This window comes from Centruroides vittatus, unplaced genomic scaffold, assembly GCF_030686945.1.
Source record: "Centruroides vittatus isolate TY-2023 unplaced genomic scaffold, ASM3068694v2 scaffold_324, whole genome shotgun sequence".
NCBI classification, from domain to species: Eukaryota; Metazoa; Arthropoda; class Arachnida; order Scorpiones; family Buthidae; genus Centruroides; species Centruroides vittatus.
The window spans coordinates 1,704,448-1,848,626 of record NW_027122701.1 but is presented as its reverse complement, the minus strand read 5'-3'; the positions used below and the strand labels follow the sequence as shown (position 1 = coordinate 1,848,626).

Sequence of the window (144,179 nt, the reverse complement as noted above, 5' to 3'; positions counted from 1 at the left end):
AAATACATGGTCTATGAAAGAAAAGCACAAATATGAGAATTAGTTACTCGTTTTTTGCACACAATGCACTTATCAGGGATTGGCAGGAACAGATAAATACTACATGCATAGTACTGCACATTTTTGAACAACAATGAAAAAATTTGATAAATTTTTGAACACAATGTATAATCAGTGTTACACTACAGCTTTGTTTCATGAACTTGTTTTGATAAACATATTACTTTTTACTTGTCATTTATTCTGTTTACTGCTTCCCAAAACATATAATATGTAAGTCCTTCTTTTGTAAAGCTATAACTCCTTAAATATTGGTAATAGAACCTGTGTTCATGTGGAAACTTTCTTCTAAATATATCATAGAATCAGCTCCCAAAGTCTTGTTGATGTACTCTCAATCACCCTGTAGACTTAATAAAAACTTTGATTGTTTTTAAGAAATAATTTTCAGATTCTTCTCATTTAGCAAATATTTCTTGTGATAAAAAAAAAATATGGTACATAAGTTATGTTATGCACAAAAATTGATAAATACTGCTTTCAAGAACAAAACATTTATTTTACTTAATATTTTCATATATTTTTGCACCAGTTATCAGGGTATAAAATAAAACTTTAATTTTTTTTTATTTAACTTGTCAAACAGAATGATTAATTACAAATAAAACTTAAACTAAATATCCATAACCTTTACAATCTGCAGATGTATGCTTTTTGGTCTAATGTATTTTTTATTGCTAATTACTATCAGTTTACTGTCTTCTCATGACACAAAATGAAAAATAGAGTATTACAAATCTGTAGAAGAAATAGCTTGTTCTCCAAGAGATAAAAGAATCTGCATTATTGAACTGTTTGTAAGATCAGTTCATATTTTCATGTCCACAAATCATCTTGAACAAAATAAAAAAAATAAATAAAACTCTCAACTGGCCTAACAAAGTTGAATGCTGGCAGCTTGACCAAATCATTCTGCAATCAATCATTAAGAGAGCTGAAATGAAAATATATACATACAAATATTTCACAAACTACAGAACCATTACAAAAGAACACAACTAAAAGTAATAGACAACACAAGTTCTCAATTGCCCTGTTGGCTTCTTTATGCTCTTTAAGATCAAGGGGCTTTTTATTTAAGGTTTATTTTTCCAATTCAGAGTCAGTGTTGTCTTTAATATTCCTCATAAAGCTGTTCTAAAGATTAAGTAAAAAAAAAAAAATCTCAAAGTTTTTGATTTACAAAATACTATGGCATTTATTGCATTTTAATTTTATATAAATTTGTTTCTTGTATATATACAAATGACTACTTGAATCAGTAAAAAGTATAAAGTTAATTTTATTTTTCTAGAAAATTACATAACCATCTGATGGTAGGTAGATCCCAATAAATAAGCTTGTAATTATACTAACACTTTCATTATAAAACAAGGAGAAAAAGTTAACTTTATGAAATTTTTTTTGTACTTTGAAAATAATTTATTCTTTCAATTCCATCAAGAACAAATTTTCTCCTAATGACAATGACTGTTGATTTATAATAAAGTGCATATGTAGTTATTTACTTAAAATTATGAGTATTTTTCATCATAAGATGACTGAAGTTGCACTGAGCATGCATAACCTATTTCTGTTTCTCTGTTATTTATCTTTTATACAGGATGTGGCAGAAAGAATGTTCTGATTTGGAACAAAAATAAAAAAAATACAAAGCAAGACAGAGAAAGAAATCTTTTATACCTGATAAGTACACAGTATGCCATTGTCTTCCATTAGGTTTTGAAGAGTACATCAGTTAAATGACAACCATCAATGTGGATGCAGTTTTGAAGTCTCTTTTGGAAATTTTGCATTGATCTGCGGACCATGTCCAGCAGAATCACTGTGATTTCTTGTGTAACTAGTAGCCCGGGACGCCCCCTAGTGGGCATTTTAGCAGTATTACAAATTTCTATGAGGCATGTTTAATGCACTTAATATATGAAAGTTGTGCGCGCTTAATTTTTAAAAGTTTGATGCACTTAATCTATCTTCTATATATATAACCCATTCAACAGGTGTCCGTCCGTTTCGTGCCATGAAAGGTTTCTATTATTATATTAAAATATTAGCTTAACTATTTCACTTATCATTTTATCGTAGCGGTTCAAATCTATCCGGTTTTTCGTTATTCGCCCCCTAGTGAACATTACAGGCATTTCGTATATTTGTAATAGTAATAAATTCCTATTACAAATATACTAAATTATTTATATTGTTATATTGACCAAATAATAATGTATTGGCCAAATGAAGAATAATAATTTATATTGTTAATTTAAATAATAATTAAAATTGTTAATTTAATTTGAATGTTTGAAATATGACACGCGATAGGGGCGCCTCTAGTGTCGGTTATCAAACGGTTACGGGACGGAAGGAAGGACGGACAGACACCTGTTGAATGGGTTATATATATAGATTGCTGCGTTGAGTTCTTGCAAATTTGTTAGTTAGTGTTGGTACACTTTTGATTTGAGATAGCCCCACAGAAAAAAATCACATGGGGCCAAATCCGGCAAATGTGATGGCCAACCAATATCACCCTGTAAAGAGACAAGACGGCCTGGAAACAAGTTTCTGAGAATTCCAAGAGACTTTCTAGAGATATGCGACGTGGCGCCATCTTGCTGAAACCATACATCTTCTGGATTATGATTGTTGAGTAAACCATTAACTCATGGACAAAGAAAATTCTCAAGCAATTCACAATAGCGCTCTGACGTTATTGTCACTGTAGCACCGTCCTCTTCAAAGAAATAAGGACCCCACACACCAAACCATAACTTTCAGACTAAGGGAGTGGTTGCTGGTGGAGTTCTCAAGGATTACTGTCAGACCAGTACCTAAATTTCTGTTTGTTGACCATCCCCAATAAATGAAAATGGGCTTTGTCACTGGAGATCAGTACCGCTGTTGGGGGAATGCTCTGCAGAATATCCTGACACAAAGTTTTACGGATTGGATAGTCCCTATCATTCAACTCCTGAATGACCATCATTTTGTAGGGATGCATGTGGAGCGAGCTGTGTAAAAGTCTGCAGAGACGTTTACACAGCTCGCTCCACATGCTACAAAGAGAAAGGTCTGCAGACATGTTTAATGCAGCTGTGTGTTTGCATGCAGATCGCTTGGGAGACTGCTGTATGGAAGCTCTAGCAGCTGCCACATCTTCCAGTCTTGTTATGCTTCTAGGGTGGCCAGGACTCTTTCTTTTTAAAGCTGAACCTGTTCGTCTAAAATTTGAAACCCAACGACAAATTGTTGGTGCAGCCGGAACCAGATCATGATGCCCGAGCCAAAAGCATATTTGGAAGGCCCGTTGCATTGTTATCACAGATTCACCATTCATAAGAAACTCTTCAACAAAAGCACAATGCTCTCCACTCCACGCCATGATGGTAACTAAAAATGGCATGCACAAACAAATTAAGAGAGACCACGCCTACTGCTGAACCTCTACTATGAGTGAAGCAATGCTTCTGCCAAATCGGAATGTTCTTTCTGCCACACTCTGTATAAAAAAATAACTTAGAGTAAATAATGAGTGATTTACTCCAAAGCCTAATCACATGTTGCAATGTTAATTTCATTATCTAATTCTTTTAGCCCAACATATGCAAAATTTCAACTGCCATCCCCATTCAATTTTAAACTTCACGGCTAGAAACTATTATTCTATGTTCTGTATTTAAAAATATTTTTGCTAATTACTTTAATTAAAAATTAATTACTAAAACATGGTTATAATCAGATTAGAAGAGTCAAGAAATTTACAATGTAAATTTTATATGCTTGTCAGAGATTGTGAAAAACTGATTATGCTGGTATAACTGGTTACATGACAAAAGAAAAAAGATTACATAGACTTGACTAACAGAAGGTCATTGCTAGAAATAGGAGAGTAAAATGAGGTCACCATCACTAATAGTTCCCAGAGGGGTTAACACGCCACCAACTTATTACGTAATGGAAAAACTTTACAAAAATCACCACGTAATGTGATGTATGCAATGATATTATAGTATTTATCAACAACTTCAACTGTTGATTCCTACAGTAAGATTACATTTATAGAAACTATTTATATAGTGATAAAACTAGCAAAATAATGTATTGTACCCTCTTGTTAAACTTATTGATAAACAATCAAAAATGTTTTTAAAATGTAGTGTACTTTATACTGAAAAATTTAGAAACTATTTACTACTATATCATAGAGATGTAGCCAATTACAGCCCTATAAAACTGTTCCATGCTTTCCAGTTTCCTCTTATGTTAGTTTTTCTAATGTAAAGAAAAAAGTGTGCTACATGCACCGTGGGAAAATATCTTTTAAAACTGATAAAAATTTAAAGTAAATTTAAGGAAACCTAAATCCTATTTTATTTTCCTTTTTTTTTTGTTTCTAGAAAATATTAGTAAAATTACAGAAGCCAACTTTTCCAAATATTCCACTGTTATAATCTATTGGGAAATATTTATATTGCCGTTTAATACAAAGTATTCCAAAACATTCACAGAATACTATAGAATTAAGTCTAATGCAAAAATTTGAAAATTTTGCATTATAGTTTCTTTTACAAACTTGTATTTTCTAATTTTTCAGATGGATTTCTCAGTCATTTTCACCAATTAGTACTATAAAATCGTGGAATGACGACGAGAGAATGACCACCTTTTGGAATATCCAGCTATATTTGAATACCTGATTAAAAGTAAAGTCTATGATTACCAAAAAATGCTTAATTATGTCTTGACTCTTAATAATTAAAATTTCACTTACTTTATCACTTGAAAAGTAATTATAAATCATCACAAAACGTGTCCTCAAGACAAATGTAGAGCAATCACAAACCCTATCTGCAAGTAATCATTCTGTATGGACTTGTGTGTCTAATGATGGCAAAGTTATTTATCTAGCTGGATGTACTGTACACATGTATGGCTGGTTATCCATTCTCTTCTTAAATTTTCATCACATGGAAATGAATGTAACTGGAACAATCGAGTACACGGAAAATCTCAATGCATCATGCTTTCGTGTACATTACAAACAGCTTTAAACCACTTATAAATCTTTCTCTGGCTATTATAGCAGCCAACTGTTGCACAATATCTATCTGAACTGGTTTTATAAGGAATGTAACCAATGAAAAACTAAAAATTGCAGACCTACACTAACAACTAACAGTATCTTGTATCTTGTCTCGTATCAGCTAGTTGGGCACGAACTTCTAGGCTATATCACCCAGTGGTAAAGTGTGACGTAATTGTCATGTAATAGTAGTAGTAGGTGTTTATGATGGTCATTATGTGGGGAACAATGCCTTCCAGGTCTTTTAAGTGTAACTGGCCTCTATTCAGGCATTACAAAGAAAAACTCCACGTGGCCAGCCCGTCTGGGCAAGGCACAAACCCTTGACCAAACTGTGTTCAGGGAACAGAATCACTTGGCCCAGTAGTATGGCTGCCAAGAAAATGCACCCTCGTGTGGCAGAATTTGAAAACACGTTCTGGAAACTTATGGATAGCATTCATCAATTACATGGATGTATAATGAACTTACTATGCACCCTGTATAATCTCTGCAATTGAATATTGGTTAAATTCTTGGTTTCTTCAACTTCCCAAAGAAAACTGCATTTTACAATTGGTTGAAGGGAAATTCATTTGTAATTTCTTTTTGCTGCATGCTGCAATCTGGCTTTTTTGCCACTTATGCTGAAGTGTATTCAATTACACAAGCACCTACAATGCTGAATAGAAAGATATAACTTGCTATCATCCACTTACCTGATATACACGACTTGATTTTCATCCAGCCCTTTTCCATTCTTTTATTCATATCAATTTTCATACTATTGTATTATTTTTCATCAACTGCCCAAAGATTGACATATAGCACCAAAGTAATAACATAGCTTTTTGCTGCTTTATTGCAGAAACTTGCAATTTTTTAAAAACAGGTGTTGCTTTAAAACTTTTAAAACAATGAATACATGGAAATCAGTTAATCATTCCAGTGGTTGGCTACCATAATAGCCAAGAATGGCAAGATAACATAATTGCTTATCTCCTGCCATTCCTACAGTAATTTAACTCAGTGTTCTAGCTTTTCATTTAAAAGCATGCATCATTTACTTGAAGTAGAAGCAATAGCTTTTATCACTTCATAAAGATTTTGCTACACTTAAATTGTAAGACCCAATATCTCTCACATGAATTACAAGATCATCTTTAAACATTAATATTGTAAACATTGTACTACTATAGTTAAATTTTTTCAAATATTTATTTTATCTATAAATTAACCCTTTTACAAAAATGCAATTTATTACTGAAGCAATTTTTAATTTATTACAGATAACTTTTAATGTGATTAATGACAAAGTGCATTTTTATGAAATAGTTTAATGGTATTAAAAAAAATTGAAACAAAGAAGACAATACATTAACAATGCAAGAATGTATAACAATTTTTATGAGAGAACTTTTTATTGAATACTAAAATAATCCTAAATATTTCTCAAACTACACTCAGAAGTTAACATATTAGAATTTTTGGCTTTTTTCCTTATAATATTGAAACCTGAAAAATAACTGACTTTTTACAGAGATCTACAATTAGGTTCGTTACTATTGCCAATTTAATGAAGGAAAATAATATGTAGTAATGAAAGACGATTTTAAATATTTAATCCTTCAGTTATGAAAATTGTTTCCAACACACTAATCTCTGAGGAGTGTTAGAAATAAAAATATTTGGGAATGTTTAGTATTTCAAGTAAAGCAATTCGCTCTGATTCTGTAAGAAATATTAAAGTCGAGATTTTGCTCATATTTTTAATAAATATATTAAAGTTCGCCAGCATTTACTGCTTGTTGGTAAGCGTGGTCATCTTTCTTCTCCGGATTCAACTTGATTAGGTCATCAATGCGTAATATTGTAATTGCCGCCTCCGTGGCAAACTTCAACGATTTGATTTTTGATATTGCTGGCTCCAGGACACCAGCCTTTCTATTATCACACACTGTTCCTTCATATAAGTCTAATCCAACCCTGAAATATATATTAAAAAAAAAGGTATTAAGTTACTTAATAAACAAAGTTCATAAAATACTTTTTTTCTTAAAAGTCTATATACAAACATTCTCAGAATTTAAATTCAAAGCATTCAGATCTTTTGGAAATCCTTAAAAATTTCAAAGAAAAGAAGATAGAAATAATAGCAGCACTTTTAGTTTGCTGGAGTATGATGGCAAAATAGAGATCACATATCTTCAATGTAACTCTGGCTGCATTAATTTCTGTTATTCAATCGGTTAACTTTTGTAAAATTATTTTAAAATTATTATAAATTTCTTTTTCTTGTTTTGTTTTATCCACAAGAATTTGACTGTCACTTTGTGTATATTCCATGTTTTTTGCTACATTTTATTTTAAATATTCATTACTTTAAATAATAATTGTATATATATTATTATTATTATTATTTTGTATTATAATTAGTGATGTAACGAATAGTATATTTGGCATCAGGCCGAATACCGAATATTTGGCCAAACTATTCGGCTTGATTAACGCACGTATGAAAATTGGCGCACAAACCGCATTATGGCAAGGATCGCACACCCTGCTCTCTCTTGGCCCCGCTGTCACTATGATTTTTTCTTCCAGTAGGTCTAAATTATTTAAATTAATTAATCTATATATATATATAATCGAGACGAGTTGATGATAATAATAATAATAATAATCAGCGCAGAGCCCAAATGGTAGGAGTTGAAAGTTGAAATTTGGTACACAGAGTACGTCACGAGAACGCACATTAAGAAGGGATTTTTCGAAATACCTCCCCACAGTGGAGCGGGACAGGAGTAAGGCTTAACGCTTCCATCAACAATGGAATTGTTAAGAGAAGGCGAAGTGCAAGACGCAGATGCAGTTTTTTTTGTTTTTGCGGGAAATCGAACATATTTTTAGACCCATCTAAAAATTCTCTAATTAGTCCGGAAACAGGAAGACCCAATTCTTGCATTCTGTGAAGACAGGTAAGGTTGACTATAATGTAATAATCTTAATCTTCGCTATCGTTACTTTTGCCCGAGCAACGCCAGGCCTACCTGCTAGTTAAATTATAATTATTAAAGTTAATATGAGATGGCGCCTAACGTCTACCTCTAGTGCCAAATTGGTTTATAATTTATGTAATAGCCGTAAATAGCCAGATATGATTCGGCAGTTGTTGGTATTTAAATGTAAGTTATAACTTATAAGTTATTTTATTTGTAATCAATCTTTTTAACTCTAAGCACTAAAATTTTGTTTTTACTACCTATTTGTAGACTGAATAGTACCCTAAGGATATATTTTAGTTGGGACACATGGTCTAGTTTCTCCCCAGTTGTGGAACAGTTCAAATACTGTATATTATTGGGGGGTTTCTATTTGTGAAGTTTTGTGATATTTTGTTGCTATTGTTTTTGTCAATACTTTTTAAATTAACATGATTTCAAATGTTATCTTTTGCATATAATGAGAAATGCTCATTCTTTGCTTTATATATAAAATAAATTATATATTAGTTACTCATCTTCTAGAAATAGATAAATAATTGTTTCACTAAATACAGTAAGTTTCAATAAAACGTTTCGTAAATCATTTTAAAATATCGTAAAAAATATTAAAATATACGCAAATTCGAACATAATGTAATTAACTAAACAATAACATTAATGCCCGATACAGTCTAACCTATACGCCATCAATGCCATAAGATATCGGGCTAGATAAAGGCTATATTATTATTTAATTAAGAAATAATTAATACTAGAGTTAGATGCTTTTTCTTATTAACTTTAATAATTATAATTTAATGTTCAGCATTAATAAAAGTTACCAAAATGATTAATTTACTGTGTTTTTGTTATTTCTTACTCCTGTTTTTAGGTATTCGGCCGAATAGAGAAAAATAGGCTGAATACAGAGTAGTAACCGAATATTCGTTACATCACTAATTATAATCAGTAAACCTCACATCAATATACCTAACAACTCAAATACAGATTGAAACTAAAGCAAGGCATGACTTGGAGTCAACTAGGAAATTTGTTTCAACCTGTATGAGGTCAAATAGTTACTGATCTAGATGGAAGAAGCTTTCCTTTATCTTATATTTTTTCAACATTGCTTATTTAATCTTTCCCCCCCCATATTTTTATTATGTAAAATTCAAAAAATTATACAAGAGTAATAACTAGACATTCTCAAAAGATTATTAATTTATTTAAAAAAGTATTCAATTTAATATTTTAATAATTTATTCTGTATAAATTTATAAATCAAGGGTTACACTGTAATAATGAGTGTGTATTACTTCATTCCTGAAATCTCTTGTAATCAAAATTTTGTAAATAGGCTTTTCCATTACTTCTTATGGTTGAACTTTGTGCGTCTTTTCAGTATGACCTTGTTGCCCTACTCATTCTCCACACACAATTAAATAAGTGTTTTGTAGCACTTTAAATTTGATTATAAATGAAATAAAATGTTAATTAGTTCCTTTTAGTGAATGATCTAATATAAAAAATGAGAAAAGTTAATAAGACCTAAGCAAATATGTAAGCTGTGATATCAATAAAGAAATATTTAATAGACACTAAGCAGAAAACAAATATAAAGTAAATACAATTCTTTTTCAATTACTGAAATTGTAATCATCAACAGAAAGATCTGTAATGTAGAAAAAATGTTCACTAAATTGCAAAACTGCATTGGAACGAATAGAACTACCCCCTGGCAAACAAAGACAATGAAACGATTAAAATTGAGACTGGAATCTGAGCCATCATCTAATCATAGTGCACGTTAATTTCAATCTCATTGCACTCATGATTAGAACACTTTGTTCTTATAAATCACTGGAGAAGAAAGACAACATTTTGTATTAAATTCTCAAATACCATTCAAAGTCACATAGTAATAAAATTAATTTAGTTTAGTTTATACAATTAAATTTACCATTTCAAATGAGCATGCTCTGGTTTTGTTTGAGAACTATTATGATAGGCTCTGAGTTTTGCAACAAGATCAGTAGCTTCTTTTGCAGCATTCACAGCTAATGTCATTGGAATAACAAGCATTGACTTGGCATATTCAGCTATAGCCAACTGTTCCCTAGAACTCTGTAAATATATCAAATTTTTTTAAATAAATATTTTATAATTAGAAATTAAAGTTATTTTCTTACCAAATATATAAATTATATAAATTCTCTTACCAAAGTGGCAGCAAAATTTTCTAAATAAATTGAAAGTGCAGCTTCCACAGCACCACCACCAGGTACTACTACTTTACTTTCCAATACTCGTTTCACAACACACAGAGAATCATGAAGAGAACGTTCCATTTCATCAACAAAATAATCATTAGCACCACGCAAAATGATTGAACTGGCAGAGTGAGCTTTAGGCCTACAAAAAAAAAAAAAAAGTAACAAAAGCATTGTGCATTAAAATCAGAAATATTTTTTAAACAATTGTTTTTTATTTAAATAAAGATCAGTTTTACAACTTCCTTGCATTTCTTATAACACATTTCAAAATATGGTAAATTTAACTATTCATGGAACAATTAAGCAGAATGGAAAAAAAATTGGGCATTTTTCAGAAATCAAAATCAAGTAAATCTCGTCACAATTTCTGATCCTTCCACATTTAACAAGAAAATTAATTATTTGTTTCAGTCAAAGATTAAAATTTTTTAAAATTACGATTTTACAATTAAGTATTTGAAAGCTTTCACATCAACAAAGCAGAAAGCATGCAACATGAGGTGACATCTGTCTTTATGGACTTTCCTTTCATGTAGTTGTTTTTTTTTTTTTAAACTCTCTTCACTTTGTGGGCACTAAGAGGGCATCTTTCAACAAGTCCATTATGGGTTCAGCCAGGCTCACAATGGGGTGGCTGGATGGTGAAGGATGGGGCCCAACATATCCGGATAGACTACATCTGAAAAATTCCTGGGGATTTTTCAACCCATCCAGATTTGATCCCTGGTCCCCAGAGCAGTAGGCTGCCATCTTGACCACTCAGCCATCTGGCCATTTTTTTCATGTAGTCAGAGCAATGAGAGATTGCACTTAGTATTAATTTCCGCACTTTAGAGAAAATAGGGTAATGTTAGGGTTGCCACCCAGCCAGTGTGCCATTGGCTTGACCAGCAATTTCAAATCAAGGCACGTGGTTGACAAAAATATTTAAGTGTCAGCAAGACAATTTAAAATATAAATAAAATTATATTTTAATTGAAAAGTTAAACATACTAAGTATTAAAAATAATTATATGTTATAATTTAACTAAAGCATTTTATCATTGAGTAAAGTTTTTGACCCCTTTTCATAGGCCTGAGCCAGGTTTAACAAGATTCAAATTGTCTTCTTGTTCAATCCAAATCTTCTTGTTAAATCTGATACAGACCTACGAAAGGGGTCAAAACGTTTGTTTAAATAAATTAAAGTGTTGTTCACGATAAATTAGTTTCAGTTTATACAGAAGTGTTTTTGTCATAATTCACATATGATACTGTGAATCGTAACAAATGTGATTTGTGGGATTCTAAGTAAAAACAATTATTCATGCTAAATTTACTGCTGTTTTGAGTTTTAAAAATTGATTTTTCAAGATGAATTGTAAAAGAATTAAATAAACTACTAAAAATTTAATTAGCAATTAGTAAATCTTAATAAAAGTTACATTCTAATCATAATGTTATGTGATGTATATAAGTTTGTTGGTTTGTTCTTTATACATTTTGATGCAGTTTAAGCAATCAATAAAACTTTTCAGAGTCCATTATCTCATCCAGGAACAGGTCAATGACTACTTTTGGTTAAATTAACTTCAACCCCATTTCTATCTGACTAGCAGGAAAATTATTTAATATAAAGTTACACATCAGCACAAAATATGTTTTAGGAGTTTCTTGAAGGTGCCAAGTTTAAATATTTGGTTGTGAATGGTATGTTTCAGTTAACATTAATTCAAAACATCTAAATTTTTTTCTATCTTTTCATGCAGGCATACATCAATGACTATTTTCAGTTGGAAAACATCAATCCCATCTATCCAACCAATAAAATTGTACCATTCCACACCATGTGAGTATTGCAGCAAACATGACAATTGTAGGCTAAATTAACCAAACTCTTAACAAATTCATTTTAATGTTTTTTATTCTTATTTTATGCCCAGACAATGCTAGGCATAACTGCTGGTTAAATATAAAAGTAAAATAAACTATTCATCTTAATCAGTCCAGGTGCAAAAATTTTCTTGTATGCCAGTGTGAATATTAATATTTTAACTTTAAAATAGCCTATTTTGAAAATTTATCTGTTTATTGAGAAATTTTTTAAATAAGAAAAACAATTACCCTTTAATAAGTATTAATTCATCATCAGAAATTTTTTCTTGGACAACTTCTTCAGCCTCTCCTAGCATTGTTGCATCAAAACTTTCTTCTCCATCAGTATTAACTATACTAACTAATAACTGAGCTAAAAAATAATAATAATATTTAATACAAAAAACATTTTAAATATTTATACATGCTAATATATAAATATTCTCATAAAATATTTTGACCACATATTAAATTCAGGCCACTACTTTCTGTAATCATTGAAATATATAAAAATGTTAATTTTAATTGCATTTATTAAACTGACAATAAATTCACGTTTAGTATTTTCATATCTATATACTATAGCTAATGAAAGGTTCGGGTAGAAGCAGACTTCTTTCTAATACACAATTTTAAGACAACATTGAGTATACAGTAGAGCATTGATTATCCGAATACAAATCAACCAAAACATCAGTTAACTGAAAACGTTCCAGTCAGAAAATTCAAATTTATGCTAGTGCTGTGGGTGCTGCAATATTTGGCTCTGTCTTGGGCTACTCCAATACCATTTTGTTGATATGTGTGTTCTAGCTGGCAACACTGGCGCATCATGAGAGATTACTTAAGGATGCACCAGTATTTAAACGAGGCTTTTTTCCCCATCATTAGTGGAGAGTTTTGCTTGTTCTGTGTGGTGTCTTCTGAGAATTGTGTGTTGTGCTGAATCAGAACATTTTTGATACTAATTAACTTCCGAAATATATTGAAAAATATAAAAAAAAATTATATACATTTTGTTTGTACAAAATAAAGAAATAATTTTTAATGATACAATAGCCACGATTATTTTTTAAAAAATTTTGTTAGGCTTAACATTGACAAAAATTCAACACAAAGCGACATGTAACAGAGAAAAATTTCAACATGGATAAGTTAATATATTTTTTTTGTGCATGATCAGTTATCCAAACAACCCCAATTCCAAATTGTTTCAGATAATCGATGCTCTACTGTATTATTAGAAAAATCTGAAATTCCAAAATCAACTGCCTTAGAGAGGTCCTACAAGACATCAAAGAACAATGCCTCAGTCTGTCAAAACATCCATTCTAGTGATGAACCAATAAAAGCATGGCATTGATGTTAAAATCATCTTGGATAAGTTGCAATTCATTCAAAGTATAGTGTTATAATTTTCACATTAGGATTCCTCAAACACTAAATTCATGGAGATATATGTATATGTGGAGATCTATTAGTATATCTATCTTATCAGATCTATTAGTATACAAATCTGGCATAATGTTATCGGCAACGTATATGGGACAGCATTATGTCAGGTTTGTATAGTAATAGATCCGCTGCAAATCTGCCATTAAATTCATGTATGGCTGAAAAGTATCTTCATAACTGAAATGCATACCAATAATAAAAGTTGCTTATTAAACATCGAAGTGTCATTATTTCTAATGTTCCTAATAAGTGTGACAAATCTCCACAAATTTAGGTGTTTGAGGAATCCTAAAGTGAATACATTTAAGACAAGAAGCTTTAATTTAATACAAGAATTTTATATATAGTCTGCAAGTAAATGTTCTAAAAAAAACTCATTTTTTTTAATTACCGCTAATACCGACTTCAGTCATTAGCAAAATTAATGTTGTGATAAAATGATCAGTTAATACTTATATAATAATTAAAGGAAATAAATCTACCTACATTTTTTTTTCATTTTCAATAATTATTATTTAATATGGAATTTTAAATAAAGCTTTAAAAAAATCATTAAAAATTGTATTTAAGAATGTAAAATAGATATGTTTTAAGTTATATTACTGACCTCCTGTTGCTTTTGCAATTCTCCTGAGATCAGCTTTCTTACAGCGACGAACTGCAATTGCTCCAGCTTCTACAAAATACTTCAGACACAAGTCATCAATACCACCTGTAGTTAATATTACATTAGCACCGGCTGCAAGAATTTTTTGAACTCTCTCCTTGGTGATGTCAGATTCCCTAAATTAAAATAATTTTAAGCCTAAATAAAAAATGTTGGTGAAATAACTTTGCCAATGAATTTCAATAAATTAATCTTTATCTAAATTTGATAAATTTAAAAACTACATCTCATCTGACATTATGTTATTAAATCTACAGCCAGTTACATCAATCATTCTAGGTTAGAAATTTTATTTTAAAAAACATTGAGACTGGCTGTCCATAAATTATGTAATTTAGGTATGGTATTCAGGTAACCTTTACAATGCATTACAAGAGGTGGGGGTGTTTACAGGAATATTATGTAATTCTCTTTAAATCAACTTTTTTTTTAAATATGTAGGGATTAAGCTATAGTTTTTTCACCAAATAGCAACAACATACCCCATGTTGTGCAGTATTCCTTAATTAAAACAATTAAGAGAGTTGATTAAGGATTTATGTTAAAAAGTTTTGAGGTTGATGTAAGCAACAACATTAGGGAGCATTACAGAAGGTTACACATGGTAGTTGAAAAGTAAACTGTAATTAACTATCATGTTACATAATTTATGAGCAATACAAGTTGCTCAGCTTATTTTATACTGAAACTATTGAAGTCTTTACTACACTGCTTACAAAAAAAAAATCCATCACCTGTAGCATTTTTCATATTTAAAATGACAAACTTTATTAAACTATTTTAAGCTACAACATATAATTTAAACAGTTTCTTTGAATTTTGTCCTTTTGAAAACAATGAAAATTAACATTGTGGCACCTGAACATGCAGCAATAATTTACAACTTGTTTAGTTGTTACATTAATCTATCTCAAGAAGGATGCATGTAACATTCTAAACAATGCATGCTCACCAAAGCTTTAACAATTTTAACTTACTTATAACAGACACCATATTTTCATGATGCATATCAAAAAATGGACAGAACTGAAATAGGTCTAAATTTCCTTTGGTAATTTATTGTACTCTTATCACTCCAATGATCAATTTACTGCATCATCAAAGTTTTCTATTTACAAAATATAAATTAGATTTATATTCAAGAGAAATATATTATTCTCTTAAAATGACTTTCTTAAATTTAAAAAGTCTGCAAAAGCAACAATATGGTATTTATTATTATTCTCAGTTTTGTTAATCATTTTACATAAAAATTTAAATTTAAAGAAAGTTTATACATCTCAAGCATTTAACATTTATAGTAACAAATATGGAGATGTAATTACAATAGCTCTAAAACAACTAAACTGAAATTTGGCAATTAGGTTATGTTTAGTACTTCTTAACTCTTAAAACAATTGTTTTAAACTGCAATGTGCTGAAATTGTATATATTATGGAAAATAAATTTCACAAAATTTATATCCAATATTTGATTTAATCTTAATTTTTCTGATTAATGATTTAATCCAATCTTGATTTAATCTTTAATCTTTGATAATCTTAACATAATACTTAAACCACTTTACACTATCTAATCTGTATAAATTAATACTTGTAACTGTTGCATTAAGAATTTTTAAAATGTACACTATTTTATTTAATAGATATGAAAATTATCAAATCATAATCAATCAACCATCTAACAGGTGCAAATTGATAATCTTCAGGAACTATCTCAATATTCTGAGCTTTCAGAGATTAGTAGTGTTGAAATTATTTATTGAACAGCTCTCTTTTACTAGCTTTTATAATGCAGTAATTTTAATTTAAGTCTGTTCAGTATATACAGTACATAGTTTTCAGTTACATCCTAATATTTATTAATAATAATAATTGGGAAATGGTAATGACGATCCTGTAAGTTTGATTACCATTTGCCAATTAAAAATTTATCATCCAAATTTCTGAAAACTTTAATACTAATTACATAGTTTCAGATGTAGTTTTATTCTAATAGATTATTACTTTAGATTACCTGCAATTACATGCAGTCTAATCAAGCTTTATTAATACTTTAAATATTTTTATAAATTTAAAACAATCAACATTCCTTACCTCTGACGAATAGCATCTAATTTTTCAGGATCAGTTACTAAAATTTGAACACCTAACTGCATTTTAACTTTTTGTAATCCAAAATCAAGGCAAGCAATTTTAGCAGGTGCTACTTTCTTTGGCATAGCTAAAAAAAATTAGTTAATTAACACAAAATATAATGTTTTTAAATTTTGTAAAATTAAAATTCTCTTCAAAACAGACATTTACCTTGTGATGCCACAGTGCAATTTAATGCATATCCTTGCACCAATATACTCTCTCTAGTGCTACGACCATGGGCTTTTAAGATATTTACAGCCTTGATTGGATACTTAAAACCACCTTTTCCATCTGACACTTTCACAGCCATGGCAGCATCCACTACCATTTCAGCAAAAAAGTCTGAATCTCTATTTATTGTTAAGATCTTATTTTGTACTGTGAAATTAATTTGTAGAGTGAAAAGCAAAAAGTAGCAATAAATACAGCAAAATGCTTTTCTTAATCTATATTTATAATAGTATTATAATACAAATACTTAAAAATCAGATTCTGCTTTATAAATAGGAATATAACAAAAGGAAAACATTTTTACTAATGAAAAAATAAAGACAATACAAACAATGCTCAAATCCTTTAAATCCTCTTTCACTCCATTCAGGAACTAAACAGTAGGCAATTTGAAGCAAAAAACTTCATGAAACTGACTAATAAGCACTATTAAAAATGATCTCGACATCATGATTATGTAAATGATCCTTAATTGCCCAAAAAAATCCACCAGAGGACTTCCAGTTAATAAGTGCAATTATATGACGTGGATGCTGTTGCAAAAATTTTAACATCTTTTCAATGTTTTGTAGATGTCAAATCATACAACGAAAGGTCAATGTCAAAATCATTTTTAATGTGTAGTTTTTAATAGTGTTTGTCAGCCAATTTTATGAAGTTTTTTGCTTCAAGTTGCCTACTGTTTAGTTCCTGAATGGAGTGAAACAGGATATAAAAGATTTGAATATTGTTTGTATTGTCTTTATTTTTTCAAATGAAAATAATCCTATGCTCATGTATGATTGTTACTAATATTTGGCACTTGAAAATATTAATATCTATTTAGCATTTACTTGTGACTATTATACTGATATAAGCAAGTATTGTTACAAAAGTACAAGAGTAAATCATTTTTCTTATTCAATAATTTTTTAAACCAAAGAATGATTCTCAGCAATACTAAATTGATAGAATTATTATGAAATATTACACAAAACTATTTTTCCATAAATTTCCTAAAAACACTACTACACATATTTATCTATAAATATTTTTATAAAATTAGTTTGGAAGAGGTAAAATAATGTGACTAGTTTCAAATAATAATAAAAATTTAGTTTAACCATTCATTTTTATTTTTCAACATAATCACCACTTAGTGATATATATATTCCAAACATTTGATGCATGAAAAACTTTGATCTTCCCTCAATCCACTGCTGCACAGCAGCTTGCATTTCAGTTCAACACCAATAACAATAATGACGTTTCAACAACATACTTAATTTTGAGAACAAGTCTAATTTGTCTGGGCTGCAAGGAGGATGCAAGAAAACACTTACGTTACAGGGTATTTACCCTGTAACGTAAGTGTTTTCACCATTTCCTCCTGATTGCATTGCAGTTTTCTTTCATGGTGGAAAAAAGCTCTTTCTGGTTTTACCCCAAAAACATGAATGCAGTGCTTGTAATGTTTATTTGACTTTATCAAATTTACTGGTTATCTTTTTGCCAGATTTCTGCACTGGATAAACTGAAAAAGACAAGTTCTATGTTTAAACTTGACTATTATGCAGTGACACAATACACTGAATTGATAATTTTCACAAGTACAGACTATCTAAACATTGGTAGTTATTAAATGGGAATGGTCACATCTTTCTATCATATGCTTTGCAGAATACTGCATGTAATAGACCTTCATCAATCACTATTTACAGTAGAACCTCTATTATCCGGACTAATTGGGGATGAAGGTAGTCCGGATAATGAAAAATCCGGATAATCGAAAAATAATAATAATTGACAGTGCATATAGTATGAATAATTTTTATTTGTCTAGATTTACATATAGCTTCAATATTAAATAATTTTGATTAAGAAATTAAATTAACGATTTTTGTTTAAAGCTAGCTGTTCTTTTTGAAGCTGCTAAATCGCAAATACTTTTAAGACATATAAGTTGTCCTGAGTTACACTCTTCTTAGCTCTCAAACCACTTCATGGCGACATCTAAGCACTGAACTCGATCTTGTTTATCTGAGGCAGATATTTCTTTAATTATTTCCTCATCATTCAAAATTTGGAATCCAGGATCGATCGCATCGCAATTTAACAACTCAGTTGCATCTTCGTCACATTCGGACCATATTGAAATTTGGGCTATTGCTTCTGTAATGTCTCCTATACCACTTTCTACTGTTACTGGAATTTACTAATGGTCTTTTCAAAATTTTGTTCCATGCATTCCATCACGTACGTACATAAACAGTGTTGCAATTCACCAAGTGCAAATTAGAAAATTCGTACAATTTCTGTTTATTTTGAACAATCCGGATAATCGAAAATCTGGATAATAGAGGTCCGGATAATCGAGGTTCTACTGTATATTCTAAATTTAGGAGAGTACATAGATAAGGTGACAATCTGTTCCTAATTTCCACCAGAGGATGTGTCCAATGTCTTCAGTGTTTCCAGGTAATTTTTTAATGAAGTAATTAATTTTTTGAGGACATACCATAAAGGAGCCAAATTTTAAAATGCAGACAAAAATATAGCTAAAAAAAATGTCAAAAGTAAATAGCTATAAACCTTATTGGAAGAGAGCTATTTGAGTGAAGCAAATGAGCTCAATCAAAATTAAAACGTTTAGTTCTCAGTTATGCATATGGACAGTACCCATTTGACAATACTTATACATGTAGACTGCAACTGTGTATCCTAAACTGTAACAATTGACATGTGTCCCAGTTTTGCCCAAAAAAAAATCTGGTCACCATATCTATGGATAAAAAACAATATTCTGTAACTATTATACTAAATAATTTCATATAAGATAAATGAAATACATCTCTAAAATTAATGCTATTTTAGTATATGAAATTCTTATACCAAATATCATTGATCATACAAAGATTAGGAGAATCATCAGGAGTTTCTATAATTAGAAACAAGATTATTGCATGATTATTAGAAACCAAATTCCTTTTAACTGCAATCTGCTAGAAATAGGATTTCATCTATTCTTTTTCCTAATAATCTATTTCTTGCTTGGTTAATAGCTGTTCCAGCTATGCTAAATAACTCTCAGCATGAACAGAAACTGCAGAAATAGGCAAACCATATTTGGATAAATTTATAAGTGATCTTTCAAATCCAATGAAAAACTAATATGTTAGTAAAACATTTTAATACTCTTCAAAATACATCTCTTTTAAATATAAATGCTAAGAAAATCTAAAAATAATTAACAGTGGCCTTAAATTACCAATACTAATAAGCTACCGATACTTGTGTTAATGCATTAGTTATGTACCTATTCATAAAAACTGATAACTGAGGCCTGCCAAAAATGTTTATATATATATATATATATATATATCACTATTATTTTTGTTTAAGACAAAACTAAAATGTCATCAAGGAATAACCAATGAAGAAAATACTGTTGTGTTCTCTCCTTGCCTAGACATTTTAATACAAGATTAAAAACCTGAACTTAATACTGTTGACTTAATTTTCATGTAGATAAATGAATTTATCTACATGAAAATATGCAAATTATTCATAAACTTAACTGAAGGAAAATAATGTGACAAGTGAACAAAATCAAAGGTAAGATTTGAATAGAAATCAATTGTAGAAGTATCTGGAATCAACTTTATGTTAATAAACTTCAATAATAATGTACTCTCTAAAACATTATTCATTTAAGAGTCAAGTTGTTTTTGACGAATCAAAATATCTGAAACTTTTAGAAAAAGAGAAAGATGATCTTGTATCTTAAAATCAGGTCTGAACAACCTCAAATAAACACAAAATGTAAATAAATTGGAATTACCTGAAAAGGAGGAATAAATCTTGCTCGTGGATGGAAAAAACTATCAATCCTTAAATACAAAGTTTAAATAGTAAATTGAGTCTTATTTGATTTAACTTCTATAAAACCTATCTGTCCAAGTACTTAATTTTATTATTTATGACCAAGTGGTTGATAGAAAACTGAGATAACTAATGGCTTTTCAATACAGTAGAATCTTGTTTTAATAGTTGACAAAACAACAGATTTTTTCCCAGGTCCTTCCAAATCAATGTAATTTTACCTCCTTTTAGCAGATATGTAACTTCAAGTTCAGGTATTTCTTATACAGTATGTAAGAAGTTAAAGAACAATTTTATCAAATAGACATTTTCCTGGCTGTGCAAGAAATCCATTGCTCACGACATAATGGATTCTCAGAACAGCAGAAGATTTTCGGTGGCCTAAGTGATCGATTAAAAAGAGATCCTACTGTAGCATGTTTGTATTTTTTGAAGGATGAAAAATGTCTTTACTTCACAAATTGCTTTATCATTTACAATTATGAAATAATACTGCCTGATATAAGCATTATAAATTTTAATTTTAAGCCACATTTTATTCTTAAATTCCTCATATTAAATAAAATGTAAATATGTAAGTAACATAGTTAAATTTTTGATCAAACTCAACATTTTTGTTTTCTAAAATATGTTATGTAATTTGAAAATCAAATTGAAATTAGCATAATGATATATTTATTTCTTAATGAATTTAGTTATTAATTATTCCTAAAAAACACATTACCAAAATATAAAAGGATACGGTCCAATCAATTTTGAAGACATTGAAGTTTTTGCAGCATTAATAATACATTCTCGCCCTAATTCATCAACATTAATAGTCATATGTTCTTGAATGTACTTACATGCTTCTCTAAAAGAAAATTAAGTATTAATTTTTAGTCATAGTAAATTATATTTTAATCATTGTGGTGATGATAAACTCAATTATAAACAATCAATAAAGTATTGGTTTTGAAGTGATATCAATAACATAAATTATTATTATTATAGATATCTGTTTTATCATTATTACAGTTAAAAAATTTATTAACTTAAACCATGTTAAAATGTATTTTGTAAATCAAGGGGTAGGTGTAGTTCAACATGCATTTTATAAATATATAAAAAAATGTATGTTGAACTACATTTAAAAAAATATCTACAAGCAGAGAAGATACAGAATAAAATTTCAACTTTGTTCATTTTATAATGGTTAATTAGAAAATGGAACATCTCTTGATTTTCCATATAAATGTTAGCCTCAATTTAAACTATGTTCATTTTACATGGACTCAGTCTACTGTGTAAATCAAGAATTGTGTGTATATGTAAAGTGCTATTTCATAGAAATTACTTCAATTCAAAGTTACTAGTAGTAGTAAGTTAGTGTAGCCCACACTGACTAATTACTACTACTATTGTCAATGAGTTGTTAATTGTTTTATTGTCTTGTAAACAAAAACTCTCTTCCTAATTTTAAGTCAGTCAAATTAAGATGTTATTATTTTATTGTACTTGGAAGAATGTTTTCTTTAACTTTTAATTAACAACTAGTTTGGTTAATCTGATTAATTTTATATTTTAGTCACAGTTTAACCAGCATGCTGGTCTCCCCCATTTTTATGCAACATGCTGGTCATTCTGCAAAAATATCATTAAAACCACTGGCCACATATTTTTGCAATGCCATTATTTTTGATTTTTTGAATAAAAAATTTATATTTTCATTTTTAATTGTAAATAAAATAAGTAATTCTTTTACATCTACATTTATTCCTGTCATTAATTTTTTGTCACACATTAAGTGTGATAAAAAAAATCTATTATTCCAAAAAGTTGGGATAACCTTATATTTTTGCAATACACCTTACTATATTGTGTACAATTAAGGGTATTAACTTTTATAATGAAATATGAATTAAGAATTCAAAACAACTAAGAACAAGAAAATTAATGCTTTGGAATAAATTTAATCATTCTTGTTTTTTCACAAAACTTTATTTCAAAATATTTTCAATAAAAATAAATATTAATTTTAGCATAGTTGCAATTAAATAAATTAATTTCACATACTGTATAATTATCTAATTAAACACATACTTGCATGCCAATCTATATCCACTTATTATAGATGTTGGATGAATCCTGTATTTCACTAATTCGTCGGCATTGCGTAAAAGTTCGGCAGCAATAATTACCTAAAAACAAATTAAAATTAAATAAAATGGAAATTGTCAACGAGTTAAAAACTAAGCCTGATATATATAAAATTTAATCCTAACATTAGTTAAAAAAATAAATTACATTCTAAAACAATCGTGAATTAAATGCTATACTGATATAAAGCATAATGAAAGTAAATATACATAAGCATTTATCAATTAAAGTTGATAAATTACAAATAACTTTCATGTATATGAATTTTTTAAAATTCTAATTAAAGTTTCTTCATATCCATACAATCCCTCGGTTAATGTGAGCCTAGGTATACAAAAATGGCAATGCTTCCGGTAACCTCGATGGCAAGTGTTTTTAGAAAAGAAATGTAGATGGCACTGATAGTAATGATGCCTTCGTATGCAAATATCCATCAAAAAATTCCTTTCAGGAAACATGAGGAATAATGTGAATTTCAAATTTTGGTTACAATGTAGACGGATTGCACATTGTTAATTTTTTTTAAAAAGTGTCTGTGTTTTTTTAAAGTTTGTACAATTTACTTGAAGTCTAAAGTTATCGAGGAGGAAAGTTTGTCAATGGTAATTAATTTGTTAAACGTGTCCTTAATGTGTTTAATGCATGTTAAATGTCATAAAAGTGTATTAAAGGTGTGTTAATATTGTGTAAGTGAGATAAAAATTTTGTAAATGGTTTATATGTGGTTCAAATGTGCGTTTAAAGTGTGTAAATGTGTGTTAAACGTGTTAAATTTGTCATAACCAAGGTTATGTAATTCATTCATTCATTCATTAGATTTAATTAACATAACAGAGTTATATGCCCTGATTTCGCAAAGCATTATCAGGGTTACATACAAGGAACAAGGATATACAATATGTACAAATTAGAATGTTAGATCACGTAACAGATTTTCTTACAGTAATAAGAGGGGTAACGATGCTATTAATAGACGAGAGGTATTAACAATTACAATATTAAAATATATAGCAGTTTAAAGAAGCTGCAATAAAATCTGTAGGAATAGAATATTTAGCGTACAATACAATAAAGCCCGACAATGTAGGTTTACATAAATTAGTTAGATACATCAATAAGTGAGAACAATTTCTAAATCAGATGATTTGCGGATAAATAAGAGGACTTTCCAACTTTCAAATGAGTAAGACTCAGGAGATAGGTGTGACTATAAAATATTTTTCAAATAGTTTGTAAAGTAAATCATGAGTGTCCTTATCCATAGTTAGGTCTTGTATTTCACAGGGCCAAGAACGGTTTTTGTAGATTAGAAGAGCACGTAAACAGTGTCTTTCACATTCAGTCATAGGACACTCAAAAATATAATGTAAACTACCATCAATAACGTTACAAACGGGACAGAGGTTATTAGTGTGTGATGTGAAACGAGTAAGATAAGAATTGAAATGACCATGTCCGGTATAAAATTGTACAGAGTGGTGAGAAACAGCGATCCAGGTGTTGTGCAAAAATTTTTTGATGTCAGGAAAGAATTGTTTAGTTATTGATGTATTTAAATTCCAATCTCTTTGCCAATCCTCGATCATTTGATTCCATAGAACGGCTTTCAGCACTTTTGTGGAGACCTTGTTATAACTGATAATTATATTCTGATCCTCGGCAGCCATCTTGGCAAGTTCATCTGCCCGATCATTGCCCCAGTTGTTACAGTGAGAATGAGTCCATTGAAAGTAATATTCATTATCTGTATCCACTAATAGTTGTTGTATATTGAATACTAAAGGATGAGCAGACTTTCTCCTAATCGCAGAGAGAGATGAGAGTGAATCAGTAATAATCGCAATTCTAGTATTATTGGCTACCCTTTCACACCACTTAATTGCTTGCAAAATTGCATAAAGTTCCGCTTGAAAAATATTACAGAGTGAACCGAGTCTAAATAAGTTGCAAAAGATTTCAGTCTCATTGCGGTACATTACAAAACTTGCTCCAACATGACTGCCACACTTCGAACCATCGGTATAAATAGTGATGACACAGTCAGTAGAAGAAACCTCATTAAATCTAAAGTTAGTATAAGGACTTATGGCATATTTATATGGAATGTTTCCCTCCCAAGACTCCCCGTCGAAGAGGTCTGACACTGAAGCAGAAAAATTACCACATTTAATCGACCAGATTTTATGTAAATAGTTTATGTATTTGTCGACTGGCGGTTTGCGAGCAAGTACTTGCAAGCTTGCGTTGGAAGATGTTCTAAATGCCTTGGTAATCAACAGCAGAGCTCTACGTTGTGCAGAAATCAACTTTCTTTTTGGGTGTACTTTTTTAACAGCAGAGCCCCAGGTACCGCATCCGTAAGTTAGAACAGGTAGAAAAATGCTGTCATAAATTGTTTCCATAGCCTTGTAGCTAAGGCCCCAGGTCGTCCTAGCCACCTTGGCAAAAGCATGCATGATGTATCCAGTATGTCTGGTGATATAATCAATATGATTACTCCAGGACAACTTATGGTCTAGAATTATCCCCAGGTATTTAAGTTCTTTCACCACCTTTATATGTCTGCCATCCATCCGAAGAGTCGGAACACGTGCATAAAGATTCCTTTTTCTTGGTTTGCTAAACACAATAGCCTTGCTTTTTTCGGCATTGAAACAAAGTTTATTCATTATCCCCCAATCGTGTATTCTTTGCAATGCAAGATTCCCTTTAGTTTCCAAGTCAGCACGGGACTTTCCTCCAAAGAGAACAAAAGCGTCATCCGCATAGGCGATCAGAGCGTCTTGTCCGAAGTCCTGACAAAGAAATCGATCAAAAAGTACAATCCATAGTAAAGGCCCGCAAACTGAGCCTTGGGGGCATCCTCTCAAGACATTACGGTGAAAAGAAAGGTGACCAACAGTAAAGGTTACAATTCTATTATCAAGATAATCATTAAAGAGTTGGTAAATGTTACTTGGGCAATCAAAGGTCCTAAGCTGATGAAGGACCAAAGGCCACCATGCTGAGTCGAAAGCCTTACTTATATCCAAGCTCAGTCCAAGAACATAGGTGTTATTTTCTAATAGGCTCTGGATTTTTTTGTACCACCGTTTCAATAGCATTAGTTGTAGATTTCTGATGTCTGAAACCGTATTGAAAGTTGTTGAGTTTGCTTGAGGATTCTAGATGCCATGTGAGGCGATTAGTCATTAACTTTTCCAAAACTTTACCCATGATAGGCAAGAGAGATATAGGCCTCAGATCTTGAGAAGAGGACGATTTAGGTATAGGGACAATTTGTGCCATTTTCCATAGCTCTGGAAAGACACCGTGGCGCAAGCACATATTATAAAGTTGAAACAGCTGTGTCGGAATAATTTTCCATAACATTTTTGCTATATCGACAGTCAAACCATCAGTACCAGGTGCTTTGCCTGTTTTTAACTCTCTGAAGGCTGAGTCTATCTCATTATGTGTAAAAAAGGGATCAATCTTAGAGGAAGAGAATGGAAGTGACCTAGCATCTCGCAAACGTTTATGCCATACAGAATCTTCATCTTCAGTGTCATCCACACAAAACTTGTCAAGTAAGGTCTCTACGGTATCTTCTAAGTTTGTAGTGTTATAATTTCCAGCGCAAATTGTCGTAAGAATAGTACTCTTTTTTAATTTACCAGTACACATTTTTGTTAGATAGCCCCAAGGGTTCTCTGAGGCACGAGAGCAGTAGTCTTTCCAAGATTGCAATTTGATGTTTATAATCCGATCTTTGTAAATACGTTGATGTTGCAAGTATTCAGAACGACACCTTTGTCTGACAGAAGGATTGCGACAGCGTTTGTATTTACGGCGTAAATGAGTATTAGTTCTGCGTAGTGCAGATAACTCTTCATTCCACCAGGGAACTAGTCTACGCTTGGGAATGGTCTTGGGAATAAAAGTATTACATGCTAAGTTGATATGCCCAATAACTTGATCTATAGCAAGTCTAGCCTCCTCTCTTACATCACAATCCGAAAAAATAATCTTAGATGAAAGATAATCAAAAATTTCAGACCATTTTGCACGTGAGGGATTAAACCGTGCCCTGCAAGCAAGGGGTGGACAAAAAGCTCTATTACAGATCTTGAAAACAATATATGCATGATCAGAAAAGTTGTGCTTTTCTAATACTTGCCAATCGGTAATAAATGTAAAGCAAGAACTGGAGCATGTGGTAACATCGACCCAAGAAAAATGCCGTTCATTATTAAAAGTAGGAGGAGAGCCTGGATCATTAATGAGAAGCATGTTATTCAGAGCCAGGAACTCCTCAAAAGCCTTGCCCCTATCGTCAAGCATATCTCCACCCCAAGCTGGTGAATGAGAATTAATGTCTCCAGCAATAATAAAATTGCAAGATGGGTAAGATTCCACTATGTTTTGGAGATCTGAAAGAATGATATTAATATTCTGAGGCTTGGGACAATAAATATTAATTATAATGTATCTAATATCACCAATAAATATTTCAATGCACACCATATATTCAGTGCAGAAAGATGTCAGATGAAGTATAGGAATATTACTATGTGGAGCAATAATCACAGCCCACGGAGTATCAGTAGAACCTTTAATTATAGAACAATAGGCAGGAATAGAGGCAGGCTGATCACGAATACAGTATGGTTCTTGAACCAAGATTAAATCATATTTATGGATTTCACTGGCTAAAAGAGAGCTGGCGGCAATGCTCCTGTGTAAATTAACTTGCAATACATTTATACTGTGTCTATAATTCTGTCCCATAATCAGTCCGACTTATCAGACTTGTTTTAACACGTTGAAAAACTTTACATGCTGAATCTCTAGCATTATGCCTAAGGTCCTAGAAGCGATTGTGCCAACAGTTAATACATGTTGGTAACTCTTCAAAGTTGGGACAGTCTTTATATGCATGATTCCCGGCGCAGTGACTACAGATGATGATGTTTTCAAAGCAATCTCTAGTGCTGTGTCCATATCGACAGCATTTAAAACACTGCAGGACTGGACAAAAGTCTACAGCCCTGCAGCGTGACCAGCCAATATTTAATTTCCCTAAATGCAATATAAGTCTACGCATTGATGGGGATACCTCAACAACCCAGTTTTGAAAATCTCCTTGTCTTTTCGAAGTGGTAAACTTAAGACGAAATTCGTTAGTAAAGACCTCCTCAGAATACAAGGAGTGTAATGACTCGTTTTGATGGTACAAATTGCTAAGTAATTCTTCCTTAGTAGCATGTTTAGGGATGGAAAAAATCATCAGATGAGGTCTCTTCTTTTTAGGAAGTTTAGTGTTAACCTCTGGTATATGTTCTTTGATATACGTATCAAGAATATCAATGTCCTCGTTTTTCTCCAGTTCTACAGCGATTCCCCCATTGCCAATTCGACGAACTCTATCCACTCCAATTTTAATCTTTGAAGGATTAACACGATCCTTTACAAGTTTACATACGTTATCGCTGCTTTTGTCATCGCTGGCATCGTAAATCAAGAGAACATTACTCGTTGTAGGCGCTTTCTTCTGTTTAATAGAAACATAACTTTCGGACATGAGAGCCGTGCTGTACAGTTTAGGTGTATTATTAGTAATGACATTTTTATTTGCATCAAGAGCAGTTAAACGTTCAAGGACCTCGTCCTGCTTAACTAGTATACTGTCATTTTTTACAGAGTTGTCGCACATTTTGTCAATTTTACTTGAGATTTCATGTAACAGTTTGAGTGTAGAGCTTTGTTCATATATATTGATAACACGGTTGATACAGTCCAGAATGTAATCTGTATGTTTAGAGGTCGAAAACTTAGCAGTTGAATTTTTTGTAATATATCCTTTGAGCTCTGAGATTACTTCAAGAGCCGCGGAACGGGTAGCTGAGACTAACAAATTTCCAGACTCAGTCATGTTGTAGTGTATATATGATGTAAAAGTACTATAATGTAATAATAAATAAGCTTGTAATCTAGAATTTTGAATAGAATAATTCTGAGATAGAATAATTTTAAAATATAAATATTAAATAGAATAATTTGAAATAGAATTTTAAATTCTAGAATAACCTTTTCCATGGCAACGCCATGGAACATCAACTTGAGGTGCAGAAAAATTTAATAGAATCGCCATAATTCAAATTTGGCTAAACCGAATGGGATGAAACTTAGTACGAATTTAACTTTTACGGTCCTCACAAAAACTGTACAACAATTTTCCCGAAATTGCAGCCGGAAGCCCACAAAGTGATGACGTAATTCCGCCGAAAGTAGATAAAATTTCCTTATTACTGGTCCGAATGTAATAAAATTTGAGAAGCGTACTCACAGGGGTGATGCACATCAGATCCTGTCGAGCAATCAGGTGATCAATCGATTGTGTTTCGGAATCCAAATTCCGAAAATTTCGAAAGGTCGTAACTTTTGAGATTTTTATCCAAATGTAACAAAAGTGGCACCGTTGTGATCCTTATTTCCTACAGATTCCAAAAACATATACCACTTATAATAAATAACAGAAATTCCGCAAAATTTATAATCCAAACACAGAGCTAAATTCAAGCAGTCAAGAACTTTACAGTGAAGGTTATGTAATAGCGATTTCCGACCCGAAAGACAACGTGAACGACACATGGAAGGCTAGGTGGCCGTGGATCGCAGGTGCCACCCTCTATGGAGACGCTGCCTATCGTAGATGAAAAGGCGAGAGATGTGAATCGTAAGACTGCAGTTCTTAAGAGGAGTAAAATTTATGTACAATACAGGCAAATTTTGTTTAAACCACTGATGTATAGAATCTCGTAATTCACTCCGTCCATGCATCAACTGAATTTATAAGTAGTATGATGACTTTTTTATTTTTCGTTTCTGGTCCAAGAGTAGGAAAAGTAACCAAAAGCAGGGGAAAAAGTAAGTAGCAAATTTACGTTTTAAAAATGTTTTAGTTTTAAAAAAGTTTAAATATAGGCGTGTTTAGGTTATTGTCGACGGTCGCCATTTTGTATACCTAGGCTCACATTAACCTTCCCTCAAATACAAAATAAAATTTTCTATAATTCTTCAGTTTCTAAATTATTCAATTCAAATATACTTGCAACTTTTTGAAACTAAACAGCTTGCAAAGAAATTTTATATGATTACATAAGAAATATCTAGCAATTAAATAAATTTACATTCCAGTCCCACTGTTTTTTTAAGAATTAAGAATGAATCAGCAAAGTGATATACATCCAAAAGTAACTGTGTATAATTTTAGAGAATTGTTTTAAATGAGCATACTTTTTTATATTGTTTTTAATGTTAACATGACTTTTTTCTTTAAGATGCATGTTATTATAGAATGTCAATTAAATAAATTTAAAAATTTTTTCTTGCTATCTATTGAACAACAAAAATACTTTTGTATTTTGTTCAGATTAGAATAACTTGTATCAGCAAAAATGATATATGAATCAAATTTTGAAGTCATTTTTGCAGAAAATTTCTGTTTCCCATTTGTATACCTAAATTGGAAACAATTCCAACTAGGAAAGTAATGGGACAAGAACACTGTACATTAAAGTAATTATAGATAATGTCTATTGAAAAATAATGTAATAAATTTGGAACGTTAAAAAAATAATTTTCATTGTATGGAGTAATTACCGATTTTTTTTATTTAACAGATTGTTATCATATGTACACAAATTTAGATATCACTGCCGTTTTTGATAAAATTGATCTAAATAAATAATGTATAACTTCTGTTTTATTGGCTAGTAACAGTATTTTCTAATTTTATTATTACAACTTAAGTATTAAATCATAGAAACAGTTTTTCCTTGGGTGTTCATATGCCTATGTACACAAAATCCACCATCCTCCTATACTCTGAATAAATTGTGTGTATCTATATACATCATATACATACACACCTTTCCATTAAATCTTTTTGCATTTAATTTTCTTCCTCATCTTCACAAAAATTTGGTGTCTGATATACATTTATAGTTATCAATAATTCCATTGCATTTTCAATAAAAAACCTTAAACTTGCTAAAAATTTCTAAGTACACAGTTTTTTAAAATCTAATAAATATTTTAAATGAATTTTAAGTTTTTGTAACATTATCAATAAGAAGAAATCACATTTGTGGTTCAATATTTCCTTGAAAAATTACCTGAAACGTCATTCAGTCTCTTCAAGATTTCAAGATTATGTTATGACAAATTTAAATACAATGAATTCTCAATCTAGCGTTTTCCCTCATCTATCTGTTGTTTTCTCCACTCCCAAAAAAGGACTCACATCTATAATGTTAATTTTCCCTGTATTTTTTGATCCAGCATCGTTTGTTTTCCTGCAATATTCATTCCCTATTTTAACTGAAAGAAAAATGTTATCCCACATCAATTGTTTTACTCACAATAGAGGGTGCTAAACTGAAACACTGACTTTTGTGTACTAAAAATAAAAGCATGTCAAATTTAACAGTTAAAACCCTTTGACTACATCTAACCAGTTTTTATTGCAATTTTTGGCTATTTTTTGTCTACTGCTTTACAAATTACTGTACCCTCTACTGCCCAAGCTACTGTTTCCTCTTAAAGCCTGTCAACACTGGTAAAAAGTAGCAAATTGTCTCAGCATTGCTAACTGTACGATAATTTCATAAATGTCTTACTCCAAAAACAATAATTAATTTTTGGAAAAAAGTAATTCGCAATCACTATTTTTATACGCATCGTCTTTTCATTGATATTTCCTGTCTTTTTTCGTTGCTAGAAGGCTACTAAATTTTTGGAAGTTTTTAGATTGGCTACTACCATATATTCTTGATTATAAGACATACTCTTATAAAACTCTTTGTCATACTTTTCAACACTGCTGTTATACTTTTAGACCTACTGATAAAATGCTCAAATTGATGTAAAGAAGAAAATTTGTGCAAATAAATCTTTGTTGAAATGCCATCATGCTATCGAGACTCTATAGTACCTTATAGTATTCTATAATATCTTTTTTATCTTAAATATAGCAAAACCTTTATGAAAATGTTTAGTAGAATACATATTTATGTATAACGAGTGCTGGCTGCTGGCGTGTTTTTTCTGCGAGTTACTGTTTTGAACTACAATTTATTGTCTGCCATTAATCGACTTTATAGAAGATGTCTTTTTCTACTGTGATACTTTCTTTTTTAATTTTGTTCTTTTCGCTTGTTATTGGAGGAGTCGAACTTAACCCAGGCCCAATGTCTCGTACACCACCTTCTTCACCTCGCAATAAAGCTTCGACTTCCGCCGGTAAACACCGTCGATCTCCAAGCGAACCAACGTTGAAATCATCTCGATTGGAGGACTATTTTGCATCGCAGGATATTCCTTCTGAACTACCTTAGAAGATTCTGTGTCTCCTTGAGGAACGTTTTGATACTATTCTATCGAAACTGGAGGAACTGTCGTCGAAATTTGACTGGCTGTCTAATTTACATAAGGAATACGATGAACATCTGTCTCGCCTGGAAGGAGAAATTGCTGAACTTTCGTCCTTTAAAACTGTATGTATGGATAAACTTTCTCTTCAAAATTATTATATAGACTCGATTCATAATGATTCGAAGAAGGATAATATCATTGTTTCTGGTTTGAGTGGCGATGACGAGGAAATAGTTAATAATGCTAATCGCTTTATTGAATTATTTAAAAGACAGAGCGGGGAGTCTATTCCTTTAGTTAATAGTTATCAAATATCAGGAACTCGACTTTTTTTTGTTTAAACTCTGTAGTCAAAATGACAAAAGAGTTATCTTTAAAAATTTAAAGAAAATTCAGGCATCGCCGTCATTCTCGCGCATTAGAGTCTTTGACGATTTGTCATACAGATCAAGATTAAGGCGTAGAAAACTGTTGCCCTTTTTTGCGGAAGCAAAATCTTTGAAAAAAAGTATTTCTGTTGATGGTGACAAATTTACTTTTAATTTGGATACGAATGAACTACAGAAGATCGATACTTTTTAGACAAACCCAGTCAAAAAGGTTAAGTGGAACAACTGCTAACGAGACAAATAAAACTTTGGAAATGAGGATATTGTTTTGGAATTGCCAAGGAACGCTGGACTTATCGGTGAATGACCAAGAGTTCATTTGTATATTGCAAAATTATGATTTAGTTGCTTTAACTGAGACATGGTTAACTAAGTATTTCAAACCGGTTCTCTCTATGTTGAACCCAGATTTGTTTCTATATGAACAACTTGCTAAAAAACCAATTGGTCCCGGTCATCCTTATGGAAGTCTTATTCTTGCAGTTTCCCAGAAATTGGGCTCCTCGGAAATGTTGTTTAACTCCGATAATCTTATGGTGATTAAATTAAATTATGGAAGATTTTTTTGTTCACTTAGTCAAAGCTTGATTATTGTTCTTGTTTATATGAGAATAGATCTTTATGATTTTCTGTTAAAAAAAAATGGAAGACTTGTTGATGAATTTCCCTGACGACAATATGTTTATTTACTAGATAGATTATTGGATTTTAGAGTTCTTGATATTTTCAATTCTGATCACTTTCCAATCTCAATTTCATTTGAATTTACGACGGATAGCGTACGGACTCTGAAACTCCCAAAAATTTGTTACGTATGGAAAAAAAGATAGATTGGATGACTATTTATCTTTGATTAGCTTGCTGTATACCACGATTAAGACAACTTTTTTGCTGGATGCGCAGAGTTACTATGATGGATTATTAAACATTTTGTTGACTTCGGCTTTACGATGTGGGATGGTCAAGAACATTTCCTTGTTATCATTTGAGAAGCAATGGTTTGATCCAGTGTTTACGTTTAAAGAAATCTAAGAACCGAATACTACGAATGTTTCGAAGAAACAAAAGTAGAAACCTCTTGGACGAATATTGTAAATTAAATAAAAGCTACAAGTCACTATGTAAGGTGAAGAAAAAAATCTTTTTGGCTAAAATAAATTCATTATTATTGAAGACAAAATACTAGAGATTTTTGGTCACTAGTCAATAAGTTCTGAATTAAGAAACTGTGTGAAAATGCTATATCTCCCTCGGATTGGTTAAACTATTTACAAGAGTATTTCGCTGGACCAGATACAGTAATTTATATCGATGTAAGTCTTAATAATACTGTACCTCTTTTGGATGACTTTATTACCCTAAGCAAATTAGAAGTTGTAATCAGAAAACTAAGATTATCTAAGGCCCCAGGTCCTGACAATATAAGGAATGAAATGATAAAATGCCTTTCTACAGAAATACTATTGGATATATTGGATATGTTTAATTCCTTTTGGTCTAGGCGCTCCTCTTCTTGGAAACAAATTGCTTTGAGAATGATATATAAGAAGGAATATATAAGGGATGTAGGCAGACGCCAACTAATTATAGACCAATCGCTTTAATTAATGTATTTAGAAAGGTTTTTTCAACTATTGTTGCAAATCAGCTCCAGATTTGGATGAACGAATTTAATATTGTTACACCTGTTCAAGGAGCATTTGTTAAAAATAGAGGTGTTGAATATAATTTGTTTATTTTGACTGATCTTATTCAAATATCACTATCGAGGAAACGAGGGAAACTATATACTGCATTTATTGACCTCAAGAAAGCTTTCGACACAGTTGATCATGATTTATGGTATAAGCTTAGAAGCATTGGTCTTTCTTCGTTTTTTGTCAACTTACTTAAGAGTCTCTTCTCCAATACTAGATATTTTATAGAAACTTTTCATTAAGCACTGATTATGTTGAATCCAATAGAGGGCTACCTCAAGGAGAACCATTGAGTCCTATCCTTTTTGTTTTGTTTTTGAACGATCTCCCTGAGCTTCTGAGAGGTAAAAGTTCTATGATACCTTTATCTTCTCGTGTTGAAATTAACTGTCTTTTTTATGCTGATGATATCCTTCTCTTGGCTAATTCGGCTTCTTCACTTAGAGAAAGACTTAATTTTACTTGGAAATACTGTGAAGATAATCGATTGGCAATTAATTTGGAAAAGACGAAGCTTATGATCTTTCGTAGAGATGGAAAACTTAAAAAAAAAAAAAAAGATAGTATTAGTTTAAAAAACCATAGATTTGAAATTGCGTCTAACTTTAAATATCTGGGTATTTATTTCTCTTCACACGATACATTCTCCTATCATTTAAACAAGGTGTTACCTGCTGCAAGATCTAGGATCTCCAATCTTGTCACGTTACTTATTAAAATCAAAGCGTCTTCATTAAATAACTACTTTAAACTATTTGATTCTTTGATTGGACCAAGTATGTTTTATGCTTTCCCAGTTTGGGGCGATCTTTTAGTGGACAAGTTTGAACCGATAGTTATTCTACTTTAAGTGGGTGTTCCATATTAACAGATCTGCCTCGTGGTCTGCATTGAGAATGGAATTGGGATTGCAATTGCCCCTCGCAATTGGATTGGTGATAAAATTGTTTAGATTTTGGAGGAAACTAGTTGACCTACCAGAAGACGATTATCGAAAATTGACATATACAAGACTTTCAAAAATGGAGGGTAATTCTTTTTTGAAGCCATGGCCTGCTATCGCTAAAGGATTATTAAATAATATAGGATTGTCATATAGCTATATGTGTTTAAGTGAGAGTCGGTTCTTTCTGGACTGATCGACAATTGAGAGACCTGTTTCGTGGTTTAGGGATGTTCAATATTTGACTGAGAGGCTGGAACAGTGAAATCTTCCTTAATGGAATGTGGAGTCCAATGCCTTATTTACTGTCTGATTTGAGTTATAAACTAAAGTCGTTTGGTGCACAGTTTAGACTAAATGGCAAATCAATTAATATCTCGAACGACTCAGAGTGTTTTTTTCGTGGATTAGTAGTGATGGATATGAGAAAACACCTTCTCGATTCTTGTAACTTCTTTTTGGATACCCGAGCTGCTACTCTGCCATCTGATTTTTGTTATCAAATTATACTCGGTGATAATTTTTCCAAGCTAACTTTGTATAAATTATACAATTTTTTTGTTCATGTAGCTACCTTAAAAGAATAATGTTTTTTTAACCCCCTTTGTAATAACAAAAGTTATATCAAATAATAAAGATTGATTGATTGATATTTATGTATAACAATTAACTCTAACATTAACAAAACATCGGTTTTGTTATATTGACACTTCAAATTACATGTGCATATAAAATGAAGTTACTTAAAAGAAGTATCTGTTAATATCAAAATATATGATTTTCAAGTTCTTAAAATGAACAGAATTATAATAACCAATTAATAAATATACTTACTACTGATGATGTACCATCACCAACTTCTTGATCTTGCAATTCAGCTAATTCAACTAACACTTTTGCAGCTGGATGCTCTACTTCTAGTAATTTAAGTATAGTTGCTCCATCATTTGTAATTGTAACATCCTAAAAACAGAATTTAAAAATATATCCAATAAAATATTAGAATTTTATTTGCTTTTATTTATGTAATTTCAATATTTTTGTATATTTCAAACATTATGTGAGAATAGTCTGATGAAGATTTTCGATACTGTTTACATTTACTAGAAAAACATATCACCTTGAACTCAGTACATACAATAGAGCAGGGGTGGCCAACTTTTGTGCACATAAGATCTACTTTTTATTGTAAAAATGTGTCGCGATCGACTTGTTATCATAGGCATAGTCTAAGTGGGGAGGGGGAAGTGTGAAATACATACTATGTTTATACACTGTTTCAGTACGAAGTGCATTCACTGCTGGTGACTCGAGTCATAACTTCATGCACACAGTTGCGTTCGGTTACAAATATAATACATTAAGTCAAGACATCATTAGCGATCGACCAAAATTGGCTTGGCGATCGACTTGTTGGCCACCCTGCAATAGAGTACAGGTATACCACGCCTTACGTCGGTAATTGGTTCCAGGAGGCGATGTAAGTTGAATTTACTTGTGTAGTTATGACGTAAGTCAAAACTACAGTGGAAAACGCCAATAATGAGCACTAACAGACCACTAAATAAGACGACAACACAGAAACACAGATGTTTTCACGTTTCATTCTCTAGGATTTATGATGATTATATTAACATTTACTGTAAATGTACATATTTTAATATGATTTTATGTGCTTTTAATGCTTTTCTAGCTGATATTACGACTTCAATATTTGTGGCGGACGGATGTAAAGTCGAATAAAATGACTTAAACTTGATTTTTATTTTTCCATATACTTTTTTGACAAACAACATACAATTGAGAATGACGTAACTCGAGGTATACCTGTATTACTAATACAGGGTGGGGCAGAAAGGACAGACATTTTTAAAAAATCACATCATCTGTAACTGTTCCTACAAAAGATATTTGTTGGAAGATGTGAGTTCGTATTGAAATAGCATTTTACAGAATCAAGTGTGCAAAAAACATCTCCCATGTGGTGTCCATTATCAGTGATGCATTTCTGGAAGTAATTTTGGCAAATAGCTTCCTTCAGTTCTTGCAAAGAACAAGCTTATCTCATATACACGTGCTTTGAGGTGTCCTCACAAGAAATAATTGCACATGGATAGGTCGGGAGAATGAGGAGGCCAATAAATATCTCCCGACCTGGAAATGAGGCAACAAGGGAAGAGAAATAATAATGTCAATTAATGTCAAAGATCATTAGGATCTTCTTATATCAAGATTCCTGACACCAATTAGGAAGAAAAATCAATTGCGCTTTAACTTGCGATATTTAAAAGGACATTTATCAGAGTGGTAGGATGGGATTTTCAGTTTGGCAATGAAAGTAGGCCTGGTCCAATTTAAAATATAAAACAACTATATTTATACAAAAAAAAATAATGATAAAGATTACAAAATAACATACTTGATTAATTAATATTAAAATAACACTATATAGGGTAAGGTTGCCCAAGTCATACCCCTTAAAAAACATTCTCACAAATCAGAGAATATATTAGTAAACACATACTTATGAGTATCATTGGAAACCTTAGTAAACCCTGCTTTTATTTATTGCAAAAAAATTAAATAGTCTGCACACATTTTCTTTAAACTCATAAAATTAAAAGAATTGAAATTGGTACGACTAAGGAAACAGTACCTTAAGTCTTACTACCTACTACCTAAGTCGTACCTCAAACTAAAATTAAATAAATATATGGTTTAAACGAGTATATTTTATTAACACAACTACACAACTATATCTTCATTTACAGTCAATACAAACATGTCTTTGTTTGTTTTGTAATCATGTTTTCTTCGCAGATATCATTGCATATTTTACAAAACCAATTGTTTTTACTATTCTTCCCCCTTTTTGTAATTTATGTTTAACAGCATTTTGCTTCATATTTTCTTTAAGGGGGTATGACATAAGACACAGCGTGCCTGTCAGTTCATAAAGCCTTAAAACTATTTTGAAAAAAATCTTTCACAATACTGCAAGAGGCAAACAAATCACTAACAGATATATAACTTACACTAAAAAAGCAAAATGTATTTAACTAGTGTTTTCTTATCTTAGGAGTTTCCACACACCCGATGAAAATTACACTAAAACGACTATAAATGAATTTGTATACCAAAAACAGTCTTAATTCCTTGAAATGCAGATGAGCATTGCCTATGTGCATAAATACAACAGAGTCGTATAACTATACACTGTTGCCATTTGTATGGCAGTTAAAGTACTTTTGAAATCATTGAGGTACGATTTAAGCGACTTTCCCCTAAGTTTCAAATTTCAATACAAGGATAATGCAATCACTCAAACTATCCTATCTTAAAGTTTACATTATTTCACATCAAGAGTGTTTTACAATTATTTCATTTGTTACATGGGGATGCAGTGTGACAACCTTTTCTTTGACTGAGAAGAACTTCTTGTCTCGTGGGATCGATGCATCAAACATAAGGTGTAAACAACAAAGAACTTATTTACATTGTTAAATGGTGCATGGAAAACGACATGAGATACATGAAGAAAAGCACAACAAACAGGCGATCTTTACCTTATATACAGAATCAGTGGACCAATTAGGGTTGTCTATGATTCCTTTCACACTTTGTTCCTACATGAATTATGAAGTGTTACTTTCACTTCTGAAGGAACAAAGTCACTTCTCTAATGATTCACAGAAGTGTGAAGATGACAAGAAAGATAAACTTTCTATCTTTTTACAGCTTCAAAATATTCTAAAATATTGACTAAAAATCTCTTTTAAAAGTATAAAAATGTTCCCTATCAAACTCCCAATTCTCATGATATTTTGGCAAATGGTTTATTTTAAAATTCATTAAATTTAAAATTTAACTTTAAAAAAAGATAGTTGCACTGTGTCATGTCTATAACAATGTTCTTTTTAATCTTCCATAGTGACCATGTGACATTCTATTAGCCAATCAGAAGTAATGATCTAAGATCTAACAAGCCCATTATTTAGAAAGTGTTGTTGCTCATCTAACTAATGTACATACAATTTATCTTTGTTTTATCAAAGTAAAATTAGAGATTTGCTATATATATATAAAATCTAGGGAAAAGTGTAAAACCAAAATTGGTCAAGTAAATTTTAGATCTAAAAGAATAAGTGCTACTGAGATCCCTGAAGGCCATGAACTCTGACTTGAGCAACATTGAGTAAGAATGGCTTCGTCAAGGGCTGCAGAAACAGTATCACAATGTCAATCATCAAAACAATATTAAGGTTTCTATTACTAAAGGAAGACAGCAAGGAAATCTTTTAAAAGACAATAGTGTGTTTACTTGGAATGTAATGTATATAAAGAAAGATTTTAATATAAGGGCCAGATCTGTTTGTGTAAGTAAATTCTCTATAACTCCAACTATTTTTGTCCACTCCAAGTGAAATTTTGTTTTATTGCTCTTTATGTTACAACAGATAGTATAAACTACTTAATTTGCAGAAACATTAGCAACACTTCTTGAATTTCTTCAATCTCTACTTTCTCATAAAAAGTATTCTGTCATGCTTGACAGGAGAATTTCTACTAATACATATAATCAAACTCTCCATGTAACTGGAAATTATTACATCTGTTGATTGTAGTGTCACAAAACTGGATCATATACATAGCATTATGACTGATTTTCAGTAAATTACAAGACACGTTCAATAGAAAAGTTCCATTAAAAGTTAAAGGATGAGCAATAGTGTATTAATTTTAATACACAACTTCCAAATGAGAGGCAGTGTAAACAAAAAAGTCTTGAGATTTGATTAGTATGAATAAATACATAAAAAGATAAATATATAGTCAATAAAAAACTCATTTATGTGGCATGTCTGAAAAGTACACACATTGTTTATAAGCAGAAAGCTAATGTTTTAGTATGCATGTTAATAATAGTTGATTTGACCTTGAACCTTTCGTACTTTTTTGTGATCACTCATCATTGCTACACTGAGTCTGCTTCAAGTAGCATGTGTTTACAATGGCTGCGCCAATTCAGAATCCAATTGACTGGCAACACTGTTGTTGCACAAGAACATAAGACAATGGACTGATAAAATGGCAGTGTCGATCCAGTAGTGCACAAAACAAGAGTTAATTGGTTTTTGTCAAAAATAAGACAAAAACCAATTAACATCCCTTGGCACATGAGGATATTATACAATAATGAAACAACTACAAAAGTTACACACAGGTTGTACAAGTGCTGCCAACTTTTACTTTATATTTCTATTAATTTCATTTGTACAGTATTTTGTTAACCTTATTTTTCATAATTTATTTTATTTATTTATTTAGTTTGTATACTTTTAAATTTATATTTCAAATACTTAAAATTTAAAAATTTAAACTGAATGTTTGATTAGTGGAACATTTGCTTAAATTTATTTAAATAAAAAAATTTATGTAATTTATTTATATGAAAAATCCAGCAATGAGTTGCATAACTTACCTGGCTATTACGAGAACTAATTTTAAAAATAACTTATATAAAATAAAACTGTGTGGCATCAACTGTTAAGAGATTGTTATAAAAATTTTTTTATATTTTTAATTATTATAAAATGGTAAAAAGACCCTTAATTTTGAGGGTAGGGATGAGTTTTATAATAAACTATCAATTTTAACAAAATCATTATTAATTTGCAGAAAAAGCCATTTATAGTTACTGAAATAATTAATTCATTATATAATACATTAACAAAACAGAAAAATGTATAATACAAATAACTTCCTACAAATAATACACAAAATATTATTTAAAAACAATAAGTTAGTAAGATTGTAATCATACTTACACCTATATCATCTACAAGCATTTTATCAAGACCTACAGGTCCCAAAGAACTCTTGACAATATTTGCAATAGAACATGCTGCCATCACTATAATCAAAACAATTAATGTTTAGTCTACAAACAATTATTTTCCTGCCACAAACTAAATTTACACATATCAAAAACTTAATCAAAATTATGAGTAATAAAAGAAACTGTCTTGAGATTTGATTAGTATGAATAAATACATAAAAAGATAAATATATAGTCAATAAAAAACTCATTTATGTGGCATGTCTGAAAAGTAAAGACACATTGTTTTTATAAGCAGAAAGCTAATGTTTTAGTATGCATGTTGATAATAGTTGATTTGACCTTGAACCTTTCGCACTTTTTTGTGATCACTCATCATTGCTACACTGCTTCAAGTAGCATGTGTTTACAATGGCTGCGCCAATTCAGAATCCAGTCATGTGCAAAGTGCACTCCATCATACATTTTCTCAATACAAAAATATGAGCACTCAGCAAATATTCATACATAAATTGTTTCCATTTATGGGAACATTATGAATTGACAAAATATATGAAAGTGGTGCAATGCATTCTCTGGAGGCAAAACTGATGTTCATGACAAACTCAGGAGTGGTAGGCCATCTGTGATCTCTGATGAACTTCTTCAAAGAACCGAGGAAGCAATTCAAGCAAATCAGCATCTCACAATAAAAAAATTGCTGAAATCATTCTGGGAGCATCTAAGTCCATGCTTCATGAAGCTCTGATTGTAACATTAGGGTACAGGAAAGTGTGCCCACTGGGAACTCAAAATGTTAATGGACAAAAAAAAAATGAAATAGATGGATGTTGCACTCAACTTCCTCACATGCTATGCATATGCAGATGAGTTTCCTGGACCACATTGGTGGTAAATTCAAGTTTTATCACTTGTCACATACTCCTGAATCTAAGTAAAATCACTGCAATACCATCATACATATTTCCCAAAACCAAAGAAATTCAAAACTTCAATTTCAAAAAAATAAATAAATAAATAAAATAAAATAAAAACCATGGCTTCTATTTACTGGGACAGAAAAGACATTCTTCTGACTGACTTCATGCTTCTTGGCATCACAATAAATGCTGAAGCATAATGCCTAACCTTGCAACATCTTTGACAGGCCATTCAAAACAAATGGAGGAGAACGTTAACAACTGGTGTCCATCTGCTTCATCACAACACTTGGGCGCGCACAGCAATTGTCACAAAAATGCTTCTCAAATAATTCAAGTAGAAAGTTTTTGACCATCTGCCAGATAGCCCTGACCATGTTCCCAGCAATTTCCATTTGTTTTTTTTTTCTGAAGAAACATCTTGCAGGACAATACTTCCATGATGATGAGATCAAAAATGAAGTTGGAATGTGGTTCCAGTAGAAGCAGTAGAATTCTATGACTTTGGGATACAGAAGCTAGTATCCAGACTTAAGTGTTTGGACAATGGCAGCAATTATGTAGAAAAATAATACATGTACCAGTAAATAAGGTGTAGTAGATGTTTGGTCAAATGAAAATGTTTTCAATAAATACTAGCAATGTATCATTACTTTTTAGACATGCTTCATATTTTAAAATTCTTATATAATGTTTATCTTTACTATGCATGGTAATGAAGTACACAGAAACTTTCACACTTGAAGTCATATATAATTAATTAATAGGCTTTGATGCAGCAAAACCATAAATAATATGCTAAATCAAGTTGAAAAACAATAAAAACACTTTGAAAAGATTATGTAACAGAATTTGTACAGATTAGCATTTTAACAATGATGCTTTAGCCCAAAAACTGTATTTAGCTATATTTCTCAATGTGAATTTTCTATAAATTTTTTCATGTCAGTGAAATTTATATTTACTTAATTTTGAATTTAACAATAAAGCAACAGTAAAATTGCAGAAACTGAATATTTCTACCATAATTTCTACGGAGAATTTTATATAAAATCTGGAAAAACAATTTTAGAAAATTTAATATAATTTCACCACTTTTTTAAATCTATACTCATAACCAAGAATGACTTAAATGTTTAAATTAAAATTATATTTTTACTGTTTATTCGAGTTTTATCACACCATTCCCTCCGATCATTTTTCTCAAAATCAGCCTTAGAACAATGACAGCAACCTTCTACACAAGTCATTCACATGCATCAAATTCCAGTCTTTGTGATTTTAAGACAATGAATTTGCCTTCATATAAAATCACAGTACTGATGAAATCAAAGTGTACTTAAGTACTTGTAATTTATTAATTAGTAAAATAAACGGCTGGAGAGATAAAATATGAAGAAAGATAATATTTGTTAAATTTTATTTGATTTATATAATCTGTTCCATCATTATCTACTTGCTATTGAAATATCAAATTTATAACATAGTCGGATAGTTTACTTTAAGACAAAAAATAGTTTTAATTTCAAATAATTACAGAAAAACTGTCTATGACTCCTATCTTTACTTAATGTATCATATATACAATAGAATTGATTATATACTTATGCGATATGCAGATTTCAGACCTCATGTTTTTATATCCGTTTACATCTGATAATAAACTACTTATAACGACTTACATTTTCGGCTTAATAGCGAATAAAATAAAAAAATATTTTATTTGTTCTTTTATCATACCATTTTGAGTCCTCACGGATGTTCCAGAGGTTCTCGTTCCTCCAACTGCAAGCACGCTTGAAATCGACATTTTGTTATGGTACCGTATGAATCGATAGCGATAGACTAACTGACGGGTTGCCAACCCGACGTCTCAGGTTGGCAACATGTCATTATTAAATCAAATTTTTCAAATGACTGTTAAATTACAAAAATTCCTTCAAATTATTTATCTATTATTATTTACTTTAAAAATTAAGGTCTAACAAACAAATTTATTCAATTTTATTCCATGTTTGAAGCTTTTTTTTTTTTACGTGAACTTTCGATATATCTAAATGATCTTTATTCGTTTACTTTTTAAATTAAGTTTGGTGCGTGTTCAGAATGTAAGTGTACAGATAAAATTTATTTAATACAGTAGCCCCAATCGCTCTTGACGGAAAACAAAGAAAAAGCGCGGTATATCCGGCGGCGCGATATAGCCGAGTACTAAAAATTCTGGGCTTATACTAAACAGATTATACGGGTTATGGAATTATGAGATCACCGAACCGCGCTTATCGACTTAGGATGTCCGAGTCGCTCCAAAGTGTGAGTGGGTTCGTTTGGCACAGAGACAAACTCCACAGTTACAAGAAATTAACCTGGTTTATTATGACACAAAATATATGTATATATGTGTGTGTGTGTATATATATATATATATATATATATATATATATATATACAGTAGAGCATCAATTATCCGACTCAATTGGGGACTGGGGTTGGTCGGATAACTGAAAAGTCGGATAACCGAAAAATATGAAAAAATACATTATTAGTATAGTGTATTAGGCCTGGTTTAAATACTAGCATCCCTTTCATGGTCGAGCCAGTGCTGCCAGCTAAAACATGCAAAAATTTAACAAAAATAATATTAAAGTAGCCAGGACGTAACCAAATATTGTAGCGCCACATCACTAGCGGACATTTGAATTTGCCGACTAGAACGCGGTCGGTTAACCGATAAGTCGGTTAATCTGGGGTCGGATAATCGATGCTCTACTGTATATATATCTTACAACGATAATACACTTTAAACGGACGGCGGAGGCCAAATCTTCCGGGTCCCTTGTTCCTGATGATGGAGGTCAAAGAGAAAAGTTCTATGATGTTTTCTCAGGAGTCGACCGTCCCGGGGCGTAGCGAGGAAGTTCGAAGAGGACACTTAGTTCGCAACGAGAATAATCCTTTCGAGGCGGGTGCAGCACATCCAAAAGCACGAGAGAGAAGCCCCCGTTTTTGTCAAATTCGGATTTTTATAAGCTTTTTCCCGGTCCCAGATCGAACATTCCGATAGGTCGATTCCGACTCACCTCCGCTTTCCGATTGGTCCTCACTCGTTCCGAAATGTAACGAGATCAGAACCTAGATCGCGGAATGAGTCAACACCGACTGACAATTCCTTCCCCATCGAAGAAGTTCAGTCTTAGGACTTGCATTATTTTTCTGTTGTTTTAACATGAGATTCCCTCTTTTTTAACACTTCCGTCAAACATGTTCTTATATGGGTATGAAGTTTATACCCTTTGCTTATATTGTTTTATAATTTTTCTTTTTTTACAAAATTTTCTTTTCTTTTTATATTTAGTGTGGTTCAGCACACTTCCGGAGCCCCACAATCTTTATCCTATTCTTTTACCAACAAGTATTGCTGATATAAAATAGCTTAGTTTTGCAATACTGAATTTTATTCGTGGTTTTGTCGTATAAAATGACGTTTACGTAAACATCAATACCACGAGCGCCCATTTAGCATTATTATTTCTTTAAGACAAATACTGTGGATATAAAAACAAAACATCAATTGCGATTTTATTATACAGTAGTATATTTCAGAATAAATCGCTTATTAAAAATCTGTTTAATTAATTTCTATTTTTCAATAGAAATTATAAACACAGTAATTGAGAATTTAAAAAATAAATATTGAACATATAATTTTTCCATCAAAACTCATAAAATTACAGAATAAAAGTTCTCTAAAAAGCAAAATAAAGTTACTACTGTATAAAAATTTTAAAACTTCGTTCAGAAATAAAGTCTTTTCTTTACACATTACGCGGTGAATTCGAAATTTGTAAATGAGGAGACAGTACTTAAAATCAATAAATAAACAACTTTTAATATCAAAATGAAACATAAATGATAATTGATCTGTCCGCCTGTTTTGCTTATTTAGATCTTGACGAATTTATTGTTTCACCTGCAGCAGCGTCGTAACTAGTCTTTTATGCGCCCAGTGCGAGCTTCTGTAACTACGCCCCAAAACTATGATATAAAACTTGGGCCAAGTCATTTCTACGCCCCCCCCAGAATCTACGCCCTGTGCCTGGGCACCGCCCTAGTTACGGCACTGACCTGCAGTGGTAGTTTCAAGGACAATGGTGAGAATAAAATATCGTATTTCGTTGCAAAAGAAAAAAAATTGGCAATTGGTACTTTAAAATTTATTGACTCGAGTGCTTTTAAAATTTGGGGAGTAAAAAAAGCGCGAGATATCCGAATCCGCGATATAACGGTGGCAATTGTATTTTCAAAGTATTCGTGTGTTAAAATTCACACATTAAAACACTATTATTTACCTTTTTTTAGTGTTCACTGATTAAACTGCATAATGCAAAATTGTGTGGCAGTTTGTGGAAATTGACAAAAACACTATTTTATTTTTTCTTCTTCCGGCGCTGCAAACTTCCCTAGAGAAAAAAAAAAATACTATTGGGTCTAGATCAGGAATGGGGAATCGGCGGAAAAATACCCGAAACTTCCGACCGATAGTCAAAATTCACGGGGGTTCCGTATAGAGCTATTTTACCTTTATCGCTTAATTTTATGCTTATAAGGATAAACGAATTGTTGAATAAAAAACTATTCGTTTTAATACAAAATGTTAGCCAGAATAACAAAAGTTCGAATTTATGCGTATTAGTTTTCATGATGATTTTACTAACAGCGTTCGGTCGGCAGCCGTCGCCGAGCGTCGAGCGAAATGTAGGCTCTGTGCTGTACGTCATCGTTGTATCGAGAGGTCTTGATGTAATAATCATGTTATCGAACTTATCGTCATCGTGTTAGGTCACAACATAATGACACAATTTAAAATATATTAACCAAAAACGATTGATATCCAACACAAATTTCTAAGTAAACAATTATTACAATTTAGATGAGTCAAATTTGTTCCTTGGGAATTTCTCTGGTAAAGATAAGCTTGGTTCTTTGAAGCGAAATGTAAAATACAATAAAGATAAAAATCTTGTGGGTACTGTTTCGAAACGCCAAGCTTATCTTTACGAAAGAGAAATTACTAAGAAAAAATTTGACTGTCATCTAAATTGTCACAATTTTTTACTTCGCATAATACTTGTAATGATCATTGGCGTAGCCAGGATTTTATGGGAGGGGCCTAGTAGGGGCTGTAATTTTCTGGGAGGGCACCAGGTTAACTGGGGGGCATGCCCACCCATGCCCCTTCCTGGTTACGCCCATGGTAATGATTTGTTTTTTTCCCTGTATTACGATGTCCAAACAAAAATAAAAAATTACGAGTATTTCATCACTTTTGAAGCATTGGAATTTTTTAAGACGGGTTTTGCAAAGTAGGCATATTTGTAACAGAAGCGAATTTCTAACTGCACAGTCTTCACACAAAAGTTCTAAATCCAGTTTTTCTGTTTACTCGAAAGATACCATGGGAAAAACATGTTTACTTGCTTCCGGAGCAGCCATAAGGTAAAGCTACGACTTAATTGCTTATAGAAGACAACTTTTTCTCTAATTAGTTTTATCGTATGAGTGTATTGCGACATGTAATATAAAATAAGTTTACGGCGTACCGTAATTAAATTACCCAATTTGATTTTGAATAGCATTTTATTTAGTTAACAGTCGTCTGATAACATGTTTGTTAATGTCATTAACTGATTTTTGAGTTTTGCAATGCATTCGTTTCTCTAAGATCACGTTTCTGAATTAAACAGAATAGGCTACGGAGAGGTAGCAAGCCGCAGACAGTGACATTTTTTCTTCCTTATATCTTTCTCTACATACCTTGAGACGGTCGGCAGGGCCGGATTTACCAATCCAGGGGCCTTGGACACAAATTCGGTGGGGGCCCCTTTAAGAGTAGGCAAATTTGATGATTTAGAAAATTTACACACTGTTCTTTCAACTAGATTTCAACTAGGAAGTTGTAAATTTCATTTAAATATAAGGTTATTGTAAACATATATATATTTTATTGTGTAAAACTAATTATTTTAATTTAATTGAAAAATACATAGGTAAAATTTGTTCCCGAAATTTTCCATGTTTCATAGGTTTTTCCCGGGTTTGGTTTTCTTTGCCTGTGGCCCTCATGATTAGGTCACACTAGGCTGTCACAGTAATAGGAAAAAAAAATTATGTTTAAACATAGTTTTGTGGGGGCCCTGGGCACAGGCCCTAAATGTCCTATGTAAATCCGGCCCTGACGGTCGGATGGCGAGGTGGGATCCGATTAGGCGCCTATTGCTTTAGGGGATCCGAGATCGTATCAATAGTATTTAAATTAGTGATGGGATTGGAATATCGATATATCGTGCCTGGTGGTTTCCGATATATAGCGATATTCGTAGTTTCGATATATCGTAGTGTTTTGGTGCGATATATCAGTGAAAACTGCGGATTGGCTGGGGAGGGGACAAAGGAAAGCAGCGTTCAGCGTTGTCGTTATGCTGTGCTGTTTGTTTGTGGCGCTATCTTGCGAACTGTCAGACTGTGCGACTTACGTGATTTGAAACCATTTGATCAGCTAACGAAACAGACTTCAGGTGAAAAATATATTAGTCAGTTTTGTACTGCCAATGGTAAGTTGCATGACCAAAGTCACAGCTGTCAGAACTCCTTTGGAAACAGTAGGGAAAAATTTTCAGGTTGCCATGATGAATTCCCCGGCACACTATTTTAAGGATGCTGAAAGCAACCACTTGCTCACTATTACTAGTATACTTGATCCACGATTTAAAAGGCTGCATTTTGATTCGCCAATACAGTAATGGGCAATATCTCACATCAATGAGGCCTTAAAAGATATTGCGAGAACAAGTAATGAAGGGAATGAGCATCAGTTAAGATAGGGTAGTACAGACTGCTAACAGTTCTGTACTGCCTCGCCTACTAGCTTCTCTGCTATATTACTAAACAACTCCACTTGCAACTCCTTTGGTTTGTATCGTGCTTTCCTATTGGCTAAATAAATGCAGAAGTTGTTTAGCCTGGAACTAGCAACTTTATAAAGTTGTAACTGTCCCTGTCATCGAGTGGACTTGCAAACTAATTGATGTTCGACTTTGACTTACGATAGAGTTGAGTCGACGTAACGAAATGTCGTTCAACTACTTCTCACATAGAAGACTGAGCAACTTCTTTCATTGTGACACAGGATCTATATTGGACATCATGATATGAAAAACAATTAGCAAATCACTCTTGTGTGTGTGTAGAATTGTTCTACAATTGCCACTGACAGATACTGCTATTCAGTATCTGCATCAGTGACAATTGTACAGCCAGTCACACTGCCTTTTTGAGTGGAATCGAAAGTGCAATATTCTAACAGGATAACACCTGTCCACATCAACATTCTCATCAGGCAGTGCACAAAATTAATTGTCCATTATGTTCTCCAGACTTGTCTCCAATCATGTTTGGGAATGGATTAGCCAAAGCTTTCCTGTGCACTCCAGCAGGTAACCACAGTCTCTGAATTATACATCCAAGTAGAGAGTGCATGGAATGCTATCTCCATACAAGCTTCTTATCTGGAATTACAGGCTTGCATAGCTGCTCACAGAGACTCAACATTATATTGGAATGTAATGTTCATCAAATCATGAAATAAACATTACTTCGCTTCAAACATGTCATCAATGTCTTTTCTCAACATTTCCATTATACAGCTAATTGATTAGGCTTTAGTTTTTAATGGTGTTCTTTTTTCATTTTCTGCCAGTGAATAAAAGTTTGTATACATTAATTATTCTTACCTTTGAAAGAGAAGCATAGTCAATTTCTGACGACACATACATACTACTGAAATTTACTCTGATATTCCTTGTTTAAATGGAAGTGGTTAATGTATGGTTGTGATAGATGATGTGGGAAGAGAGGCTCATTTTCACTTCAGTGGAGCTGTGAATACTTGAAATTTTTGCAATTGAACTGAAGAAAATCTTTGTGATCCATCATAACAGCAGCTGGAGACTGCCTGATCTATGATAATGTTTCATTGAAAATACTGTTTATTTCTGATAACATGACCATCTTGTTGATTCAACTGATTTTTGGTTGTAGGGACCTCTAAAGCATGGCTTTTTAGGGCTATGTTTATAACTTGGCAACTATGGAACAATATTGCTTGTGAAAAACATATCACTATAGATAAATTGTGCTGTGTCACTCTGATGGATGTAATTTCTGTTGCAGCTTTCATTAATTTCAGCACTATAGCATGGTAGCTCTTGTGTAAATCAGCAGCATAATAATACTTCATATTTTTGTAAGTTTCTGAAGCATTTGTTTTGAAACTGTATGCTTACAGATCACATTACTTTCTGAAAAAAATCATTAGTGCCAAATTCCCTGGTGATTTTCTTTAAATATTTTTTCTGTAAATTGTCTTCACATATTTTCAAGAGTATTCCAAGTTTGACTAAGTTCTTGTAATAGGTCTTTGCTGATTACTTTCATTAGAGTTACTTCATGATTATGCTTTATATTTGAAGGTATTTAATTTTTCAAATTTATGGAAAATCCCCACTCGGTAAACAGTAGTCTATTAAGAATTGCAACTTATATACAAGGTGTCTCCTGTAAGTCTGGAACCATTAATCTATATCCTTTTACACGTAAAGTATGCCACTGAGTGAGGAGAAACAAGTTTAAGATATGAGCGGCATCCAGAAAATAAAGAACATTTGCACATAGCACTCTGAGCAGATAAATGACCACCAGTGATTCAAGGTCAATTTGTTCTCTGATGTATAGTATTAGCTTAGCATGTGTAGTTTTGATAACTGCAGGCTTATTGTTACTGTTTTGTCAAGGGTTAAGATGTGTACAAAAATTGAAAATCCCACAAAATACAAAGTGTTATTTGTTTTCTAAATGCAAAGAAAGTTCATTTTATAGAAATTCAAAAACAAATCACAGAAATGTATGGTGATTACATAATGAACAAAAAAGTATGAGAAAATGGTGTTTAATATTTAATCAAGGAAGATAACACACAACTGCACTTTGCTGAAGCCACTCAAACTCTGCTTCAAAAATTTGGCCAGAACATTTTTGACCACCCCCATACAGTCCTGACCTGGTCCCCAATAACTTTCACCTCTTTCCCATATTGAAAGTCTTTGGCTGGATTTTGAATGTTTTGGAACAGATGATGAGGTGAAAAAAAGTTGTCACAAACTGGCCAAAAGAACTGGTGGTGGAAACACATGATAAAGGAATCCAAAAACTAGTATTACACTATGACAAGTGCTTTAATTGTAATGGTAACTATGTAGAAAAATAATTGGTCTTATACTAATTACTTAGTAATGATAGGAAAAAAGTTTTGTTTTTTTTTTTTTTCCTTTTTATAGCCAAACATTCATTTTCTGGATGCCCCTCATAATTTGATGGTGGAAACCTGCAGTCAGTAAGAAGTTGCCAAAGAGTTTAGTGGGCTGCATCCAGACTTCCCATCAAATACACACAGCAGCCTGCTAAACTCTTCAGCAACTTCTCATTGACTGTGGGTTTCCATAATCCAAATAATTTTTATAGCATTATTACTTATACACTGTGTTGATTTCACACAATATTAAATTGGCTAAATTTTGTTTCATAAATATTAAATACAATATAATTTGCTATACTATCTGTGATCAAAAGTATTGGGAATAGGTCAACAAAACACATTTGAATTTATCCATCAAAATTTATTTAGTCCCCTTCCACTGTAATGCACTTATGCCAATGTTTTTTCCAATCCTCAAAACATACTTTAAAGTCATTTTTATGAAACCCCTTCAGGACTTGCAAAAAAATTTGTTTTATGGTATCAATTGATTCAAAATGGTGATCACAAAGTGCAAATTTTAGTCAAGAAAGCAGGAAGTCACACAGTGCCATATTAAGTGAATATGGATCTTGCAGAACCATATTTGGCCAAAAATTCACAAACAAGAGCATGTAAATTATTGTGGTGCAAAATCTAGGAGTTTTCTCGACTCAAGCAGGCTGTTTTCTACAAATTGTTTCATGCAAATGATGGAAAATGCTCAAATAATAATCTTTGTTGACAATTTGGCCAGTCGGAAGGAATTTGTGATGCATACCATGACAATAAAAAAAAAAAACAGTCAACATAACCTTGATTTTGACTGACTTTGACATCTTTTTAATCTTGCTTCACCTTTTGAGTGCCATTCACTTGAGTGTTGAGTTGTTTCAGTATCAAAAGCACAGATCTACATTTCATCACCCATAATGATGCATTTTAAGAATGCCTTTATTCATTTTTATGCCTTGAGAAAGCACTTCCTCATCCACTTAAACATGTTGGTTTTGGAAAAAAATTTACATTTTTGTCATGTGCTACAAGCCCAAATGATTTTTTTAAAATTATTGAACATATAATTTGGATCTTGTCAAGCAATGTCCCCAACTGTTAAATGATGATCACTGAGCACCAAATCTCTGACTCGACCAACACCATTCATCAGTTGAAATGGATGGTCTACTTGAATGTGGTTCATCTTCAATGCATTTTCTGCCTTTCTCAAACATCTTGTACCACTGGAAAACTCATTTTTTTGAGAGACTATCATCACCAAATGCTTTTTGCAACATTTCCAACATTTTTATAGAAGTAATTCCATAGTGAAAACAAAATTTAATGCATGTTCACTGATTAGTTACATGCGACATGCGACATTTTGAAAAACTGTTGGTGCAAAAATTCTTTACACACAAAACAAGTGTTTATTGCAAACAAAAAACAGATGAAGACACATGGATTTCTGCTAGTTGTTGATGAAAGTCATACCAAAGGACAAAAATGATGACAACACCCTCTTGCATGTGCAGTTTAAATGAACCATTCCAGATACTTTTTGATCATAGTAATATAATGTTGAAGAGTTCCAATGCTGTATTTAGTCAATATAATTATTCAAAGTTTAACATATAATCTGTATATTTATCAATTTTCAGTAAGTTACATAAAATATATATTTTTTTAATAACAACTTTAGTAAAAGGAAAAAAATTTAAACCAGTAAATTTCCCTTGAGTAGTCATGACAAAAAACTACTACTCACTTTTTATTAATAACTGTCATTTTACAAATGCAGAAGCATAATTGAATATTTTTCCTCTTACATATATAGATAGCAATTTTTGTTTCTGACAAATGTGATATATTTAACAGATTGGCTACATGATGATTTATTGGGACAGGCAGTGTCAAATGGGATAAAATTATGGTTATGTTAATTAATACCTGAAAATTGCAAAAAGTATTTTGTTAACATTATACAATTAAAATATTAAAAAAAGTTAGCAATTTCATTAAATTAAAAATCAATTAGAGGTTATGACAAATTCTTAATCATTTTAATAGATAAATTCCATTTTTAATATTTTATAAAAAAAAACAATTTCAAACATACAAATCTATTTGTAAATTTGTCTAGTCTGATCACAAATTAAGTTTTGAAAATTATTCTATCAAACTTTGATTCAACATGGATACAGCTAAGCATTTTTTCATTTAATTATTATTATTCTGTTAATACAGTAAGCAGAGGTTTACAGTCCAATTAAGAGAAAGGCACCAGGAATTGCAGAAAGCAATGGCAGGAGAAAATTCATTATCTCACAATCTCAGATTTAAACAGAATAATTAACAATATATACCAATATATGTATGCCAATAAACAACAAACTGGGTATATTACAATGACAGATATGCATTATGTTTTTTATATGATAATATACTGTATATTAAGCCACAATTTCTATTAGATATTTCAACTTTTTTTAACAATACAATATTACAGTATTATACTATTGAACAAGTTCTTTTCTTTTTAATTCTTGAGAATGAGCAAATGATGACAGTCCCAACAAGAAATATGTAAAATGAAAAATATACTTTGAAATAACTGCAAGAAAAAATATATGATTTATAAAAAGAATTAGTATATATATTTTTAATCAAATGAAAATCATTTGCCAACCAAATAAAATTATTAATTTCATTATGATCTGCAATGAAAATTTTTATACATTTAATGGCAATAGTTTTATTAAAACTCATAACACCTTTATAACAAAACAAACACAACAAAAATAAACAAACAAAATAATTATGCATAGCAATTAATATACTTAATTGGGAAAGGCATATTTAATGAGGTACTCTAGGTGTTCAATCAATGTAAAAACTTGAAAATTTAATTGCATCAACAAAACTTTATTCTGATGAAATATACTATTATTTTTAATAATAATATGTTTCAGATATTATTCTCATCTTGCAAATCTGTAAAAGCACCAAATTATGGAAATATATTTGAAAAACCAAAAGGCACTAAATGTTTTCCTTAAATAATGACAGCAATATATTACTATACATGTCATACAATGTTACACAAGTAAGAATTTGATCAATAAAGAAAACCAAAATTTCTTACAGAATGCCATATTGTTTTCCTTTGGGTTTCAAATTTTTAACTTAAGAAAACTTACAATTTCTTTTACAAATTATGGAAATATTTTTTCTCGCAATATAATCAACATCCTTAATAAAAATTTCGTGAAAAAAATTTACTTGTTTTTTCTAAAATTTACTACTATAGATTGAAAAATATTTTTCTTCTTTCAAAATTTTATATATTTCAAATTACCACCATTTCTTATAAAGATAAAATTTTAGAATTTCCAAAACATTACTACTAATATTATTTTCAGCAAATTTAACTAAATTATCATCATATTTTTTATACACATTAGTTAAAAAACCACTTACATAATGATTTTGGCTTTGCAAGAACTTGAAACAATCTCCTTTCTTGAACATAATTTTGTACAATTTCTTTTGAATCACATCATTGTTTCAACATTTAGTCTTATCACACAATTCATAATTATTCATCTTTTCAAACAACAAAACAATTCTATTGTTTCTAACATTTAAATTAGGTTATACTGCTTTGTAATTTTACAAATATAAACATATAAAATTACAATGCAGAAATTTCATTTGGAGAATTATAAATATTTGAATTATATTTTCCTTTTTATCTATTTATAAAATTGTCATTGTTTAACTACTTAATTATGATAATGCTAATGTTTCTTCATGAACAATAAATTGGCCTAGCATTTAATGACATGTTTACACAATGCTGAAAAAAAGCAAACAGTAATGCTAACAATGATATATGTAAAATCAACAATTTTCCAGTTTGGTTATGAGGAACTTGATCAAAATGGAAATATCAAATAATTTCTTTCATTTCTTATCTATTGCTCATCATAATGGCAGATTCAATTTCCTATAAAATATTACATTAGCAGCATCTCAATATATCTTAGACTCTGCCCTCTCTTAAACTTCCCGAAGTATGCCTTAATCCTTCTGACTTTGTGAAATCAATTTCAGCATATGATTCAGTTGGTTGCTGCAATTTGAAACTGCGAGGGGAGTGGGGAGTTTTATCATCATCAACTGTTGGAGCTAAATCAAGAGAAGCGTAATTCAGTTCACGTTCACTACTTATTGATGAAGGTCGAGAATTTGGTAGTGATCCAGAACCAATCGAAACATTTTCGTACATTGCTTCTGAAGACTTTTCTTTTAAGCTAGTAGGCGATGTTGGTGCTGTTAATATATTCAAATTACTCTGGTCAGAATTATTTTCTTCTCGTGGATTCACTGATGAAGTTGGTACACAGCTGGCATCTGAAGAATATGAATTCTTTAACCAAGTGGCAGTATTTATTGAAGAAGCCAATACAGGCTTTGCTACAGTTATGGCAGAAACAATAGCAGATTTGGCTGGTGTGGTTATGGGATAAGAACTTTTTCTACCAGGTGATGGTGAATCAGCACGAACAGAAATAGGAACAGTTGGAGCAGAAAACTGTTTTCTAAAAGTGAGGAATGACTGAGGTGAACGTGCAGATGGAGATGGTGTCTGTCCTCCACTTGATGTACCTGAGGATAATGAAGGACTTTTTGTTCCTCCATACATCAGACTAGGGCTATGAGGAGTTTGTGAATTACTTTTAGTGGTTGGCAAATCACATGTTTGAACGGTATTTGAAAGTGAAGTTGAATTTCGTTCACAACTTGTTTGTACAGGTGCCATTACAGTGTAATCACTCTTTGAAGATAATGATGTGCCAAGATGAATATTAATATAATCATGCATAGCAGAAGTTTTTAAAGAATTATTAGATTCTAGTTGTGGCATATTACTATTATTTTGTAGATGAGATTTATCAGATAAAAGAACAGTTGACATAACAATATTAGAACATGTATGATTAAAATCAAGGTTAACATAATCTCCTGAAGGGTTTGGTACTGATGTAGACAGCTGAGTTGAATCACTAACTGCTTCGCTGTTCAAATTAGAATTATTATTCCCTGAGTTAAGATGACTGTTTTTTGATTCAGAAGTTTGACTTATTAAATGAGGTAACTGATTTTCTTCTGTATTTGAAATACTTCCACTTTTCTGTATATTCACAATTTCAATAGAATTACCAGTTTTGGAACTAGAAAAACCTTTTAATGGGAGATTATCTTCATGATCTTTATTTTCATTGTTTTTATTCCTTTCAGGTTTCTCAGTTAATTCCATCAGAGAAGACATTGGAGAAGTACCTGAGGATGAACGACTATTGGAACGTTGTCGAGTGTTACTAACAGTAAAACGTCTGGTATGATCAGAATTATCATGACTGTTCCCAACTTTACTTTTAGAGTGTGATGACGACTGATTATAATCTATTTCCATAAGATCTTCATTGTAATCTTTAGTTGATGATGTACGATGACGCTGTGCTCCACTGGGAAGAAGTGGTGCACTAGATGATTTAACTGATGCTCTAGCATCAATGTTTTTTAATGTTCCCAGTTCTGATTCTATACTATTTACATTTTTCTTTGTATTTGTTGATGCCTGACTTCCAACTGAATACGCTCGCACCCTGGATGTTTCTAGATGTGTTGCAAGATGACTTTTTCTTAACTATGTAAAAAAGAAAACATAAATAAGTATAGAAATTTTCTCTACAAATTATTATTCTTGCCACTATTAAATACATAATATTAAATTCTAATTAGTTTCTAGCTTTAAGAAATACACAATTTTGCATCATTGCATGAATACCAAAGTCACAATTTTGCAGAATAAGTAAAATAAAATTCAAAAAATTAATTATTAAACATTAATAAAGTAAAATAAACCAAAACCTTAATTGCCTTAATGTCCTTAACATGTATTTTATTCTAAAATTGTCAACATGGACTTATCAGATTAATAGGACTATTACACCAGTCCGATTAATCTGATAAGTCCATGTTGACAAGTTTAGAATACAAAACTTTATCAGATTATAGTATAATAGTAATTACTAAATACATATATAGTATAACATTCAGATCATAAGAGGAATTTTATTCAATAAGTGACATATATCACAAATGTCTTGTTGCGGAAGAAAATTGTTTGGTTTATCCTTGTCGTGATTTTTGCCAAAATTCATTTAGGTGTAAAGTTTCATTCAGTTATTTTGGTCAACTTTGTTTAGCACTTTCCTACATTCATATTATGCTCATGTCAGCGGTGTAGCCTGGGTGTCAGCCGCCTGAGGTGGAAGAAAATTTCGCCGCCCCCTTATTTAGGTATCTCAATTTAAAAGACTAAAATATACAGTAATTCTAAAGAACTTTTCAGCAAAAACAATCATCATTATTGTGTATTGTACAGGTTCAAATTTTTACAAGATATTATTATTATTTATTGTGAAATTTTGCTGCCCCACTACGCTACGCCACTGGCTCATGTTTAAGCAAGTGAAACTGTGTAAAGCATGACTATTTGCTTCCTACATATGGAGGGTTCAATTCTAAAGTGAACCAAGTCCACACAAACTATTTTAGAGATAGCAAATTAACTTATTTAAAAATCATCTTAATTTATTTTAAAAACTCAAAATACATTAATGGGTATATGTATACTTAATGCAGTGTATACAAGTGAGACATAATCTTTCCAAAAATAAAATGCAGAAAAATACCAAATAACTTAATAATAATGTAGTTAATAAAAGAAATTTTAATTTGGACTTGATTTGCTTTAGAAGTAAACCCTCCATATGTTAGTGCACAATTCTCTAATTATTGTTATATTTTATACACTAAAATATGATGCTCTGAGATGCCAGTCTTAAAGATGATCAAAACTGTTACACAGTAAATCAATAAAATTGAGGTTATAATAAAAAAAAGTTAAAGGTAGAAATATGCCGATTAGTATAAGCTGTAAAAAACGATGATGAATATGGATCCCTGCTGAATTCCATAAAGTTGTGGAAGTCTAAAAATAATAATAATCAATAATTTTAATTTTCAAAGTAAATAATTAGCGACAGATAATTATTGAGCCAGGCTTTAAAAACAGGATTGATGTCAAATTCATTCTGTAAGATATTTAACAAGAGACTTTGGATGAGAGAGTCAGGAGCTTGGCTAATATCAATGTACAGTATAGCAGGTTGTTTCTTTTTCAAATTATCAAAAATAGCAGTTTGAGTGACTATTAAACAGTAGAATGAATGAGAATTCTGCCAGAAGTAATTTTGCACTAATCATAAACTATATCAGTATATGTATAACTCAAAAATTTTCAGCATAGCTGAGGAAATAGTTATTGGATAAAGTAAATCAGTTCTGTTTTTGGTATTGCTATTAGATAGGAACTGCCATTAAGGCAGTACATAATTATTTTGTTAATACTAGGGGAAAAAACAGACATACAGTAGCAGTGACAGGTGTTAAATTTTTAAAAAATATTGAAAAGATTAAATCAGGACTAGGCGTGAATAAAGATAATTTGGATATAGCATTTTTAATTTCATTAAAATTGAATAAGAAATTATGTTTTTAAATGAAATTGGATTTAAGGAACTACACAAACAACCAGACATAATGGTGGCAAACCTCATTACAAATTGAGAGTAAATATTGTATCATCAAGGGTTAGCTTAGGTTTTCTTGGTGTTCATTTTGAAAATTTAGGAACAAAGCCTTAAAATTGCATGAGATGAAATTTTTTATGATGCAAATAAAATTTTGATATTGAAGTTCATTTATCTCATTAAAATTTTTTATGGGCTATCTGATGGATAAGTAAAAATAATGATAATGACCAATTCACAGAACAAAGATAATTTGGCACATAGAACTGAAATGTACTTTGTTTCTCACCTAGTTCTAAAACTAAATGAATTCCAAACAGCTAAAAATTCTGAAATAAAACTACTTACAGAATAAGAGAAAATATAAATATCATAGGAAAATGCCAGATCTAGGAATGCGTTTTTGTATGTGGAAAAATTAATGTACTACGTGAAATTTAAAAAACATAAATGATAAAACGTGTCATTAATAAAGAATTGTTTAGGAGATTCAAGAGATAAAATGGAAATGATGTCCATGAGAAGTTTGACAAGTTAAATCATCATATAATGAATGTTTAAAATCTATTCAACTAAGGATAAAGTGAGATAACATGACACATTATGAAAGTGCCCCTCTTTCAGGATAGGGAGAATAAACAACAATTAGAAGCTTAAATTTTGGAATTTTGACAGCAATGATTGAATCTTTATATATTCAAAAAGTTTATCAACATACAGTTGTTGGCTAAAAGTAACAAGAATGTCTCAGTTGCATCAATTGGATCACATTAAAGAAACAGAGGAATGCTCATGGTAATCAATAAAGTTTACATTATTATTAAAATTTGGGACATCCCAACTCTCAGTTAAAACCATAAAATCATAAAATTCATTTAAGACAGCCAAAAGCACAAAACATTTATTTATGACAGATCTGACATTCTGAAGAAAAATGTTTATCTTCCTTTACATTGCTAAAGGTGACTGAACTGTGTGAAAAAATTAATAAATAAATGATAATTATAAGCTACTAATCTGCACTTAAAAGTCAATGTTAGTTGATAAACACTAAACTTGCAGTCCAGATGGCCTAACAGCAAAGCATTTATATGTATTGTTACAGTTATTGTTTAAATTCTATATGTAAATTTATTGATGTTTCTATTATGGCTATGTTTCTATCATTCTAATGTATGTATGATGAAATCCAAACTATTAATCAGTTTTAGACCCAAATATTTATCTCAGCAGCTTTAACAACTCATGTCTCACTACCTGACATCAGTGTAGATATCAAAATATTCTGCATCTAGCCTTTCTGGTGTGTGTTTTCTAGCAAAAGTGCACCATGACGCTTGTGGTTTTTTGAATTAGCATTCAATTTTCTACAGGGTGGCATATGAGAAAGCAGCTCAGTCCTGTTTTAAGTCTCTAGTACTAGTGTGTTGCATGGAGTGAGCAAACCACGTCATTGGAATGAAATGTTGTGTTGAGTGACCAGTAATGTTCTGTATTGTGCAAACCACACATAATATAGGAACTGAAAAACAACATCAGCCACACAATAATCACCATTGATATCACTATGTTATGCCAGGTGTTTCTGAAAAGCATAGCTATGTATAGATGTGATAGGTGATTGCTTTTGACAAATTATTATGGTGATACCAGCAACTGCTTCTGTGTTTCCTCTAAGCCAGGGATGGGCAACCTTTTTCTATGTAAGGGCCGCATTTTAAGACTTTTGAACTGATGCGGGCCGCATACAAGAGAAAGAGAAAAAAAAATGTTGGTAAATCAGAATTATTTATTCATATATAATTATAAATTAGCATAGGTATACTTAATTTAGCTTCTGGAACTGATGTAAACGTAATATATTGGAAATATTTGGTTAAATATTCGTCACTGCTAGTTTTAAATTAGTTCCATGTGTCTGTTAGCCGGTTTCTTGTTTTAATTTTTACTAAATTCATTGCGGGAAAAACTATTCACATACATAAGTTGTAAAAATAATGTTTGAATTTTTGCTGCATACTTCCTTAAGCTAGGAAATTGATATATTTATTCACATTTTATGAGTTGCAGGCTGCAAAATATATGAATGTGGGCCGCAGGTTGCCCATCCCTGCTCTAAACTATGGACAGGGGATACTTTTCAGGCACTATCTTGTACTGTACACACCTAATGCTAAAGCTATTCTCTATTAAATTTATTTTATTTTTTTTTAAATATTTCTTTCAAATGTACTTAGACTACACACTCAATAACAGAAATCAGCAAAATAATTCAAATAAATTCATCAAATGTTTTCTTCCATCTTAAATGGACATCATCAGGCTACGTTGTTTGATCTTGAAACCACTTGAGTTGGAATCGTAATTTCTCATGGATGCAGAGAATAAGTAAGTGTTGTAAGGCTTGTGCAGCAATGGATCAGATCTCTTTGTTTCTTTCCTGTGCAGTAAATGAATGAGTATATGCCCTATGGACAAAAGAATCGAAGGCAGCCTTGTAGGGAAAGAAGCTATGAGAAGAAGCTGGTATGAACAAGGAATGGTAGGCAGGCTTCCTGTAGACCCTGGTCATGATATGCCTATCATTTCATTTCACAACTGATCCATGCCTCACAATGCACAACAACCAATCCTACACCTCAATGATATCAAACTCAGTGGTCCTAGTTTTTTTCACTGTGGTTTTTTAGTCATTTTACCCTACCCTTCAGTCAGAATTGAGCCCTGATTTTGTTTTAACATGATTTCTCAATGAGTAACATTGCTAAACTGTCCAACTACCATGCTAACATCTTGGAATTATCAAATTTCTTCCTTCTCTTTTGATGGTTTGACTTGCCTGCAACATAAAGGTATACCAATAGGAAGCCCCTTTCAGGCACATTGTGCAAACTAGTTATCTGACATATGGAAGCCTCCATCCCACCCAACTCTGACAGCCAAATGGCTTTTTATATGCAGTACATTGATGATATATTTGTCTTGTGGCATCACAAATCTGACTTACAACAGTTCCTGGATGCTTTCAACAACAATTCCTATGGGCTTTGTCTACATCCTGAATAATGAAATGACAGGGCATCCACTTCCTTGACATCAACATACAGTTTATTGAGGGGTGTATCATGATCAGGGCTACAGAATACCCACCTACCATCCCTTCTTCATACTATCTTCTCATAACCCCTTTTCCTACAAGGTGGCTTCCTTCAACTCTGGTCCCTAGGACATATACTCATTTGTATAGTACACAGGAAAGGAACAAAGATCTGATCCATCACACATAAGCCTTACAACACAACTATTTAACCCTTTCCCGGCCAGGGTACCGATCTGTCGTTACCCTAATTGTTTTGCAAAACAGCCAGCGTACCGATTCATCGTTACCCTGTTAAAAATCGGTTTTTATAAAGTTTATCGAAAACAGATGTCAGCACTTGACGGTATCGTTTTGTTTATCGTCTGTTTTACATATTTTTGTCCAGGTGGTGTTTTGTCGACTTAAAAAATTTTAATTATCGATGGTTTTTCCTTAATTTTTCATTTTCTGATTATTTTTTATTTTATTTTTAGCATATTTATGCAATAATATTACTATAATAAGTTCATTAATGCTATAATAAGTTTATTCAGCTATAATATGTTAATGCATCATAAATAATCAAGTTATGACGTTCAGTTCCGATATTTTATATATTTTTTAATTTTTAATTTTTAATTATTTTTTAAATCTAAAATATCCGAAAATGTTACATCTATTGCTACTGGTAATCATATGTTTATTACGAAAATAAATAATCTCGTTTGATATAAAATGAATAAATTATATTAGTTTATTATATTAGTTGAAAGCAGAATAAAGTTCAGATTTTAAACAAATGTTTGATATAATGTGCGATAATTTCACAACGAATAAACGTACATGCACAAATGTTATATTAAATTGTACAGAACAATATTGTACGTCCTATTGGCTCAGTGACAATAAGAATGAAGTAACCAGGCAATGTTAATTTTGACAAATAGTAACAAATTTTCAAGTCTGAATGTCAGTTATCATATATTATGTTTTTTTTCTCATAAGTTTTTCAAACAAACTTTATTAAAATATGTCGTATTTGAAACTAACTATATTGATAAATATATGTGATTTTTTTCATATGAATAAAATAATAATTTAATTTTTAGTAAATTTTTAAAATAATATTGCCTGATTAACCTATTTTAACCTTGGCCGTTTTACAAAGTAAGGGGGCGTGGCAAACGGCAGGCTAAGGGTTAAGGAACTCCATCAGGAGGCTCATCACACACCACAACTCTTACAGGCACAGCACTCCATGCAACTCTATTAACATAGAAACATACAAGGCTGTCACCTATAATAGATTACTACCCCCTCTATACAGGAAAATTGCCAGAAAGCAATTTCAAACTGGCTTTCAAAAAGAGCCCCAGAATATTCTCCCTCATCTAGAATTCCAAAGACTCCCAACTGGCAACATTTATTGAGATGTATTCCATCCCATTCAGGGACAATAGATACAATAGATCATTTGTGTATGTTGGGGCCACTAGATAACATATCACCACTCGTTTGAAAGAACATCACATGAACTTAATTTAATGAGATAAATGAACTTCAATATCAAAATTTTATTTGCATCATAAAAAATTTCATCTCATGCAATTTTAAGGCTTTGTTCCTAAATTTTCAAAATGAACACCAAGAAAACCTAAGCTAACCCTTGATGATACAATATTTACTCTCAATTTGTAATGAGGTTTGCCACCATTATGTCTGGTTGTTTGTGTAGTTCCTTAAATCCAATTTCATTTAAAAACATAATTTCTTATTCAATTTTAATGAAATTAAAAATGCTATATCCAAATTATCTTTATTCACGCCTAGTCCTGATTTAATCTTTTCAATATTTTTTAAAAATTTAACACCTGTCACTGCTACTGTATGTCTGTTTTTTCCCCTAGTATTAACAAAATAATTATGTACTGCCTTAATGGCAGTTCCTATCTAATAGCAATACCAAAAACAGAACTGATTTACTTTATCCAATAACTATTTCCTCAGCTATGCTGAAAATTTTTGAGTTATACATATACTGACATAGTTTATGATTAGTGCAAAATTACTTCTGGCAGAATTCTCATTCATTCTACTGTTTAATAGTCACTCAAACTGCTATTTTTGATAATTTGAAAAAGAAACAACCTGCTATACTGTACATTGATATTAGCCAAGCTCCTGACTCTCTCATCCAAAGTCTCTTGTTAAATATCTTACAGAATGAATTTGACATCAATCCTGTTTTTAAAGCCTGGCTCAATAATTATCTGTTGCTAATTATTTACTTTGAAAATTAAAATTATTGATTATTATTATTTTTAGACTTCCACAACTTTATGGAATTCAGCAGGGATCCATATTCATCATCTTTTTTTTACAAAGGTTTACAAAAGGTAGTAATGGCCACAAGCATTTTATTTTAAATAAATTATTTAAAAATCCAATGACAAATTGTCATTCACTCTGTACTAAAAGTGAATTTACCATTAAAATTTATCACACTCATTTAGTTTAATTTAAATTTTACATACCCATGGAGTGATTTATAACTCTTAAAATTATATTCCACTACTATCAAGACAGTATCAACTAAAACTTCACATTTGTTACAACATGCAATTTAAGATGTGAACAATGCTAGAGTTGCATTTATATCGTTGTGCTGTAGTTGGCCTATTTACATATTGTTAAAACTAGTAATACATTTACATATTACAACTATTTATATTTATATTGTATTGCCATATTTACTCGCATATAAGACAAGATTTTCATTAATTTTTCACTGCTTCAAATTCCTAGGTCGTCCTATACGCGTGAGTAAAGGATTCTTTGTGTTTTTGCAATAATTTTTGTGAACCGTGCATTTACATTTTTTACCGGATGCTCACCCTCTGGTGCTTAAAAACAAAACCATTTTACATGGGTTGTTTGAATTGTTCTTGTGTATTGATAGGTGTAAAGATGAATAGCAATAGGAAAAGCAAAGCTTTTGAATTGAATTCTGAATTGAAATTCCAAAATCACACAGGAGCCCAATATAAGTTTTAATCCATTCCCACATGAAAACAGATGATTATCCATAAATCAGAATTCGAAGAAACTCATAAGTGTAATTGACAGAGTGTGGATTCAACTGTTAAGAATTGGCAAAAAGGTTCCCGATTGTCCAGCTTTACATGAACATTTAAATTATGTTGTCGATTTTACAAGATTTTTCTGTAAAGTTTAAAATGCCATTAATTTTTGTGGGAAAATGTGTGCATTTACATTCATTTGATATTTTGTGATTAAACAAAATAAAATTAGAATTGTATTAATAAATCTAATTTTCTTTATTTTGATCTTAAAGTCACACCTTGTCCTATATGCAAGATCATCTTATACATGAGTAAATACGGTATATTATTTATGTTAATATATTTTGTTATACTTTACATTGTATATTTCTTATAATTATATTATATTTTAAATTTATAATATTTACAAATTACAATTATGTCTCCTTTTTACTGTTGTTATAATGGTTTAACCAGTTTTCATTTATTTTTAAGCTGAGGCTTTTGTTAACTTTATTTTTTCACTTTATAGATATGTTGAATTTAAATTATTTAGTAAATGCTGCAGTAAAATAAACTTATTCTTGTACTGTCAATTGACAAGGAGCAATACGTGCTTGAAACACATTTTGACAAATGTAAGAGATAACTGAATAAAGAATATTGAATGGTCAATTGTTTTCTGAATACACTACATTGTGTTTTGAAAAAAAATTAAAAAAACCAAAGCAGTTCCAAAGCAACCAAATTTTCTTTTATGTTGATAGTCAATAGATTCCTTACATGGAAACAAGTTTAAAAAGCCATGTGGAAGTATTTGAACATATTTCCAAATGGCTTTTTAAACTTCTTTTTAAGTAAGGAATCTATTCCTGAAGTTTTATGACATATTTTAGAACACACTGTAGACATTTGTTTAAAAAAAAAATCAAATATCAGACACATCTACATTAAACAGTAATTCAGATTCAAAGTTCTAATTGTTTTTGAAAGTTAATAAAGGTTTCTTTCTGATATATTCAAAAGAATCCTTAACTATAAAATAAATGAATATATATATATATTGAAATTTGCCATTTTCATAAGTTTAGCATAACCTTACCATAACTTCACCACAAATTCAGCATAACTTCAGCAAAACATTCAGCATAAGTTCTGCATAATGTCACCATAACTTTACCATTTTTAGCATTACTTCAGTAAGACTATATCATTAGTTCAGCATAACTTTAGGAGCAAAGCTATTTCCAAAAGGTGACAGAAACTTGAAATTGTATTCATAAAAATTTGTGCATTACTCTTGAAACTTCTTGCACAAGCAATCAATAATGCTTTAAGTTTTATAAAGCTTGTAAGCTGTCATTGTTAGTTTTACATTTTAATCCTGATTATCATTTTCCTGTTTGTTGTTTCCTGCTCATATTTGGGTTCTGCAACTGTCTGGAACATTATGTTCTTAACTACACCATAAGTTTGGCATACCTTCACCATACTTTCTCCATAACTTCAGCATACTAGCACTAAGCACTTAGTGTAGTCATAGTACTTAGCCATTTCTTAAAGTGCTAGCACATCTGTAATATACATTGTTTCAGAATTTGTCTAGTTTTTCTGATCACTTATGAAAAGCTAACCTGATTTCTACAATGTTGAAATGGATTTATACTTCAGCACTCATCTAATAAAACTAGGCATTTCCTGTAATGTTTGATGGCTTATTAGTACATAGTATAAAATAGCTGAATGTAAAACACTCAGCTATTTTCTCTGTATGTTTTAACATTCAGATTCTTAGATAAGTATCCTCAATGACAATTTTTACATATTTAAATTTTTTTTTTAATTTTTGGCTCTTTTTGCTGTTTGGGTACTAATACTATCTTTTCTCCACACTCATCATGGGTTTGACCAAATGCACAATAAGAGCAGCTGGTAATGGGGATTGCTATATCCAGAACTAATTGCTTATGAAAAATTTTTGGCATTGCTCACTTAGATTTGATTCCAGATCTTTCAGAATGGTAGGGTGACACTATTTGCCTTGGCCATCTGGCAAGCATACTTCTTACTCTCAATTTGTTTAGCCTATTTACATCAAAGCACAGTGCTGCAAACATTAGAAAATAAAATTATGGTGTATTACTACTAGCTTGAAGATTTATTATTTTAAGTTTGCAACTAAAATTACAATAAACAAAAAAATTATGTAGTTCAACTTTTGAATAGTGTATTTATCACAAGATACTTGTTTTCAGTTTCTTTTATTATAAAATATCATTATCTAGTAATGTATCCAGAAAATAATTTTGGGAGAGGCTCATACTTTGAAAATTTATTTTGAACGAAAAATATCACTAATGTTAAGTTGCTTCTGTATTTTATTTCATTTATATTTTACAACCATTAAATATTCTTAAGATCAAAATGTAAAATACAGGTATCCCTTGATTAATGCAATTACTTCACCTTGATGCTACCATGTATCAAAATTGTGTTAATCACATTGGTACCTCAGTACTCAACCAAACAATCATGATCTGCTATAACAAATTTTCAGTTAAAAACAAATATTTTTATTTTAATTTTGTCATAGATGAAAAAGTTTTCTAGGATAAAAATGAGTAACTAATTTAAAAATAAAATAAAACCTTAGAGCTGCCTACCTTCATCAGACAAAATTATACTTAATCCAGTTTGTTTTTTTCCCACTTAATGCATGTGGAATGCAATCATCATGTCAGTGATACACTAAGGTTTTTTGAAAGTTCAAGAGTTGTTATTAATTGATTTTTAACAATTTCCCCCTGAAATTTCTCTTCAACAGCTTTTGGACGTCCTGTATGTTTTGTATCCTTTAGTTCAAAATTTCCCGAATAAAACTTTCAAAACCACCTTTGACATGTCCAATGTTTAGGAGCATCTTTCCCATAAACACTGAATACTTTTTACTGTTTGTATATCATTATATCCTTTACGAAACTTAAGTATACATAATATGCTTGATATGCATTTTATCTGCAGACATTTCAATTTGATTTTATGCAAACAAAATGTGAAGTAAAGTTTTAAAATAAGCTTTTAAACAAAGAATGCAATACCACATTAGCAGTAATATGTTAAATTTCACAACTATTGTAATTAAACTATATACCTTGGAAATTACACTCAGCATGAAAATAACAAATTCACCAATATCTTACTTTTTGAGAAAAACACATTTATGTTAAGTAGAGATAGCTGTTAAAGCTGCATTTATTAAAACTTTTGCTGCACATATAGATTGTCACAATTTATTTCACACTTTATCTTAATCAAATCCCACATTAAGCAAGGGCTACCTGTATATATTTTTTACTGTGTTATTAAATTTTCAAAAAAATATTATTTTATTAAAATTACAAATATTTATTAAAATAAGTTATTGTATAGTAGTTACTGGTTACTATTATAATGGAATTATCATCTGATTTCATGCAGATCACTTTCCCATATGAATAATAGTCATATGAGCCTCTCAGATTTTTCATGTAATCTGATGGAAGAAAGTGAACATTTTGAAATATGATTCTCTCGGATTGTACCAAATGCTCAGAATTCCTTGTTTGAAAGTTGTAGCAAAAGTTCATGGCTAGTGAAAAAATTATGAAAGAAAATGCATGACTCCAGAACATGCACTGCATTCAACAAATTGCATATTTCAACTTCCCAGTGGAGTGTTTCTCCTTCCACAATAAATTTGCATGCTGTATGAATATCTGTTCAACTCCACATAACATCCAAATTTTGAATCTGAACCTTATAGGTTTGTTTTTAAATAAACATTTTAGCTGAATGATGACCATGGTAAGGTACCATTTCCACAACAATACTCAAACACTGATGGAAGATATCAAACTGCTGAAACTGAGTATTCAAAGTTTCATAAAGATGAAGGACTTTGGTGACTTTTGAAAGATCTATGTTTTGATTGTCAGCAATATAAAAGCATATTTTTATACTGCAAAACCTCTCTCGGCTCATTATTTTGCCAAAAATTGGAGCTGAAAGATCCTCTGCAGTTGACCAGTAATCATTTTCAGTGGACAAGGAATGGTAACCATGAACAAGCAATAACTTCAAGAACTACTTACTTTCTTCTTCAGATATTCCAAAGCACATTTTAAAGTCTATGTCATAACCGAATTTCTAGTAATTAGCAAAAAAGTTTTTTGACATCTTATTACTAGTAATGGGATGATTAATTGGAATTGAAAAATTGGGCATTTTCTGGTAATCAGAATTGAGCAAATCTCATCATGATTTCTGATTCTTCCACATTTAATAAGAAAATTATTTCTTTTTTTCAGTTAAAGATTGTAAGTTTTAAAAATCACATTATTAACAATTAAGTATTAGTTTATTGGAAGCTTTTATGTTAACAAAGAAGAGAATGCACAACACCCTATAGACCAGGAGTGGTGAACCTAAGGCACGCATGCCCAAAGTGGCACGTAAGAGAAATTATCTGGCATGTAATGTATCATACGATTTCTGTCCTTTTCAATCATCCTTTCTGTTTATCACCTGATCATCCTTTTTTCAATCAGATTTTTTACATTTATTCAAATTAAAGCATATTCATTTAATTTCTTTAAATATCATTATTCGAAGTCTAAGACTTTGGCACGCATTAACATCTTTAAAGCTAAGTATGCTTACAATATGGCACGTGGACTCAAAAAGGTTCGGCATCCCTGCTATAGACGAAGCAACATTTGTCATGGCAGACTTTTCTTTCATGTAGTCAGTGCTAAATATTCATCTGATTAGTCTTTTCCTAGAAGAAAAGTTCATGCAATTATACTGTACATTTAGAAAAATCTGGCTCAAGTGAATGAATTCAAAAACTGGGTAACTTGTGATGATAATGATGGTGATGATATTTGTCAAGGTTATTGCATCATTTGCTGAACATCATTTAGTGTTAAATATGATAAAATCAAAGCATTTATGAAACATACCAATTGCAGAGAAGTATGAACAAAGAAGTGCAATTTCTCATTTATCTTCCCTCCTCTGCATCAACATGTCAGCTGGCAAAGCCTGTTTCCAAAGATGGCAACTCTGACATGATGAGAACATTCTTTGAGTAAAAGGAAATCAGTTATAATTTCTTTGGGGGTAGTGTTGCAATATTAACTTTATCTGAAATAAAATTACAAATTTATTCTGAACTACACAATAAAAGCATGCATATCCACATATAGAATTTTCAGGTTTCTTTAGATTGATTTGGATTTCCCAATCATTTTCAATTCTTAAGCTTGATGTTTGTTAAATAATTAATGAACCATGCTCATATTGTAAATTATTAATGTTTTTCTAAACTAAACTAAATTTTAGAAAGTATTCAAAAGAATAGAAGTTGAGAGAAATTTTGGTATCGTCCCATCACTACTTATCACATACTGGACAAAAAGCATTCCCCTATTGGGAACAAAAACTTTATCATACACTGAGGAGTTCTGAATGTTGTACATATTCTTTAAGTGGCATCTTATAATGTATACTTTATTGATTATAAATCATCAAAATAATTTTATAAAATATGAATATTAATGAAATAATAAAATAAATAATACATATATGAAATTGTTTTAATTAATAATTTTAGATTAATATTTCAGCAATATTTGTAAAATAATTATAAAACAATCTACAGCACTAAATAAAATTATGCTTTTGCTTTGCAAAGAAAACTGGAAAAATGGAAGTTTTAACTATGTTCCAAAATAAGAACATTGGTCAGTAAAAGGTTAGGTAATCAAATAGCAGAGCTAAATAGTTTATAAATTAAATATTCCTTCAGTTATGGAGTGTCAATAATCTAAAATATTAAATAAAAAATTACTAGTTATTATTTAACTTATTCTTACATAAAGGAAGACCATTGTAGTTTACATTTCAGGGTTTATCACACAAAAAAATTAAGAAAGGAAATATAAATTACAACAGTTTTCATTTATGTACAAATAAGTTAAATAATATTAATGTAAGGGCAAGAAGCAAAGTTATTAAAAAATTACTAATTAAAATCACCAATTTTTCATTTTGATTATTTCTAAAATAAATAAATTTTAACAACATTAAACAATATTGTGAGCTGCATACCTGTGGACGACTTCCAATAGAATAAGCTCTGACAGGTTTAATATAGTCATCAGAATCATCTTCAGATGGTGAAAAATAAGACTTTACCTATAGTGCAATAACACATTTCAATTAATTTGAATCAATACAAAAATTACATATACATTAATTTATTTTAACATTGAATTATATAAATTTAAATAAGTTAACAAAGAAAAAATACTTTGCAATTTGTACTTAACTATCAAAGAAGTTTCATTAAAAAATTACTTTTACTTCATATAAAACAATTGGTTGCTAAAATAAAATTCAAATTCTAGAAATGGAAAACTTTTAAATTCCATCTATCTCTTGAAATATAAACATTCTGCCACCATAATTCAACTTAATTCAATATAATATAAAAACTTTCAATACTAACTGAAGTAAGAAAGATTGAAGTTTTATACTTTTATAAATTGAAAGACAGATGAAAGATTTGATATAACATTTTCTATTAAACAAAGTTTTTGTATGAATGAAGTTGTTATGTACTGTCTTTTTGTTTGGGACTTAAAAAATACAAAAAACTAAAATTTTGAAATGTGGATAAAGACAACATGTACAGTACATAGTATAAATTTCTTCCATAACAGAATGCAAGTGTCATGGGTTCCTACCTTCATCCATCATAACTGTTTTTATTTTATAAATAAAGACATTAACCATCATAGTATTTTTGTTCAAAATCTTCATATCCAATTATTTGATATATTAACAAAGATCATGTATATGTAAACCCATAAGGATTAGAGATGTGTACCAAAAAAGGAAGTCAAATGAGGAGTAATTTGTTGTGAAAGTTAGTTAAAATAGTTATTGAATAAAAAATAGTTGGCTAATTGGCTAAAATATATGGCTAAAAAATAGTTATTGAATAACAAATACAAGATAGTTATTACAGGAAGGTACAAATATAAACATCTATAAACCCAATTGTTGGATTAAAACCAGATTACATTGAGCTATATTAATGCTACTAATTATCAATTAAACGTCAAGTAATTCAGTCTAGAGCAGAGGTTCCCAACTTGTGTTCTGCAGAACTTTAAGGTTCCATTCCATCAATAAAGTTTGGGATTCCAAAATAAAATCCATTGAGTCAAGTAATGTATGAGTGTGCCAATGAGATTTGGGATGTGCGGTGTAATTATTCTAGTCTCTGATTGAATCATCTTATGACATCCTATATACGTACTAGAGTTATTTATAGCTTTATAAACAGTGGAGACTGATTTATTGGTAACAGAACAAACCGAAATTGTGGCATAATGTTTAACAAGATAATTAAAACCATAATAGCTAGAAAATCATTAAAAAAGTAACTTTAAAAAGTATCCAACATAAATAATAATGCAATCATTAAATATGCTTTAATCCATCCATATCTGCAGCACAAGCCTGTTGAATGTAATGACAAGAGTGGTCAGTTAGATGCCTGATGGTACTCTACTGTATGGTACAATACATACTATGATACCAATAATGGGACACTCACTTGTCAGACAAGCATCATGTTTCACCAAGGTGTTAATTAATGTTCCATCATCTGCAGTGGGTTGTAGTGTAACGATATAGTACACAAGCAGGCATGTAAGTTAAAGATTATTAGAATTTTGCACTGCAATCGTTTTGTGATAGTTTAAGTATTTTTCACATAAAAATACAGGGTGGTTATAATTAAAGTTGCCCTACTCAGACCTGTATAGAGTCCATTCTCGTTGACGTATTTTGATGAAACTTCGTATATATGTTATATGGACAATAGGGAAAAGGAAAATGCAAAAGAAATAATTAGTTCTAATTTCTACCACTAGGTGAAAAAATGGCACATGAAGAACAAGAAACACAAAATGGAAACATGCAAAAAATTTTTATTCATGACATTTGTTCAATGTGCAATCCATTTGCATTAATCACATGTTCAAAGCACTTTACAGCATGTTCAACAGTAGCCCGATAGGTTTCTTGAGAAATTGCAGCAATATGGCATGTTATGCTTGTTTTCAATTCGAGAAGAGTTTGTATGCCTCCTCTATGGACATGATCTTTCAGATATCCCCACAACCATATGAACTCTGCCTGAATTGAAAGCAAGCATCACATGCCATATTGCTGCAATTTCTCAAGAAACCTATCGGGCTATTGTTGAACATGATGTAAGGCACTTTGAACATGTGATTAATGCAAATGGATTACATATTGAACAAATGTCGTGAATAAAAACCTTTTGCATGTTTCCATTTTGTGTTTCTTGTTCTTCATGTGCCATTTTTTCCACCTAGTGGTAGAAATTTAAACTAATTATTTCTTTTGCATTTTCCTTTTTCCCATGGTCCATATAACATGTATACAAAGTTTCATCAAAATACGTCAACGAGAATGGACTCTATACAGGTCTGAGTAGGGCAACTTTAATTATAACCACCCTGTATAATGAGAATTGTATAATTTATAGTGCTTTTAGTATTGTGTATATCCCAATTAAAAAATCATGGAGCATTGGTTGAAAGAAGAGTTTTGATAAAAAATGTAGCAAGTACAGTACTTCAAATGTTTCTAGTGACAAGGAGACTGAAAGGGTCAAGGCACAAAGGCACAAATCTAGATACTAGTACTGTTTAAAATACAGAAAGAAAAAAAGTTTAACCCTTCACATTAGTGACCAGTTTGAATTAAGTAATAATATTTCTAAATAAATAATCTAGCTTTTTGTTTTTTGCATTTTCAATAAATTGTTTTTGGTGTTTCTATTTGCTGTTTCATCTATAATTATTAAAAATTGTCAGGGTTACAACATTTTTTACTAAGGTGAAAAGGGTTCTGTGATAAAAAGCTGGGAACTGCTGTCCTAGAGGTAGGTGTTAGGTACCATCTCTTAATAAATTTAATTACAATTATCTAAGAGATGGTGCCTAACACCTATCTCTAGTCCAAATTACTTGACATTTAATTGGTAATTAGTAGCATTAGTATGGCCCGATGTAATCTGGCAATTATTTGGTTTTCCATCTAGTTTGTGAAAACCTTATAAATGCAATGCTTTATACTATTTTAAGCACATTTTATAAAATATATAATGAAAGAGTGTAAAGAATAAAAGAAAGCAGTAAAACTACAAACAAATATTTTGTTGCAACAGATTGCAGAACTATTAAAGTAGGCAAAATATTTGTGCATGTTTTTGTATCAAACTGAAAGAAAAAATATACAGTAGATATAGAACTCGTAATATTAGGGCCTCCTCCCAATTGCAGAAGTAGGTAACTAAACAGACTATAGAACTAATAATGATAAGCAAATTATCATCACAAATCATTAAAAATTTCCAATGGGGTTGCTTCATTATTAAAGGAACAAAAATCCCATAAAATGCATTAGTACCACTCTATCTCTCTCAAAAATGCATGTTTTCTATCTTGAAGACAGTAAAGATAACCTACTCAAAATTATAACATTAGTAAGAATTCATTTTCAAATATTTCTTAAATATTCATAGTCAGAAAAAGTGAAAAATCTTTTCATAATCTCAAAAGTGATACTTTCAGTGCTTAAGTTGAAAAAAATTCATTTGTGGAAAAATTATAAACTAAAGCATAATTCTAAATAAATGAAGAGAGACAGTTGTTACTTGAAGATTTTTAGCAACTGAAGAAAACAATAAAATAAAATAATTAAAACAAGGCTTCACTTGTAACCCCAGAAGTCTTTTTCACAGGAAACCAAGACATGCTAATATACCACTTCTAGAGAATAACATAAGTTATATCAAAATGTGATGTAAATATAGAAACATATCTACATTAAAGAAAGTTAACAATTATTTTAAGGTTTTCATTTGACTAATTCTCAGTTTCTATTATCAAACTACAGTAGAGAACCGAAAATCAGAATCAATTGGGGACTGGGGTTGTTCAGATTAGTGATTTGTTCCAATTACTGATTATGTACGAATAAATATATTAACCTGTCCGATGTTCAAATTTTTCTCCGTTGCGTGTCGCTTCGTGTTGAATTTTTGTCGATTTTAAGCCTAACGAAAATTTTTAATAATAATAATCGAGGCTATTGTATTGTTAAAAATTATTTCTGCATTTTGTACAAACAAAATAAATATATTGAAGAATATAAAAACATGAAAATTATACTTTAGAAGTAAATTTAGTATCAAAAACGTTCGATTCAGCACGACACAGTCCGACTGAAAATCGTTCCGATTACTGGGGTTCCGATTAACGAGTCTCTACTGTATATGAAAAATGAACTAATGTAAGATGATAATCATTACTTATTTTAGAAATTTCATGAAAGAATGTACTGATTAAAATAAAAAAATTTTTTGTTCATATATTAATTTTTATCATACCTTATCAAGATGAAATTCTTCTTGTGTATTGATAGAGTGTAAATGAGAATGATTCATATTATCATCAAGTCCCCTGAGTGTTGGACTGGACATTTCCAAATACTGACTACCTAAAATTTTAAAAAGAATATATTTTATATAGATAATTAAAGATACAGTTTATAAACTATATTAATGTTATAAGCTTTCAGAACTTCCAACACCAAGAAATAGTGTTAAATGATCATTAGATATTTGTTTAGAAATTTCAAATCAAATAACTAAAAAATTAAAATAAATTCATAAATCCGAAATACATTTCCAAGAATTTTTTGTTTGTTTGTTTGTTTAAGAAAAAATTATTTTATAGATGCACCAATAATAATTTTACTGATAGACTGAGCAATTAATAATAATTATTGGCTAATATCAGATATTTTAAAATTAATGAAACATTATTTTAAAGCATTATTTTGTATTATATTTACTAGAAAATGTAGAAAAAGGAAAAACATGTTTCATTAAAAAATGTTGTTATAACAGAGATGTGTTATAAATTGTTTTGAAGCAATTACTGGAAAAACAAAATTCTAATTTTGAAGCAAAAAACATGCAATATTAAGAAGTTTCTGTCTACTAAAAAATATTTTGGATTTTCCATGAATTTTCAAATATCAATTATCAAAACCTCATCCTCTCAACAAGCAATTTTTACATATTATATATACAGTAAAACTTGTCTATTAGAAAGTCCCTTTCTCCAGGAAAAACCTTTGCTAATAGGCAAACTTGCTACCAAACAAACTCTCTTCAGAATATAGTATTGTATTTATTAATTTCTTAATTATTTAAATTTATTACAAAAATATATAATTGACATCTCAGTTTGTTTTTATCAATGAACAATTTTGTTAAAAATTCTTTATTCAAGTTTGTACAAAGAGTGAAATGCAGTCAAGCCATTATCATGAGTTTGAGGAACTTTTTCAATGTTTCCAAAGCCTCAGATGGATACTTGAGCATGGGTAGGCATGATCATGCTTCATTTATTGCATCTCCATTACTTTCCTCCATCACAAGAATTTCATTACTGCATGCCTGTTGACTTTTTTCCAAGCTGAAACTCTCTTGCAACTTCTTTGTATTTTTATGCATGAAATTATTGACTCATACAAACTTTTCACTAAACTTTTCAGCAACATTTTTTTTCTTCCATCCACTTTTAAGCAACTACACAATTTCATATTGTTTTTAAAATGCAAATCATGTCTTGGCTTTTTGCTTACCATTCTTCACCTTCTCAGCAAGGTTGAAAATGCAGACCTTACCACACACTACAGCAAGTGCTGTAGTAATACAGGACATGTAATCCATTTCATTAGATGAGGGGAGACAGGTAGAAGAGCATTCATTGTCAAAACTTGCTACTAAGTAAACTAATTCCATAGGTGGTGCACAAAAATAACTTTCTAGTAGGAAAATCTTGCCAATATGCAACTTGCTATTATCCAAACTACTTTACTTTAAAATGTATAAGATTTTGCCAATGTATTAGAATATCTTGCTTTTAAAGGACTTTCTAATAAATCAGTTCTATTGTGTGTGTGTGTATGTGTGTATATATATATATATATATAATAATAATAATATTTAATATATATAAATAATAATAATATATAATAATAATAATATAATAATATTCAAAAATATATATATATATATATATATATTTTAAATATTAATTATTAATTATTATAAAAAGGCAAAAGCATTATTTTGAGGGTTGGCAAGTTTTTAAAAAAATTTTAAATGCCAATGAGTAAAATTTACATTAAGTCTGACCCCAGTCAACATATGACTTCTACCCCCTCTATCTCTCCCACTCCCTTGGCCTTTAATCACCAAAATTTATCATCATCAATGCCCCATGTATAGAAATAATCCTGCCAAGTTTAAAAATTTTAATTCATCCAGTTCTGAGATATTATGCAAAATATCATGCACAATTTTGTAAGGAGTTTTTATATTTTTTATCCCCCGGAGTGTCTAAGCGCACAAAAAAAACCAGGGCTCAAAATTTGATTAATGTCATACTTTCCCTATGTTATATTTTACAACAGCCAAAAAAAATAAAATAAAGATTTGTTTCATTATAACAGTAAAATGGGAAGTGTTAAAATTATTTAATACAGTATATTAATTTTTACATCAATTAGCTTTCTTTTCAATAAAAAAAAAATAATAATAATAATAATTTCAAAGTATATTAAAAACATACTTACAAAACTCACCAGGTAACTGACTGATTGTTTTTGGTAAAGATGTAGATAAAGGTGTCATATCCAAATAACCATCTTCTTGCTTTAAATTTGAATTAATATTTTTGGGAAGAGGTAAATCTGTTGGTATTGTTACTCCAACTGGGGCCATTGGCACATAACCGTCAAAACCTTTTGGAAGATCCAGAGAATTAGATGGTGAATCTGATAGTAAACTTGTCTGTTTTGAAGAAAGTGAATTAGGGACATCAACAGTTAATGAACCAACTGCACTCATTGTCATATATCCTTCTGTAAATTGAAAAAAATATATTACATTCAAAGCAACTATTAATAAATAACAATTATTATTTAAATTAAAAACTTAAAATAACAAACAATTCAATTACAGCTATTCCTCATATAAAACGGTAGTTATGTTCCAAAAAAGTGTAGTGATATTTGAATCCATGCTATACAAAACAAAGGACTAATGCAAAACAAAGGATTATGTCCAGAAGTTAGCAAAAGTATACTATTGTTTTCTGTCACTAAGAGGAATATGTTAATTTAAAGTAATCAATAATTTATTTCTAATCAATACTTAATTAACAATCACAATTAAAAGTACACATTAAAATTAATTTTAGTTAAACGAGAGCATTTTCTTTTTACAAAGTATCATCATCATCATCTCAGCTTTTTTTTTCTTTTTTTTATCTTGATCAGAAGTATCAGCAACATTTTCATATTTTTTTAAATTTTTATCATAAAAAATTTTTTATGGATGATGAAATAAAAATGTTATTAAATGAAAATTTTTTTCTATAGGGTTGTGTTTGTTCAGTTAAGTACTGAGTGACTTTTTCCAGAATTTGTGTTTGAATACCAAATTGTTCAAGCACCAAGATACTGCTGTACTTTGCTCATCATTTTACAAATGATTACTTACCTACAGTTAAAAAAACGTTTAATATCACTTATTTAAAACAGTTTAAATAAACTTTACTAAATACAAACATAGTCTATAAAAAGAAAACAGTGACAGGGCTAAAGTCTGAAAGCAACCACAACGACACCTGGTTGATAAGAAAGCTAGTGCAATTTTTTCTTTCTTGTCCTACCAGTTTTAATTAAAGTAAACCTGATGAAAAGCACAAAATAATTAGAAAATTTCAATATTCTAAAATCTGTGGACAAATTTAAAACAACACGCATGCTTATTTGAATAAAAAAAATATTGAATAACAAAGTTTACATTTAAAAATTGCATGGAATTTTGTATGGAGGATTTCCAAAACAGTGTTAGAGTGAAACTGGAAATTGTGTTGTATGGAAGATATCCCCAATTTTCGAACTGTGTTGTACAAGGAACAATGTTTAAATTTTAAATACAATAATATTTTTGTTTTTCTAAGTGATAATTCAAAACTGTTGAAATTTTTGCTATGCCACGCCAAGAGAACTTATCACATAGGCAGACATTACAGAAGTCACCATGAAAACTGGCAGTTGGAAAGCACCTGAAGAGACCTAAATACCTAATTTCTGGTATGCTTTTATAACACACTTGCAAAGATGTACAACAAATTCATCCAAAACTCAACTGCTGTTCTAATATTCTAGACAAAGAGAATAACATTCCTTATACAAAAAAAGCAGCAAACTAGCAACCATAGTGACTACTACACTATTACATGCTTACCGACAATGTACAAATTTCTCACTGCAATACTGATAAATAAAATTTATTACCACCTCAACAACAATATCATCATGTCTGAAGAACATAGGGGATGCTATCAAGACTCAAGAGAATGCAAAGATCAACTTGTTTTACACCAAATCATAGAGCAACAAGCCATTGCCCATAAGAGAAATCTAAGCATGTCATATACTGATTATCAGAAAGCATTTGATTCCATACCACTTGGATATTCTAACAATCTATAAAATATACTCAACTAGAATTAACACCCTCGATCATCTTATGAATATGTGGTTAACAGTAATTTATCTCACAACAGTACATAATGTATTACAAGATCTATACACATACATTGTGGTATCTTCTATGGTGACAGTCGTTCAGCAAATTGGTTCTGTACAGTACTAAACCCTCTAAGCCAGACATTGAATGATACTAAATTTGGCTTTAAAGCCACTGCAAAATAAACAACCATACAACATCCCACGTCTACTATATATGAATGACTTGAAGAAGCTTCTGAAGTTATGTAGGGAAGTTAACTTCTCTACACAACTTCAGAAGCTCCTCCAGATCACAAATAATTTCAGTCTAAAAATCTGTATGATCCTGGGTATGGATAAATGCAAATCCATATACTTGAGGCATGGAAAGCTAGTAACAACTGGGTTTCCAAAGCAAAAATGAACTAATTAAAGACCTTCAAGAACCAGAAATATACCTATATCTAGGAAAAAAAGAGCTAAAGGGAATCAAACATACTGAACTTAAAAACAACTTTAAAAATCTGTCCCTCCCTGCAATAATCTTGTGTGTACCTACTTTACTGAACAAAATAAGTTCATAATAGTCAACACATTTACTATCTCTATGCTTGCACTCTTTTGGCATCATCAAATGGACAAATACAAATCTAAGTAACTTGCTAATTGCATTAAGAGTTATAACTAATGAGCCATTGTATGAGACACACAAGTTTGCAGTGAAGTCACACTTCCACTGATGACAGATGACAGTGGACTTGGAGTTGTTAACATCAGATAATTTCACACAAAACAGATCAAAAGCTAAAGAAAATACTTCCTAACAAAAAAAGAAGAGTACAAACTCTACTGAACTATGTGTGCCTCAGACACTGACATAACACCTCTCATGGACTATAATATGGAAAAAGTTTAGGGACCATAATTTTCTAGCAATCCAAACAAATGCAATCATACATACCATCTCTTTGAAGACTGTCAACAAAACAGCATCAAACCAGTGGTTCAAATGTGATGATCTATGCACGAACAATTGGTTTTATGATGGCAATTCAGGACAGGGTAACAGCAACACAAAACTACAGGAAGCACAGTGATAAAACACCAAAGATGACTGTCAATAGTGTCACCAGACTGGTGACACTTGATCATATCAGGAGATTATGTAAACTGTTAACACAAGCATACATGAACAGATAAAATAATATTCCAAAAAATAATACACCATCAAATAGCTCTATGACTGACCTTGCTGAATTTACACTGTATTAGAAATACTAACATTCTGGACTAAATTATACAAAGAGATAACAGATAAAACCATTTCTGTCAATAGGCTTGATATCACACTTATTGAAAAGACAAAACAGGCCTAATTGACATCAAAGTTCTGTAAACCCAAAATTTACAAACATGATATACAGCCAAAATTGAGAAAAACAGATTGGCAATTGGGGTTAAAAACTTATGGAAACTGGAGAGAGCATATACCTGACCTATAGTTCCATTCTCCACCAGTGTATTGCCAATAACTTTCCAATCTGAAGGCCTTAAATACTAAACATCTTTCTTATAACATTCAAAAAGCCATCATTCTGGATACCTGTAGCTCTTGAGACCCAGCATCTTGGTGGCCTGATTAATTATAGAAATAATTTGGTTTATTACAATCATAAAGTCACAGACAAGTTATTTTGAAAAAAAATGGAAAAATTCACACAATAAAATACAGCCACTCCTTACATAATGACCTATCGTTTAATGACCACTTGGACTTATAACTAGGAATCAAGTATGGGGAATCTTCTTTCTCAATTTGAGTCTTGGAAATTCCCTTTCATACTCTTAGGCTTGTTCCTGCAGTTGATCAGTATTTACTATATGAAGTGTTCACAATCTCTGACACTATATATTTCATTTATTAATTTATACTTTATTGTGCATTTCATAGTACAAAATGTTGGTGAAAAGAAAGAGCATAACTTCACCTAGAGGAAGTGCCAAGAATTGAAGGGCAACAGAGTTGGAAGTGTAGAAGAACTTGGAAAGGGAAGAGAAAGGAATTTTAAAAATCAGAATAAAATATATATTTTAAAAAATGTAAAAAATACATTCTATGTAAGATTTGTACAAAAAGAAAAACTTAAGTCTTCTAAATATCCTTTCACAATCACCAAAACACAATCAAAATTGGCAGAATCAATCTTCTTTTATAGTCTCTTCCTAACCTATATTTATGTAAATTGTTTAAAAGTTCTGTAACAGTTTAATGAAAGGATGTTTAGAAGACTTCAGACATTTTTATTTTTGTATAGATCTTAAATAGTGTATAGTTTTTACATTTTTTCAAAGAGCAAAGAAACAGAAAAAGTTCAGTGTAAAGGGGTTAGCTGGTATATTCTTGAAATTGAATGCAGCTATATTAGAATAGAGGGTATGGATTCAAATGTTGAATGGCTGACAAAAGTGGAACAATAATAATGAAATTTCATACATATGAAACGATAATAGAAACTTACAAAGCAAATCACACTAACAAAATTCTTCTCAAAAGCTACACCCAGGACTCCTACACCTAAAAGTACTTCCATTTCTTCATAGTCATCTTCCTTACTAAGGCCCTCTACAGGTCCTGATAAACCTGCTAATAACTCCAATGATGATCTGGAACCATTTTGACTTCAACCCTTTAAAGGATTTCAATAACTAAATATTAATCTGAATAACTTTTTATAAATGAATGAACTTTAATTTTTTTGGTACAGAATAACATTTTAATAATTTTTGCCAATTGTATTTTTATGTTCTGTAATATGTAAGAGATGCAAATTGAAGCAAAGTTATCAAGTTGGAGTTTCCTTTAGACCGTTTCCTTATCAAGAATAAAATAATTAAGCTCATTATTTATTAACTAATTTGTTTAACAACCTGACCATAGGAATGGAATTCAGTCATTAAGTGAGGAATGCCTGTATACAAAATCAAAATGGCATCAGGAGAATGGTTTTAAATATAATAGGTTGGCAGTCAACATATTAAAACATTAAAAATGCCACAAGTCAAGAGTCCAAATTCATAAATCTAATAAAGCTGAAGTATTGATTTGCATGGATCAAAATGTATTGCTGATCACAACACTTTTCAGACAATTGTAATATTTAGAAGTCCAAATTAAGTTCTATCTTTTTCAAAACTCTGATGTATCTTTTATTTTCGAATTATACTGAAAAACAACCTGTCTATTCTCAATAGTTGTCACTATTAGTTACTAGTTGACTGTTACATTATTCAGAAGCAGGTATTAAGGAAATGATCAAGTTGATTTACACAAATTTTATTGTTAGCTCTACAAATGTTTTAAATCAATCTTCTAATCAATTTCTTTTCAAACTAAGATAAAAGTAATTTTTTACCACTAGTGATAATCTGATCAGAATGAAATAAATGTTCACTTTTATCAAGAAGGAAATCTGTTTTTTGTTGTTTATCAAATGAAACAGATAAAATTCTCTCTTAACTAATATCTACAGATAAAAGTTTTCTTAAGACCATCACTTTGTTTTTTCCAAAAATGAATTAAGCATTTGCCTGGATACTTTCTTTGATATTCCTAGAAAACAAATCTTCCTTATTTTTTTCTTAAGCCTATCAATTAACTTATCTCTGTGTCTAAAATTATTGGTAATACTTTTAAGTTAAATTTTTCAGCCCTTAAAAAATTTCATCTATTTATGTATATACTTAACAGCATTTCAAGGAATACACTCCTATCATGAAACAAATTGTTAGAATACACACAGATGCAGAATAGGAACTAAGTATTTCCTGAAATGTGAGGTACAAAATTTATTTCTAAAGTTCAAAATAATTTTAAAATACCTTATAAATGTTATTTTAAGAATATTAATTACTACCTGTGTATTATTTTATAAACAAACAATTAATTCATGCCTGTTATTCTATTATATTTCTTTACGAGCAGAGGCTACCAGGCTTCTCTCAGGAAAATGTAACATAATTCTACCAAAAGTTATAAAATCAAATGATTTTGGAAATGGATTATAGCCCATGTACTGAATATAAGTATAAAGTTGTATAGAAAGAGACTCAGCTGTTTGGATTTGACACTCAGATAGACATCAGACATGAATTCAATTTTGTACATATATATAAATTCAACCAAGTCATTTCTATCATATTATTATTATTTGAAAAACTACTAATATGACCCTTATGTAATATATAAAAAATTTCATCTTTAGAATTTGTTTTCCATAAAACACCAGGCAACTAAACTAAATATACTATAATCTTTTATAGTAATACCAAACTATTATAAAATGAAGATGTGGTATTGCTACAAAAGGTGCTTGAATGTTCAAAGTTAAAAGAATTCAAAATTTTTCCATATCATAAGTAATATACAAGTGAAAGAAAGAATAAGATAAAATAAAATTTAAAAATAATAATTTTGTATTAACATTCCTGAAAACAAACTTTTTATATGGACTTAATGTAAAAAAAAAAAAAAAAAAAAAAAAAAAAAAAGTCGTAACTACAGTGCAATTTTAAAGTAAATATTTAAATAAATGTTAGACAACATTATCACCATAAGAAATTTTGTATTAACTTATATTAAGAAATTATTATGTATAAAAATTCTTTTTACCTGTGTTATCAGGTTGTGAAGAAGTAGATGGTGATGCCATTTCTAAATAATCACTTGTAATGTCATATTTTATAGGAGTAACAAAATCATCAGTAGTATTTGTAAGATTCAAAAAGAGAGACGAATGATCATATTTCGTCATAGGCACATAATTTTCTGAATCTGTTTTATTCTCTGAAAAATAAATTTTTTAATGTGATATAATTATGTAATTAAAAATATGAAAATTTTCTATTCAATAAAGTACTGAAGTATAGCTATTACAGCTACTAATTATATATTTTCTTAGTGGGCTAATATATGTAAAAAGAATAAAATAAAACAATAGTTATAATTTTTTTGATATGTGAAAACTGCATTTAACTAGCATTTAATTATTTTATTAAAAATAAATACAGTAGAGCATCGATTATCCAACCCCGATGCAACCATCGCATCAGTTAACCGTCGTGTTATAGTTGGCAAATTCAAATGTCCACTAGTAATGTGGCGCTACAATATTTGGCTGTCTTGGCTACTTTAATATTATTTTTGTTAAATTTTTGCATGTTTTAGCTGGCAACACTGGCTCGACCACGAAAGGGAGGCCAGTATTTAAATGAGGCTTAATTTTATTTAACGACACTATCAAATAGCTGTTTTTAAAATGTGTGCGAGATCTAGCGGCAAAAAACGAGTGTCAGCTGTGAAGCGAAAGAAAATTTTGGAATTATTTTTCTAATGTATAGGTCTACTTTATGTAAAATATGTAACCCAAATATATTATTCAATATACAGTACAGTACTGTATTTATTTTGTGCAAAATAAAGAAATAATTTTTAACGATACAATAGTGACGATTATTATTTTAAAAAATTTTGGTAGGCTTAACATCGATGAAAATTCAACGCAAAGTAGGTTAACAGCGATATACTAATATACTAATTACATGGGATATACTAATATACTATACTAATAATGTATTTTTTCATACTTTTCAGTTATCCGACCAACTCCAGTCCCCAACTGAGTCGGATAATCGATGCTCTACTGTACCAATATTTTAATATCATTCAATATAAAAAATCAAATTATTTTATTAGATTAGTGATCAGACCTCATATGTGTGAGGTCTGATCAAAAGTATCAAACCTTTTTTTTCATTGCAAGTATTTGCAAAGTAGAGAGGAGACTATGTCATCATAGGACCTAGGACCCTATTGCATGTGTGTGAATTTTGGTGAGCCTGTCCTTCCCTGCAGTCACTTTCAGGGAGTTGTGATAGTTGCACATTTATGCTGTTATTGCATTAGTGATTAAATGAAAATGAGGTAGTGTTAAAAAAATAATTTTGATTCAATTTTGTCATCTATGAGATGCTGTTAGGCACACAAAACCACAGCTCCGGCAGTCTGGTGACTGGTTCATCATCACAAAAATGCTCCAGCCCATAGACATCTCTCATCCAGGCATTCCTTGCAAAACACAGGTTCAGCAGCCTCCTTACACCGCAGACATGGCTCTGGCCAATTTTTGGCTCTTTCCCAAACTCAAGATGCCACTCAGGAAAACAGCTTTCAAGATGCAGAGGAGATCAAGACTAATGTGACAAAGTGCGTGATGGGGAAATTCCAATAAATGACTTTGAAAATGCCTCCAATAATGGAAGCATTGCTGAGAGAAATGTGTGAACTCAGAAGGGGACTAGTGTTTCAATCAAATAGATACATAAGTTTCTTTTTCCTGACCTCAGATTGGATATTTTTTGATCAGACCTTGTATATATATGTTTTTTTTTAACAATAATTACAATATGAATTTCAATAGAAGAATGGACTCTATTTTTCTCTACTTTTCCTCATAAAATCTGATACTTTTGCTTGCATTTGCCTAAGAGATCTTTAAAAATTTAATCTTTTTATGTAGTAACTTTTAATCTATGTTTTAATCTATAAAAACAAAAAAGAGGAACAGTCTTTCAGATTCATTTAAAGCACTATCACCAGCAATAGCAACAGTTGGTTTATATGAAAGCTAGAATAGGAAGCCAAGGATAAAGGAAAACTGTACAATCAGTTCTCATTAAAGAAAACTGGACAAAAGACATGAAACAAAATTGAAAATTTCAATATTCTGAAATCCATGGGAAAATATCAGACAACACACATACTTGCTTAAATTTAAAAAAATATCAAATAATGGTGTTTGCATTTAAAAATTGTGATGTTTTGTACAGAGTACTGTACATCTCCAATTCTCAACCATGTTAGAGTGAAACCCATATTGTAGGAATGCTGTGTTGTACAAGGAATATCCATGTAGGTGTGTGTATGCACATGTGTATAAAATATTATAGTACTCAAACTACAAATAAAATAAAAATTTATTTTCTACTATATTTTAGAATTCTGCTCTGAATATCTTACTTTTTGTGTCATTTATAAAAACAAATTTGATTTTTTGATTTAGATTAATTAAATCTTCAATTGAGATTCATTTTTAAATTACTGTTAAAAACAATTTAAATTCTTAAATTCTTAGCACAAATTTCAATAATGTAAAGTTAGTGTATCTCAAATTTCAGAAATGAAATTTAAAGAATATATACTATGGAGTTAACCAATTTGTAGAAAACACTTTGGAAAATCACTGAAATGCAGATTCTGTAAATTCCTGAGGCAAGTGTGAAAATGTAACGTATTTCACAGTTTTAGTGATCTTTGCATTTAGATAGTGAAGTTATTCAGCTGTTTTATGCTCTCTAAGCATGGGATGTTTACATTTAACTTAAAAAGTGAAAATGACTAAAGAACTGAGAAAGTGGAGAGGAAATGTGATATTGCAAAAAAATATGAAATACTGACAAACATTAGGAGCTTGTAAAAAACTAGTTTAGGTTTCAAAACATATTTCAAAAATTTTATATTTGAACTTTTCTGAATTCTCTTGATATTCAAATATCAAATTGAAAATATTTTATTAATGAAAATTAAGACACTACAATGTTTTTGTGGTTCCTCGACTGGAATAAAAAGGATAAAAATAGGCAAAAAGGACTCAAACATTGTTTGTATAGTCTTAATTTTCATTAATGAAATTAGTCAAAATAAGCCTGGGCTTCTATGTACAAATTTAAAATAATTTGTATATATATACATACACAAATAGTAAAATTTTATCCTCTAAAAATTAATACTATGTAAATATATTTTAATCTAAATCATAAAACAAAAAACATATTTAGTGTAATTTTCTATATAACTGACAAATGTATTTCAAGGACTATGCAAATCTATTTAAAAAACCCTTCTGTTATTCCTCATATAATCTCTAGAAAGTGATACATTTTGTTTTTTTTAGATCAGTATATTACTTTGTTAACAATGAACAAGAAAGTATATTTTCCAGTATTTATGTTAGAATTAGACATAATTCTTATGTCTCAAAAAAGAAGAATGTTAATGTGAACCTTTCTGCTCAGAAAGTAGTAGAAATTACAGATTCTACTTTACAGCTCTATAAAACATGACCTGCATTAAGAATTTTTAAATGATTTTAACAAATTCAATGTCTGATATATGACTACCAAATGTAAGAATGAATTATAAGTAACTGAATAATAATGTGCTGACTTTGATCTATAGTTAACAAAACTAAATGGTAAGATTTAATAAGAATCATTTGTTTTACCTCTGTGTCATAACTGTTTTGAAAGTAGAAAACAAAAAAATCATGTATCTCAATGTTCTAAATATTAATAATTAAAGATATTAACCCACAATTACATGCAGTATCAAACAATTTTCCACACCTACTAGTTTTTTCATAGGCATTTTTCATTGAATTGATTTAGCTATGCTTCTTTGATACCCTCATGCTACATTTATCTATCTAAATATGTAAAAATTTTGGTAAAAACTTTTTCTGTTTATCACAGCCTTCAAAAATTTGCTGCTTTACAAATGTGATCACATGCAATTTTTCTTTATTGTCACACAATTGCATGCATTAAACAGCAATTTTCCATTCTTACTTATCAAAAATGACATCATGAAGGTATCTCAACTGCTGGAAGAGATAGTCACAATGTCCTGAATGTTTGTCAGCTATGCACAACATGAACCGCCTGCAATTCATTATAACCTTGAAAATTTGTCATCATAAGATAGCCTGGGGCATGGTAACCTTCAAGAATTCAAATGTTTTCATGGCTTTATTTCGTGCCTGAAAAATCATTTTCTGGCCTTCTGAGAAACACCTCAACCCTATCATTATTTATTTCCAGCTGAACTCATTTCATATTAGCTCATGCCATGTCAAAGTTTGAAGGGCTCCCTATGAGAGTCCAGTTAAACAGAGTCCAACATTGTTCTATAAACAAAACAAGGCATAATGTTGAAATTTGGCACATGCAGAGAAGATATATCACAGACTTTTTCAGAATTGTCAAATTTGAGGGATGATAATTATATGCAGTGTAATTATGCATGAAGAATCAGTGGAAAATTGTCACCTGATGCATGCAGCTATGCTAAAAGAAAAACTGCACGATTATGGAGTAAATTTTACAAATCATATTTCATAACTTTAAAATACATTAACATATAAACAGTTGTTTCTCACCTTCTCCTGGTGCCATTACTAAATAATCACTATCTGTTCCTTCTTCTTTAATAGTTGGTTCAGTATGGAGTGTGTTTTCACCAGATAAAGTATGAGGAAATCGACTGAAATAAGAAATTGAACAAATTTACACAAAGTTTTAAAATAGTATTTATCAAACATATGATATTAATATAAACTGATTTTAGTTATAATATAAATAAACTAAAAGTTCTCAAAATATGTCATGTATGCAAAGTAATATATACCAATAATGTCACAGTAATTTGTAATTTATTAAATAATATAAACAATCTACAGGATAGCACAAATACAAATGAGAATGGCAAATATTGAGAAAGTTTGAAAATTATAATAAATGCTTGAACTGCATAGGTAACAGTACTCTTTAAATTTGGAGTGGAAAAATATAAGTTCAGTCATGATGCCATATGACTAAACTCATACACTGAATTTACAGAAAATTGCATGGGTGTGGCACTTGTAAGCATTGCAAATAATGAGCACGATTCAACAAAATATACTATTTAAAATAAATATATCTTTAAACTAATGGCTTTTTTTCCTATTATCATCAGGATCTTTTAAGGTTACTAAGGTATAAATTTATGTATTCAATATCATGTTATAAATTGCCAAATTTTTTATGGTCCACACATTATTTATTCCCTTCATTTCTCATGTAGAAAACAATACAGCTGACCCTTGATAATCTGACACGCTCAGTAGTCCGACACACCTCATGTCAAGGTCACCGTAGTCCCCATCCCGTTACGTGTCTGCTTGCACAGAAGGATGTTGCGACATGAATCTCCCCACCCAATTCTTACACGATGACACACATTTCTTGTGTTTTCCATGAGCAGTTCTGTATGTACTGTATTATTTATGCATATACATACTGTATGTACATTTATTGGCTTCCATATTTCTTTTAATAAACATGTTTTAGTTAACCGAAATGGGTGTTTCATTTCCATATTAACCTAGGCAGCATTTTACTCATAAAATGTAGGAATATTGTAGGCTACTGCTAGCAAAACAATGCCAAATATGTAATCACTTTCAGTAATTCAATACCCCTTTGGTCCCATACCTGTCGGATTATCAAGGGTCAGCTGTACTAATTAAACAAACAATCAGCCACAAACTTTGCAGCTTTCTGTAATATTAATTCAAGTGATGCTAATTCTGGAAATTAGGTAATCAATTTTTTGAAGCTGCACAAGTATATTGCAAAAAAATAAATAAATAAATTTTACATAATCCAATCAGACAAAACTAACTGTTTAATCTTAAAGAAAAAATTTTTGTGAGTAGAACAAAACATCATAATTTGACTTCCAACCCAGAAGGGAGAAGGAAGCGTTTTTTTAATTGGGTAATAAAATACTTTGCAGTTTGTTTACTTTCACAGGAGGGTGTGAGGAGAGGAGCCAGTCACATCCACTTTTATAAGTGGATGTGACTGGCTCTTCTCCTTACACCTATGAAGTAAAAGTTTTACTACTCTGAACTTGAAAAAAACCTATCAAACTCCAATTATGAAGAAACTTAATGTCAACTGGTAAAACTCAAGATAATTTAGAGAGAGTTGAAATTTGTTTAATGTAATTTGATTCAAAAATTCACAATAAAGTAAACATTAAGAAAAAAACCTGCATTTTCTTCAATTCATGAGTATTTTATATTGTTAGAAAAAAAATGTAATTGTGGTTTTTGATGCAATATCAATAATTTCACAATTTTAGAAAAAATAACTGCATCTGGTACACACCGTGTGACTCTTGGGGTTTATTTAAACTATGTGACTAATAACGGATTATACCTAGAGAAATCATCCAGTATTTACAGATCAACAATATGAATGCTCTGCACAGAACATTCATATTGTTGGCCTAACTACAACAGACTATAAATGGCCTATAAGAAGTTTAGATCTAAATATAATAGAAAATATCTCTCGTCTTTTAAAAGTGTAGATATATCCAGATTAATAGTATAACAACTAAAGAACTTGTTGATGCCACCAACTTTCTTGCTGCAAATTTCAACAATGTTGTGATCAAGAACCTATATAAATTCATACTAAAATAACTTTGTGGGTGATAGAGGAGGAGGTAAGATACACTGAAAAACCAGAACTACTTTCCTATCTTTGACATAATATGTGCTTGATTCTTGTTGGTAGTAAATGTTATGTCCATGTTAAATTTTTAGTTATTAGTGTAATGGAGTTTCACATCTGCACTGTATCTATTGTTTTATGTCATTACACACTAAAACATCTGTACTACCCTCCCATGAGCACAATGCATTATATGATGCAGACCAGAGTACCTGATAGTAGAAAATGTTTAGTCAGAAGTATAACATACCTTAAGTGAAATTCAGACAAGTTGTTATCAACTTCATCAAAAGAAAGTGAACTGCTGGATGAACAGACACCACTTGGGCTTAAAATAAAACAAGTTATGTTAAATTTATCATAGTTAACTATAAAAAGAACTTAAAATATAAATTAATTATAACTGATTAAATTTGCTATATGTAAAATTTTAGTTCAAAGTTATCAAGTACTAAAAATTTGCTAGACAATAATGAATAAAAGTACAATTATAAACATGTATAAACTTTTAGATATTTTAAGTATCTAAATATTTGCTAGTGCTTTCTAGTGCTTTAAGTTTAAAAAAATTTTTTATTTCATAATTATTGGTTTTAAATTAAAATCAAGATTTTCCTATTTTTCTACGTAAAAAAAAATTCCTCAAGAAATTTAAGTTTTACAGATTTTCCATGCAAATATACAATTTAAAGGTTATTTGATAGAAATAAATTTAAATGGAAGACTATATAAATTTATAGTTAATTTGAGGTATTTGAATTGACTAATGAAAAATGAGATTTAATCAAAACTGCAGACAAATTTCTTCTTTAATTTTGGACATTAATATCACCTCAAAATAATAAAAATAAATTAATTAATGATCAAAATATTAATAAAAATAGCAATCAACAGGTTATCATTTTAAAAATTCTAATTTTTCAGATTACATCAAATACAAGCTAATTTTTCCTTTTAACAATTTCACAAAATTCTTAAATCTTAGAAAATTTGAAATTTTTCTATATGAACTGGAACCATCCCAATATTTTAATATAAATCTAACATCTTAATATACAGTAGCTATTTAATTACATTAAATAATTTATTATCTTTTTCACATAATTTTAAATTAATTTACATATACAGTAGAGTCCCGTCCAATGCGCAAATAAAGCAAGCAACAACCCTCAAACTTTGTCTATCAGAGGTATACGTTTTTTTTTTCAACTTATAGGCCAAGGTTTAAACTTTCATAAATCATGTGATAATGCAGGTTTCGATAACGCAATTTCCTATAATGTGTAACGAATCCCACATTGTATGGGACTCTACTGCGTATTTAATATGACAAGATTGTCATATTAAATATATTTAAATTAATTTAATATACCATATTTACTCATATAAGACAACCTCACATATAGGACGAGGTATAACTTTAAAGATCAAAATAAAGAAATTTGATTTATTAATACAATTCTAATTTTATTTTGTTTAATCACAAGTAAAATATCAAATTAACATAAATGAACACATTGTCCTGCAAAAATTACTGGCATTTTAAACTTTACAAAAAAATCTTGTAAAATTGACAACATAATTTGTTCATGTAAAGCTGGACAATCAGGAACCTTTTTTTGCTAATTCTTAACAGTCAAATCTACTCTCCGTTGATTACACTTACGAGTTTCTCCAAATTTGGATTTCTGAATAATCATCTGTTTTCATGTGGAATGGATTAAAACTTATATTGTGCTCCTGTGTGATTTTAGAATTTCAATCTGAAATTCAATTCAAAACCTTTGCTTTTACTATTGCTATTCATCTTTACTCCTAACAATATACAAGAGCGATTCAAATGACCAAAATAAAATACAGAGGAACCTCTATATTCATCATTAATCTGTTCCTAAGGACCTAACGAATATGGAATATGATGAATATAAAAACAATTTTTCTCATAATAACTGATATTCAATTAATCCATTCCCATCCTGAAAAAAATGTACAAGAATAAAAATTATGTTGTTTGTAAAACTTTATCTTTATTGTACTAAATAAATACAGTATAGTGGTAGAAGGAGAAGAACAGTATTATTGTTTAGAAGAAGACATCAATTAAAACATTAGGTAATTCCAATTATGATCATGAGGTCTATTTTGCCAATGATTCAGTAGAACTCAATTTAATAAAGAACTTGTCCAGTGTTGTGTGTTTTTGACTGCTTTTTAAAACTTTTCTGAAGTAGGCAATTACATTACCATTGAATGTATTTGTATTTTGGTTGACTATAGCAACATTTGGGTGCCACTTTGGAGTGACTGGAACTTGGTTTCTCGCATTGATTATTTTTCAATAACTCAACAACACACGATGACCGCACAAAGCAGACTGATTAACTACAGCTAGCTAACACGGCTAGCTGATCGACATGGGTGTGCGATTGTAGTGCCACTTCCGATGTTGGGAATGACAATGAATACAGAAAATACTGATGAGGGAGTATGGAAAAATAAAAAGTCATCAAAATGTGACAAATATCAAATATTATGAATACAGAGGTTGCACTGTACTTATGTTTTTAAATACAAGAGGGTAAGCATCCAGTAAAAAATGTGAATATACGGTTCACAAAAATTATTTGCAAAAACGCAAAGAATCTTTCACTCATGCGTATAGGACAACCTAGGAATTTGAAGCTGTGATAAATGAATGAAAACCTCGTCATATATGCAAGTAAACATGGTATTTAGTAGCCACCCAGTAAATATAAGGCAACTTTATTATTTGTCTTATTTATTCCATTTTTCAAATAATTTTTAGTCACACACATGAATTTTAATTCTTTATTCAAGTAATGCTTGCCATACCTCACAAAGACATATGACATTTCGATTCTTAAAAATTGAAGGATTTATGAGCTGTCAAATTGATTAACTCCAAAAAACATAGCTTTAATATAACGATATATGAAATTAGTTATGCAAAAAATGTAAAAATAATAATGATTATATTGAGGATTTACAAATGAAGTTAATCGATTTGGCCTGTGAACGGCTCATATATAAATGAATAAATTTCAAATTGAGTTATTATAAATTAAGAAAAAGAATCAACTAAAAAATTTTAAAAATTTACCTCAAAGGTTTATTTGAAGGAGGAGAATATGACACAGTTCTTCCATACATGGTATGGGGTCTTTGAGTATCCAGAAGATGACCAGAAGAACTTGCTGATGAATAATGACTTCTTGAGTGAGGACTAAAAATATTTCAAATTTCATTAGTAATATGAATAATAGTAAAATGCAGAATTTCTGCTTGCATATTAAAATATTAGAAAATTATAAAAATGGAAACTTGTATTAATTAATATAATGTAGCATTTAATGTAAATAAAATTTTGAAATCCTGTTTAGTGTCGTAAAAACTTATATTTTCAAGAAACATAATGAAACTGAAAAAAAATTTCAAAACAATTCTTATATAATCTGAGAACAGGTTAAGTGTCATAATTTAGTTTTAAACAATAATATAAGTCAAGCAGTATTGTAAATAAATAAAAGGAATCATATACAGTGGAACCTCGCTTAACGAGCATAATTCGTTCCAGAGTCTTACTCGTAATGCGAAACACTCGTTAAGCGAAACAATTTTTTCCATAGAAATTAATGTAAAATACGATAATGCATTCCATGCCAAAAAAATTCTCAAATGTTTTATGGATAACGTTTATTCAAAAAAAAATTGTACAATATACACTGTTAAGAAGCGTGAATCATCATCTTTTCTTCTAGGAATGAACCATCCTGGAATGAGAATTCAATTTGCAGAAAAAAAAAGAAAAAAAAAAAAATCACAGCTAATATGTTTGATAAACACTCCAAACAATATGCCAAATTCTTGGGTTATGTAAAAACTATAATTAAATATTAGAAATTAATTAATTTGACTAGAGGTAGGCAGTTATGTTTCCATCTCGTATTAAATTTAATAATTATAAATAGTTAATTTTTAATTCAGACATTTCTAAAATTTAATTTGGAATCATTCATTAAATGTAATGACCCAAGAATTTGGCATATTGTTTGGCGTGTTTATTATATAACAGGCTATGGTCGTTGATGTTTATAAGTAATATGTATGAACACAAGTTTGAAAAAATGTGATCACAAGCTACACTAAGATGCTAGCGGAACGAGTGCTAAACACAGACTGATGGAGCATGACGCATGCGCACAATTCGGAACTTCCCCTCTCCTCTTCACTCGTTATGTGAACCATCGCTCGTTAAGCGAGGCAAATTTTTACAATTTATTTTGCTCGTTATGCGAAATACTCGTTGTGTGAGGTGCTCGTTAAGCAAGGTTCCACTATACTAATTAATTTAATTTTTAGCAATTTTAAAATAACATAAAAGAAATATCAGACAACTACTAAAGAGAATTGCGTCAAAAAATGCTCTGTGTTGAATGTAAATGAAGTTGTATTTAATATATTTTGTCAGTTACATTTTCATTTTAAAGTTTTCAATGACTATGAGAAAAATCTAGGATAAATCAATCAATCCTGCCAAAGATTGTCAGCTGTATTTTATAGAAACTTTATACTGAAAATGGAATTGCAATTATTCTGTAAATAATAAAGTTTCAGAACGCATTAAATTCTTAAATATGCAAGGCTTGCATTTAAATATTTACTGATTATTTCATTTAATTTAGTATTATAATAATTATATTAATAGTTCAAAATGTTAAACTTACCTACTATCTTGATGACCTTCGCTAACAGTACGGGAACGAGATGGCATACTATCACAACGTTCTCTACTTATTGATGTCAGTGGAATACTGGATGCCATAGGGGGTATAACAGAACCAACTGGATGTCTAGAACTGATGGGTTTGGAATTTTCACTAGTAGATGCACTACGAGGACGAGAGAGCGGTCCTAATTCTTCCTTACTGCCAGAGGATTTCATCGCTCTATTGAAGAAAGCTTACAAATTATTTATCTAATTCAACTGTTCAATTGTAATGTCATTGTCACTATTTAAATTTATAAGAATAATTTATATTTTAAGTCTCTTCACATAAATATAAATAAATGAATAATTTCATAAAATTTTAAAAACACTAATAAAAATTTTAATTAATTAATTACTAGATATTAAATACTGCAACAACAAAATTCCATATTTCAATAAAAATTTCACTTTTAATTTTTTAGTCTTCAGGTTTAGTTACCATTGCATGATGGTAAATCATAACTAATCATATATCATTTGTAATAACAATAAATACTGTGTGAGCTATTGACTTACAGCTAATGATAACATTGTAAAAAATCAAAGATCAAATCATTTTTGTTTAGTCAATTCAAAAAAAATGTATGTTCTTATTGAGGCATAAACAAGAATTTAAATATGTCAAAAATACATAAATTTACAATATCAAATGAAAAGAAAACAGATTAAACTCAATGTCACACATTCAAACAAAATTCTTAAAAATTGAAAACACATCATATTTGAATTTGATCTTTCTACGGAATGCTTTTCAGCTAATAAAAACAACAAGAATATAATAATTATATCTTAATACCTTACATATAAATTTTCATATTTTACAGATATATACCAATAAAGCTTTGCTAATATTATCCCAATATATTATTTGTTAGGAATTTTGTGAAGTATTCTTACAGCATATTATCAATCAGCAATTTTTTTTTTATAATACACTAATATAATTACTAAATGATAATTTAATAGTGTGTTTTATATCATTTCTGTAAAATTTAATTAAATTTAATTGCAAAATAAATTTCCCCTGAAACTTTATTTGAAGCAATTTTCTTTATATATTTTAGTTATTAAAGAATTAGAGATATAAAAAAAAATAATGAATATTAAAAAAACTACAAAAAGTATATTTTTTGTTAAAGACAGTTGTATTTGATCAGCATTTAAAATTTATCTTTTTGTGTATTGTATAAATTTTTATACAGTACATAAAAAGAGGCTTCAAAGACAAGAAATCTGACACAATAAAAAATAGGTGTTTCTATGAAATTAAAATTGTAGTCAATTAACTTGCATTCAACAAGAAAAACAGTATAACTTATTTAAAAATCAAAAAAAACTTTCAATATTTAAAAATAGTCTTCTTTCAAAATAAAACATTTCATTGTTTAACAGATTAAAAGAAAATAAAAAATGGAACAAATGAAGATTTAAAATAAATTCAAATTATTTAAAATGCTATACTTAAAAAATATTATAAAAATTTACCATTAGCAAAATTTAAAGTTTTTAAGACTGACTGCCTAATACATGTTAAATCATATTCAGTAATCTGTTGTCAAATACTACTTAAAAGCTACCTTGTGAAACAGTCAACTTTAGGTACCAGAAACAAATGTAACTAGTAAATACATGTAAATAATAGATAGTGGGCATAGAAAATAAGACAGAAAACAAAGTATTTATTCACATAAATATAATATGAAAACTAATTCATGGAAACTAATGAAAATAGTTTGTTTATTGATGTTTGTTGAAAAACTCATTATAAAGGTCTGGTTTCTCTTGTTACACTGGACTGGGCATAGTTTTTACAGTTGTGATTTAGACTCTAGATAATGAAATTCATTTTCAGTCCTAATTCTATTTGAAACATTTGGCATTTTATCCCCAATCAAACATCAAATAATTTTTTATTTTTCTCTCTCTCTTTTTTTTTTTTTTGGTTATAGCACTAAACACCCATCAGAGGTGGAAAGTTAGAGAAGACCAAGTGCTAACTTTCCACCTGACTAAGGTCAGTGTTTAGTGCTACAACCAAAAAAGCGACAAATATTACATACAGGAGATGTCCTACCATTTTCGCACTCCTTAGGAATGCAAAGGACCCACCCACCCCTCTTAAGCTTCTGGGGGTGCATTGCATGCCTTTGAAAGATATGGGATTTGATAGGGACCTCATTTGTATAGGCTCCACAAAAAGACTAGTGGAGAAAAGACTAGTGGAGAAAAGACTGCAAGAGCATGCCATTGACATAAGGCATTCATGGCTATCTACATTTCTGTCAAAATATGCCTTCAACCTGGATATAGACACACAATTATGACAAGCTAGTGTCCTGGTAATGATGCAACACACTAACCGCTTTAGATTTTTGGAGGCTTTAGAAAATTTTAAGGCAAGTTTAAACAGCATGTGTATTAATTATAAGGAGAACTTTCTCTGTCAGCAGTTTCACAGGCCCTTTACAAACTGCAGTTATAATATTTAGTTATTGTAGGATTTATGGCACATGCTCATACTGATGCATGACGTTGTATTCCATTTTTTTGAAATGTTTAGGCAGATGCTCCAATGCCTTGCATTTTTAAATCTGTCCCATTCTCAATGGATACTGATATGATTTAATATATATATATATTTTAACATTCAAATGTTTATTTTAAATTGGTGTTCAGTCAAAGAAAGGGCAACATTTACCTAAAGCAGGACTCTGAAGGAGCCCGAAAATATTTGTGAAGTGCATTTTTATGACACTAGACATTAGGTTTTGAGTAATTGTTCAATATTCGGTGTGAAGTGTTCTGTATGAATCAATTCAGTTAGCTGGCTTCTGTTTCATAAGCCAGTTATAAAATAATTAAGTTTTTGACAAAATAAGTTTTACTTAAGAATTTGGCCAAAGAACAATTGTTATAAATAGGAAAACTGAGAATGACATCAGAGAGCATTTCATCCAATGTTGCAATGATAGTCAATGTATTAATACTGTGAAGCAAAAAGAAAATCAAAAACCATGAAATATTCTGATGTCATCTATGATATAAAAGTTGTTGGATTTTAAGCAGAATTTTTGAAGTTAAGAATTTCTTATGTTTGTACTTACCCTAATATAGCTTCATGCATATTCTGTGCAATTATAGTATCTTCAGTTTGCATCCATAATTCACCTGCTCCTGTTACTGATGAACGACCCAACTCCATAAAGAAGAAGCAATCTGAATGCCCACATCTTCGAATGCTCATCAACTATTAAATGACAACACAATTCATTATTGAAAGAATGCTTGTAGCATATACATTTCATGAAAATCAAAAAGTTTCCACAAATAAAAATTAGATAGCATGTTTAATGTAAAGATGTTTAATGATTTAATCTATAGGAAAGAAAAACAAATCCATATTTGTCATTGTTTTAATGTCAAATGTGAATTTAACATATTGACTCCCAACTACAAGTTAACTTATAAATGACTGATTCTTTTAGGATTCCTCCTATACGTTATCTTGGGAAACACAATCTGGCCTGCAGCATCTGATAAGAACATACTCATAGAAAAATAAATGTTAATAATGAATAAATAGTGGGGATTTGGATTAAGAATTAAAAATAATTGTGACACCACAAACAGAATTTATTTTTTAAAAAAGTGGAAAAATTTACACTATAAAATACAAAATCAAAATGGCATTGGGAGAGCAATTTTAGCAATAATGGGTTGGCAGTCAACATGATAATGTCAGTCTTATTTTTTATATCTAGAATATGAGTTTAACTTGTCTGTTTTTTGACAAATTCAAGTCTTTCCAAGTACACTTGATACTTACATTTGGTATTCCTTTATAGACAATCCATTATAACTTTATTTTAAAAAATTTGCTAAACATTTTTTTAGAATTCAATATTTTTATATACCTCCAATAATGGCCATCTCTAAACTGTGGCCAGTTTTTCAGGAATGTTTCTTTTTAAAATTCATATAAAATAACTTTCTAAACAATGGCCATTTTTTATATTCCTGTCAGTGATCTGTTAAGATGTTTGACTGTATAATTATATACAAAAAAATTCATGAAATTTGATAAAATTAAACACAGAGTATACGTAAAACTGGAATTATTATATCACTAATCTACAGTACCTTTCATATGCTTCCAGTAGCCATTTGAAATTGCAAAATCCAAAGGATAAATGTTTTCGACCCTATTCAATGGCCAGCTTTAGGCAATTCTATTAGAGAACTGTGTTGGTAGTTAAACCTTTTTAAATTTTCTGGAAGTGCTTTGAATTTTGTAACATCAGGTGACTGCTGGAAATGTGTGAAAGGTGCTGTAGCTGTTGGGTCCTCTTTTAGTATAACCGACTTGGATTGTTCAAGAAATGCATTGGCTCTTGATAAGGTGCTGTAGATTAGTGATTAATAAAATTACTTGATATTTTCATGTAATTTGAAATATCATAGAACAGCTAATTAACATAACTGTTCATAACGGAAAATAAACCTTTACATCCAGCAAAGACTGATTTTATTTTACAGCTGATGTTTTTGACCATGAGTGAATGACATCATCAGGCTTCTAACATAAACAACAAAGTTTAAAGAAGAACAAAAACATTCAAAATTACAGAATATTTCATTAATCATTACATTTTAAACATTGATGGAACACTTAGGCTATTTGTTACATTTAAAATATTTCTCAAACTGCCCTTGCCATATTTTAAATTACATAAAGATATTAGCTTGAATGGTGATTTTAAAGTCAAATACAATTGAAGAACTTCATGAGAAAACTCTAAAGAATTTTTACAATCTACAATCTACAAAATAAAAGTAAACAAAATTTAGCAATAACATAAGAATTAAAAACTATATTTAAATGTAAAAAAAAACTGCAGATGGAAGTGCTTTAGTGCCCTTAAAGTTTAAACACTTATTAGTCTGAAAATTTAAAAATTTCTAATTCCTGAATAAGAAAATTAAGAGACATCTCTGCCTTAGAAGGTCAGAGATGTTGCTTACTTTTCTTATAATTTCAGTTTCTCTTAGGTTTCCCTCTACATCTTCATTCATGGTATATGTTGCCAATGCTGTCATTATCTGTTTTTTCATTATTGGGGCATTGTGCTATCTTGCCATTCTTGCCTTGAGGAAATGTGGTAGCAGCAATATATTCCAAGTCTTTACTACCCTTATTATCCCTAACCACTATCAAGTATCATTTCAGTTTTGATTTTGGAAATTAAACTACCACCCTATGTTTATCCTGAGAATATTTCACAACCCCTATCACTTCAAGTTGTTGGCATTTATAGCCTTAGTTAGAAGAGCATTCTCCCATTGTTTGAATGTTATGGACATGATTGTGGAATTAATAGGCAGTATGTAAGGATTGTAGCATAAGACCACAGGTACACCACCAAAACTGTTGAATGTATGATCAAACAGTATCAAGACAAGAATGATGGAGCAAAATAGCCCAATAAAGAAAAACCAGATAATGACAGAATTGGCAGCCTATACCATGAATTAAGATGTAGAGGGAAACCTAAGAGAAACTGAAATTATAAGAAAAGTAAGTGACATCTCTGACCTCAGAAGACTAGAATTAGAAATTTATAAATCATCATGGATTAATAAATTTATAACTTTAGGATGCTGAAGCATTTCTGTTTGCTTAGACATCTTTGTATGAAATTAAATGAGGTTGTGTACAATCAATTGCCATTTTTAGGCATTTAAAATGTAGTTTGAATTCAATATGTTATTCTTAAATTTTGTTTACTTTTGTTTTGTAGATTGTAAAAATTCTTTACAGTTTTTCATAAAGTCCTTCAATGGTATTTGACATTAAATACCATTCAAGCTAATAACTATGCAATTTAAATGTGGCAAGGTCAGTTCAAGAAATATTTTAAATATAACCATTAGCTTAAGTGTTCTGTCATGTTTAAAATCCAACAATTAATGGAATATTTTGTAATTTTGAATGTTTTTTGTTCTAATTCTGTTTTTGAACTTTTTTGTTTATGTTAGAAGACTGATATTGATGGTTCAATCATAAATGAAAATGTCAGCTTTCAAATAAATCAATCTTTGCTGGAGTTAATGGTTTATTTGCAGTGTTTAAAAAGTTAATTTATTAAGAAATTAACAATGGCATAAAATATAATATAATAAAATATTTCAGTGGTTATATGATTATAGTAGGGCCACATCATCAGTCAATAACAATTTGAACTCAAAACTGTCATTAAATGCCATAAATTATAAATATAAATCTAGTTTTAATGTATACAAATTCTGATTGCTGTCAACAAGTATATGTCAATAAACAAATTTGTTTCTACAAAATAAATTATTCTTACTGTTATGATAGACTGAAGAAGATATATCATTACACAGGACCAAACAGAATGAAGTATAACATAAAAATATTAAATTAGAAGGCAATATCTTCTTTCTATGTTTGTTAATGATCTATTTGAAGGAAATTATAATGGCTGTATTTATTATCAACAAATAAATAGCTAAAATAATCTAATTTATGAAATAATTAGTTTAAATGCATATAGGAAAAATTCCTATATGTATTTAAACAGATATTAATTTCCTTATATCCTTATTTTCCTTATATGTATTTCCCAGATATTAATTTTGAATTATAATAGAGTTTAAAAATCATAAGTTTTACTCACAGGAAATTCTAAAGACTCAGGTTTGTCACTGTGAGGATTCACCTTTACAAGACTCAAAGACTTAGCAGTTAAACAGAGGCGGTGAGTGCCGGATATATTTCTACTACTTCCTAAACCTTTATTTTTTACAATTACTTGCCAAACATGTTCTGTAAAAAAAGCATCAAATACCCATATATACCATTTATACATAAATATATAAATAAAAAAATACTAAATCTAAATATTTTAAAACTGAAATTATTTAACAAAAATCTTTAAATACCAAAATTAGGTTTAGGTGTTGTATCTCCTTCCAGACCAAGAGTACCATGTTGAAGTTCCAACATTGCTGTTAACCATTGATCTAATTCATCATCATTTTCAGTTACAACTGCAAAACAATCATCACGAGTATAAAGTGCAATAACATTTTTCTGTTTGGAATCTAACTTTCGATTAATGTTAAAGCAAGTCTTCAATATAATGCTCCGTTTTGGTTGGATACCAGCTTTCCATTTCTTTTCATTGTCATAATATTCAAGTCTAGCAGGTCCTGTTGGAGTCTCAGTCCGAAGCACAAAATATTTCTTCTTCATAGTCTAAAAAATTTTTATCAGATGTTAAACATAAACAGAGAAAGTCATATATTTTTTTAAACAAGATATCTTTTAAAAACATAACATAAGCAGTCTTCAAAAACAAATAAATGATATTTTTTTGTATTTCAATCCAATTTCATGTTTATCATACTTTTGGATACAGAATGTGTGTGATCACACAAATGAGGTTCAGGGGAAATCAGAGCAGTCCCAGGGAAATTTGCATTAGAAAAATATTACAGCAATAGCTGTGAAAATGTTACAATAAAATATAATAAGGTGTGTTTCAAATTTATACGGACACAAAAAAATTAAAGTGAAACACAAACTTGCTGCATTAAGTGACAAATGTTTTATTAAAAATAATATGGATTTACATGTTTCTACACTGCAAAAGAAGAATTTTAATCAAACATTAACATTCTGTCACTAAAAATAATGTTTATGAAACTCTTATACAAAAAAACTGTTACATATTTATCCGGACAGGCACTCATTTTATGACTTAAACAGAATATTGTTTAGTTTCAAGCATTGAAATATGCAAATTAGCTTACATATCTAATTGTAATACAAATTCTTTATGTTGTTCAACATTCTAAAATGGGTAGAACAAAGAATTTATCTGATTATGAAAAAGGGAAGATTGATGCCTATAAATCACAAGGCAAGTCAATAAGAGAAATTGCAGCATATATAAATCATCCAAAATCAACTGTTGGTGATTATTTATCAAAAAGACGTGGCAAGGATGTATCAAAATTCAAGACAGGTCCAAAACCCAAGCTTACTCCTCGAGATTGTAGACAAATCATCAAGGTTTGCTCCACAAAACAAACATCAGTAAGAAAAATAAAAAAAGAATTAGACTTGCCTTGTAGCAGCACAACAGTGTGGAGAGTTTTAAATACATCTCCAATGTTAAAATTCAGAAAAAAAGCCGTAATGCCACCACTTTCATTAAAGCACAAAAGTGACAGACTTGATTGGGCACAAAAACACATGACATGGTCCGAAGAATGGATTGAAGTTTTGTTCAGTGATGAAAAAAAATTCAACTTAGATGGTCCAGACGGTTGGAAGTATTATTGGCACAATTTAAGAACCGAAAAACAAATTTTTTCAAAACGCCAAATGGGTGGGGGATCAATAATGGTGTGGGGTGCGTTTGGATTCAACGGAACCACAGATTTAGCATTTATAACTCAAAGAATGAATTCAAAGAAGTATCAAGGCATGCTTGAAGATCATTTATTGGAAGCTGGACCAAATATTTGTGGACCAAATTGGATCTTTCAACAAGACAATGCCCCTGTGCATGCCTCTAAATCAACAAAAATGTGGTTTAAACGTAAAAATATTAATCTGATGACATGGCCTGCTAGAAGCCCTGACCTGAATCCGATGGAAAATCTTTGGGGGATGATGGTTCGTATAGTTTATGCCAATGGAAAGCAATTCATGATTTGAAGGCAGCAATTTCAGATGCTTGGGATAAACTTAAGATTGAATTCCTTCAGAATCTAATTGAAACAATGCCTAATCGAGTATTTAATGTAATTAAGTTAAATGGTGGTTACATTGGCCATTAAATTGTAAGAAAACTTTGCAATTTGAAACCTGTCCGGATAAATATGTAACAGTTTTTTTGTATAAGAGTTTCATAAACATTATTTTCAGTGACAAAATGTTAATGTTTGATTAAAATTCTTCTTTTGCAGTGTAGAAACATGTAAATCCATATTATTTTTAATAAAACATTTGTCACTTAATGCAGTAAATTTGTGTTTCACTTTAATTTTTTCGTGTCCGTATAAATTTTAAACACACCTTAGTGCCTTGGCTAAGTCTATAGACATTAATTAGAAAAAATTTGCCAAAATGCAGGGAGATCCTGTGTTTTAAAAGTGACATTGAAATGTCCCATATCTAAATGCCTGGTGAAAATAATTAAAATTAAACATGCAGACACATTATGAGTGAGACACAGTATATGAAAGATGAGTTGGTCACAGTTACTGATTTTTACAAAAACCCCAAAAAAGAAAAAAAAATCAACTTTTATTTCAAAATGCTTTTCATTATTATTTAATAGGTGAAATTTTATGTAGGCTTAAATTAAAATGAAATATTCACTCATTCTCTGCATAGAAAATTTGAAAATTAATGAATTGTGTTTAAAAACTTTTCTGAATTCTCTCAATTAAATAGCTAATGAGTTTTATCATCACTTAAAAAACATTTTCCTTTGTCTTTTTTTTTTGGTAGGTATATTTTGACACTCATGCTTTAAAACTTATTAGAATATAAAAATAATGCAAAATATGGTCATGCTTTCAAAAAGAAAAAAAAAATATGAAAATGTCAGTCAAAACCTAAACAAAAATCAAGCAAGGCTTGCTTAACTTTCTTGGCAACATTTAAAACTGTGTGTGGTGCCATTTGTTATACTTAATTAAAAAACTCTTTATATTTTTAATTATTATAAAATGGCAAAAAGCTTAATTTTGAGGGTAAGGATGGATTTTTATAAAAAATTGTAAATGCTAGTAATGAGTAAAATTGTCATTAAATCCAACCCTACTTGAGATATGACATGACCCCCTTTATCTTCTCACCCTGTTGACCTTTAACAATCAAAATTTAATAGCATCAATCCCCCAATAGAAAAATCTCCCTACAAAATTTCAGAAATTTTCAACAATAAACACAGGAGTTATTAGAAACAATGAGGGTGAACAAAATCATGCCACACATGCATACATATATTCACACTAACATCCATATATACAGAAAAAACTCCCCAAAATGTTTTTGCATTTCTCAATGTTTCAAAGTCCAAAACTGTAAAAATCTGGAGGGGATCATTTTTTGACTGATCACCATACTTTCTCTCTGTTATATGTAAGAAAGCTGGGAAAGTAAAAATTGCTATTTTTGCAAAAACTGATACATTTTTCTTAAATAATTATTCAGAAAAATATTGCATGCTATTGTTGTAAAGACATTTTGTATTTTGGATGTTAAAATGTCTGTTAATCAATGTAGGCCTATTATATCAAGTTTATAATTGTATATGTTACCCTACAATAATGTGTGTTTAAATTAAAGCATTCTTTTAATTAAAAAGTTTTTACATTAATTTATTAGTTTAGTGTTGCATGGCAAATTATACAGTAGGCCTATTTAACTGGGCTGCAATTTGAAAAAATTATAGGCCTATAAATTCCCTCTATCGTCTGCCCTTCCTTAATCTCAAGAATGGAGTTAAATAGATGAAAATCAAGAGCAGATATGGAAAGCTTAGGGTCAGGAGGCCCTGATTAACTATATACAAACTTCCAGTTTGCATTAGAAATCATGTTATTTCAATTCAAAAATTTTCCCCTGAAAGGAGTTAGATAGATGACTCCATTGCTAACATGAAAAGTATGATGAAAGGGGGGGTAAGACACTACTAATTTGAGATATTTTAAATTAAATAAAATTATGATTAAAAATTGCAGCCTGAAATTGTGACAATGTCACAATAAAATAATTGCTTGTTATTTATATGATTTAATGTTTCAAATTATATAGTAATTACTATTAATTCATATATAAAATGCTTCATTTTATGTGTTATGTACACCAATTTTTGGGAAAATTTTGTATGTAATTTATGTTCAGGGGAAATTTTGGGCCCCGAAAATATTCTTCACCCTGCTTCAGGTAAATTATGAAATAAAGGAAATAAATTAATTAACAAATTAGTTTTAAATACAACACTGCACATATTTTTGTCACTTATTATTTTACATAAATAATCATCATTCTACAACAAACAACTTTGTAAAATGTTTCAATAGGTTTTCTATTAAGTAGTGATGGGACAATCAATCAAAATTGGAAAAACTGGACATTTTCTGGGTATCAGAAACAAGAAAATCTCATCACAATTTCTGATTCTTAAAAAATGATTCTTCCACATATTATATGAAAATTAATTTTTGTTTCTGTTGATGATTAAAAAACTTTAAAATTACAGTATTAACAATTAAATATTAATTTATTGGAAACTTTCACGTCGATAAAGCAGAAAGTATGCAATGGCCCATACATGAGATGACATCTGTCGTGATGAATTTTTCTTTTATATAGTCAGAGAGATGAGAGATTGCACTTGTTCAGTTCTAACTGTCCCCATTTTAGGAAAGATAAGGTCACTTTAGGGTTGACATCTAGCAACCTGTATTCTGTACATCTATATAAATATTAAAAGCAAAATGCTCCATCACCACCACACGCAAATAACAAATTTTAAAATTAATTTGATTTATAATTTGAAAATTTCAAAACAACTTTTAAATGATTTTTAAAAACATTGTTTTAATTTTTGATAATTTTGATTTTAATTTGGTTTTACTTTTAGTTTTGGTTTTGGTGTAAAGGCCAGAATTTTAATTATTATTTTTAATAATTTTTATTTATTTAATTTTGCCTGCATTTTTTTAATCCTTAATTACAATTTTTTAAATTAATTGTATCTCTGCTTTCATTTGTTATACAACTATAGAAATTGTTTTAGTGTTGTTTCACACAAAAGATAATCAAATTTACATTTATTTTAATTTTATAGTAATTTCATTAATTTTTGTTTCATAAATTTGTCTGCTTCTTAAAATTTTTAATTATAAATGAATTAACATTGATTGAACTATCAGACTATCTAGTTTCAAATTGAAGCTGGCAGTCAGCAAAAATATTTAAGTGTCGGCAAAACATTTTAAAATGTAAACAAAATTATATTTTAATTGAAAAATATTATATAAAATTATTTTTAATATTTAGTATGTTTACTTATAATGATAAAACAACTTTCTCATTATAATTATGAAAGTTTTTGTTGCGATTCACAGATTGTGCAGTAATATGTTTAATTTTCAAATGTAATTCACACATTTCTGAGTAAAAATACTTGTTTGCGTTAAGTTTAATGCTGTTTTGAGTTTTAAAAATTGATTTTTCAAACATGAATCAGTCTAGATATTTGTGGATCAAGCGAATGTATTCAAAAATCAGTTAACTTGTGATGATATTCATTCAGCTTGTTGCATCATTTACCAAACTTCATTTAGTATTCAATACTACGGAGTTAAATTATTTACAGGACATGCCTATTACAAAAAGCATGAAAAAAATGCATCTTCTCATTTACCTCTCCCTCCCCCCACCATTGTGTCGACCAACAAAGCAGTTTCCAAAGATGCAACCCTACATGACATGATTGGATAGTTCATTGAGTAAATAAAAATTAGCTGTAATTTCTTTGGGGTAGAGTTGCAATGTTAATTTTATCCAAAATAAGATTACAAATTTATTTCATAGTACACAATAAATGCATGCATATCCACATATAAATGGAGAATTTTCACATTTCTTTCAAAAGATTAATTCTAGATTTTCTGATCATTTTCCATTCTTAAGCTTCATGTTTATTAATTATGAATATACTGTGCTCATAATATAAATCATTAATTTTTCTAAACTAAGATAAACTTTACAAAGTATTCAAAAGAATCAGAATTGGGAGAAATTTTGGTATTAGTCCTATCACTACTATTAAGATTCCATCAAATGTAATCTTTTTACTTCTTGTCATTTTTGCAGTTACTGTAGTAATTTATGAGCTATTGAATATCTAGAAGAAAATAACAATGTCATTAATAGAAAGTCTTTTAAAAAATTTGTTGTAGAAGTGATACAATGTGGCTATTATTAAGGTAAATAATGTCACTAATGTAAGTGCTGACACTGATCTCTGAAATTGATAGTCCCATGTCATGAACATATTTTTTTTACATTTAAAATTATGTATCTTATGTATGTGGCTTAGGTGCTATTTATGTTTCGACAGAAAGTATAGACTACTTAATATGAATTTATATATATCTTTATATTAAGTAGCCTATACTTTCTGTCAAAACATAAATAGCACCTAAGCCAAATTTCATGTGGATTGGACAAAGACAGCAGGAGTTATAAGAGGAAATGGTGTTGTGATTGCGAATTCTGGTCCAAAAAGTTCATTTTTGCATGTTTTTCCCCCTTTCTATTTTCTTACTCCTTGATCTATAACCACCAAAATTTAATAACATCAATGCCCATTATACACAAGCTACTGTGCTAAATTTCATTTCTTAATCATTACTCCATCCTGAGATATTAAACAAAATAGACACCAACACAAATAAATTTTTTTTTTCTTGCCATTTTTGAATTCAGGAATTCAAAATGCAGAGATTTGCAAAAAAACTGACATGATTCCAATATTTTCTTGTGTTATATACCAAACAAGCTGGGGAAGTAAAATACTGTTTTCATTTATTATTCATCAATAAATCCTGTAATCTGTTACACATACTGAAAACTGTTTTAAAAAACAGTTTCCAGTATGTGTGTTTATATGTTTTTTAAAATTAACATACATAAACAAAACTGGAATGGAAACTTAACATAAAACACATTTTGATAGTCCAGAAAAAATAATTTAACTAAACAAATATTTTAACTATCATTAAATGGTCATCATCAGATAATATATCCAGAACATATTATAGAACAATGTTTAGAACATAGGTTGTTTCAATAAAACACATTTATTTATGCTGGATTATCAACCTATTAATTTTAACATCCTTTAGCCTTATGTCATTTTAAGTCTAAAGGAGAATAAACATTAAATAAAAATATTTTGTTTGTTTTACCAAATGTCATTTTTTAAATATTGCTTTGAAGGAATATCGCACAAATTTAAAACTATTACAGTATAAAAAATATAAACAACTTACCTTCAATCTCTTTAAATAACCTTGCTTTTTTATATCTGACATCATTTCCTCTTTTGTAGGAATTGAAATACTACTTTTTTTCCTGAACTCCTTTTGTTTAGTTGACATGATAAAAATACATATTACAGGCCCTTAGTCTTAGGCCAAAGCCATTTTTTGTTCATTATAACTTTACATGATTGCAAATATGCCACTGTTGAAAAATTCTGAAAATAATTTTAAATTAATTAGAATTTATTATATAACTGTTAAAAATAAATAAATAAATAGAAAAACTACTTTATCAGTAAAGAATATTGTAGATAGGTGTTAAAGGATTACAACCTTCAATACTCTATCAAATTATGCAGCAAACGTTGTAATTCTTCAACACTATCCACATTTAATTCCCAAATTAAACTTGTGTTCTTTCATTGTATCAAATTTGAAACAAATAAGAAAAAGTATTTAACAAAATTTAAATCCTGAAAAGATATAATTAATTTATCACATTTCTCAATTTATCATTGGAAAAAGATTAGGACATAAAAGTTTCCATTTCAGAAGACTTAACTGTGGCATAGGAATACTACCCACACTGACTGACAAACATTATCAGTTTTAGGTCTCCATTTTCCAAGCCATCTCTTCAACAAACCAAATCTTCAGAAGTCAATGGATGAAGAATCTGGGGACTTCACAGGTATGGACAAAAATGGAAAAAGGGTTTACACACAGGTAACAGGTTAAGAAGTAGTTATTAAAAATGGAAATCACATTGATTCTGGTTGTAATAGATCACTGATGACTTAAGTTGTGTGGCTGGAAGCTTTGTCCTTATGGATCCAGACCTTTGAAGTGTCATTACTGTACAGATGGGAGATCACTGTACTGCTGCTCCATCACATTCTCTTGGAAGTATGTTGTATTTATCTTTGTTTTCGGGTTCACTCATTTGAGTTTCAACTTTTCTGGGTGCAAGAGCCAGCCACTATCATAAATCCTTTTGAGAACTTTTCCTTGCTCTACAGCAGCGGTGGCCAACCTTTTTGGAAGCGAGGGCACAATTACAAATTTTCATGAACGTTGCAGGTGCAACAATATGTAATAACATTATATATGTTTATTGTTAAAGTTATTTTTAATTTTTTTTTAATTCTTAATTATACTTTCTTAAGATTTTTTTCTATTTAATTTTGTCATTTTTAATTTTGATTCTTTTTGATTTTATTTTATAGGTTAAAATAATAATAAAAATTTGTAATAATTTTATTGAACGACATTTATTACATAATACATGAAAAATTATTATTCATTAATGAGAAGGTTGAGACTGTATTTCTTAACATAACTTTTCAAAATCAGGAGAGTGATGTAATGGCAGAACGATCAGTAGTAATAAAATAAAAACATACAAAATGGCGATAGAATTCGATAAAATAATAACTTTTGTAATGGAACTAAGTACTTATATTTTAACGTATATAGAGTTATTTAATATATCAATAAATAAGTACTTGAAAATTTAAATTAATAAATAAGTAATAAATAATTTCAAGAAAATTCTGCTTAAAAGCTGGATCATGAAAGCGATTGAAAATAAAATAATAAAATTATTTTAATTTATCAGGAAGCGTGTCTTGGGCACATAATAAATCGCTTATGGGTGCACTTGCGCCCGCGAGGTTCGCCACCCCTGCTCTACAGGATGAAATCAGAATGATCTTCCAATAGTAAATGGCTTGTTACAGTTATCTATTGGGTCATTGCAAATTAAATGACCAGTTTTTAAAATTTAAACTTTCCAGCCTTGTAGTTCAACTTTTTTTCTATGTGAACAGTGGTGTGTGTTTGCAATTGGAAGAGCACGCATATAATATGTGAATTTAAAAGTGTAATCTCATTTATATTGTCAGTTCTACATGTTAAGAGTACTTTTCTGATGACACGGAAAAAGAAGAAATTGAATAATTTTCTTTTTTGAGTATAAGCAGGACATAAAGCAGCCAAAGCAACCCGAAATACCAATAAAACTTTTGGTGGAGGTTCTGTGAGTGAGAAGGCCACCAGGCATTGGTTAAAAAAAAAAAAAAATTTCATTCCAGGAATACAATCTCAAAAATCAGAATTGAACAACATTATCAAATCAGATCACAGAAAGGTTAAACAGTATGCTCAACCTTTCTGCAATCTCCCAGACAGTCAGATGATCTGATTTGATAATTATTCAACCATAAATACTAGACATTATTCAACCATTTCTTGACATCTAAACATGTTAGGGAAAGTAAAGAAGCTCAACAAATGGGTACCACACAAACTCAGTGAAAAAGATATGGAACATCATTTGGAGGTCTGTAGTTCTTTAATTATTTGTCACAAAAATTGAAGTATTCAAATGAAATTCTCCCTCATCCACCTTATTCTCCAGACTTTTTGCCAACAGACTATCACTTTTTTTTTTATACATTTGGACAGTTTTTTGGTATGGAAAGTCTTTAACCTATCCCATGTTTAAATTTTTTTTCTGTTGCATGTTGCTCCATGTTGAATTTTTGTCAATGCTAAGCCTAACAAAACTTCCACGTTTTAGAAAAAATAATCATGGCTATTGTATCGTCCAAAATTATTTATTTATTTTACACAAACAAAATAGATATATTAATAAATGTAAAAACAAAAAAAATTATATTTTGGAAGTTAGTTTTAATATAAAAATTATGCTGACTAGTGACATCTAGTGTCAAAAACGTCCCAATGTAGAAATGAGATATCGTGGATCCACAGGTCAAGATCATTATGTTTAGACCCGAAATATGTTAGGAATACCAGGGAATAGGTTAAGGAAGAGGATGCAATAAAAAGTACCTTTAATGACTTTTTGGCCTTCATTCTCGTGATTTCTATCAAATTGACATTACTGCATTTCTATTGCATTGGGAAAAGTGTATTAATGTTGATGAAGACAACTTTGATTGAATATTTAAGTCTTAAATTAAATTAATAAATGTTTAAAGTCAAAGTAAAAAATCAGCCATTTCATTTGCAACAACCTAATAGACCCAGGCTCCATCTAGAGTCATGATCCATCACATTGTCACTACAGAGGAAATTTTCATACAACTTTCAAGTATTTGTGAATCACTCTTGGACATGGCATGCTATAATATTATGTCTAGTGCTTTGTGCCTGTATTGAAACTGCAGATTATTGAGAGCAATATTTCCTATAGTACTTTGCAATATACCCAACTGCTGAGTAAGACTTCTTTGTGTGGGTGGGTTTTTTCTGAACTGCATCTGCAACAATCTTCACAATAGCCTGGGTACAAGAGAGCTGAGGTTGATGTTGATGGATCTTCTTGAATCTGGTAGTTGTCTCTTACAATTATGGATTACCTTCCCAACATTTACTTTGCTGACCCTCAGACCCTGTTCTTCACACTATTTAAGTATCATGGAACAGCTGAAGTCAATGCTGGAAAGGCCACATACATACTCCTCCCAAAATGCAGTCAATTTCACTACCATCTTATAATAACATATTCTGCAAAGCAAGAAGTGTCAGGAGATCATGCAAAGATCACATGGTTCCAACATTTAAATGATCAAACTTGACTACTCTTATCAAAATCGATCCTGTAAGTTTTGATTAAAATTGTTATGCCGGAAATGAAAAATATATTGTTTAATTTTGTAGTAGACCATGCCAAAATTACGTATTAATAATCTAATGATAACAGTTGATTCATTATTACACTTCCAAATCAATTAATTCAAAAGATGACTATACTAATCAAGCAAAGATTGGAAGGAGATCCAGATAGCACAATTGGCAATGCATTTGAACAGTAAACAGAGATTGCAGGTTTGAGTCCTGCTCTGAATTGATCTTTTCATTCATAATATTCTAAAACAATAGTTTAATTTTTAAACTTAATTGCCCATCTTTAGTCCAAATTACATAATAGCTTAATAATCAAGTAGCCATAATATAGCCCAATTAGAATCTGGCAATATTGTTTGTTTAATATGTAGAAAAACCATCTGGATACACAAGTAATAGCAGTAAAGAATATACCTATAAAATTCCAGCTATTCAGATTTATTCAGAAAAAATGTTTTAGACCAGGGTTGACTGACCAGTTGATCAGTGTATCATTTTTGGTCAATTACAGAAAGTACGGCCCTGTTATAATGTGAAAAGTACAGTGTAATTTTGATAGGAGTGTTAAATCCACATTTTTCATGGAGAAATATTTTACTATTTGCTTAGTTGGTAACACTCTGTAAAGCCATGAGCACACTATGCGATTTCCAGCTGCGCAGGCAACTGCAACCACAACGGCTGTTCTCAAGGGGTTTAACATGTACTAATCACAAAATTAATTACAATAAGTAGCACCAATCACAAAATTAATTTTTTGATTAAATTAATTAAGTAAATAATTTATTTTTCAGATCTTGTAGAATAAAATTTGTTTTAATATCTGATGAAATATTAAGTCAATTGGAATCATTTCTAGATTACAAATATACCAAAATTAACTATTTACTTAAATAATTTACTCAGAAAATTAATTTTGTGATTAGTATGTGTCAAACCCCTACTACTACTACTAGTAAACCCCCTTCAAAAACTGGCATGACTGCAACTGCAACTAGAAACAAAATTTTGTTCTACTCGCACCGATTGCAAACACACATCCAATCAGCAAATGTCTATTTGCCACGTCACACGGTGGCAACATTGAAAATACTGTAGTTAGAAAATAATGGTGGAAAGCAAGATGATGAATAGTTTAACAGAATCAGGATTAATCGAGCTAATTCAGTCTCATGAATGCCTGTGGGATTTTAATTCTTCGTTTTATTGAAGAAAGGATAAAAGAGCGCAAGCATGGCATGAGATAAGTGAAAGTCTCAGCATTGATTGTAAGTACCATTTTTAGATTTGATATAAAATGTTGATTGTTTTTAGTTTGATAACAGCAATATTGTTTTAAATATAACTAAACTCACAAAAGATGTCTAAAACTAGCTACTGTAATTTTATTGGTTTATTATAGGGTCATGTGTTTGCAAGTTCCAATGCCAGCGAACAATATGTGACCACAAGAAAATGCGGGCAACTCACCCTTGTTGCAGTTGCAGTTGTCTGCATGGCTGGAAATCACATGGCATGACCATGGCTTAAGATAACGTGGGTGGATACAAAAAAGTGCTTTTTGTATTGAAGGTCATTGCTAAGTTTTATTATTTTAGTAATTATTTTGTTGTGCCCTAAGCAATTTCAGTTAAGTGCTACTACTTTGCAGTAAATAAATATAAGTATGTTTTACAGCATAATTTTATTAGGGTAGCTTATTAAGCTATTATAGAAGACCAGGGATGTATACTAGATCATTGGTGCATTAAACTCATTAAAGTTGATCACCCCCACTGTAAAATAACAAAAGCCTGTTTTAGGTAATATTTAAAGGCATTTTCTTAAATATGTAACTCAAGTTGTTCTTGAACAGCCTTTAGCTCTGAGTTTTTTAGAGTATATTGAAAAGATATTGAATGTTATCTTCCAAAGATTCCAATTCTGTCATTGCACATAGTCTATTATTTATTGCTGTGTACTTATTGCTTCTAATTTGGTAAATTTATTTTTTCCACGTTCTTTTTATTTTTTACTTAAATGTAATATTATGATAGTGGCAAAGAACACCAGAGGATGCTCTACATGTTTTTATATTTTTACATTTTTTTGTGGCGGCAGTAGCCTAAAAAGGAAGGTTGTCTCTGTAACTTTGCGAATTTTAAGGATTGCTGATGGTGTAACGGCAAACAAGGACTGAGCAAGGTGTTTACCTGTGTGAAAAAGTCATATTTATAGTTTTATTTATTAAATGTAAATGGCTGTAAATGTAAATGTAAAAACACTGGCCGTGTACCTTTCATTTTTTACTTAAAATTTATTTTTCTTAGTAAGAGGTCTAAGCATTTGGCTAAACAGTTTTCTTTAATGACTGACATTATTTTGGTAGAAATATTCTGTATATAATCATAAGAACTACATTGTTTAGCTTGCATTGCTTCAAGAAGATTAACTGTTTCTCATGTTGTTGGCCCAACTAATGTTGAGCTTGCTTATCATGAGGTTGTTAAACCTGGCATCATCTTTGCAAATAAATAAATCACTGCTAATTTCAGAAAGCCAACATTTATTAAAGAAAATAAGTGTTATTATTTCTTTTTCAAATCTATTTTCAAAATCTTCTCTTATAGCAGTGTTCCACAACCTTTTTCTACTTGTGGCACACCTACGACTCAACATGGCACACCAAAATGTTATTCCCCTTTAAAAACGTATATGATATGATACTATTAATAGAATTACGTAGTGCCACTAACCTATTATTATTATTATGTTGGGTTAAGTGAGACATACTCGGTTAACACCGGTGGCTGTGTACTATGCCGGACCAAAGTCAAGGCATAGTAACCAAAACAGAAATTAAAGAAGTGTATCAGTGTGTGTGTCTGTATTCAGGAATTTTCTCACAATATGACATGTATTCAATATAGTGGCCTTCTGTAGTGTGATGTATGTGTTTCTATTCAATTGTAATGTGCCCAAGCTTTTGTGTAGTGTGTGTGGTATGACACCTGTAGAGGAGAGAACAACAGGTACAGTAAGCACCCTATCCATCCTCCACAGATGCCTTATTTCCTGGGCAAGTTCTGTGTACTTGCTAATTTTTTCAGTGCATGCGTTTTGTATATTGTGAGTGTTTGGAATGGATATGTCTATAATGTATGTGATTTTATTGTGTTTGTCAATGAGTGTGATGTCTGGTCTGTTGTGATAAATTGTTTTATCTGTGATTATGGCTCTGTCGTAGTACATTTTGTGCGTGTTGTTTTCCAATACTGTCTGCGGAATGTATTTGTAGTATGGTTTGTGGATGTCTACTAATTTGTGTTTCTTTGCAAGCTCTTGGTGTATTATATTTGCTACTTGATTATGTCTGTGTAAATAATCTGTCTGTGCCAAGAGCTTGCAACCAGAGGTGATGTGTTGTATAGTTTCTGGCATGATGTGACATTTTCTGCATGTGTCATTTGTGAGTGTTGCATCTTTGAGTATGTGTTTTCTGTAGTTTTTAGTATTTATGACCTGATCCTGTATGGCAATCATGAATCCTTCCGTCTCCCCAAAGAGGAATCCCCGAGCTAACCAGCTGTTTGACGCAGTTTTGTCAACAAAATCCTGGGCCAGATCGTAAGGATGCCTGCCATGGAGTGCCTTTCGAGCCCACGATTGCTTAATGGTGTCTATGCTTTTTATATGTTGCGTTGTGTCCATATGATGTGAGTGTAAGTTTAATGGTGTGTTATTTGAGTCTGCTAGAGTTACTGCTTTATGTAATTGTGATGTTTCTTGTTTTTTGTAGAAAAACTCTCGCAGTGACTGTATTTGTTTGTAGTGAAGGTTAACTATGTCAATCAGGCCACGTCCGCCATCTTTACGTGGAAGGGTTAATCTTTCTGTGGCAGATTTAAGATGATGTTGTTTATGCTTAGTAAGTGTTGTTCTTGTTTTCCTTTGGAGTTGCTCAAGATCTGTGTGAGTCCAATGTATAACTCCAAAAGAATATGTGAGTACTGGGATGACATATGTCTTTATTGCTTTAACTGTGTGTTTTGCATTTAACTGTGTTCTGAGAATAGCATTTAACCTACTTTGGTATTCTTTAATTAATCTTTGCTTTATTTGTGTATGTTCTGTTAGTTTGGCCTGTTGGAATCCTAAATACTTATAGAACTCACCCTCTTCCATAAATTCAATAATGTCTCCATTTCCAAGTGCAAAATCTCTTTCTTGAGGATTCCTTTTTCTATGTGAACTGTTTTGCATTTATCTAGGCCAAATTCCATTTGTATGTCCTTGGTGTATGAATGTGTGATTTGTAGGAGTTGATGAAGTTGTTTTTGTGTGGATGCATAAAGTTTTATGTCATCCATGTACATGAGATGTGACAGTGTAAACTGTGTTGTTTTTTCATGTCTGATATTGTAACCATATTGTGTGTTGTTTAACATGTTGGATAATGGGTTCAGGGCTAAGCAGAACCAGAGAGGACTCAAGGAATCTCCTTGAAAAATTCCTCGCCTAATAAAAATTTGGTTTGTTTGTATGGAAGTGTTACTAACCCTGAGATGTAGTGTTGTTCTCCAGTGCTGCATAGTGTTTTGAAAGAATGCAATGAGTGATGGATGTATTTTGTACATGTGTAGGATATGTAGCAGCCAACTGTGTGGAACACTGTCGAATGCTTTTCTGTAGTCTATATAAGCCATGTGTATGTTTCTGTGTTGTTTGTGTGCTTGCCGTAGAATGACTGAATCTATGAGTAACTGTTCTTTGCATCCCTTGTGATTTCTACGGCAACCTTTTTGTTGTTCTGTTAGAATGTCGTGTTCTTCAACATGTTTGTATATTTTGTTTGCGATACAGGATGTCAATAATTTGTAGAGTGTTGGAAGACATGTAATTGGTCTGTATTGTGTGGGGTCTGTGGTATTGTTGTTTTTAGGTTTCATGTAGGTGATGCCCCGAGTAAGAAAATTTGGCATGTCTTGTGGATTGATGATGATGTGTGTTAGGTGTTTAGCTAGTTCCTGGTGCAGTGATGTAAACTTTTTGTACCAGAAATTGTGAATGTTGTCTACACCAGGTGTCTTTCCAGTTGTGTGTTCTGTTAACAGTGTATTGGAAATCATGTATGCTTATTTCAACACAGGGCATAGTTGGTATGTTGTGTAAGTTTTTGTTCTCCTCCTCGATCCAGCCTGCATCAGCATTGTGCGTGACAGCACTGGACCAAAGAGAAGACCAATATGTTGTGAGTTCTTCTTCTGTTGGTGTGCCACTGTGCTGTGTATCAGTGTTTGCTTTGTTATTAATTTGTCTGTAAAAGAGTTTTTCATTGTTTGTAAATAATTTATTTTGTTGTTTTCGTAGTGTACATGTTTTGTATCGTTTGAGTCTACGTGCTTTGGCAGCAAGTTTTTGTTTTAGTGTATCAATGTATTCTGTAATGTGTGTGTTGTGATGTTCATGTTTTGTGTGTGTTTTTATTTTCTTGAAAATGTTTTTGAGCTGTTTCCTTAATTTGGGTGTTATGTTGTTTTTAGCGTATTGTGTCAGCCTGCCTAATTGCTGTCTAATGTCATTTATTTGTGTTTCTATTCTTCTCTGCCAGGCAGGCTTGTGATAGAATTTTGTTTTCTGTGTGTTTGTCTGTGATTGTACTTTCAGTCCATGGTGTGTCACTACTGTGACTGCTCCAGCATAAACTAATGTATGAATGTCTGCGAGTGTAGAAATTGAATGAATGTAGTGTGGTAGTAAGTGAGTGTTTACGTAATTTAGTGTTTTTCCTACTTCTCTTTGACGTGTTGATTTTTGGTATTCGTGGTCGTTGTGTGGGATCTGTGCCTGTATATTTAGTGAGTGTTTCCTGAAATATAAGTGAGAGCGTATTAACTAAATCCATGTCTATGTTATCAGTGATGGATGAGGAAGTGTCTGTAGTATCATTAGTGGTAATTGTTGTATGTGTGTTATTATCAATGCTTGTTGCTAGATTATCCTGACAGGTTACATGATCTTCATTAATGTTAGATGTTTCTGTCTGTTGATGTATTTGATCAGCAACCTGTTGTTTGATAAGTTCAAGTGTTGTTTGTGGAATAAGGTTGTTGTGTATAATTGTTCTTTTTTGATCAACAACCCTTTGTTCGGTGACAGTGAGATGAGGATACTGTTGTGTGAATCTATGGTGTAGTTGTTGTCTGTATGCTGTCATGTTTGTTTCGAGTTTTGTGATTGTGTAGTAAGTACGGATGATAAACTCATTCATTTCTACTGTCCATTTCATCCGTTGGCGTGGTTTTCCAGCCTTTGTGGTCTGTGGATGCATTGCCACAGAAACACCAAGGCTGGGTTGGTTCCTCACATCTGTTGAGGGCATTGCAGTAGCCATGCTTGGGCCGGTGCTGCTTTCGCCACCGGTAACCAGGGGAGACTGTGGCCTATTTTTCGAACGTGAGCCTCTGCCTAACCCACGAACGCGGACCTTGTTAACCCGGGCGACGTCCGAGCCGGTATCACACTTTGATCTAGTTATTACCATAATAAATATCACCACAGAATGTGGGTGTGGTCACTCTTAGCTTCATTTCTCCCCATAGACCTTACTAGCATGGGTGTCCCTACCAGGAGCTTGTGCTCCAGCCTGCATTGCCCTATGGATCAGTAAAATTACTGGGCTCTCCCACCACGACCAGGTAGTGACCACGAGAGAGTTATTATTATTATTATTATTATTATTATTATTATTATTAAACAGACATTAACACGTGAACAAATTTATTTTACATTTAATTTCTTAGACTACATAAAAACGCATGGCTTGTAATAAAGAATAAACAATCATCATCTTATTTCATCAATGCTGTGGCAGAGAATGAAATACAAGCATAAGAAACACAGCAACTGTGATAAAAATATATAAATAAAACTTGACAATTAATAGAATACGTAAAAGTTCATGTCACACCGGTTGCAGAACACTGTCTTATGGTACTAAGACTTATCAAAACTTGCATTTATACCATTATCCATATATTGAAAGTCATATGACATCATGTTCCAAAAATTGGCTACCTTTAGGGGTCTCATTACATGTACAGTACCTTCAACCAACCATTATTAGAGGTAGAAATATGAAATTAAATAAGATCTCAAAAAATTGACACAGTTTCCCTAGAAGGGTTATTAATTTAAGGCTTAATTAATGCTTATATTAACAGACAATTTATTAATAGTAGTGACATAGAGAAAACTAATAGAAAGCAATTGATGGTTACTGGCAAAAGTATAGCAAACATCCTGAGACATCTAAATTAAGAAGTTATCAATAGATATAATAGTTAAAGAAATCCTACTGTTTTGCATATTTTATCTTCAGATATGACTGAAATAGATAAATTAAATAAAGCCAGCATTTACATAATTAAAAACTTATTAAAACAAGAGTTGACTAAAAAGTAATGCAAGAAAATAACCTTGTACATAGTAGTACATGCTGCCATCTGGTAGATATATTCCTGCACTACAAACACGCCATGATTTGTTGAATTCTGTTCACTCATCCTTTATCAGTAGCCATTACCATGGAGTTAAGTATGCCCATTTTGTCAATGTATTTGAAACAATGCACAGTGATTAAATTTTTAACAACTGTAAAAGTTGAATCCTAGTGGTATTCATCATTGTGCACAAGCTGTTTATGATGAGGAAACTGTTGATCAAAGTACTGTGAATAGAAGGACAATAAATTTTGTGCATCAGGAGTTGGTTAAGTGAATATTGAGGATGAAATGAGTAGCAGTCAACCAGTTTCTGTGACAGATAAGAAGCATTGAAAGCTCTTAGATCAGTGATTCTTAACCGGTGTTCCTTGGAACACTAGTGTTCCGCAAACTTGTTTCAAGTGCTCTGCGAAATTATGAAAGTGCCAGACTATTTCTTGCACATTACAAATATTATTTACTGTTTTACAGTGTTATATCCTTTCTGAAACTCGTAAAGCATATGCCCAATATGCTTTTTATTCAAAGACATTTTGACTTGATTTTATTCAAACAAAATGTGAAGTAATGTTAAAATACTTTTCTAAACAAAGAATACAATCTCTTGTGCCCCATCTGTGGCTAAGCGGTTCCGTTCTCTGAACACTGGGAGTGGGTTCACGCCTCACCCGAACGGACTGGCCACATGGAGTTTTCCAGGTTTTTTCCATGTCTGTAATGCCCGAATAGGGGCCAGTTACCCTTAAAAGACCTCCTGGAAAACATTATTCCCCACATAACAACCATCATGTGGAAAGCAAAGTGTGAAAGCAATGTGTTAATCATTGAGCGAAAATCGAACAATGGAAGTGTTATGTAACAATGGAAACACATACAACTACTATTAGATGACAATTACATCACATTTTACTTCGGGGCTATATAGCCTAGAAACTCATGCCCAACTAGCCCATACAAGACGATCTCTCATTAGAAATAAAGTGTTAAATTTTATAACTGTTATAATTAAATCACACATCTACATTATGTAACAACAGCTATTAAGAATAGGCTAAACTTTCTGTTCAACCCAATAGTAGGAAATGATAATTTAAGAAATGTTAGCATTGTAAATTCGAAGTGTGCAGTTTACAAAGCAGACAAAAAATGCATAAGATAGGTCTCCTTTGCTTCATAATAAATTGTCAAGGAAATTATTTCCATTAAAACAGAACACTTAACACTATTGGGAAAAAAGATTGCAATTTTTTTCCTTCCTTAAATATAGAAAATTATGACTGGATGAGAAATCTATTTGATGCAATTGATACTTGAGTTGTAAATTTTCATTACAAGAAGAGCAATCGGTTAACTTGTCAACGAATGGTAGTTTAAAAATAATATTCTCTAAAATAAGTCTTGAGGATTTTTGGATTTTTGTTCAAGCCAAAAATCCAGTCCTCTTATCAAGGCACTGAAAATTTTGTTAGTTTTCAACATCATGTTTGTGTGAGTGCAGTTTCTCAACATTAACCAACATAAAAACTAAAAAAAATGCAAAAGACTAACTAATATAGAGCAGTGGTCGGCAACCTTTCTGACCTCACAGACCACTAAACTCACAATTTTTAATCCCACGGACCACTATTGTGAATTTTTTTAAACAATACAAAGTCTGTAGTATAATAATCATCATAAATGTTTAATTTTACTATATTAATATGAAACTCGCATGTTTAATTTTAACAAATTAATGCAAACCTAAAGTTCATTGCTGCATGTTTGAAATAAGTTTATGGATTCTTAGCGCTTTTCCATGAAGGACAACAATCACACTCACAATATTGTTTATTGTTCATTATTTATTGATAACAGTCACTTCATATTTGGTTCCAGATTAAAATAAAAACCCCCAAAGAGTGAAAAAAAAGCAACTAAGCATTTTGCATTTTTTTCGTAATACTTCATGTAACCTTCAGTTGAACAATGTCCAAATTTCTCCACAGACCACTGGTTGCTGACCATTGATATAGAGGAACAAATGAGGATAGCTTTATCACATAGTAGACCTGTTATCTGAAATCTTCAGAAGCCAACAAACTAAGGTATAACATTAAACTTGTTTTAAAAAGCTTCTAATTTTTAAAGTTACAGTGGTACCTCTGTATACGTCTGCTTTAGAATACGTCCAATTCGGAATACATCCTGTTTGGACGAAATAAATTTTGCTCAGTATATGACTTAATTCAATTATACATGCCATCTATGAACAAGTAGGACTATTGGTGTACTAGACCAGACTAGACATTCGCGGTGCCACGGTCTATAACTTTGTTAAATTTCTTTTGATTTTAATTTGTAAGTAAAACTTTTTATTAATCATGAATTGCAAAAAGGCAAATGAAAAGCAACAGAAAACTAAAAAAAAATGACTAGAATCACAATGGAACTGAAAAAAGAGATTGTTGAGAAATATGAAGGTGGCATGCGTGTTCGAGATTTAACTGTTGCATACCATATTCCGAGAACAACGATATCGACAATTGTGAAAAATAAAGACATTATTAAATCTGCTAACATTGTGAAAGGGGTTAAATCAATTTCTAAACAGAGATCGGAGACATTAGATCATGTTGAGAAATTGCTTTTGCTTTGGATAACTGAAAAACAGTGTGCTGGTGACAGCGTATCAGAAGCAATTATTTGCAATTATTACTGTAATAACTTTAAAAATCTATAATAAAATTTATTTTTTTTATTAATGTGCTCAAACAGTGTTTCAATTATTTTACAACTCCATTAATATACCATATCAAGAGGAGTTGTTATTTTTTTACATGAGAACGGATTAATCATTTTTACATTACTTCTTATGGGAAAGGTTGGTTTGGTATACGTCCTATTCAGTATAAATCCAAACATCAGGAACTGATTAAGGTCATATACCGAGGTTCCACTGTATTTTATTTACTGATTTTACAAATATAATATATTTTTTAAGTTAATGTTTTCTTGTTTTTACTGTTATGTATAGTATAATCTATAATTTTTAATAAAAAGATATTTTCATGCTTATTATTGTTGTTACTTTATGACTTTAGTGATTTCGGTGTTCCACAAATTTTTCCTATATTCAAAACCCTTCCATGTCTTCAAAAACGTTAATAACCACTGTATTAGATGAACTGATTTAAAGTGATGGCTGCATCATGCAACAATGCATTGCCATCCAGCTAGGAATATCAATAGAAAAAGTAGGCCATATGATTGAGCAATTGGATTACTATAAAATCTGTTTGTAGTGAGTGCCACAAAAACTCACAAAAGAGAACAAAAGCAATAAAAAATTTGGGAAAAACTTCTGAAACATTATCATAAAGGAAGAAATTATTTTCTTTTCAATAGTGATGGAAGACAAAAGTTTGTTGTATAATTATGATCCAGAAGAATAATGGCATTGCAAATTACTGTAACTGAAGAAATTCAGAATGTAACTCTTTGCAAAAAAATTCCTTGACAATATTCTGGGATGCCAAATAAGTGTACACAATGGAGTACCTGGAAGCTGGGATGACCATGAATTCTGTACAGTACATAGAGACCTTAAAACACTTGAGAAGACACATTATGTTTGAAAATCTACTGAGCCAATAATCTTACAACATAATTACACTCAATTACACATATTGTGTGCTATTGCCAAGGCTCTTGTGAAGTTGAAATTTAAACCCATTCCACACCCTCGATACTCATTGGAGTTGGTACCATGTGATTTTCACAAGTTTAATGAGAGACCTTAAGCACATTCATTTCACCACAGATGAAGTGAAGGTCTAAGTAAGTTCATAAATCAAGGAAAGAAGAATTCTTCATTGATAGGATGAAAACACTGGTTTACTTATTAAATTACTAAAAAGTAATAAGGTATAAATTTTTTTTAAATCTTGTTCACCATTGGGAGAAATGTATAACTATAAATGGTAACTATGTTGAGAAGTAAATGTGCATTCTTGTAGCCAATAAAATGCATTTTCATGCCTTTTATGTTTTACTTGACTATCTCTCTTCATTTGTGAGTTATAAATGACTTTACAGTATTTTCAGCCAATCAATTCTTGTAAGAAGCTTTATATTATATCAATTCCACTATTAGGCCAATTTCTAAAAAAATAAATAATGATTAATGATTCTAAAAGCAACATGATCAATGTCCAATTGTCTATATGAATTTTAGTCATAAACAAACATATGGAATAAACCTGTATTAAAGAATGGGATTGTTATAGACCAATAAGAATTTTGAAGCAATTTTATATCAATGTTTTAAGACAACATTATTAGGCTGCTTTCAGATGGGCCACTGTGTCATGCCACTAAGTTGGTACCAGTTCATTGTCCACATGAACAGAATGTGCTACAGGAATGCATCATTTTTCTACTATAGTGCTATATTACTGCAAAATACAAAGTAATAAACATATTTTAGATGATAAAAATTTCATCAACTGAATTGTATTTAAATTTTATATTTCTTCATAATTATATAAGAATCTATATATAATCTTTTCAACTATCTTGGTATGATTTTAATAAGTTTATAAATTTCATTATGCAGATTCAATTTTTAATCAAGATGAAAACAATGATGGCAAAACAAATGAAGATGGTAATGTCACTCCAACATCTGCAGAAGCTTCAGCTAACTTAGAAAATGTGAAAACTTTTTTATGAAAGAGGAGCCAACATTTCAGACATGTTGGTTCTTAATCTCTGATCAAGAATACTCACAATTTCACAATGTCAAGAACAAAAAAAAAATTAAGAATTTTCTTCCAGTGTAAATATTTTCTTTTGTTTGATGTAATCTTATCATTAAAATGTGTTTTTGAACCACTATATCTAATATATCTATTTTGCTTCATTCTTCTACCCATTAACGTGTCAGAAATAATTTTTTTAACTATGATATTTTAAAATTTTATAATATAGTTAAATTTTGTGTGATACATGAACAACATACTGTATATGTCAGTAGTATAAAACTTCAAAACAAAACAATAAATACTGTTTGTTTTGTTTGTGTTGGTACAAAGATATTAGATTTTATTATCCCCTCAATTTTTGTCACTGAATTTTGATGGTTCCAACCAAACAGGTGACAAAAATGAGGGACAAGTGAGTGTATTGAGAAAATGTATTGCCAACTGTGATACTAATAATAAATGTCAGTTAAGACATCAATAAGAAATTATTTAAAATCAATTAATTTATAATGCTTTTTCAAAAATTTACTGATAATTTTACTTAAATGCAATGTTGAGTGTAAATGCTTAAAGGCTATTTGAAATAAGTTGCTTTAATTTCTTAGTATAAACAAATAGTAAATCTTTCTTTTTGGTAAAGTAACTTAATTTAATCCTATTTAAAAGTTTACTATCTGAATAAGATGTAATAAATCATTAATATAGGAAGTATTATTTAGTTATTGAAAAAGTTCAAAAAAGTACCTATAAATATATTGATCATGTGTAAAAAATGAGTTAGAAAACAGAAAATGGAAAAAAAAATACATAAATTAAAAAGAATTAAGAAAATCATCAGCAAAAAACATGAATTATTCAAGAGAAAAACTTTTATAACTAGAAGAGCTACATCTAAAAAAAATTTTTTTATTACTTTCTTTTAACAATATTTCTACTTTTAAAATGTTTAAGATACATGTCTTTATTTGCATAATTACAATCAGCAAAAAGATTATTGTAATACATTAAGTTCAAAGTATCATTAATTTGTAATAGATGAGAGATGTCAAACTTCAAACTTGACATAAAAAGCTAGCTGTTTTTCAATTTTTAAGATATTCTAAAAGTATATATTGAGCTTTAACATTATCTAATCTAATAAATTCTCAATAATAAAGGATATCAATTCAAATAATCAATCAGTTTATCTTATTTTAGAAAGTCAATTATGTTTAACAGAAATGCATTTATAACTCAGCATTTCATTTTCAGAAAATATATATAAAAAATGAAACTTTTCTGTGCAACTTCTAATGATTGATGAATTCCATAAATACTCACAATTAGAATTATTTAATTTTTTAAAATAAGGCTGAATGACTGTTTAATTAGGAAGTAAAAAATTTTTATTACAAAGGACATCAATAAAATAGAATTCACTGATTGATACTATTATATTATCAGTAGCAGTTACATAGCAACCCGGATCTGCCGAACGACGAGCGATGTCACATTGGAAGAAAAAGCCTCATCGGTCAGTTTCGGGTAGAGATAGGTAGAGTAAACGAAAGACGCTGCAAAATGTGAGGTCAAAACACCAAACATATTCCGAAAGAGTACTACAGTAGAGGGTATTTGGCAGAAAAATACTCAACATCTCTGGAACCGTCGAGTCTGCCGAACACAGCCATCAACTTCCAATTTGAAAAATTCTTTAACATTGCCAAATTAAACATTATCAATCTTCAAATATACCCTTAAAATTATACACACCGAAAATAATGTTGGAATGCATAGTAATTGACATTATCACAGGAATTTTTTTTTTACTATTTAATAGCAAATACAAAAGCAAGAAAACAAACTTCCTCAATCTTTTCCAGACAAAGAAACTAAATCTTTATCAATTTTTCATTTTTACAATTCAGTTAAAATTACATTATCAAGCCGAGTAAAACAAGTATATAAAGTACCGTTACCTTTACAGATTTTCTGATATAAATGATAAGCCATTTAAAATGATGATGAAATTAAAATTTATAAAACTGATAAAAAAAAAAAAAATTAAAAAGAAAAAATGAAACTTATGCAGTAATTCTAAATTATTTTTTACATAATTACATTAGTATACTTTTCAATTATTAATTAATTAATTATGAAAATTACTTATAATTATCATAATTAATTATAACAATTTCAGTAGTTTTAAAGTTTTTAATTATATTACAAGAGAATATTTTTTGATTTGGTAATATAATAAACCAATTTCAACAATATTTTTTTATTATTTAATCAAAGTAATATCAAGGTAACTTTATTGATAAAAGGCAATGTGAGTAAGGATATAGGAAATGATGCCATTACAATCGAAAATAAATATTTTTAATTACTTGAGTTAACGATATAGGAATAAAGTTTTAATTCAATAAATTTCATAAATTTAACAAATATGAAAATATTGTAGAAGAGTGGCCATTGCGAAATCTTTTTCCTTACCTTGCTCCTCTGAAGTAGTTAAGCCTAACAATTGAGTCGAAAATTAAAGATTATTCTCGATCAAAGTGTAAAATAACTTTCATTACCATTCACATCATGTCTCTAATGACAAGTATAATTTCGTAAAGCCTCAATTTTGTAACCAAAATTTTGAGAAAAGCCTACGTCTTCATCCAAAGATCAAAGGTTTCTTTTACCCGTGACCTCGACAACGCATGTTTACTCCTGTTTACGAGTTAGTATCTTTACTTGTCACTTGGAGCGCTGTAATGCTTCGATCGCCATCGAAAATTAATTATTTTGAGCGACATTGAATATTAGTTAATTATTTTTGAAAAATATTAGATTAACTGAAGCTTCGATAAGTGTATGGTTATAAGAAACCAATATGTGCGTTATTTCAATTTATAATCACGAGTAAACGTTTCGTGTATATTTAGATTATATTATTTTCGATGGGTGAGCGACGGCATTTGTAGACGGCCTGTGGGATGGCAATCTACCGCTCTGGGGGACCCTAAATCGAATCCGGACGAGAAGAAGAACCTCTGGAATTTTTCAGGTCATATGTCAGGCCAAGACTATCTCATTGTGGGCCTTCAGGGTTCGGTGTTGAGGCGCATATTCTCTGATGAAATTTGTCTTCCACGTTACCGGAGGTTTTTAATCATATCGCGCTTAAAACGGCGACAAGTTGTTAGGCTTTCATCATCGTATATTAATTAAAGGCTGTGATTGCACATTTCACAAGTTGTTCTATATGTAATTTAACTTTTTTCTAAGGAAAACAAAGTACATTTATAGAGTTTTAGTAGGATATATAGACGGCCGTCAGCTTTACCCTAGTAAAAGTTATTATCATTATCGATGATATAAGTTTACATTATTTCTGAAGGAGTTTTTCGTTAGTTTCAAATGAACAAATGACATCAATTGATGAAATTACAATTGATGTAATATACGTTTGAAACAATCTTAATAATTATTATATATTTATAAGAATTATTAAAATTGTTTCAAACAAATCTTACATGTCATTTGATACCAGTCAATTACTGTATGATATCTTTAAAATTTTTAACTCTTTCTCCTCTGTAAGCACTAAAAGGTCCTCTTTTTAACAAATCCAGCCAAGTCCACGAGGCAGTCGGGTGATGAGAGACGGGGCCCGACATATTCAGACGGATCACATTTCCAGAAAATCCATTGGGTTTTCGAATTGTCTGGGTTCGATCCCAAATTTTTCAAAGCGGTAGGCTACCACTTTAATAACTCGGTTTTTTTTAACTCTTTCCGTCTTGTGGGCACTAAGACGGCCTTTTTTAGTAGGCCCATTATGGGTTCGGCCAGGCCCACAATGGGGCGACCGGGTGGTGAGGGACGGGGCCCGACATATCCGAACGGACCACCCCCCCGAAAAAACCTGGGAATTGCTCGACCCGTTCGGATTCGATCCCGGGTCCCCCAGAGCGGTAGGCTGCCACCTTGACCGCTCGGCCATCCGGCCTTAATAACTCGGTTACAGGCCATCTAATAGGTGATATCAAGTAATGCCAATTTATGTCAAGTTTTACGTAATATCAATAAAATGTTCTCACTTAATGTCAACTAATACCATATGTTCAGATTAAAACTTTGAAATTATTTTAAAACCATCAGATGACAATTCAAATCATTTCCACTAGTTAATGGTTCTCTTAAAAAAAGTGGATGATGGCAGATGATTAGTCATTTCCTCTCATTTAATATCATTTTCAGATAATTGACATCACTCATATTATTTAAAAGCATTTAAGATTAGCAAATAATTTCAAATACTGTATTTTTAATAGGGTAACATCAATGCTATAGTAATACTTCATGCGCCACAAAAATAATAACTGCAGAATATATTAATAACAAATTTTTTCAGATTATCTTTAGATATTCTGCAGAATTTATCTGAAATAGATATTTTAATATGTTCTACAAATTAAATTGATTAATATTATATGACGTCACTATACTTTTACTCACTAATTGAGTTTCAGATCAAAAAACCGGCCCTCAACATTTTATTCAAATTTTTTTAAAATCTGTATGGCCGTAAAATTTGGCAAAACATTTCTGAAAAATCCTGCGTAGGTCTAATTTGACGTATTAAACTTTGGTTTTAAATGTATAAAACGTTAATATTATAAAGAATAAACATAATTAATTAAATAGAAATGAACACCTCTTGATGAAGTATTTAGTTTAAATTTTAATGTTTTTTTTTTTATTTTTATCACAATAATTGCAATTGTTTTCAACTTTTTAGCACAAACCTTCTTCACCAGATAGCCCTGAAATCACTAATTATGAGATTTTATTAAATTTCTTTTTCATATTATAAATAGGCAAAAGACTTAATTTTAGGAGTAGAAGTGAGTTTAAAAAAACTGTAAGTGATATTAACGATTAAAATTTTCATTAGTCTGGCCCCACTCAAGAAATGACGGATAACCCTCTGTTTGTATCGCCCCATCCCTAAATTTTGTAAGGGTTTATATACAGTATATATAAAACCCAAATATTTTCCATATATATGGAAATATATATATATATACTCAAGTTTTCAATATATCTATATCTATATATATAATCGAGACGAGTTGATAATAATAATAATAATAATCAGTGCAGAGCCCAAACGGTTAAGAGTTGAAAGTTGAAATTTGGTACACAGTTAGGGTACGTCACGAGAACGCACGCTAAGAAGAGATTTTTCGAAATACCTTCTCATGGGGGAGAGGGACAGGATTAAGGCTTGTAACAATGAAAGTGTCAAGTAACAATGGAAATGCCAATAATGGAAGTGTTAAGAGAAAGCGACGTGCAAGATGCAGATGCAGTTTTTTTTTTCGTTTTTTGCGGAAAATCGAACATATTTTTAAAGTTACTTATTGTTCTTCATTGTTGCATATTGTTCTTGCATCTAAAGTTGCATATTGTTCTTCATTGTTACTTAACACTTCTTTTAAAAGAAGTGTTAAGTAACAATGAAGAACAAGAGAAAGCGACGTGCAAGATTTACGGGCTCTGGAAGAAAAGAAAAAAGAAAAGAGTAATATGTTAGAACATACTCGATTTTCAAATTTAAACAGATTAGTTCGGTTTTTCTCGACCGTTCTTCTTTAGAACATTCGATGAAAATCGAACGATAGAATCAGAACTCGTCGTGAAAATCGAACAATATTAGAACATTCGATTTTCAAATTCGGTCTTTCTTTCGAAATATTTAGTTTTTTGATGAAATTACTCCTTTTGTGACTATAACTTAATAATCTTAATTAGCGTTATCGTTACTTTTGCCCGAGCAACGCCGGGTCTACCTGTTAGTATATATATATATATATATTGAAAATATGAATGCTAAATCATTCAGAAATAAAGGAAAATATAGAAAGGGGTCAAAAATTTAACGGATTACTATAGTTTTCCACGTTCTATAACAGACCGAAAGTAAAAATGAAGGTATGATCGGGACGCCACTAGCGAGAATAGATCGATAACATTAATATATATCGTCATTGGATATTTATTGATATCAAGTTTATTAAAATATTGGTCTATATATATAAGAAATGTATTTTGTTACAGAATGTATTTATATGCAGAAATTTTTAGCAATTTATTATCGAAGTTTAACGCCGGTTTCGAGATTATTTTCTTCAAGGTTCGGTTACGTTTGAATTTCAAACGAAAATTCCTTTCGAACTTGGGAGAATCAAAGAAGAAATTTACAAGTCAACGATGAGCGAGAAAAATTCGACTTGTGCCGACGATATTTCGACGGTTAGCATGGAAGTGAAGCCCGGTGCCATTGCTGCAGAAGCACCGGATAAGAAGGTAAAGGATAATAGCGTCGATGACGATTATTTGCCCTACGTTCTTTCGGATGTAGCACCCGACGTGAAGAATCGCATCCTGGAATTAAGAAATCTGCAATTGCGATACTTCAATAGCAAAGTGAATTATTACAAGGAGCTTCACCAGCTGGAGATGAAGTACGCTGATATTTATAAACCACTATTCGAAACCAGGTTCGAAATTGTTAACGGAATCAGAAAATCTTCTTTGGCCATCAAAAAAGAAATGGAAGAAGAAAAATTATACGGCGAATCGAACAAAAATAAAGGGGACGAACGTCAAGAAATCCTCGGAATTCCGGATTTTTGGTTGATTGTGTTTCTGAATTCTAGTGTCTTGTCTTCTATGATAAACATGCAGGACGAACTCGTTTTGAAACACCTCAAAGACGTAATCGTGAAGTACGTTTCGGATAATCGGATGGATTTCGTCTTAGAATTCCACTTCGAACCTAACGAATATTTCAGTAATTCCGTACTGACGAAAGAATATTGCATGAAGTGCGAAGTAGATCCGGAAGACCCTTTCGATTTTGCCGGACCCGAAATCGTGAAATGCGAAGGATGCGATATCGACTGGAAAGAAGGAAAGAATATTACCTTATCCGCAGTTAAAAAGAATGATCGAAAGAAAACCAAGACCGTTTGTAAATATTCCTTCTTTAATTTTTTCAATTCGTTGAAGCAGGAAGAAAAATCGGAGGAGAGAAGTAAAATGTTGGAAGATGACTTGGAGATCGGCCAATATATTAAAGAGAAAATCATTCCTGAGGCTTTAGTTTATTACACCAGAGAAGTGGAAGAGTCTCGTGATTCCAACGAGGATTCAACTTTTTCGACGGAATCTTCTTAATTGTTTAATTACTTTAATACGACTCATTTTTCAAAATTTGCTCTAAATTCAAAATGTTTTTACTACATTAATGTGAAAAAGTATATACATAGTATTAATATATTTGGTATATTTTATTAATATTTTTCCTTATTTCTTATTTTGTTTTGATGTTCTTCGTTCAAACATTTAATTTGTTGTAAGATGTAAGATAATTTTCGTTTTAAGTTAAATAAATTATACATTTGTAAAATTATATGTATAGAGACGTAATCACTTTACTAAAACTTTAATTGCATTTAATCTTATATAAATTTCCGTTTCGTTGTTTCAAACTTTTTAAGAAGCGAAATTTGGCATAATATAAATACATCGTGAGTAAGGAAGTTATTAAATTTTGGTGGTTAAGGATTACCCTGAACTCGGATTCTACTGTACTGTTTTAGATGCGGTTTTTTTTTTTTTGCATTTTTGTGGGAAATCCACCATATTTTTAGACCCATCTAAAAATTCTCTAATTATTCTCGGAAGAAAATGAACTTAATTTTTGCACCCGGTAAAAACGGGTAAGATCTGCTTTAATCTATTAATTTTAATTTTTGTATCGCTACTTTTCCCCCGACAACGCCAGGCTTATCTAAATATATAAAATTACTTGTCCTGACTGACTGACTGACTGATTGACTGATTGATTCATCATCGCCCAGAGCAAACCGCTGAACCTAAAGAGATGAAATTTGGTACACATTTAGGGTATGTCATGAAAACGCACACTAAGAAGGTATTTTTCAAAATTCCTCCGCGGGGGGGAGAGGGAGAGCATTAAGGATTAACCCGAAGAACGGCTTCTACTGTACTATAGATGCGATTTTTTGTTTTTAACTACGTTTAGTCTTCGTTGAGTACTTAGGTGTATTAAATTGATAACATTTCAGACATTGTTATAAATATTTTTATATATTTCGATTTTTTAACCAAATGTTCGAACCGTTTTAAATTCGAATTTGTTATTGCATATTGGTTCGATTATAGAACGATTGTAAACGTTTCAGAAAATTGATCAAATTGAAAACAGTTCGTTTGGTTTTCAGCAATTCTCGTCATTCTCAGCGGTAGGTGTTCTATAACAATTACTATGATTGTTGAAATACTGACTATAAATGGTGTTTGCTTGCAAAATCCGCGCGGGCGAAGTCGCGGGTAACAGCTAGTCTGCTAACATAAGAATAATACTATTAATATTAATAATAACAACATAAAAATAAAAAATAATCATAAATAAGAAGTATTACAATGTGTACCCAACGAGCTAGAATATACTTCGTAGAGTGGCTGTAGCGACGCCATGTTTACAGAAAATTGAATACATGTCCGCCAGTTTTCTTTCAGTCAAGAGGGTGTGCCATTTGTGCTGTGTAAAGGCAACGAGCTACAACGAGCTAAAATATTTTAACTCATGTAAAAGTGTGCAGAGGAAAGGAAGAGTTTTAACCCATGAGTGTGAGATGGCGCGAGTCAGACGGCCGGATGGCCGAGCGGTAAAGGTGGCAGCCTACCGCTCTGGGGGACCCGGGATCGAATCCGAACGGGTCGAATAATCCCCAGGAATTTTTCGGGGGTGGTCCGTTCGGATATGTCGGGCCTCGTCCCTCACCACCCGGTCGCCCCATTGTGGGCCTGGCCGAACCCATAATGGGCCTACTAAAAGAGGCCCTCTTAGTGCCCACAGGGTGGAAAGAGTTAAAAAAAATAAAAAAAAAAAAAAAGATGGTGCGAGTCAAAATGACCCTACTTAGTTTTGTTTTTTTTTAATTTTGAAAGTAAATAACAAGACATTTCTTTCTTTAACCCTTTGTTTAAACGTTTCTAAACAAAACAAAATATTCTGTATCCATAAACTAAATGCATTTCTAAACATTCTTAATTTTAATTTTTCGGTTATGTATACATAACAAAAGAAAGTATTGAAATCGTGTCAAATTTACTTATTTAACAATGCATTTCGGACTGGTAATTTTCCAATTCCTTTTCAGGCTCACGACTTTAGTGTCTAAGGTTGTTGTCTACATATCGAACAAAAGGTTAATTCATGTTAATATAGACTTACCATAATATATATATATATTTTTCAAACCTGGACAATTTTGAGAAAATATTCACAACAGAAAATAAATCGGTACCTTTAAAATATGATAATATATTTCAGAAAGTTTCTTCTGCTATTACTAGGCTTGCCTTATGTTTCGTACATTTCAAGTGATTTTTTAATGTCCGAACGCCCACCATGAGTTACTGAAAATTCTGAAAAGCACAGTTCACATTTCACTTTGTCAATACGATCACAAACTTTTTTCGAAAACGGATAATCCTTTTTCAATTCATCAGTAAACACATAGTTTCTATCTGGCATTTTGGAAATTAAATTAATGTGCAGTACAAAATAACCGCAAATGCCGACTAGCGATTTGAACTCGACTAAGATAGGACATGCGCAACAATGACATGGCAATGTAAAGTTTCATGTTGCCTACTCTAATTGAAACAAAATATCTAAAAAATGAAATAGAAATATCCAGGGAAAATTATCTAAATATCATAGGCTACATGCTATTATAAATTCTGTGAAAAAATAAAACATCTAAATTCATTAGACATCATGCTATAAATTTTGGGGAAAACATCTAGACAACATTAAAAGTACTGAGATCTAGATACAAAATATTTAGATTGGCACCAGTGAGTGTAATAGAAGGGATATTTTAGTTGCCAAATCGCCATTTTATCCAAGGCTGCACTAATTTTACTTCTTGTATATTCGGCACTTTTAAAATTTTACAAAATAACCCGAACAAAATGACAAACTGGCTGGGAATCACATCATCAAACCGGGACAGTCCTGGTCAAAGCGGGACGTCTGGTAAGCTTATGTTAATATACTTCTTTCCAGAATAATGCATATAGTGCACAATTTATACACATCCTAATGGTGCAGTTACTACATATCAGTCTCTTTCACTTACTGGCATGTTTTCTTTGTCTATTTTTGATGGGAAAATGCAACACTTCTTTCATTTCTAACAATTATTAACTCCTCATTACCTCTGAGAAGGATTTTAACTTCACCAATGTGGTTAACACGAGAAAGGATAAAATGTAGTGTTTCATTATAAATATTTTTACAGGTTAAAACCAAAATTTTCACAAACTATAACTATAATAAAAGCACAAGAACACTACTTATATTCTGCAAAAGAAAAAACACTGTCTGACAAAAAATCAAAAACGTACGGATCAGAATGACCTGAGTACACTATAAATTAACAATTATATGGCTGAGATAAAACCCTTCAAGATCTGGCTCGTACTTAGATTATAAAAATGTTGTTATATTGAGGGTTAAGTACTACACTAACCACTTTAAGCTCTGACCTTACCTTTTTTTATAATAATTAAATACAATGTAGAAAAAAGCTAAATTCGAGATGAAACAATCTGGATTTATATCACTTATTCTAGTTACCTAAATCTCAAATCTAGGGAAAAACAAGACAATCTATATTTAGATGAGAAAAATAGATTCTAAAGTGACAAGCCGTGGTACAGACTTCAATGTTTTAACCATGGTGTAAGAATACAAGCGATACCACTCCATTCAAGGACGTTTGCGAAGTGGTTGAGCTTACTCGAGTATTCAGCAGATGCGTGACGACGTGGAGTTCAATTTTTATCATTAATTACCACTAGCAACAATTGCTAATTGAACTCTAATTTGTATTAATTTCAATGAAATTAGTGAAATTTGCATAAAAAATAATCTAAAAGTAATAGAATACATGTATAATTTTTAAAAAAATCTTCATAAACTGATTGAAAAGGTTTAAAATATACATTACTTTAGCTATTAAATGTAAGTTAAGCTCATAAATTATCGAAAGCTTTTTAATTTCGTCCCCGTAAAAGTTTTGTGACGTAGTATAACCTCTTAATGACGGACATCGACCGGGAGTAACGAGTTTGTCCTTATTTCGAGATGTTTAATGTTTCTCAACATTGTAAATCATTTCGTACTAGGCAATAAGAATAAGTGTCTTTTATTCGCATCGAAAATGTTTAAACTCGTTAATTAACCTTAGAAATACTGTACATAATATTTTACATTTCATTATTATATGCTTTACATGGGAACATAATTTTTTTATGTGACAGTGCTTCTGCAATGTCATTCAAAATGTCATCACTAAGCATGCTGACTGATAATGGTTGTTCAATTTGATTAAGTGATGAAAAAAAGAAAAGTATTTGGGTATGTGAGTTTGCTTTTTGTTTTGAGTAAACTGTGCACAGGTTGATAACTTTCATCTTTGGTCAATGCCTTAATACGAACTTCATAACCTGTAAAGTTTAAAAAAATTTTTGCAACAAAGCTGGCGACATAATCTATTTTGCATTCTAATATATCTGCAGATGTATAATTATGATCAATTATCTCAACATACTCCTAAATACCTCTCTCAATATGTCCATCCAGTTTCATTTTTAATTTTTTCAAGAGGGTAAGATTCTCTTTGGATTTCTTTATGAATTGTTTTTTCTTCATAATGAACTCTCAGTTTCTCATCAAACAGAATTTGGCAAATACCAAATCTTGGTGATTTTAATAGGAAATATAATGACGACAATATACATATACTTTAATATATAGTTAATATAATATATATATATATCATTACATAATTACAAAAATGTTGAAGAAGCAGGATTTCTATTTTGACATCCAGCTCTTCTAATTGTCCCAAAAACCGCTGTAATAAAAAGTATTTGGTTATAATTTTTTTACACTGCTGTAAAAATGCAACAATTAGATGTTATGAGTTGGTTAAATAGTTTATAAACTATAATAAAGGTAATTAAAAGACTTTTTCGAAGTGCTTTTCTGGGTTTAGAAAGTTATGATGGGCGATTCGGAAACAAACTGAACATTGCATTTTTAGTTTGTCAAGGATTAGTTTGTCAAGTTTTATAAGAAACGTTGATGATTTTCTTTTTATCTTTAAATACTCTCCACGAACGAATAATTTGATGGGGAGCAAAGTGCTTTTCATTAACATTGTAACGTTTAGTCAGTTCTAGATCTGCACACGGTATCGCTCGTTTCTATTTTTTAATCAATCCCAAATCTTTTGGTGCCTTAAATACATTTACTATTTGCTTGTTTGAATAATAATTGTCTTTGTAATTATGCACACATCATTTAAAAGACATGATTTTGTAAGAATTTTTTAAAAACACTGTCAATAAGGCGATAGTAAATGGTAAACAACGAACAGGATGGACTTCCCGATAAGATGGCACCTGGTGGTATCACCTGTACTCTTACACCATGTTTTGCATATTGAAGCAGATAGGAGCTTTTAAGTAAAGGACGACTCCGCCATAAGACTGTTATATCACTGTGATATGAAAAAGAACGAAATATAAAGATATTTTAATATACTGTCTTTTTAAAAACTGACGTCTGATGAACGAACTAGAATATACTACATAGAGTGGCTGTGACCTTAAGATACAGCGCTCTTGGTGGCAACGACGGATAATATCGATCGCCATTTTACTTTAAGTCAAAACATCGAAGTCTATAACACGTGTTGGGCAGGATTGTCACTTTAGAATCTATTTTTCTCATCTAAATCAAGATTGTTTTGTTTGCCCCTAGATTTAAGATTTAGGCAATTAGATAAGTGATATAAATCCAGATTGTCTCGAATTTAGCTATTTTCTAGATTTTATTTAATTATTATAAAGACGACAAGATCAGAGTTTAAAGTGGTAAGTGTAGTAGTTAACCCTCAATATAACAATATTTTTATAATCTAAGTACGAGCCAGGTCTTGAAGGGTTTTACTCTCAGCCACATGATTGTTAATTTATGGTGTTCTCAGGTCAGCCTGATCCGTACGTATCAGTGCGTTGTTGATTTTGTTCGGAGTGTTTTTTTCTGTTGCAAAATATAAGTAGTGTTTTTGTGCTTTTTATTATAGTTATAGTTTGTTTGTGAACATTTTGGTTTCAACTTGTGAAAATATTTACAATGAAAAACTACATTTTGACCTTTGTCATATTATGAATCACATTGTTGACGTTTACACGAACTAACGTTTTGTTCTTTATGTTGTAGAAAATAACCAGTAAGCCTGAAGAGGGATTGGAAAATTACCAATCCGAAATGCTTTGTTAAATAGCCGAAATAAAAATGAACTTTTTTTAATCTTGGTCTCTGTTAATTGCAAATAATTAAGAAAGACGTGATAAAAATATCACTAGTCTCACTCTAGAAGAAGAAACCTTGTAACTTTTTATATTTTTAATTATTATCGAATGGCAAAAAGCTTAATTTTGAGGGTAGTGATGAGTTTTATAAAAAAAAAAAAAAATGTAAATGTTAATAACGAATAACATCTTAATTAAGTCCGATCGCTCGAGATATGACATATGACACCCCTCTATCTCCTCCATTTCTTTAACCTTTAACCACCAAGATTTAATAACATCAATGCTCCTTATACACAAGTTATCATGCCAAATTCGTTTCTTATCGACGCAAATACGCACATACACAAAATATTTGTTCTATTTGTCTTTTTATTTTATTATTTTTTGGGGGTTCAGAAGGTCTCAAAACGTGGAGACTAACAAAAAACTCAGGATCAAATTTGAAACGATTCCAATACTTTCCCTTGTTATGTGTACATATCAGGGGAAAGTATTGGAATCGTTTCAAATTTGCAGGGAAAGTAAAAATAAGCCGGGAAAGTAAAATTAAGAACGTTTAGAAATGAATTTAACTTATTGCTACAGAATATTTTGTCTTGTTCGGAAATTTTTAAATAAAGGGTTAAAGAAAGAAATGTCTTGTTATTTACTTTAAAAATTAAAAAAACTAAGTAGGATCATTTGACTCGCACCATCTCAGTCAAGGCCACAAAAACTCTTCCTTTCCTCTGTACACTTTTACACAAGTTAGAATATTCTAGCTCGTTGCCTTTAAACAACACAAATGGCACGACTCCTTGACTAAAAAATATTGCGGACGTGTATTTTTCTTTTCTTTCAACATGGCGTTGCTACAATCACTCTATATAGTATATTCTAGCTCGTTGCGTCTGCTTACGTTATACAAGATTCATTTATAGAGTTAAACATGCCAGAGTATACAAAGAACCGACATCTTTATTTACGAGCGAGCAAAACTCAGTGCCTCCTGATTACATAATCAGGAGGCACTAAGTTTTGCAACATACATGACAAAACCATTTTTGTAAAGTTTTAAATACATATATATACTCATCGTCTTGGCAATTTTATTTCTATATTCTCCTTGTGTACACAAAAATTATTTAAACAGATTATATCTAAACAAACAACACTTGTAAAGTACAAATAATTTTTAATATATTGTGCAAATAGAAATTTTAAAAATCTTGTAAATATGCTCAGCAAAAAATATAAAGGGTAAACTAAATATTTTTAATAGGAATTTCTTTATATATAATCATTTCCTATCGGAAAATGGCGCAAGAAACTGGCTGAAAAATAAGAATTGCGCGATCAGATGGCCAAGGAAGTTAACGTGTTATACTATATCGCTCTGGAAGATCCGGGATAGAATCCGGGCAGGTTGAAAAACCCCAGGAATTTTTTGAGAGCGGTCCATCACGGTTACGTCAGGTCTTGTCTCTCACCAGCTGGCTCATATTATGAGTCTGGCCGTCCCACGACTGGTCTGAAAAATGCCTTTTTAGTGGTCATAGAGCTGAAAGAGTGAAAAGAAATAATAGAACGATTATTGGCTTAAATACGTTTACAACGTAAAGTTTACCAAAAAACCTTACATGGTGTTAATTCTCTGTGTATGATTCTCGACCATTTGCGTAACTGGAACCGAAATTAGACTAGTTCCGAATTAGAACGTGCAAACGTACTGTACATTCATCCTGTACCACTGTGGAGACCGTTGACGGAACAAACTGGGGAGTTTTCCACGGGCACGGAGAAAACTGAGGGACCCTTAGTTATTCCTAACCGTATAAAATTAACGTATTTAATAAAAATATGAATACAGTGGTGCCTCATAGTTCGAATTTAATTCATTCTAAGAGGCCGTTCGAATTCTGAATTGTTTGAAGTCCGAAACAATTTTTCTCATTAGAAATAATTTAAAGTCAATTAATCTATTTTCAGACCCTAAACAATACCCATTTCGATAAAAATAAAACAGCAAATACACGTAATATAAGATAAAAACAACACAATCAAATGTACTAATAATAAATTAAAACACAAAAATAATAAATAAAATACGTGAATACTGTATAATAAAATGAAAATTGCATTAACTAGTTGCATACCACGGACTTCGGCATCTTAAACATGGCCGCCAGATCCGCCATACATGTATCTCTTTCATGCTTCATAAGTTCGTTTTTATTTCAATCGTTGATATTACAACCTTCCTCTTAGAATTCGTTGCTTCCATACTCTTCTCGAATGCTACGGTTAATAAGTAATGGTTATCTTGTGTTCAACAGAAAGATTTGCGTATTATTAACAGCTGTGGTTATTTAACATAAAGGTGTGATTTAATTGTAACATTCATTTACAAAGAACAATCTCACATTATTTCTAATGTGAAATTGTGTTCTTTGTTTAAAAACTTATTTTAAAATTACTCCTTCACATTTTGTTTGAATAAAATCAAATTAAAATGTCTTCAGATAAAAAGTATTTTGGACATTATGAGTTTCGGAAAAAATATAACATTCTACAAACTATAAAAACAAATCGTAATGTGTATGGGGAAGATGCTACTAAACTTATAATATCAAAAAAGTACTTTTCAAGAAAGTTTGAAAAGATACAAAACGTACGGGGCATCAAAAACTGTCAACAAAGAAAAAAAAATCTAGCAACGAGTTGCTTAACTTTCTCAGCAACATTTAAAACTTTGTGTGGTTCCATCTGTTATGATATTTTATTTAAAAACTTTTTACATTTTTAATTACTATAAAATAGCAAAAAACTTCATTTTGAGTGTAGGGATGGGTTTTATAAAAAAATTGTAAGTGCCAATAACGAGTAAAATCGTCTTTTAAATCGATACAACTCGAGATATGACAAAAGACTTTTCTTTATCTCTCCCTTTATCCACCCTGTCAACCTTTAACCACCAAAATTTAATAGCATCAATTTGCCTAATACACAAACCTCCCTCCAAAATTTCAGAACATTTTGACAAAGAGTGCAGGAGTTATTAAGCTTCAAAGAGGGTGAACAAATTCGCGCCACTAACATCCATACATACAGTGCTGTCTTGTCCATTAGGCACTTTAGGAACAGTGCCTAGGGCCTACGAAATTAAAAATTGAGAAAATAGAAGTTATGGAAATTAAAATAAAACATTAAATTTTTGCATAGTAAGTTTATTTTATATAGATTTTTCTACATTTTTTGCGTGCAAAATCTTTAATAATTTCCCCAAGTGGCAACTGTTTTAATATTTCACTTTCTATGGAAAGTACAGATAAATATGATAATTATGTTTGTGACAAATTAGATCTTAAATGATTTTTAAAGCGATTTAATGTTGAAAAAGATTTGATCAGAATTCTTCTTCAGAATTTGATCCTATGATTGGCATGTAAGTACATTTTAAGAGCAATATTCGTATTAGAAAACTGGATACTAAATTCTGCTCCTTTTGCAACAACAATAATTCTTGTACTGTTTTACATTCCCCGATTTTTTTTTTTTTTTTTTTTTTTTTTTTTTTTTTTTTTTTGCATTTCTCGACGTTTCAAGGTCCCAAGTCCAAAAATCTAAAAAACTTGAGGAGACCATTTTTTGACCGATTCTCACACTTTCCCGGCCGGGAAAGTAATTACAAAGAAATTGTTAAAAATCGGCAAATAACACACAACACACTGTATATAACTAAACACATCAAAAATAAAGCGATAAAAGCACAAAATATATATGAGCGTAACACAAGAGCAAGAACAAGAGAAGACTTTGACGTATAACAGATTGCATTTATGCTTCGAGTGCATTTTTCAATGCGTGAGTAGTTCGAACTTCGAAGCATCGTTTGAATTCCAAGGCGAATTTTTGTCAAATTTAGCGTTCGAACTCCGAAATGTTCGAAATTAGAGTCGTTCTAACTACGAGGCACCACTATATATATGAATAGAAAAAAGTTATTTAGAAGTTTTTGTAGTTCATTAATGAGGATTTATTCTATCTTTTTGATGTGATAAGCACTTTATAGATTTTAAGGATTAACTATCCACTGTGATTACTCAGCTGCATTAATCAATGCACCTTTAACAGTGGGGAGCAGTTGAAAGTTGAATCCACTTTCAACTGTCTACGCCTGAAGATTTCCATTAACCAAGTGAAAAACATTACTGTTTTTTAAACTTCACCCACTGTTAAAGGTACATTGATTCATGCAGCTTCATATATGTGCAGTTAATCTAACTAATGCACTAAAAATTCTTTTTATGTATTTGCAGTTCTAAATTGTTCATTTCCACGATTCAAGATGATTTACGTCTAGTATTCTGTACACAGTCATCAATCCAGTATTTTAACTACAAACAATGTAACTGCTACACTTGAATGTTTGCACATGATAAAAATTTTCAAATGTATTGTGAACTTTACATGTTTTAAGTCAGATTATAGAGCTTATACATTGCATATTACATAGTTTATTTTAGTATGTGAAAATGATATTAATGAAATTCATAGAAAAACCTATAAAACAAAAGCTTTTTATTTTTTTGTTTTCAATGTACAGTTGAAAATAGTTATTAACTATTTTTACTGCATGTTTTGCTATGTACTCAAAATTCAATACTAACAAAAATTTAATTTTGGTATGGTTACTAATATCAATATTTATCTATTTTTTATTTAGAGTTATTTTGTTAAGT

At 30.6% G+C, this 144,179-nt stretch overlaps 4 protein-coding genes across 6 annotated transcripts; 2 read left to right on the top strand and 2 right to left on the bottom strand.

The window, feature by feature from the left end:
- Window positions 1-6,318: 6,318 nt before the first annotated feature.
- CCT1 (chaperonin containing TCP1 subunit 1) lies at window positions 6,319-43,810 on the bottom strand. The gene is made up of 12 exons (XM_067286060.1): window positions 43,670-43,810; window positions 40,999-41,084; window positions 36,005-36,133; window positions 22,668-22,765; window positions 21,328-21,438; window positions 16,662-16,843; window positions 16,452-16,578; window positions 14,296-14,471; window positions 12,483-12,606; window positions 10,326-10,518; window positions 10,067-10,230; window positions 6,319-7,105 (listed from the first exon to the last, which is right to left on the bottom strand). The coding sequence occupies exons 1-12, from the start codon at window positions 43,737-43,739 to the stop codon at window positions 6,901-6,903; spliced, it is 1,665 nt and encodes a 554-aa protein (XP_067142161.1). The 5' UTR covers window positions 43,740-43,810; the 3' UTR covers window positions 6,319-6,900.
- Window positions 43,811-53,005: 9,195 nt separating this feature from the next.
- On the bottom strand, window positions 53,006-128,712 carry chico (insulin receptor substrate 1 chico). 3 transcript variants are annotated; one of them, XM_067286052.1, is made up of 14 exons: window positions 128,467-128,712; window positions 110,121-110,326; window positions 102,975-103,290; window positions 102,710-102,858; window positions 99,116-99,258; window positions 95,968-96,189; window positions 94,344-94,466; window positions 91,473-91,550; window positions 89,095-89,198; window positions 84,492-84,665; window positions 77,876-78,163; window positions 75,615-75,724; window positions 71,231-71,317; window positions 53,006-56,988 (listed from the first exon to the last, which is right to left on the bottom strand). In XM_067286052.1, the coding sequence occupies exons 2-14, from the start codon at window positions 110,226-110,228 to the stop codon at window positions 55,321-55,323; spliced, it is 3,570 nt and encodes a 1,189-aa protein (XP_067142153.1). In that variant the 5' UTR covers window positions 110,229-110,326; window positions 128,467-128,712; the 3' UTR covers window positions 53,006-55,320. The 3 variants fall into 3 exon arrangements, with proteins under 3 accessions (XP_067142153.1, XP_067142156.1, XP_067142154.1); XM_067286055.1 differs by having other exon boundaries at window positions 77,885-78,163; XM_067286053.1 differs by having other exon boundaries at window positions 128,553-128,711.
- Window positions 123,672-125,959, top strand: LOC136988233 (putative CENPB DNA-binding domain-containing protein 1). Its single transcript, XM_067286088.1, has 2 exons — window positions 123,672-123,945; window positions 125,844-125,959. The coding sequence occupies exons 1-2, from the start codon at window positions 123,672-123,674 to the stop codon at window positions 125,957-125,959; spliced, it is 390 nt and encodes a 129-aa protein (XP_067142189.1).
- A 3,431-nt stretch (window positions 128,713-132,143) lies between the features above and the next one.
- On the top strand, window positions 132,144-133,242 carry LOC136988172 (nucleosome assembly protein 1-like 1). Its single transcript, XM_067286002.1, has one exon. It carries the CDS (start codon window positions 132,241-132,243, stop codon window positions 133,207-133,209), a length of 969 nt encoding a protein of 322 aa, XP_067142103.1. The 5' UTR covers window positions 132,144-132,240; the 3' UTR covers window positions 133,210-133,242.
- The last annotated feature ends 10,937 nt before the right edge of the window (window positions 133,243-144,179 follow it).

Excerpts from the sequence above, each read along its gene's own strand:
- chico (XM_067286052.1), bottom strand. The coding sequence starts at position 110,228 with ATGTCAACTAAACAAAAGGAGTTCAGGAAAAAAAGTAGTATTTCAATT. Across the intron at positions 99,259-102,709 it reads CTGAGTCTTTAGAATTTCCT|TTGATGAGCATTCGAAGATG; the intron begins GTGAGTAAAACT and ends GTCATTTAATAG. Across the intron at positions 56,989-71,230 it reads CTATTGGAAGTCGTCCACAG|TTAAGAAAAAGTCATCTTGC; the intron begins GTATGCAGCTCA and ends TTTTTTACATAG.
- LOC136988233 (XM_067286088.1), top strand. The coding sequence starts at position 123,672 with ATGGAACTGAAAAAAGAGATTGTTGAGAAATATGAAGGTGGCATGCGT. Across the intron at positions 123,946-125,843 it reads AATTATTTGCAATTATTACT|ATTCAATTTTTAATCAAGAT; the intron begins GTAATAACTTTA and ends TTCATTATGCAG.
- CCT1 (XM_067286060.1), bottom strand. The coding sequence starts at position 43,739 with ATGTCGATTTCAAGCGTGCTTGCAGTTGGAGGAACGAGAACCTCTGGA. Across the intron at positions 36,134-40,998 it reads TGCTTGTAGATGATATAGGT|GATGTTACAATTACAAATGA; the intron begins GTAAGTATGATT and ends TTCTGTTTTTAG. Across the intron at positions 10,231-10,325 it reads AAAATTTTGCTGCCACTTTG|AGTTCTAGGGAACAGTTGGC; the intron begins GTAAGAGAATTT and ends ATATATTTACAG.
- LOC136988172 (XM_067286002.1), top strand. The coding sequence starts at position 132,241 with ATGAGCGAGAAAAATTCGACTTGTGCCGACGATATTTCGACGGTTAGC.